The 144,179-nt window shown below is 44.6% G+C and overlaps 1 protein-coding gene across 50 annotated transcripts; it reads right to left on the bottom strand.

Moving 5' to 3' along the window:
* Positions 1-59,066: 59,066 nt before the first annotated feature.
* NACA (nascent polypeptide associated complex subunit alpha) lies at positions 59,067-116,535 on the bottom strand. Of its 50 annotated transcripts, XM_077483477.1 has the most exons (44): positions 116,376-116,535; positions 113,654-113,725; positions 112,443-112,595; positions 110,959-111,018; positions 106,505-106,555; positions 106,003-106,053; positions 105,824-105,874; positions 105,647-105,697; positions 105,472-105,522; positions 105,123-105,173; positions 104,785-104,835; positions 104,611-104,661; positions 104,444-104,494; positions 104,108-104,158; positions 103,940-103,990; positions 103,769-103,819; positions 103,484-103,534; positions 103,309-103,359; positions 103,149-103,199; positions 99,020-99,070; positions 98,851-98,895; positions 98,684-98,734; positions 98,509-98,559; positions 98,200-98,250; positions 98,034-98,084; positions 97,856-97,906; positions 97,687-97,737; positions 97,350-97,400; positions 96,630-96,680; positions 94,767-94,817; positions 93,924-93,989; positions 93,772-93,837; positions 89,858-89,914; positions 89,708-89,743; positions 88,670-88,735; positions 86,897-86,962; positions 86,514-86,564; positions 82,011-82,046; positions 76,976-77,293; positions 73,326-73,408; positions 63,121-63,198; positions 61,704-61,850; positions 60,056-61,574; positions 59,067-59,268 (listed from the first exon to the last, which is right to left on the bottom strand). In XM_077483477.1, the coding sequence occupies exons 2-43, from the start codon at positions 113,721-113,723 to the stop codon at positions 61,350-61,352; spliced, it is 2,898 nt and encodes a 965-aa protein (XP_077339603.1). In that variant the 5' UTR covers positions 113,724-113,725; positions 116,376-116,535; the 3' UTR covers positions 59,067-59,268; positions 60,056-61,349. The 50 variants fall into 50 exon arrangements, with proteins under 50 accessions (XP_077339603.1, XP_077339605.1, XP_077339604.1 ...); XM_077483479.1 differs by lacking the exon at positions 86,897-86,962; XM_077483478.1 differs by lacking the exon at positions 86,514-86,564.
* Positions 116,536-144,179: the final 27,644 nt, after the last annotated feature.

Genomic DNA, 144,179 nt, shown 5'->3' on the forward strand with positions numbered 1-144,179 from the left:
CGCAAGCCACACAAGTCTGCGAGCAAAAATGTTACCGCATGAAGGTTTGCCCTACCCGTCTCTCGGGTGGGGGGGTCGTCTTCGGGAGTTCCCTACTGTCCGACCAATGGGTCTGTGAACTGGTTTCATCAGGATACAAGATAGATTTTCTTTCTTGTTCACCAAACGGATTATTTCCCTCCAACCTTCATCTGCTCCATCAGGGGGACTTCCTGGCATCCTTGGACATCAAGGACGCATACTTACATGTATCCATATGCTTTAGGCATCAGAGGTTTCTGCGATTTGCAGCTGGGGAAGAGTACTACCAATTTGTGGCTTTCCCTTTTGGCCTGGCGTCAGCACCCCGGGCCTTCACCAAGGTGTTAGCACCAATTCTGGTGTTGTTAAGGCAACGTGGGATCGCAATCATGGGTTACTTAGACAACCTCCTTCTGAGAGCAGCTTCCGCCTCAGAATTAAGGGAGGATGCGGCGATCCCCATGCAATCTCTCCGGGAGTTTGGTTGGGTACTGAATCTAAAAAAGTCGGTGTTGGTGTCGACTCAACGCCTGGAGTACCTGGGCTTACTGCTGGACTCCTCAGAGGCAAGAGTCTTTCTCCCTTCAGACAAGTTGCAGACTCTTCAAGCTGCGGTGAGGTTATTGGTGACCGCAGGTGGTCGTCGCTGCGTTTATACATGCGAGTCCTGGGTCTCATGGTAGCCACTTTTGAGGCAGTACCGTATGCTCAATTTCACACTCGAGTCTTGCAGAAAGAGATTTGGTCAAAATGGGATAAATCTCCATTATCCCTGGATTATCAAATTCGGGTGAGCCAGTTAGTCAGGAATTCCCTGCTCTGGTAGCTGAGGTCTCCGCCCCTTCGATCCGGGAAATTGTTCCTTCCTCTGGACAGTGATCACAAGGGACGCCTGCCTGACCGGTTGGGGGGGAGTTTTGGGCATACAGTCGGCCCAGGGCCGTTGGACATGGGAGGAATCCCACCTATCAATCAATGTGTTCGAGCTTCTAGCGATCAAGCGGTGCCTCTTCACATGGTCAAAGAGGCTAAAGGGGCATCCGGTCAGGATCCAGTCAGACAACGCCACGGAGGTGGCATATGTCAACCATCAAGGGGGAACAAGGAGCTCGGCTGCAGCACAGGAGGCCGCTCACATCCTACAGTGGGCAGAGCGGCACGTGTCGGCTGTATACATTCCAGGGTGTAGAAAACTGGCAGGCGGACTACCTAAGTCGTTAGATGCTGGACCAAGGGGAATGGTTGTTGCATCCGGATGTATTCCGGCTCATTTGACTCAGGTAGGGCACACCAGATGTGGATCTCTTGGCCTCTCGGCTCAATCAGAAGGTGCAGAGGTTTGTGTCCATGACAAGAAAACCCTGGTCGGACGCATCAAACACATTGGTGGCTCCGTGGGCGCAATATCGGCTGATTTATGCCCCCCCCCCACTAAAACTCCTGCCATGCCTGCTACGCAGAGTGGAGGCAGAGGGGATTCCGGTGATTCTGATTGCCCCAGATTGGCATTGGTGTCCTTGGTACACAACCTAGTACGACTGGTGACGCATGTTCCTTGGTGGCTGCCGATGCGAGAGGACCTTCTATGGCAAGATCAGATACTTCTTCCTGCTTTACCGTCGCTGGTTTTAATAGCATTGCTGTTGAAAGCCAGGTGCTAAGGGACCGAAGTCTGTCAGACTTGGTAATTTCCACTATGCTGAGGGCACATAAGTAATCTTTGCAGAATATTTATCATTGTATGTGGAAGGCCTACATCTCCATGTGTGAGGAGATGGGGTGGTGTCTGTGCACATATTCAGTTTCCAGGATCCTGCTGTTTTTTGCAGCGAGTGGATCAGAAATCTGCCTTAAGCACCATCAAGGGGCAGATATCAGCTTTGGCTGTCTTCTTTTAACGTCTCTTGGTGACTCGCTCATTGGTGAGTACATTTGTGCAAGGGGTTTGACATGTAACCCCTCCAGTTCGAACACCGCTGCCTCCATGGGATCTGAATCTGGTGCTATTGGTTCTTCAGAAACCGCCCTTTGAAAATATTAGGGAGATTCCCTTGTTGACTCTCTCTCAGAAAGTAGTCTTTTTAATGGCGATTACATCTGCCAGGAGTTTCTGAATTGGCGGCCTTGTCGTGCAAGTCTCCCTACCTGGTTCTCCACAAGGAAAAGGTGGTGCTACGTCCGCAGCCCTCTTTTCTTCCGAAGGTGGTTTTCGGCTTTTCATCTGAATGAGGACATTGTGCTGCCATCCCTATGTCCTAAGCTGACACATCCGAAGGAAGTTGCCTTACATCCCCTGGACGTGGTCCGGACTCTACGGGTGTATCCGTCTACTACGTCTCCTTTCCGGAAGTCAGACTCTCTGTATCAGTGCTGGTCCAAAAAAGGGTCTGGAAGTCTCGTCGACCACCATCTCTCGTGGATCAAACAGATCGTGGTTCAGGCTTATGCATCAAAGGGGCGGGTGCCCCCCTTTCCTGTCACAGCACATTCCACCAGGACGATTTGAACCTTCTGGGCTTTCCGACATCAAGCGTCTGTCTCCCAGGTGTGTAAGGAGGCGACTTGGTCGTCCATTCACACTTTCACAAAATTTTACAAAGTTGAATTGAGCGCATCTTCGGATGCTTGCTTTGGCTGCAAGGTTTTGCAGGCAATTGAAGGTTGCAATTCACACTTTCATTTAAGTTACAAGGTTGTTGTGAACGCATCTTCGAATGCAAAAGTTGGTCACAGATTTTGCTGGCGGCCATTTAATTTGGCAACTCCTCTGAGAAGTTCCTCTTTGTTGTGGATAAAGTTATTTTTTGCTGTTTACACCCCTCGTTTTTTGACACTGCCTGGGGACGTCCCTAAGGTCAAGATTTAAAGGAGCTGTGTCTGTCAAAGAACGAAAGAGAAAATAGGATTTTTGTACTCACAGTAAAATCCTTTTCTCTGAAGTTCATTGATGGACACAGCACCCACCCCTCCTTTTTATGTTTGTACTGCTTTTTGATGAACTGAGCTGCAGGAAGCAGAGTGAGGAGTTATAGCCAGTGGGACTGCCCCCTGGGCGGTCCTGTACAGTTTTGCTGTTTTTAATGTTCTGCCTAGTCCTCTCCTGAAGGTGGTGATATAACCCTAAGGTCAAGATTTAATGGAGCTATGTCCGTCAATGAACTTCAGAGAAAAGGATTTTACGGTGAGTACAAAAATCCTATTTTCATTGCTTTGTACCATTGCTGACAGCTGAAGTGAAAACAAAACAGTTGCGGTAGATATCGGTAATTGGTACTCCTTGTAATAAAAATTGTATCGGTGCATCGGTCATGACATAACTTCTGGTTTACTCGGGAACCAACAGCACAAGTTTTCAAAAATCGAATTTATTCAAAAGTGTAGATCTTGGCATTTTAAATACTTTCATGTCCGGGGGGGGGTTGGGTTCTAACCCTAGGTTAGAACCCTAAGCGTTTTTGTAGTGTGTTTTGCAGAAGCGCAATACATCTATGCGTTTTACAGCCAGTGAATTTTTGGAAAGGGTCTGGGACTTTTTTCCCGCATTTTGCATGTAATAGACTTTAATGGAATTGTACCAGAAATGCAAGTGTTGTGTGTGTGATGTGATTTGCACTTTTTATTTTTCCATTTAAACATTGTATATAGATGGTTGCTAAGGAGCACCACAGCGTCCTTAACTGATGAGTCATCAGCTATCAGCGGGATTGCCTGCTGACAGCTGAATGTAAAAAAAAAAGAAAACCACTGGCAAAAAAAAAATGTGAGAAAAAACAGTGGGGTCCCCCCAGACCCTTTAGATCTAGTATGGATTTAAAGGGGACCTCCCACGCCGGCAGGTCAGGAAAGGGAGAGGATGAGCAAGCGCTCCCCCCTCCTGAACCATACCAGGCCACATGCTCTCAAAATGGGGGATGGATGCTTTGAGGTGGGGAGGCTGTACCCCGCTCCAAAGTACCTTGCCCCCATGTTGATGGGGACCAGGCCTCTTCCAGCCCTGGCCGGTGGTTGTGGGGGTCTGCGAGCAGGGAGCTTATCAGAATATGAAAGCCTCCTTTAAGAAAGGGGGCTCCAGATCCAAGCCCCCTCATGTGAATTGTACCCCTACTCATTCACCCCAAAAAGCAGTGAAGTGTTAAAAAAAAAAACAAGAGACTGTTTTTGACAAGTCCTTTATTAAAAATGTCCTCCATTGCAGCTCCGTCTTCTTTCTCCAGGACTGATGTCTTCTTCCCCTGGTAGTTTCTTCTCTCTCTGGTGCAGTCTTCTCCTTGAGCTGTCTTCTTCCTCGCCGCCATACGTGACGTCACAAGGGTCGATATTCTTGGTGACGTCATTGGATAGCCATTGCCCCATGGTTTTATAAGAAAAGGCAGATAGCGGGAGACAACACAACGAATGAAGACAGCGTTAGAAGATCGTTTTTTGTTTTAGCGGGTAAGCCGCGGCGAGGAAGAAGACAGTTCAAGGAGAATACAGCACCAGGGGGAGAAGACACTACCAGAGGAAAAACACATTGGTACCGGTGATAAAAGCTACGACGGGGGACAATTTTAATAAAGTACTTGTCAAAAACCATCTATTTTTTTTTAACACTTCACTGCTTTTTGGAGTGAATGGGTAGGGGTACAATGTACCCCATACTCATTCACATAGGGGGGTCCTGATTCGATATGCCCCCTGCCAGGCGATGGTTGTGGGGAAGATGCCCTTGTCCCCATCAACATGACAGCTGATGACTCATCGGTTGTTAACCACTTTCAGACCGGACCATTTTGCTGGTCAATGACCAGAGGTCTTTTTACAATTTGGCACTGCGCTGCTTTAACTGGTAATTGCGCGGTCATGCAATGTTGTACCCAAACAAAATTTGCGTCCTTTTTTTCCCACAAATAGAGCTTTCTTTTAAAGGTATTTGACTGACTCTGCGATTTTTATTTTTTGCGATATAAACGTAAAAAGACCGCAAATTTTGAAAAAAAATGATATTTTCTACTTTTTGTTATTAGAAAAATCCAATAAACTCAATTTTAGTCATACATTTAGGCCAAAATGTATTCAGCCACATGTCTTTGGTAAAAAAACGTCAATAACTGTATAGTTATTGGTTTGCGCAAAAGTTGTCACATCTACAAACTAAGGTACGTTTTCTGGAATTTACGCAGCTTTTAGTTTACAACTGCCTATCTCATTTCTTGAGGTGCTAAAATGGCAGGGCAGTACAAAACCCCCCCAAATGACCCCATTTTGGAAAGTAGACCCCCTAAGGAAATTGATAAGAGGCATGTTGAGCCCATTGAATATTTCATTTTTTTGCCTCAAGCGATTGAATAATGACAAAAAAAAATTTTTTTTTTTTTTTTTTTTACACAAAGTTGTCACTAAATGATATATTGCTCACACATGCTATGGGCATATGTGAAATGACACCCCAAAATAAATTCTGCTGCTTCTCCTGAGTACGGGGATACCACATATGTGGGACTTTTGTGAGCCTAGCCGCGTACCGGTCCCCCGAAAACCAAGCACCGCCTTCAGGCTTTCTAAGGGCGTAAATTTTTGATTTCACTTCTCACTACCTATTACAGTTTTGAAGGCCATAAAATGCCAAGATGGCACAAAACCCCCACAAATGACCCCATTTTAGAAAGTAGACACCCCAAGCTATTTGCTGAGAGGCATGTTGAGTCCATGGAATATTTTATATTTTGCCACAAGTAGCGGGAAAATTACAAACTTTTATTTATTTATTTTCACAAAGTTGTCACTAAATTATATATTGCTCACACATGCTATGGGCATATGTGAAATGACACCCCAAAATAAATTGTGCTGCTTCTCCTGAGTACGGGGATACCACATATGTGGGACTTTTTGGGAGCCTAGCCGCGTACGGGGCCCCGAAAACCAAGCACCGCCTTCAGGATTTCTAAGGGCGTAAATTTTTGATTTCACTTCTCACTACCTATTACAGTTTTGAAGGCCATAAAATGCCAAGATGGCACAAAACCCCCACAAATGACCCCATTTTAGAAATTAGACACCCCAAGCTATTTGCTGAGAGGCATGTTGAGTCCATGGAATATTTTATATTTTGCCACAAGTTGCGGGAAAATTACAAACTTTTTTTTTTCTTCACAAAGTTGTCACTAAATGATATATTGCTCACGCATGCCATGGGCATATGTGAAATGACACCCCAAAATAAATTCTGCTGCTTCTTCTGAGTACGGGGATACCACATATGTGGAACTTTTTGGGAGCCTAGCCGCGTACGGGGCCCCGAAAACCAAGCACCGCCTTCAGGCTTTCTAAGGGCGTTACAGTTTTGAAGGCCATAAAATGCCAAGATGGCACAACCCCCCCCCCCCCAAATGACCCCATTTTGGAAAGTAGACACCCCTAAATTTAGGGGTACACTAGTGAGACTAGGTAATAAATGGCGGGTGCCCTGAAACTATAAAAAAATAACTAACCAACCAGCGTCACCTGTAACAGTTATATGGTGATCACTGGTGAAAGGGTTAACTAGGGGGCAATCAGGGGGCTTTATGCGGTAGTATATGGGGGTCCCTGGCGCTATAAAAAGCTGCGGTGAACCTAAATACCTACCTGCCTAACTAGCGTCACCTGTGACACTAATACAGCGATCAGAAAAACGATCGCTTATTAGGCTGGGTTCACACTGGAGCGATGCGGGAACGCCACGAATCCGCGGCGGGTTCCCGCATCGCATGCCTCCCGGCGGCAGTTCACACTGCCCTATGCGAACTGCTGGGAGTGTCAGTGAAATGTTAATGACACCCCCAGATCAGTTCGCATATCGCAGTGCGATCTGCAAACTCGGATCGCATGGTGTGAACACCCATGCGATCCGATTCTGCTGCAGACCAAAAAGGGTCCCGTGCGAATTTGCGGCGGGTGCGACGCGAATTCAGCCATACTATCTGTATGGCTGAACTTGAATCGCACAGAGATCGGATGTGATTTGCACTGCAGTGCGGTGCGAATCACATCCGTTCTCATAAACCGCTGCAATGTGAACCCAGCCTTAGTGACACTGGCGACGGGGGGTGATCACGGGGTTAAACCTTTATTGGGGGGGTTATGGGGGTACATTAGAACTAAAGGGGGCTAACCGTAACTGCCCTAACAGTTATTACAGTCACAAATGACACCAATGAAAAAAAAAAAAAAAATGCAATTGGTGTCACTGTGACTGGGGGGGCAGGGGTAATTGGGGGGGTGATCGGGGGGGGGGGGTGTGAGTGTGCCTGGCATGTTCTACTGTGTAGTGTCATGTTGGTGCAACTCACCGATCCTCTCTCCTCTGTGCCGGAACGAAAAATACCGACACGGAGGAGAGATTACATCACTTCCTCTGCCTGTGTTTACATTACAGGAGAGGAAGTGATGTCACGGAGCATTTCCATTCGTCGGGAGCGATCGCGAGGGGGTGGCCATGAATGAATGGCCGCCCCCTCATCCCGGATCGCTCCCGAACTAATACCGACCGCCGCATGCACCGGGGGGGGGCCCGATTGGGCCCCCCACCCGCGGGAAGGCAGGGACGTACAGGTACGCCCATATGCCTGCCCGTGCCATTCTGTCAACGTATATCGTCGTGCTGCGGTCGGCAAGTGGTTAAGGATGCAGCGGCTGGCTTTCCAGCCCGCTCCTTAGCAACCACAAATTTACAGTGTGTTTAAAGGGTAAGTTCACCTTTACAGGAAAATCTGTAAGGGGTAAACTTACATAGGACCCCCTCCTCGCCCCCCCAGTTTCACTGACCTGAAGCGCGGCGATATTCCGCTATGACCACTGGGATAGCCGCCTCACCAGTCAAAGGCTAAGAAATCCCCTCGGCTTAATCTCCAAAACGTATGCTGTCAGGAGGTACATTCAGGAGCATTCTAATTGGTCGGCGATGTCACATGAGTGGCTCTGACCAATCAGAACCTGCGTAGCTCATCCTGTCAGTGAGGAAGAAGAGAGAAAGCCAAGGGATTTCTAAGCCCTGGACCGGTGAGGCGGCTATACCAGGGCTCATAGCAGGTGATCGCTGTGCTCCAGGTCAGCCTGGCCACATGGTACAGAAAGGAAGGAGTTAATAAGTGCATGCATGAGGGCCGCGCGAAGTGTACAGTGCATGTTGTCACTGGGGGTGAGGTGGCAGAGATATGCTGGACTGGGGAAGGAGGGCATGGGCTCAGCTGTGTCCCTCTAAATTGCAACATACATTACGAAAGGTGTGTAGTGACACGGGATGGCACTCTTCAGAGGAACTCTATACTTTTATTACTGCACACAGTGACTCAGTTCATCTCTAAGTTGTGGAACTGCCTTAATGTTTGATTCGAACATGAACATGGTTCCCCATCTGGTCACGGGCATCGATGAGCATACGCATGGCGAAAGGCTCGCAATGTACTGGGCGAGTGGCCCTGTCTGTATCGGTCATGCGTACTGGGCACGATTCCAAATTTCCGTCTGAAACCCTAATAAAAGTGTCTGACTCAGCCGCTTCAGTGACTAGAAGGTTAACAGACCATGGTCATAAATACCTTAGTTGTAATCCCTGGAATATACATATCTGTCTCTCGGTAGAATCCGTCATCCCAGTATATTCCATAACTTCAAAATTCATGACAGAACAGCCAGGGTAGGCATATTTACCTTTTTCAGTTAATTTGTAGTATTTTGAGCCCAAATATTGTTAACCTAGGAGTACCAGGAGCAGAACAGGCCCAATTCCTCCCCTTGGCGAGCTGGGCATCCAAGACCTAATATGTTTATAGCCATTTCAAAGCTAATTTCATGCTGGAAATGATATGCATGTTAGCTGACTGTATGCAGTAGGTATTCAGAGATATGAATACCTAAATAAAACTGTATCTGGGACCTGGTCATAAATGTGGTGACATCCCAGCAACCCTCCTCAGATGCTTAAAGCATAACTCCACTTTTGTTGAGAAAAAAACATTCCCCTCTGAATGATCTATGTACATTGCAAGGATTATAATAAACTTTGTTGGAGATTCCTACCTTTTGTTATTCTGAAGTAATCCCTCTGTGCCTCTGTTCTGAGTGGGTCTAATGGAAGTGGTTTCATAATTAACTGTCAGGTATGCACCTGCAGGGCATTAATGAGGAAATCTGCTGGGCCTGCATCCCTTTAGACGTGTTCCTACTGAAAGTATCTCTCCAAAAATGTTGTTTTTTTTGTGCAGGGGATGCTTGAAATCTAACTTGTATCTTAGGCAGACTTCTGGGAAAATTGGTGGGCCAAATCGCACAAGCAGGAATTGATGTTTCTGGGAAGTGGTCAGTACACACTGTGTACAGAACAACTCCAGGTAGCCATATTGCAACGCATTCTCAGAAAAATACAGCGGCTGCAGATTGAAAAGGAAAATAATTTTTAATAAAATTCAATTACAATATGATTAGTGTCACAATTATATGTGCTATATTTATTTATTTTGCTATTTTTTTTTCCATCACGAAAGTGGAGTTACCCTTTAAAGAAAATGTAAAGGCAGAAGGTTTTTTTTATCTTAATGCATTCTATACATTAAGATAAAAACCTTCTGTGTGTAGCAGCCTCCCCAGCACCCCATAATTACTTACCTGAGCCTCATCTCTCTCTGGCGATGTCCACGAGTGTCTTTTCCATCCGGGACTCTCCTTCTTATTGGCTGAGACACAGAAGCGGTGCCATTGGCTCCCGTGGCTGTCAATCAAAGTTAGTTAGCCAATAAGAAGAGACAGGGAGTGGGGCTAGGGCTCCGTGTCTGAATGGACACACTTTTTTGTTGCTTGTTGTGGCGCACTTGACAGGAGGGAGGGGCCAGGAGCAGTGAAGAGGGACCCGAGAAGAGGAGTATCCAGGCTGCTCTGTGCAAAACTAACTGCATAGGACAGGTAAGTACAACATATTTGTTATTTTAAAAAAAACAAGAAAACAAGACTTTACAATCACCTTAATTGGGCAGATGGCCTCTGTCAACACCCCTTTGATACCAGAGAAAAGCGGAAGGCAAACACATTGTGGTAGCTCTCGTGTACCATCAACTGAAGACCTGCCAAGTTATGAGAGCCACCTTGCTCATTGACTCAAATGTGCTGAAACAGGACATAAAAGGTTCAATTTAAAGGGTCAATTGCTTAATAATGTAACCCAGTGACAATTGCTCTCAGGCCACTGGGACCTAAGTTGTGGTCCCACGAGCTGGAAAATCTTTGTACTGGTGCAGCTTAGGGTTGCATTGTTACATAAGACACAGCAGTGTGAGCTTGGTCAGTCCTTTATCACAAGTTGGTGAGAAGGACAGGGTCTGACATCCGTGTTTGTTACACCGCCCACAGGAGTGACACCTTGAACAAGGGTGTAAGCCACAGAATGTGTTGCCAATGATTGAAGAAATCTGGCAGGGGCGAGAATTGGCTTTTATTAGTGCCCAGTACCAGGTCCATACTAGACTGGAAAAAAATTCAGGTTTTTTTCAACCAGTTGTACAAGTTTCTTCTTGGTCAGCCAGAGCTAGTGTACGGTGTCCATGAGGTGACCAAAACATACACTTATTCTGCCAGTGTGTTTATTGCATTGGCTATGGATGTGGGAACCCATGGATTGTGATAGGATCCCAGCAAGCCCAGTGCACTCCACCACAGTAGATGTGACTATACACCTCTTAATATAGGAACCATTTCCTCAGATTGATGTGCTACTGACCCAAGTATATGGCACATTTTCCTGGAAGTTGACAGTTTAGAACTTTCGGATAACTGTCTGTACAGGGGCGGTGTGACAAAGGAGAACTGTACCCCAACAGGAAAGGTGCACATCCATTGTGAGGCTCTTCCAGTGAAGGGATAGAAGATTATGGCTCTATAACACCATCAGTAACCATAACTACCACAGTAGAAATGCATTGGTATGTCATAGGAGGCACATCTCCTTATCCAGCAAAGGAGGGGATGTCTCCTTTGGAAGATATTTTCTCTGCAGGGCTTTGGCATGGTACTGAGCTATGAAAAATGCCCTGAAATGATACCTGCAGTAAACTACAATGCCTTTGCTTAGGAATGATCTGTGTGTTAACCTGACCTGTCTCCCTTGAGTAGTATGAACAATAAAAACCTTGTTGTTCCTTTGAAGGCTTGAAAAATACCACTCTGTCGACAACTAGTTGTAGTACTGTTTTGCTATGCAGAGAGATAGATGTTTGAAACAAACAAACAAAAAAAAAAACTGGCCTTTATAATGTTGTGGAGCCAAGTGGGTACAGACCAGGGGTGTATCATCAAATCAGTGGGTATGTGTGCAAGATTAAAACTGGGCCTATGTATGAAAAAAAAAAAAATGTGTGGTATGCTAAGCGCGCTACTGTGCAAATTGGCAATGGTTTAAATAATGCTAAATACTGGGCATGGCTTAAATGGGTGTGGTTAAATGGAGTCTGAGATGACTTACACTGTGCAGAATGTGGTCATGATAAATAGGGAATGTACAGTGCAGAACAAACAGGCAAAGATGCCAAGTGTGAACCTTCCCCTCCATACCAAAAAGGATGAATAGTGCATAGAGTGGCTGGGTTGGCATAGTGGACCAAAATGAAAACCCTAAGATATTACCACCATTGAAAAAAATAACAGGATAGGGAGGGGTGTTTCACTTGTGCAATGTAATAAGTAAATATATAGCCCTACACTACTATATGCTACCCCAAATCATCACAGAAATAATAAAAATATGTATTCTAGAAAGAAGCTACCAACTGATCATTTGGCTTTCTCAAAGGATCTTTTGAGAACAGTGTTTTGCCTGTGTTTATACCAAGCCCAATTTTATGGACATGTAAGTGCAGTACTGATTTTTAGTAATAAATATGATTTAAGCAGTCTGCACTATTGGATATCTGTGCTTCCTTCCTTGGTTTACCGGCTATTGAGAACACACTTGCGATCTGATAGAATAAAAAGGGATTTGAGTCAATACTTTCAAAGCGCATATGACTTCACATATTAGTGGGGTCCACAGTATCAGGTGAGCGAATACCCACAAGGGGTGGGGAAGGGCACTGCGGTGGTGTTTCGCACTTTTGAAGATATTATGGATCGGAGGAAGTTCTTCCTTTTTTTCGGACTGTTTTTTTTTTTATCATTGATCTTCTGTGGCACTTTATATACATTGTTTATTCACATATGATCTATTTTGTGTGTATGTATTGTAATATTTGGGGGTTATTTTAGCTTAAGGGTAGAGCTTACCAGTGAGCCGAGTCCACGCCAGATATGCCGTTTTAAGGGCTTGTAGGCCCACTTTTATTAAAGAAAGAAAAGTCCGATAACAGAAGAGTTGCCCACACAGGGGATTCAGCGTTCCACAGCAATAATGTAAGTAGAACCAAAAAATACCAAGCCACCTGGCTCTCTTTAGCAGCACTGCTGCTCAGACTTATGCTGCAGCCCTCTTGGCTCTGTAACAGAGTTCCTGTACACCCAGTACCTCAGCACTCTTTACTAGCTTCTTTTTCAGCCCACAAGCTTGGACCCTCTGTCTGCTCTGACAGACCGACCTGTGCAGACATGCATACTTCTCCCTTACTCGCCTGGACTCCTCTGGAGGGTGGAGCCCAGAACCATGGTCTTGGCTCTGTTATAAGCCCACCTGTGCAATCATCCAGCCAGACTTCTGGCTGTTCCCAAAACCCGGTCCCAGGATTGGAGATTCTTCTGCTGGTGGGGTAACATACTACCACAGTATGTGTGTATATATATATATATATTGTGGTAGTACGGAATCTCCAATCCTGGGACCGGGTTTTGGGAACAGCCAGAAGTCTGGCTGGATGATTGCACAGGTGGGTCCTGGGTTTAAAACAGAGCCAAGACCATGGTTCTGGGCTCCACCCTCCCGAGGAGTCCAGGCGTGTAAGGGAGAAGAAGTGTGCATGTCTGCACAGGTCGGTCTGTCAGAGCAGACAGAGGGTCCAAGCTTGTGGGCTGAAAGAGAAGCTGTTAAAGAGTGCTGAGGTACTGGGTGTACAGGAACTCTGTTAAAGAGCCAAGAGGGCTGCAGCAGAAGTCTGAGCAGCAGTGCTGCTAAAGAGAGCCAGGTGGCTTGGTATTTTTGGTTCTACATACATTACTGCTGTGGAAAGCTGAAACCCCTGTGTGGGCAACTATTTTGTTATCTGACTTTTCTTTCTTTAATAAAAGTGGGCCTACGAGCCCTTAAACGACATCTGGTGTGGATCCAGCTCACTGGTAAGCTCTACCTTTAAGCTAAAATAACCCCCAAATATTACAATATATATATATATATATATATATATATATATATATATATATATATTTGTGTAATTAATGCACTTGTCACTTTAGAGTGTTGAGTTGAAAGTGCTTCACTATTATTTTATTATTTTATTGTGCAATGTAGTCATAAGAGAGGTAAAACAGAGTCAATCTTCAAAATTTCTGTCTGCGAAACAAGGTAGTTTATAACTCGTGAGTGCAGATGTAATTCATACATGCTATGCTACTGTCCTTTTACCCACAAAATACTCCTATCATTAAAAACAATAACATTTGCTTTTTCTGCACACAGAATATCAATTTGTCTGAGCCAACCTTACAGAAAAACTTCCTTAAAACCAGAAACTGTTGAAACAATGAACACCATGGTCAGGACTATATCATACAGCATGTTGGACTAGAGAAGTCAGGAGTAAGTAACATACAACACAGTCTATTAAAGAGGTTGTAAACCTCTCTGTGGAAGTTGTCCCTACAGTGCCTTGAAAAAGTATTCATACTCCTTAAAATTTTCCACATTTGGCACGCTACAACCAAACACATGAATGTATTTTATTGGTATTTTATATGATAGACCAACACAAAGTGGGACATAATTGTGAAGTGGAAGGAAAATAAGTGTTTTTCAAAAGTTTTTATAAATAAATATGTGAAAAGTGTGGCGTGCATTTGTATTCAGCCCCCCTGAGTCAATACTTTGTAGAACCCCCTTTTGCTGCAAGTCTTTTTGGGGATGTCTCTACCAGCTTTGAACATGTAGAGAGCAGTGGCGGTGCATCCATAAAGGGCACAGGAGAGCCGCCCCCTCTCTCCTGCACAGCTCTAATCACCATAGATAGATTTATGCATTACATGAATCCATCTATGGTCGCTGATGACACCCCCTATTCAGGTGCCCAATTTCGGGCACTGGGCATTTAAATTAGAGCGGAGGGGGTGTTTTTTGGAAGCACTTGATTAGAGCCATAGGCGCAAAAAAAGGTGAACAGCGGGCACAATGCTGTGCAATTGCTGTTCACTCAGCTGTGTTAGCAAAGCGAAGGAATTTGCTTTGCTAACACTGAATCCGCCTCTCAGCCAATCATGTTACCGGGTTCGTTACCGGTCACCTGATTGGCTGAAACGTCAGGTGCTGTGATTGGACGCCTGAGAGAGGACAGAAGAAGACATCCAGGTCATGCAGGAGACCACCTCTGACCCACTCCGAGACAGGTAAGTGGCGGGCAGCATCTGATGGGGCACACTAACAGCATCCAATCGGGCACAGTAGCGGCAATTGATGGGCACACTGGCAGCATCTGGGGCACAGTAGCGGCATCTGATGGGGCACACTGGCAGCATCTGATGGGGCACACTGGCAGCATCTGATGGGGCACACTGGCAGCATCTGATGGGGCACACTGGCAGCATCTGATGGAGCACACTGGCAGCATCTGATGGAGCACACTAACAGCATCTGATTGGGCACAGTAGTGGCAATTGATGGGGACTCTGGCAGCATCTGATGGGCACAGTGCAAACACTTGATGGGAACAGTGGCTGCGTTTGATGGCACAGTGGCTTCGTTTGATGGCCAGCAGTGTATTTACCTCTGGACATTGACTGGACCATTCGCTTTAGCGTTAAAAAAAAGCGCATGTAAAGCGCTTGAAAGAAGCCTCATCTGCAATCCCAATGTGAAAGCACGAGTGCTTTCACACTGAGATCCCTTTCACACTGGGGCATTTTTCAGGCGCTTTAGCTTAAAAAAAAGTGCCTGAAAGAAGCCTCAACTGCAATTCCAATGTGAAAGCCCGAGTGCTTTCACACTGAGGTGCTGCACTGGCAGGGCGTCAAAAAAAGTCCTGCAAGCAGCTTCTTTGCAGCACTTTTGGAACGGTGAATACACCGCTCCTAAAGCGCCCCTTCCCATTGAAATCAATGGGAAGCGCCTGCAAAGCGCTTTTGGCAGCGGCGCTTTGTGGGTGCTTTTAACCCTTTATTTGGCCACTAGCAGGGGTTAAAAGCGCCCCACAAGCGCTCGAAAAATGCTGGTAAAGTGCCGCCAGTTTAAGCGTCACTTTACGAGCGTTTTTCGGGTGCTGGCAGTGTGAAAGTGCTCTTAAAGCACTTGGGCTTTCACATTGGGATTGCAGATGAGGCTTCTTTCAAGCGCTTTACAGGCACTTTTTTTTAAACGCTAAAGCGCCTGAAAAACGCCCTTTCCTCAGAGCTAGCTAGTCCTGAGGAAGGGGGGTGCACCCCTGAAACACGCTAGCTGTACCCCGTGTTCTGTGCATGTCCATGCACTGTGTTTATGGCCTTTTGTCAGTGACATTTTGTGAGTACACATTTTTATACGAAAGTTTCTTATTATTAAATTATCTCTGGTAATGCACTAGGTGTGGGCACCTTCCATGTCTGTTTTTCCTACACACAGAAGGGGACTCTATTTACTAATTAAAAATTCTGAAGGCAATTGGTTCCACTAGATTTTAGTTAGGGGTATCAGAGTAAAGGGGTTTGAATACAAATGCATGCCACACTTTTCAGATATTTGTTTGTAAAAAAAAAAAAAAAATTTAAAACCATTTATCATTTTCCTTCCACTTCACAATTATGTGCCACTTTGTGTTGGTCTATCCCATAAAATACATTTAAGTTTTTGGTTGTAACATGAAAAAATTTTGAAAATTTCAAGGGATCAGAATACTTTTTCAAGGCACTGTATAGGTAAGCCTATAATAAGGCGTACCCATAGGAACTGTAAATATCTCCTAAATGTGCACCGTTTAGGAAATATTTACTGTTTTTGTTTTTTTGTGCCGATGATGTCATTGGCGCATGCGCTGTGAAGAAATGGCTCTCCGTACAAGTGCCGTGACTGGGGTCTCCTACGCTGGAGTGACGTTACACTGCTCCGGCCAGTCACAGAGCCAAAGTCTGCGGGCCCCCCGGAAAGGAAGAGGGGCGAACATGAATGTGGCCTGCCATGGGGACGGCACAGGCTTCTTTTGCAGATTAGTGTCACATAATGTGCTAGTATGCAATGCACATTATGCTTTTACTCTGCAGGGACATTAGCGTACAAGGATGGGGGTGCGAGGGAGGGAGGTGAAAGATAGAGGAAGTGAAAGAGAGATGGGGAAGCTAAAGAGGGAAGAAAGGAGGGGTGGAGAAGAGAAAGAGACATGGGAGAGGCAGAGAAGGGGGAGAGAGGGAGATGAGGGAGAAAGTGATAGAGAAAGAGTTGGGAGAGAGGACAAAGAAAGAGAGGAGGTAGAAAGGAGGAAGGGGGAAGAAAGAAGGCGGGGGAGAGAGGGAACATATATAGAGAGGGGGCACAAAAGGGGGAAAGAGAAAGGAGAGGGAGAGAAAGAGAGCGAGGGGAGAGAGAAAGAGAAGAATGAGAAGCAAAAGAGGGGAAAGAAGAGGGTGAGAGGTAGGAAGAGACAGGGTGAAAGAAAGATGGAGGGAGGAAAAGGGGAGCGAGTGTGTGAGTGAGCAGGGGGACCTTAGGTGAACGTGCTGGTTTGCGGGACCCAAAAGGGGCCGATACATCAGCAGAGGGATCCGCTGGCTCCAGGATCTTCAGGGTATCACGCACAGCTGTGATAAGTGCTCCAACAAGCGCATTGTCGCGCCTGGACCTGGATGAGGAATCATCCTCGCTGTCCGAATGGTCCGGGTCAGCCTCGTCTGACAGGTCAGAGCAGGGGTCACCAGCCACAGCAGGGCCCGAGTCTGCATCAGAGCTCTCCCCAGAGGATGGGGGGGGGGGGCAGGGGCCTTTTACGTGCACCTTTCCTTCCACGTATTGCCTCTATTTTGGCAACAAAAGAGTTAAGGACCACCGTCAGGGTGTCCATGGGCACAGCTCTACCCGCAGGTGACCCGGTTGCAATAGCCTGGATTTCGGGGGAAGAAACACCAGTTTCTGAAGCCATGCTGACCCTACCCTGTCTGCCACCTGCAAGGGGACTTAGGTCAGTGAAGGTCCCACCCTCCTGATGCCACCGCCTGGGGGGGGAAGAGGGGTTTCTAGCACCAGACTCACCACCCTGGGGCGTTCTGTGATGGTTACTAGCCATGCCTGTAGTCCCCAGGAGGTTACCCACGTGCAGAGTGAGGAAAATGTGTCAGCAGCAGCTGTAGAAAATAGCGGTGAAACGATCTGCGGAGCTTGCACCAGCGTTCAGGAAGTGGCCACCAAGCATCCTCTATACACAATGGACACAGGAAACAGCATGTGAGAGCACATGTAATGCCGTCACAAGAGAATTGCGGTGAAAAGAGCGCTCGGGCTACAAAAAAATGGCCGCCAATGCAACTAATAGGAAAAAATCCTAGAAAATGGCCGCTGAGGCTCACAAGGGGAACCTGCTCTGCCCTCAGCCAAAATGGCCACCAGACAGCGCCATGCGGTGACAGGAAAAATCATAGACCAGTGCTGCCTTCAACCAGCAAGAATACCTCCACAGTCACCTTTTGGGACCCCCCACACCGGGACCAGGACCATCGCTAGCCGCACACACCTCCTACAGTTGAGAGACCCAGCGATCCCCATACACACACCACCTGCAGCCACCCCCCGGAGGGGGGGAGGGAAGATAGGGACGTGGGAGAGAAGAGAAGGAGGTGAGGTGGCCCCCGAATCTACCTCCCAGGGAATGCCTAGCTGCTCAACCCCCCAAGGAGGCGTACTTACCAGTCCTGAAAAGCTGGGAGACATTCCATCACAGACCCACTCCTGCGCAGTTACAGGGTGGCTGCTGGCCCGGTATACTGTGATCCAGACATCAGTAGCCCGGTCATATGTATACCCCGGAGCATTGAAGCTCACCAACCACCTCTGGAGCTGAGGTATGTCATGGCCTGCCAAACCCTAGCTGCGACCTGCACACGCTCGATGGCCGGTCTGGGGGGACTACAAGGATAACTCAACCAGCCTGTCACCCAGCCGGCAGTTGATAGAAGATCCCAGGATCTTTCATCTTGCATCAAAAAATGGACCAAAGGGCCCGCAGGGTTCCTAGGTCATTCTCCTTCACTAGGCAAAATAAAACTGAGACTGCTGGGGCAGCAGGGAGGGTTGTTAGCACAGGGTCTACCCCCTGGGCGGTACTGACAATTCTGTGTATTGTGTTACTATTTTGCCTAGTTCTCCTAATGGCAGGCTAACAAACCCATTTAGTTACAGAGAGGAGCTGTATCGGTCTGTGAATATAAGAGAAAGACAGATTCTGGTGGTAGGAGACTCGATTCTTAGAAGTACAGAGGGAGTAATCTGTCACAAAGACCTGAAGCGCCGAACTGTATGTTGTCTACCGGGTGCTCGGATTCGGCACATCATGGATCTGGTGGACAGATTACTGGAAGGGGCTGTGGAAGACCCGGCTTACATGTAGCACGTTTGCACCAAAGACAAAGTCAGAGGAAGATGGAGTGTCCTAAGCTAAACTGAGGAAAAGGACCTCCAAGGTAGTATTCTCAGAAATACTACCGGTACCTCGAGCCACACCAAAAATTCAGCGGGAGATTAGGGAAATAAATAAGTGGCTGAGGAGCTGGTGTAGAAAGGAGAGAAGATGGCCAACAAGTTAGAGGGGCTTTTAAACTTGGCGATGGGGGGAGGGTCCAGAGGTTGAGATAGTCAGCGCGGAACAAATTCCAGAGGGTAGTATTGGTAAGTGGACTAAAGCACCTAAACCTGAAGTAAGTACAGTAAGAGGTCCTATTTGCAACCTCAGAACATCCAATAAGAAGATAGTATGCGTCCAGATTAAACTACATGGCATGTTCACCAATGCCAGGAGACTGGCAGACAAGACAGGATAACTAGAGCTGCTATTGTATGAGGAGGATTTAGATTTTGTGTGAACTTCAGAGACTTAGTTCAACAGCTCTCATGATTGGCTGGCAATCATCCAAAGGTATTCCCTATATCACAGGGATAGGGAAGGTAAAAAAGGGGAGGGTTATGCCTGTATATCAAAAATGATGTACAAGTGAATGTGAGGGACGACATCACTAATGGAGCAAGGGAGGAGGTGGAATCCTTATGTGTAGAGCTACTTAGGGAGGAAACTAAGGGGAAAGTAATACTGGGAGTATGCTTATAGACCCCCTAACCAGATGGAGGAGGGGGAGGTGGACCTCCTATCACAGTTTAAAATGGCGGCAAGGTTGGGAAGTGTCATTATAATGGGGGATTTTAATTATCCAGACATAGACTGGGCGGAATGAATTGCACATTCATCTAAAGCTCATCATTTCCTAAATGAATGAATAAATGAATAAATCTTGCAGGACAATTTTATGGGTCAGATGGTAAATGCACCTACAAGAAACAAAGCGTTACTAGACCTACTGATTACCAACAATGCAGACCTGATCACAGATGTGGAAATAGGGGGCAATTTAGGTAACAGTGATCACAGGTCAATTGAATTCAGTATAAATCACACAAATAGCAAACAAGGGAAATAGAAAGACACAGAATTTCCAAAGAGCCAACTTCCCTAAACTACGCTCCTTGCTAGAAGATATTAAACGGGATAAAATCTTAGGAACAAAGAGGAAAAATGGATGGGCTTTAAGAGCATTTTAAATAGCCAGTGCATCCCAATGGGAAATAAATTTAAAAGAGCTAATAAAAGTCCTGGGTCCTCCAACGTAAAAATGCATATAAAAGCAAAAGAGAAGGATTTCAAAAAATACAAGGCTGAGGGGTCATCGTGAGCATTCCAACTTTACAAAGTATGCAATAATAAATGTAAGGGTGCAATCAGGGCTAAGATAGAACACGAAAAGCACACACTGGAGGAGAGTAAAAAACAATCCCAAGAAATTCTTTAAGTATATAAATAGTAAAAGAGGGAGGTCAGATCATATTGGCCCCATAAAGAATGATGAAGGGAATCTGGTTAGATAGAGAGATGGCAAAGGTATTCAATTCATTTTTCTCCTCAGTCTTCACAAGGGAAATGGGGGGGCTTCAGTAACCAAAACTGCAAGGGTTATCCTCATGACACTGTCAGGATATTTCTACATGAAATTACAAAACCAATGAACTGTGATTTCACAATAATTGAATTCTTCTCCTGAAACCACTTAAAACAAGAATAGAGAGAAACCGGTTCTTCAAACAAGCCCCATCGTTTCAAGAACAAGGTTGCCTCCTCAATAGTGTTGATTTAACTGGTCCCAGATAATGGCAGAGGCACTCAGTTAGTTATACACCAGAAGGACACCAGTCACAAGGTGAAGCAGAACCAAAAATATATGAAATATATAATATATATATATATATATATATAAAATTACAATGTTGCAACACATGTAGAAAGATATTGGATAAGGACTTGACACCAGTCTTTTATAGTTAAAAGGTTGTGTTGTTTGATTTCATAATCTCTGTCAATCTCAATATATTTGGTTAGGTATAAATTTCTTATAGCCAGCAAGGTACGCAAGATGGGGACAGTGAATGACAGGACATAAGGCAAGCAATCACCATATTATATTAGCATGAAACATATTAAAATACATTTCATAATAATAATAGACAACTTTATTTTGATTACACATTTATCATGATCACAGATGGACCGCTGATAATTAGGACAGTTACCTCCCATATTTGGAACAAACCAATCGCGAGATGGTAAACACGAGGAGGAGGTAACAACTCAACAATGACATTGCACCCTACAAAAGCAGAAACACAATTGATGGCCCGTAGACGTGGTGTATCTGGATTTTTCAAAGGCATTTGATACAGTCCCCCATGAACATTTACTGGTTTTGCTCCACTTCCCCAGCGATTAGGGGGCGGACCAGTTCAATGCTGAGGGTTTTTTAACCAGGTTGGGATATACTTTGAAATGTTGCTGGCAGGATCCATGTACAGGTTACTGCGATATCCCCCCTCCGCTGTGTCCTCCGCTCGATGCATTATTGTTCCTGGCTCAGTTGCCTGCGAGCGTCACGATGCATGGGGGGTGGAGCCCGGCTGCAAATTCAAAAAGTAAAAATACAGAACACACATAATACATTGCAATCTGTAAGATTACATTACTGTATCAAAGCATTTCACATCCCTCTTGTTCCTAGTGCTTTGTCCAGTGCCCTGCATGCAGTTTTAAATTATATATACTGTTCTTTCTGCTTGGAAATGTCCATGGTATCCAAAAAGTGTCCTTTTACATCAAAAGCAGTTTTAGACCAGCTAGAAAACAGCGATAGTGAATTAGAACCACTTGCAGAATTGAGCGATAGTGATTAGTGGGGAAATTTGTCATCAGACACAGTGACGACAGTGACAATTCTGCAACTGAGCAAATTTCAGTGTTTTTGATTTGATTACATTATTGAATAAAATGTATTATTATATTATTATTTATAGTTATTAATTATATTATAATTTATGATTTCGTGTTTCAAACTTTATCATACCCGGGATGTCTACTAGACTCTTGTTTGGACAGATTTAAGTGAGTTATTCCTAAGAATTACAGGCCTACAATATAAAGTAACAAATTTCCATGCAAAACAATGTACCGCTTTGAGACGCAAAAATCTCACATAATCATACCGCCAGGGAGGTTAAAGATGGAAATAGCAGCCCGAGACATACCTATGGATCTGGAGAAATTAATCACGTTTGCCATTCCCATCGACTCCAGACTCCGAGAGAGACCTTCCTTTAAGGAGCACTTGCAAAAGCCTCCTGTACATTTGGCTCAGAGCTTCGCAGTCCCACCATTACTTCCCTCACCTCCCATGCCTCCTGGTACCGAGTCCGCCAGTGAAGTAAAACCCATGTAGCTGGGCTTAACACGTCTCTCTGTAGAGAAGAGGGTCTTTAGGAGGAGGGAGAGATTGTGCCTATATTGTGGCCAAGCAGGTCACTTTTTGAAGTCTTGTCCTATCCGTCTATGAAACGCCTACAACTTGAGGTCCTGTAGGGGACAGACCTTAGGTGGCGTTGTTGCGTCCTCAGTTATACTGAAGGATAAGCCTCTAGTTCCGGTTACTCTTTTTTGGTCTAAGTCAACCATCGTTACACATGGTGAAATCGACTCTGAAGCTGCAGGCCTGTTCATAGATAATGCCTTTGTACTCGATTCCACTGAAGCTTTGTGCCACTCCACTTGCTATTGATGAGACCTTTACAGACTGCCCATGTGACTCATGAGACTGCTCTGTTGACCATGGATGTAGGGTCTCTTCGCCATGAGATAATCCATTTCCTCGCCTCATTACCAGGAGGTCATTGGTTATCCTTTGTTACAGAGGTACAACCCTTCTTTTGATTGGCTTTGTGCTGAGGTTCTTCTGGTCGCCACAATGCAGTAAAACGTTTTCAGAAAGTGGTTAAGGTCTCTTCACTCTCCTCCTTGCCAGAAGCACTGCAAATTTAGCGATGTCTTTGACAAAGTTCAAGCCGGTAGTTTGCCTCCACACCAGTCGTATGATTGCGAAATTGACCTTCAAGCTGGTGCCATGCCCCCTTGTGGCCGGATTTACCCTTTGTCTGTCTTGGAGGATAAAGCCATGGAGCAATATGTTGCCGATTCATTTTCTCGAGTGTTCATCTGGAAATCCTCGCCTCCTGCCGGTGTTGGATTCTTCTTTTTGCAAAAGAGGAGTGGTGAACGGAGACCTTGTATCAATTATAGGGGTCTCAATCGCATCACGATTAAGAACGCTTATCCGTTTCCATTGATTACAGAATTATTTGACCGCCTCAAGGGAGCAACGGTTTTCACGAAGCTTGAGCTGAGAGGGGCATACAATCTCGTGAGGATCAAGGAGGGTGACGAATGGAAAACTGCATTTATTACCAGGACTGGACATTACAAATACCTTGTAATGCTGTTTGGTCTATGCAACGCTCCTGTAGTTTTTCAGAAATTCATCGATGTCCTCTGAGATATGTTGCAGCAATGTGTGGTGGTTTATTTCCATGATATTCTCATATATTCTAAATTCTTAGAGAGACACAACATAGATGTCTTCCATGCGCTACAGAGGTTGAGAGATAATAACCTGTACTGTAAGTTGGAAAAGTGCAAATTCCATTGTGAACAGGTTAAAGGGGTTGTAAACCCTCACGGTTTCTCACCTTAGTGCATTCTATTCAATAAGATGAAAAACCTTTTGTGCTGCAGCATCCCCCGCCCCTTTTTCTTACCTGAACCCGATTGTTCCAGCAAAGGGGAAGAGCACAGCTGCTCCAGCCGCTGCCTTGGGTCCTCATTGGATAGATTAATAGCAGTGGGTGCCATTTGGCTCATGCTGCTGTCAATCAAATCCAGTGACACAGGAGTCCTGCTGTGTCAATGGATGCAGCAGAAGGACTCAGAAGCTTTCCAGCACGAGTGCCCCCATAGAACGCGGCTCTCCATGGGGGGCACTTGAGAAGAGGAGGAGCCAGGAGCGCTGCTGGGGACCCCAGAAAAAAAGGATTGGGGCCACTCTGGTTTTTCGATGGACCCAGAGAAACTATCTGCAGTTCCACAATGGCCTCGACCTGTAGGTCTATGTCTGCTACGTTTTCTTGTCTTTGCCAATTATTATCGGAAATGTATTCATAATTTCTCTTCTAAGCTCCTGTGTTGGCACATCCAGATCCTATGTTACCCTTCTTTCTCGAGGTCCGAGACTGGAGTAGGCTCCCTTCTGTCTCAATGTCCTACCTCTGAGCCCTTGTACACACGGTTGGAGATTCTGACGGAATGTGTCCTATCGGACCGTTTTGTCAGATAATCCGACTGTGTGTGGTCTCCATTGGACTGTTTCCGTCGGAGTATCCGACAGACCAAGTTTTCCAACTTGTCCGTAAAAATTTCCGACAAAATGCTCCGATCGGACATACTCCGATCATGTGTAGCCTACTTCGAAGGACAAAGTGCCACGCATGCTCAGATCAAATTCCTAGACCAAAGCTATTGGCTACTAGCCTGAACGTAGTCCCGTTGTAACAAAATAACGTCATCACGTTATGTACAATCAGATTTTCCAACAACTTTGTCCGACCGTGTGTATGCAACAGTTTCAACAAAATCCGTTGGACAAAATGCAACGGATTTGGTTGTCAGAATGTCCGACCGTGTGTACAAGGGCTTAGAGCTCTATGCATCCTTGTGGCTACTTTTCTAAGAAATTGTCTCCTGCAGAATGCAATTATGAGATTGGGGACAGAGAATTGTTAGCTAGCATTTTAGCTCTTAAGGAATGGAGGCATCTCCTCGACGGTACCACTGTGCTGGTCCTCATTTTGACTGACCGTAAGAATCTCACATTCTTGTCCGAGGCAAAACACTCATATCCCAGAAGGAGGAGATGGGCTCTTTTTCTGTCAAGCTTCAATTACCTAGTCTCATTCTTACCCGGTACTAAGAATGTAAGGGCTGATGCATTATCGCAACAGTTTTCCTCCACCTCCAAGATGGAGATGGTATCTACTCCTGTGATACCTCTCGATCGTATTCTATTCGTACTAGTCTCACTTGACCTTTGGGTGATAGAATCCTTGCGGCTTCGATCCATTCGCCTCCAAAGATACCTTGTGACTGCTGCTTTGTCCCTGAGAATCTCCACACTGCTTTGCTGTAGACTTACCATTCTCCTAAGGCAGCTGGTCACCCAGTGAAGAATCAACTCATTTGGGCTATTTCTGAACAATTCTGGTAGCCTAGTCTCTACGCTGATGTAACAGCCTTCGTAGTCTCTTGTTCCAAGTGTGCTCAAAGTAAAACACCAAGACACCTTCCAGTGGGCCTCCTACAACCCACACCCAATGGAGAGATGCCTTGGACCCACTTGTCTATGGATTTTATTGTGGAATTACCCAACTCCCAAGGCAACACAGTTATTCTTGCCCACATCCAAAGAACTGGCATCTATTTTTGCTCAGGAGATCTTTCAGATACATGGGCTACCCAAGGTTATCGTCTCAGACAGGTGTAGCCAGTTTGTGTCCAGGTTTTGGCGAGCCTTTTGTGCACAACTGGGAATTCAGCTTTTCTTCTTGGCGTATCATCGCAGTCCAATGGGGCCGCAGAACAAGCCAACCAAGCCTTGGAGCAGTTTCTACATTGCTATATTTCTGACCACCATAACTGGTCAGAACTCTTACCCTGGGCGGAGTTTGCTCACAATAGTGTCGTCAATGCCGCTTCCAGATTGTCTGTTTATGGCGAATTATGGTTTCCAGCCATCAATGTTGTCTGACACATTTGTTCCTCAAAGAATTCCTGTGTTAGAGGCTCATCACTGTGATCCCTGTTCCACTTGGGTGCAGTCTGGCTGTCGACACTGTTCCCTCACTAAAAATGGCACTGTGGTATATTGGGCTTTTCTGTATTCTCCGTAGGATCAACCCAGTGGCCTATGCATTAGGCCTTCCTTTCAACATGCATATTTCCAATGTATTCCAGGTTTCCTTATTAAAACCTTTGGTGTGCAACTGCTTTACCACCTCCTCGCCCAGTTCAGGTTGAGAACCATGAGGAGTACGAAATCCAATCTATCATTGACTCCCGTAGGCGCATACAGTACCTGATTCATTGAAAACGGTACAGTCCGGAGGAGCGCTCTTGGGTCTCATCCTCTGGCGTACATGCTCCTGTCCTCCTCCGTGCTTTTCATAGACTTTTTGCCCTCAAACCTGGTGCCCCTCCAAGGAGGAAGGGTCGTTGAGGAGCGGGTATTGTCAGGGCAGGGCTCTCAGCAGCTCCCTTCTCTGTGCTCAGCTGTCGGATAATTGGCAGCACTCATCGTTCCACAGTGGCTCACCTGGTGATCATTTCCCGCTCATCAGTCCACCCTACAGCCAGACCCTTCTGGTTATTTAAACTGCCTTGTTCATTCCTTTCCTGCCTTGGTCAAACATATCTGGAGATTCTCTGCTGTGTTATGCCACGTACACACAATCGAATTGTCCAGCGGACTTAGTCTGCCGGACCGCATTACGCCGGAGAATTAGATCGTGTGTGGGCTCCAGCGGACTTTTTCATTGTAAAGTCCGGCGGACTTAGAAAGTAGTTTTGACTCAAAATTTGTCCGCCGGACTTGGCTTTCAGCGGACAATCCGTTCGTCAGCGTGATAGTCCGGCGGACTAAGAATGACGCATGCTCAGAAGCAAGTACGAGAAGGAAGCTATTGGCTACTGAACTTCCTTTTTCTAGTCCCGTCATACTCACTGTATGTCATCGCGTTAGAAATCGCCGGACTTTCGGAGTGTCCGTGTGTGGCCAAGTGCATTCGTTAGAAAGTCCGGCGGATTGTTTGCCGGACAATTCGATCATGTGTACGCGGCATTCCTGTTAAAGACTTTGCCCGGTTGACGTCCCTTCTGGTTCCTGATCCTGTTCTTCTGCCTCCGACAATGCTGATCTCTGGTTTCCCGATTTATTGATTTGTCTGACCATCCGCTTTGGCTTCCAATCCCAGGCTATGTTTTGACTACTTATACAGTGTTGTACCATTTTTACCACTATATTAACCCCTTCAGGCCGAGCGTATGCAGATGTGCGTACTCGGCTTCCGGGGGTTATACCGGGATGATGCCCGCACCTGCAGGCATCATCCCAGTACCGTTTTTTTCAGCGGGCGATTGGCTATCCAGCCACTAAAGGCGCTCGGCTGTTATGCCGGAGGAGCGGGATGGGACGTCCCCCCTCCCGCCGCTGTTACCGGTGCTCCCGCTCGATCGGGAGCAGCGGTTCAAGATCCGGCGCCTCCGGCTGCTAGGGAGGAACTGGAACGAAGCTGTAATTGGCTTCGTTCCAGTATTCTAATCGTAAACACGGAAGCGACGTCATGACGTCACTTCCCGTTTACTCGGCTGCCAATGGCGCTGGTTTTTAAAAAATATACGGTATTCAGAATCGCCGTTTTCGGCAATCTGAATACATTGACGTGTAAAGGAGGGGTGGGGGGTCTTTTAGACCCCCGATCCCTCCATAAAGAGTACCTGTCACCACCTATTACTGTCACAAGGGATGTTTACATTCCTTGTGACAGCAATAAAAGTGATCACATTTTTTTTTTTTTTTAAAACAATTTAGTCATTTTAATTTAAATAAAAAAAAGCAAAGAAAACGCATACGGAAGTCGAGCCCGCATATGTAAACGGTGTTCAAATCACACATGTGAGCTATCGCCGCGATTGTCAAGAGTGAGAGCAATAATTCTAGCACTAGAACTTCTCTGTAACGCAAACCTGGTAACCGTGTAAAAAAAATTAAAGGGTCGCCTATTGAGATTTTTAGGTACCGTACTTTGTCGTCAATCCACGAGTGCGTACAATTATAAAGTTTGACATATTTGGTATCTATTTATTCGGCGTAACATTATCTTTCACATTATGCAAAAGAATTGGGCTAATTTTACTGTTTCGTTTTTTTTTAATTCACGAAAGTGTCCCTTTTCCAAAAAAGTTGCGTTTATAACACCGCTGCGCAAATACTGTGTGACATAAAATATTGCAACAATCGCCGTTTTATTCTCAAGAGTCTCTGCTAAAAAAATATATATAATGTTTGGGGGTTCCAAGTAATTTTCTAGCAAAAAATATGGATTTTAACTTGTAAACACCAAATGCCAAAAATAGGCTTAGTCATGAAAGGGTTAAAAGGTGTGATTTTTACTGCATTTTCTAATTCAATCTCATTTATGGTTCCTGACACCTTTCACGTGAGCAGTCCAATTCAATTCACCTGTCTGTTTTTCAGGTGGATCCAACTGGACCCTCCATTCTCTTCTATCGAGCAGCATGTATAATCTTCAATCCAATCCACTAAAAACAGTTGTGCGGTCGTTCAGGTGCTTATCTAATAGTTTCTTGAAACTATCAATGCCCCCCCCCCCCACTGAGACCACCGTCTGTGGAAGGGAATTCCACATCCTTGCCGCTCTTACAGTAAAGAACCCTCTACGCCAGTGGTCATCAACCCTGTCCTCAGGAGCCACCAACAGGCAAGTTTTATGTATTACCTTGGGGAGATGCAGACTAGAATACTGCAATCACTGAGCGGCAAATTATATCACCTGTGATGTATTTCAGTTATCTTGCAAACCTGGCCTGTTAGTGGGCCCCCGAGGACAGGGTTGGTGACCACTGCTCTACGTAGTTTCACGTAAAACCTCTTTTCTTCTAATTATAATGAGTAGCCATGTGTTTTGTTAAACTCCCTTCTGCAAAAAAGTTGTATCCCTATTGTGGGGTCACCAGTATGGTAGTTGTATATTGAAATCATATCCCCTCTCAAGCTTATTTTCTCCAGAGAGAATAGTGCTTGCAACCTTTCCTCATAACTAATATTCTCCAGACCCTTTATTAGCTTTGTTGCCCTTCTTTGTACTCTCTCCATTTCCAGTACATCCGTCCTGAGGATTGGTGCCCAGAACTGGACAGCATATTCTAGATGCCGCCGGACCAGAGTCTTGTAGAGTGGGAGAATTATCATTTTATCTCTGGAGTTGATCCCCTTTTTAATGCATTCCAATATTCTGTTTGCTTTGTTAGCAGCAGCTTGGCATTGCATAGCATTGCTGAGCCTAATAGGACCCCCAGGTCCTTTTCCATCCTAGATTCCCCCGGAGGTTCTCCCCCCAGTGTATAGATTGCATTCATATTTTTTCCACCCAAATGCATTATTTTATATTTTTCTACAGATCTTTTTGCAAGGTTTCCACTTCCTGTGGAGAAGTTATTGCCCTGCTTAGCTTAGTATTATCCACAAATACAGAGATTGAACTGTTTACCCCATCTTCCAAGTCGTTTATGAACAAATTAAATAGGATTGGTGCCACTACAGAACCCTGGGGGACCCCACTACCCACCCCTGACCATTCCGAGTACTCCCTATTTATCACCACCCTCTGAACTCGCTCTTGTAGCCAGTTTTCAAACCATGTACTCACCCTATGGTCCATGCCAACGGGCCTTATTTTGTACAGTAAACATAAGGACATACAGACACCGGAAGTGATGTCCATGCCGCGAGCTCGATGCTTGTTTTTACATTGTACATACCTTTACAGTAAATGTGAGTACCTATGTTTTACCAAGAATAAAAACCACCTTATTTAAAGCATACTACACCATAGAGGCTCTTGTTGTCTTCAAATTTTCTTGCATATGCTTCTTTTGATGAATTCTAAGCGGTCCTTTGCCACTGACCTATCCTGAGTGAAAGGAAGCACCCATTAGGCTTTGCATACACCAAGATCCCCAGAAAGGAACACGCAGGACACCCCCTCTCCCTGGACTAAGTGATCACCCCCTTGGTTTCTCTGAAATGCTGCTTACCCTACAGCAGTAAGGTAAGAAGTTAGTACACCCACAGGTTTCATTCACACTGAAGATCCACAACCACTGAAGCCACAGTGCCACCTGTTGATTTTACATAGCACTCTTTCTTTGCTTTGCCTCTTGCACTTCTGAATTCAGATGAATCCAGCCTTTGTCAGCTGTAACCCATTAGCACCATTTGCACCTACCTATTTAATATATGGACAACCATTTTAATTTATTTTATTTCGTGATCATGTACTTTCATACTTGAAGGTTATATATTTTATTCACTACAGTCACTTTATTAGCAACTTTTGCACGTCTATCTGTGTGCACACATTCATACATTGTGTATTTTTATATTATGTGCAATTTTAGATATTTCATTTTTGAATAGCACTTTATATATATTTATTTTTTTGGAGCACAACACCATCTATTAATTTTATATATTTTGTACTGTGGGTAGTGTTTGACCCTCACAGTGTCTGCTGCACCTAGATTAAGTTGATTCATTATTCCATAGTAGTGCGGGAATACTCACTACCACAAACGTTTATGGGGAACTGTGTCAAATGCTTTTAAAAAATCCAGATACACCACATCTACAGGCCTTCCTTTATCTAGATGTCAACTCCCCTCCTCATAGAAGGTTAATAGGTGTGGCAAGAATGATTCATCATGAATCCATGCTGATTACTGCTAAAGATACCGTTCTCATTACTAAAATATTGTATATAGTCCCTTATCATCCCCTCCAAGAGTTTACATACTATTGATGTTAGGCTAACTGATCTGTAATTCCCAGGGATGTATTTTGGGCCCTTTTTAAATATTGGTGCTACATTGGCTTTTCTCCAATCAGCTGGTACCTTTCCAGCCAGTAGACTGTCAGTAAAAATTAGGAACAATGGCCTGTCAATTACTTTACTGATTTCCCTAAGTACCCTCGGGTGCAAGCCATCTGGTTCCGGTGATTTATTAATGTTAAGTTTCCCAAGTCTAATTTTAATTCTGTCCTCTGATAACCATGGAGGTGCTTCCTGTGATGTGTCATGAGGATAAACACTGCAGTTTTGGTTACTGAAGTGATTCCCTTGTGAAGAATAAATTCAATACCTTCACCATATCCCCATCCTTTCTAACCAGATGTCCTTCCTCATTCTGTATGGGGCCAAACATCCTCCCATTTTTACTGCTTACATATTTAAAGAATGTCTTGGGATTTTTTTTGCTCTCCTCCACTGTGTCTTTCATGTTCTATCTAAGCTGTCCTTATTGCACCCTTACATTTCTTGTTGCATTTTTTATAAAGTCTGAATGTTGATAATGATACCTCAACCTTGTATTTTTTTTGAAGGCCTTCTCCTTTGCTTTTATATGCATTTTTACATTGGAGTTAAGCCATCCAGGACTTTTGTTCACTCTTTTAAATTTATTGCCCAATGGGATACATTGGCTAATGCCCTTATTTTATATGCTCTTAAAGCAAACACATCCCTCCTTGTTCTTTGTTCCTAAGATTTTATCCCAATTTATGCTTTCTTGCAAGGCTCGGAGTTTAGGGAAGTTGGCTCTTTTGAAATTCAGTGTCTTTCTATTACCCTTGTTTGCTATTTGTGCGATTTATACTGAATCCAATTGACCTGTGATCACTAGGGATGAGCCGAACATCCCCGGTTCGGTTCGCACCAGAACTTTCGAACGGACCAAAAATTTGTGCGAACTTTAGAACCCCATTGAAGTCTATGGGACTTGAACGTTCAAAATAAAAAGTGCTAATTGTAATGGCTAATTTGCAAGATATTGTCCTAAGGGTTTGGGGACCTGGCTCCTGCCCCAGGGGACATGGGTCAATGCCTAAAATGTTTTTAAGAACGGCCGTTTTTTTTCGGTAGCACCGATTTTAATGACGATTAAAGTGAAAAAAATAAATAAAATGAAATATTCCTTTAAATATCATGCCTGGTGGGTGTCTATAGTATGCCTGTGAAGTGCCACGTGTTTCCCGTGTTTAGAACAGTTCCTGCACAAAATGACATTTAACAGAAAAAAAGTAATTTTAAAACTGCTTCTGGTTTTAATGTAAAAAATATCTATTTTTAAGCTTTTTGGAAAACATAGGGAAGGGTTATCACCCCTGTATAATTTGTTTTGCCGTCCGTCTTTTTTCATATCACTTCCTATTGTCTCCTTCCGTTTACAAGTAGGAGATGTTTGTAAGTTGGATGTTTGAAAGTAGGGGCCTGCCCTATATGCTCTGCAGAAATGGCGGAACAAGGTGTTGGTGTTGCCACAGCACTGTAAGCCCTCAAAGTGACTCTTGGTGAGCACTGGAGCGCCCTGCTGTGAACGATTATATCAAGAATTGTAATTACATGCCATGGTTGAACAGTGGTAGAAAAATCTGGCCTTTGGTGGTTGTGGTTGTCCATGCCTGCTGGGCCATGAGTCAGCGGTAATATGCACCTTACCGCTGACCGCCCTGTCCAGTGAGGCACGGACATTGCCTTCCACATGCCGGTAGAGAGTAGGAATCGCCTTCCATGAGAGAAAGTGGCGTTTGGGGACCTGCCACTGAGGAACCGCACATTCCAAAAACTCACGGAAGGGGGCACAGTCTACCAACTGAAAAGGCAGCTGTTGAAGTGCTAGCAATTTAGCCAAGCTAACATTCAACCGCTGGGCATGTGGATGGTTGGGAGTGAACTTCTTTCGACGGTCCTGCAGCTGGGGCAGGGAAATTTGCCTGCTGCAATCAGACATGGGTGTACTGCTAGCAGAGTGCCCGGAAGCACTTGGCTGTGACACACCTAATTCTACACCTTCATTCCTCTCAGTGGAGATTTCAGAGAGGACTGAAGGTCTAGTGGGGTTGGAGATCCTAGCTGATGAGCAAAGAGAGGTCCGCTTTGTTCTTTGGTGTGGGTATTTGAGGTACATTTGCCAACGAGCTGCATGGCAGGTCAACATATATCTGGTCAAGCATATGGCGCCCAAGCGGCTGATGTTTTGGCCACGCGAGATACACTTGAGACATATCTTGCAAATAGCAGCATTGCGATCTGATGCACTCGTCTCAAAAAAGGCCCACATCAAAGAACTTTTAGAATAACTCGCAGAGGCAGCGCCCTGCACAGGTGAAGCAGTGTGCTGCCCCCCCGAGGGCAGTCAGTGAGCTGCCCCTAAGCTGGCCCCCAAGGGCATCCTGCCTCGATGGAGATCTGCCTCCTCCTCCTAGCAGGCACCCACGTGGAGTCAGTGACCTCATCATCCCCTCCATCTTCATCACTGGAGCAAACCTGGCAGTATGCTGCAGCTTGTGGAACATGACTGCCAGATTGCTGTCCTTCTTGAGCATCCCTTCTCTCTGCGCTCACGCTACTGCCTTCCTCTAGCTGGGCATCCTCATGGAGCATGTACCCAACACTGTGCTCAAACAGTTCGGGGGACTCCTCAGGAGGACATGGTGGGTCTAGGAAAGGAGTGACTGATGATGACATTGAGACAAGGGAAGAGGATGCGTTGGCAGCTGTTTTGCTAGTACCCTGAGCCTGGGTGAGAGAGGATGAGGAGGATGTAGAGGGCTTGGTCATCTACTCTACCAAGTCTTTCGGCATGATGCGGCTCAACGCGTCCAGCTGCCGAAAATAAGGACAAGCGTGTCCCATGGCCACGCGCTGATGACGATGCACCGCGTCCACGACCAGGACTGTTGTCTCTAGACACAGAGCCTGCTTGCCCTCTTTTATTGGCTCGTGCCTGTCTGCCTCTCCTTGTTGGCCTTCCAGACATGGTAATGGCCTGCAGGGAAATGGGAAAACCAGCAATTGGGTAGTGTATATTGTGCTGGAGGCACACAACACACACTAACTCCTGCAGATGCCTGTATGATAGAACACCAGCAATAATGGGTAGAAACAGGTGTATACTGGGCTGGAGGCACACAACACCCACTAACTACTGCAGATGCCTATATGAGAGAACACCAGCAATAAAGGGAAGATACAGGTGTATACTGCACTGGAGGCACACAACAGCAACTAACTCCTGCAGATGGCTGTATTAAAGAACACCAGCAATAAAGGGTAGATAAAGGTGTATATTGTGCTGTGCTGGAGGAACACAACACCCACCAACTCCTGCAGATGCCTTTATTATAGAACACCAGCAATTAAAGGATAGATATAGGTGTATACTGTGCTGTGCTGGAGGCACACAACACCCACTAACTCCTGCAGATGGCTCTATTTGAGAACAGCAATATAGGTAGATACAGGTGTATACTGCGCTGGAGGCACACAACACCCACTAACTCCTGCAGATGCCTTCATTATAGAACACCAGCAATAAAGGGTAGATACAGGTGTATATTGTGCTGTGGGCACACAACACCCACTAACTCCTGCAGATGGCTCAATTAGAGAACAGCAATATAGGTAGATACAGGTGTATACTGCGCTGAAGGCACACAACACCCACTAACTCCTGCAGATGCTGTAACACTACACAAGGCCGCCGCGCTGGCGGCCTTATATAGTGTGGGGCATGTACTAAACAGCCTGAGCTATAATTGGCCACAGGCATCCTGCCTGTGGCCAATCATGGCTCTCCTCTCTGCCGGCACTGTGATTGGCCAAGCATGCGGGGTCACTGCATGCTTGGCCAATCACGAGCCAGCAATGCCAATAACATTGTGGGCCATGAGCGCCACACGAATTTGGCACAAACGGCCCACAGAGTTCTGGCTTCGCCGAGGGGGCGAATAGCCGATGTTTGAGTCGAATGTGCGTTCGATTCGAAAACACCAAGCTCATCTCTAGTGATCACTTTTACCTAAATTGCTCCGTATTTCCACATCCTTGATCAGGTCTGTGTTGTTGGTAATCAGTAGACCCAGAAACGCTTTATTTCTAGTTGGTGCGTCTACCATCTGACCCATAAAATTGTCCTGCAAGACATTTAGAATCTGACGAGCCTTAGATGAATGCGCGGTTCCCTCTGCCCAATCTTTGTCTGGATAGTTAAACTCCCCCATTATGATAACACTTCCCATCCTTGCTGCTAAACCAAATTGTGATAGGAGATCTGTCTCCCCTTCCTTCCTCAGGTTAGGGGGCTTATAGCATACTCCCAGTATTATTTGCCCCCTAGCTTCATCCCTTCGGAGCTCTACCCATAAGGATTCCACCTCCTCCCTAGCGAAGTCATCTCTCACATTCACTTATACAGTATTCTTGATATATAGGCATACCCCTCTGTTATCCATCACAGAGATCAGATATTACCATCAATGAGCCGATCTTTATCATACATAGTGATATGTCTATTGAAACGTTTTTAGAATACCTAACTGTGAATACCGGTGTTCTAGCAGATAGTGGCCGCTATCAAGACGTGCACAGGACAAACGGCACATGTGTCGTACAGAACAGCCCAACAGCTGATTTTACGATCGGCTGTTGTGAAGGCTCCTGCGCACAATAGCTGACGGAAGAATTGTTGGTGGCAGATTGTGCCTCGCACTTGCAAGACATGTTCATGTTGGTGAGGGGCGCGGATTAGTACAAGATGGGGGTGGATTTTTAAATGATGGCCAGTGCTGCAAAACACATTTTTCTGCTTTTCTTCCTGGATGCTTGCAGGCTGTGTTTAGTCAACTGAAGGGCGGGTTTTTCTATCTGAAGCACTGGCCATCATTTAATTTTTTTATTTGCAGCACTGGCCATCACTTAAAGATACGCCCCATCTTAGCAGCACTGCCCATCATTTAATAATCCACCCCTCACTGACATGAGCACACCTCAGCAGCGCGAGGCACAATTTCACACAAAAATGTATTTCGCCGGCTATTGTGCGCAAGCGCCGTTTCAATAGTGGATTGTAAAATCAGCTGTTCTGCTGTTCCGTGCGGTGCATGCGCCGTTCGTCCCGGGCACTATCCAATAGAACACTGCCAATACGCAATTTACGGGAGTAGGACAATGGAGGCAGATTGACTATTTAGAGCAGGGGTAGGGAACCTCGGCTCTCCAGCTGTTTTGAAACTACAAGTCCCATGAGACATTGCAAGACCCTGACAATCACAGGCATGACTCCTAGAGGCAGAGGCATGATGGGATTTATAGTTTCAAAACAGCTGGAGAGCCGAGGTTCCCTACCCCTGATCTAGACAGTCACCTTGATAGGTTGTTAGCCTTATCACTAGGAGAATACTAGGCAAAGTTGTAACACAACACTCAGAACTCTAAGTTCCGCCCAGGGGGGCGGTCCCTCAGGCTACAACCTTCCACCCTGCAAAGCAGCATCAGTACGTCAACAAGCAGTATAACGTAAAGATAAAAGGAGGGGCGGGTGCTGTGTCGGTCGGTGAATTACAGAGAAAAGGATTTTACGGCGAGTACAAAAAATCCTATTTTCTCTTATATTCACCGACCGGAGGAAAGGCATAGATCAGCTGGTACTGATCCCACAGAGCCACCAGCACGTCTGCCCACGGATCTCTCGTCCTGGACACAAATCTTGGCACCTTCTGATTGAGATGGGAGGCCAGCAGATCCACGTCTGGTGTGCCCCACTTCAGGCACAACAACCTGAATATCTCCGGATGCAATGTCCATTCTCCTCGGTCCAGCATCTGTTGACTCAAATAGTCCGCCTGCCAGTTCTCCACTCCTGGGATGTAAATGGCTGACAGGGCCGGTACGTGTCGCTCTGCCCACCGAAGTATGTGTGCGATCTCCCATGCAGCGGCAGAGCTTCTTGTTCCCCCTTGGTGATTGACGTATGCCATAGCCATGGCGTTGTCTGTATCCTGATCGGACGACCTTGAAGTCTCATCGACCATGTGTAGAGGCACAGCCTGATCGCTCTCAATTCGATTGATCTGCAACTCAGATTCTTCCGTCGACCAGAGGCCCTGAGCCGACTGAACCCCCATCACTCCACCCCAGCCGGATAGACTGGCGTCTGTTGTGATCACAGTCCATTTCAGCGGAAGGAACGATTTTCCGGACTGAATCACCGGGGATCTCAACCACCAGATCAGTGAGTCTCTGACTGACTGGCTCATCTAGATCTGTCGATCCAGGGACAACCGAGATTTGTCCCATTTTGTCAAAATCTTCTTCTGCAGGACTCTGGTGTGGAACTGGGCATAAGGTACTGCCTCGAAGGAGGCTACCATGAGCCCCAGTACTCGCATGCAAAAGCGAAGCGACGACCACTTGTGGTTCATCAGCAGTTTTACCGTGGATCTGAGAGTCTGCAATTTGTCTGAAGGGAGAAAAACTCTTGCTTCCCTGGAGACCAGCAGCAAGCCTAGGTACTACAGATGCTGGGTCGGCACAATCACCGATTTTGAGGTTTAACAGCCACCCAAATTCTTGCAGGGTCTGCATGGTGATCGCCACATCCTTCCCTAATTCTGAGGTGGAAAATGCCCTCAGGAGGAGATCGTCTAGGAATCCCACGATCGCGATCCTACGTTGTCGCAACGCTAAAACTGGAGCCAGTACCTTGGTAAAGACTCGGGGGGGGGGGGGGGGGGGGGGGCTGATGCCAGACCAAAAGGAAGAACCACAAACTGGTAGTGGGCTTACCCAACTGCAAATTGCAGAAACTTTTGATGCCGAAGACAAATGGGTATGTGCAGGTACGCATCCTGGATGTCTAAGGACGCCAGGGAGTCCCCTTGATGGAGTGCAGCGACTACTGAGCAAACTGAATCCATTCTGAACCTCTGCACTTTCACAAAGTGATTGAGGGCTTTTAGGTCCAAGATCGGACGTACCCCTTCCTCCTTGGGAACCACAAGCAGATTTGAGTAGAATCCCTGGAAGCGTTCCGAGTCCGGAACCGGTAAAATCACCCCGCGATTCAGCAATTCCCTTACCGCCCCCAACAGGGCCTCCCGGCGAGCCAGGGATACGTGTATGCTGGAGGGGGAAGAATCTGTTTGGCTGCCAAGAGAGAAACTCTATCTTGTAGCCTGTGGAAATCAGATCGCAGACCCATTGGTCGGATAACCAGGAGGACCACTGGGCTGCAAACTCCCGAAGGCAACCCCCCCACCGGAGACATGGGTGGGGGCAAATCTTCATGCGGTAGCACTTTTATTAGCAGGCTTGCGGTTCCAGGGAGGTTTTTGACCGTCCTTGAGCATGCCGCCAGGCTAGGGACGTTTCGTCAAAGCTCCGGGCAGACGAAAAAGCCGTTTGTGAGCGGAAAAAGAGGGCCCTTGCCTACGGCGTGGCTCCTTAGCCTTCCTGGCCTGTGGTAGTAGGGTACTCTTACCACCGGTGGCATTTTTAAATGTCATCTAATGAGGCTCCAAAAAGCCAGCCGCCAAGGAAGGGAACATCTGTCAGGGCTTTTTTGGATGCCTGGTCAGCAGACTAGCGTTTTAGCAGACCATCATTTTAGTCAAAATAAGCGCCTCAGCACCACAGCTGACACTGAAGCCCTGGATAACAGGGAGAGTATCCAGGGCCGTGTCACACACATACTTAAGGCCTTGCACTAATTGGTCTGCTAGTTCCACGCAGACAGGGGAAGCCTGTTGCTCTCCCAATTCGCGGTGCAAAAGTTTTGCCCACTCAGTCAGTGTCTGCGACACAAGTGCAGATGCCAGTACAGGTCGCATGGCTGACCCCAACAGTAAACAAGGAACGAGCCACTGCCTCTGCCTTCCTGTCCATGGGATCCTTGAATGCAGGAGTCCCCTCAACCGGGATCGTGGTTACTTTATTTAACCTGGATACTGGGGGGGCCACGACCGGAGGCGCCGACCATTTTTTGAGAAGCCTCTCCTCAAAAGGGTAAAGCACTGCCATGTATTTGGGGACCGAAAAGGTCTGTTGCGGGCGACCGCATTCCTTGTAAATTAACTTGGCAAAATAAGTCAGATACGGGAACACCTTAGGTGAAGGTGCCGGCTTGCAGAACCCAAAAGGGACCGGTACGTCAGCAGAGGGATCCGCTGGCTCCTGAATCTTCAGGGTATCACGCACAGCTGTGATAAGTGCTCCAACAAGCACTTTGTCGTGCCCGGACCCGGACTGGGACTCATCCTCACTGTCCGAGTCATCGTCATCTGACAAGACAGAGCAGGGGTCACCAGCCTCAGCAGGACCCGAGTCTGCATCAAAGCTCTCCCCAGAGGATGGGGGGGCATCTTTAATGCACCTTTCTTTCCACACACCGCCTCCATCTTGGCAAGGAACAAATTGAGGACCGCAGTCAGGGTGTCCATGGGCACTGCGCAGTCCACAGGTGACCCGGTTGCAATTGCCTGGATTTCGGGGGAAGAAACACCAGTTTCTGAAGCCATGCTGACCCTACCCTGCCTGCCACCCGAAGGGGACTTAGGACAGTGACAGTCCCACCCTCCTTGCTGCCTCTGACTGAGGGGTTCTTTCCTGCTGGACTCTCCACCGAGGAGTTCTGCGCTGTTCACAAGTACTGCCTGTAGACCCTGAGGGCTCCCAAGTTCAGAGGAAACAAAAGCTGTGTCAGTGGCAGCTGCCAGAATGAGCGCTAAAACGTTCTAAATACGTGCTCAGGCTTCAATAAAATGGCCGCCTAGCGTCCAGTATACAGACAGGAAAGACAGGGAAAATGGATGTGAGAGCACATGAGCCATGCTGCTTCTGCTAGAGAACACCGAAAAAACGTGTTCAGGCTTCCAGAAAATGGCCGCCAGTGTCCTGAATAGGAGATCTCTTGGAAAATGGCTGCTGAAGCCCAGGAGGGCATGCTGCCTCACCCACACCTAAAATGTCTGCCAGCAGCTCCATGAGGTACAGAAAGAAAGAATGTGACGGACACAGCGCCGTACCCGACCACAGCAGACCCTCACAGGCACCTTAACACAGAGGACCCAGGACACCTCTAGCCAGCCAGCCCCCCATCTCAGGTGAGAGCCCACAGAGAGCACACATACACCGCTCAGCAGCCACATGCAGCATCCCCTCAAGGAGGGAAGATAGGGACAGGGGAGAGAAGAAAGGAAGGTGAGGGACCCCCGAATCAACCTTCCAGGGAATACCCAGCCGCTCTAGCCCTGCCGAGGAAGGGAGAGCTGTACTTACCAGTCCTGAAGAGCAGGGAGACATTCCATTGCAGAACTACTCACTGATCAGTACAGGGTAGCTGCTGGCCTTGGCATACTGTGACATAGACATCAGTAGCCTGGTCATATGTACGCCCCGGAGCATAAAACCTCACCGACCACTTCTGGAGCTGAGGTTTCATCGTGGCCTGCCGAGCCGTAGCTGCAACCTGCACATGCTCGATGACCGGACTGGGGAGACTACAAGGATAAGGGTATCCAGCCTGTCACCCAGCCGGCTGTTGATAGCTGATCACAGGATCATTCATCTTGCGCAAAAAGCCAAGCTTCTGCATAAAAAAAAAAAGCACGGACCGATGGGCCCGCAGGGTTCCTAGGTCCTTCTACACTAGGCAAAAAACAAAAAAAAAAAACCCCAAAAAAACGCGATGGCTGCATGGCAGGGTGGAGGGTTGTAGCCCAAGGGACCGCCCCCTGGGTGGAACTAAGACTTCTGAGTGTTGTATTACAACTATACCTAGTGTTCTCCTAGTGATAAGGCTAACAAACCATTTGTTACAGAGAGGAGCTGTGGGTCGGTGAATACAAGTTACTTACCGGTAACGTCCTTTTCCAGGAGTCTTTCAGGACAGCACCATAGAGAGACCTTGGCTCCTCCCCTCTCAGGAAACAACGCCTTCCATTTCAAAATGTAAGCCTCACCGCCCCGCCGGCCCTCAGTTCTTCAAGAGTACCTCCGGCCAACTGGGGAGACACAAGAACACGTCATACAACACATATCTTACCTGACAGTCTCATGCAATGAGATCTGCATCCAACAATCTGGGTGGGTACTGGTGCTGTCCTGAAAGACTCTTGGAAAAGGACATTACCGGTAAGTAACTCCATTTCCCCCCGTCTTTCATGACAGCACCATAGCAAGGATAAGCGAGCACCTTACCTTAGAGAGGGACTACTGCCTGCAGAACTTTACGCCCAAAAGCTTGGAAAAAAATGTGGGAATAGAAGCCCCTGCCGGCCACTTCTGACGGGACTCGTACTACCACCTCTTGTTCCTCCAACTCCTGTAGGGAGGTAAGAAGAGCAGAAGCCTTTTCTGCACATTTGGCAGCCCGGTGACCAGAAGTCTGAGTGGTGGGGGCCTTGAAAGCTCAAACTTGTATCGTCTTCTTATGATCCCCAAAACAAACTGGTTGGAGGTGATAATTTCTCACTGTGGGAGGAAGGATCTCAGTCTTCCTCCCACCGTGGAACCGTCATTTGGTATTTTTGGGCTGTTCAGGAGGGCGAAAAATAGACCCCCCCACACCACTTGCCCTTCTGTCCCCAAACCTTTGGTTTGGATTTTGGGGGTCGAAATATCCTCTAAGGATGCGACTTTCTTTTGACCTCTGCAAATTTCCTTTTAATAGGAAAAGCCTTCTTGTCAGCCGTCCGATCCAAGTCGGCCTCCAAGCCAGGACCAAATAATAAATCCCCCCCGTGAGAGGGATTCCGCAGAGTTTAACCTTAGATGCACTATCTCCCTGCCATGCCTTAAGCCATAAAGCCCGCTTGGCTGAATTAGATAAGGCTGCAGACCTTGCGGACATACGCACTGATTCTGCTGAGGCGTCAGCAAAATAAGCAACCCCTTTAAGAAGCATGGGGAAGGAAGGCAGGATAGTTTCCTTAGAAGTTCCTGCTTCAATGTGTGCCTTAATTTGTGTTAACCAATATTCCGGGTTTCGTGCCACTACTGTGGACGCCATGGCGGGCTTGAGATTACCCAGGGATCAATCCCAGGATTTTTTCAAGAGTGAATCTATCCTCTTGTCCATGGGATCTGGGAGTGGCCCCCATGTCCTCAAAAGCCAGGTCCGTATGCCAGGAAACCTGCGAAAAGGCTGCGTCTAGTTTAGTAGATTTATTCCATACTATAATTTCCTCTTCCGCAAAGGGAAATCTTTTCAAAGTTCTTGAAAAGAAAGGTTTCCTCTCAAGGTCCTGCCACTCTTAATGGCAACAACCAAGACATCATGGACCAGAAACACTCTGTGTTCCTCTAGGCCCCTATACATCTGGTCATGGAGAGATAGCCTTTTCTTTTCCTCCTGGATTCCTAAAATGGTATGAATAGCTCCCAAGAGCTCCTCCATTTCTTCCAGGGAAAGTTTGTAACAAGAGGCTCCAGTGTACTCCCCCCATCTACCCCCTCTCTTTCTGACTCTGCTTGGGAATCAGAAGAGCCGCTATCTGGCTCCTCCTCAACTTTTTCTCTAGAGCCACCAGGATTCCCACCACTCCCTGAGGCAGCATCCATAGGGCTTGGCTCAATACTCTGTTGTACTGGTGGAGGGTTAACCCGAGTCTGTGGCCACTGAAAACCACTCAAAAAGTTTTGAAAGACTGTACAGTGTTAGAAAGTTCTTTGACGGATGCGGCTAGATCCGTACACTGCTCAGCTGACTGATCTCTCACTAGACCCTCTATACACTTTCTACAGAGCACCTTGGACCAAGATTCCCCCATCGTGATTGCATGAGGGAAATTTTTTCTTCGAATTGTGGGGAGACTTGGGATTTCTCTGCAGAATTAGCTTGCTCTGAAAATTAATCAAAATATATATATATAAAAAAAAAAGGGAGCAGTCAACCTCCACTACCCACCAGTACAAAAAAAAAAAAAAAAAGAAAAAAGAGGGTCACCAGGGGTGTTCAAACCAAGACCGACCATCACAGGAGATAAGACGCCTGTGGAGCTTTACAGGAAAGTGTAAGGGAACACCACCCCAGGGTTCCTCTTACCTTTGGATGGCTGCTGCAGGCATCTCCAGGAGCCGTTCGGGAAGCCTCTGCTTCCGACATTTCCCGCTGAGAATCGGTGGTGTCCATCCGGCTCAGCACTCTGAGCTGCACGCTAACCGGGCGGCCATCCAGTGCTTCCGCCTCGCCACCCTAGGCAGAAAAATGCGGACCCCCCCAGCCTGGAACTTCCCCCAAGAGAGGTTGAAGGCGCGCAAACCTTACCCGAATGATAGGCTCCCTAGCCTCCCGGGTCTGTAAGGTAGGATGGAAAATGAGGGAGAGAGACCTCGGCCCCCCTCTGGAGAATGAGAGACCCTGGCTCCCCCCTGCTCCGGCTACCTTAGCCCCTGGTTCCTTCAGCGGTGTCTCTCCACTGGAAACACCAGACCTGAGGGGCCGGCAGGGCAATGAGGCTTAAATTTTGAATTGGAAGGCGGTGTTTCCTGAGAGGGGAGGAGCCAAGGTCTCTCTATGGTGCTGTCCTGAAAGACGGGGGGGGAGGGGGACTGAGCTGCAGGAAGCAGGCTGAGGGGTTATTACCAGAGAGACCGCTTCTGTAAAGTTCTTCTGTTTTTCACATGTATTACATGTTCTGCCTAGTCCTCTCCTGAAGGTGGCGTAATAAACCTACGGTCAAGATTACTGGAGCGGTGTCCGTCAATGAACAAAAGAAAAATGCCTGCCGAATTTCCAGAAAATGGCTGAATGGCAAAAAACTGTCTGTGGCTACAAAAAAAATGGCCAAGGAGAGCTTGGCTGCCTCCCCACATGTCAAACACCGCACCATGGCCCAGAAACAGGGAAGCGGAGGAGCGGATCCCCAACACAGCCCCCTCCGGAGGTACATGCACCGCACCCCTATATGCCCAGTCACACAGCGGCCCATAACATGGGGAGGAGGGAAGAGACAGAGAAGAAAGGAAGAGTGAGAGACCCCTAGTCGACCTTCCAAAGAAGACTCAGCTGCTCCATCCTGCTGAGACAGGTGGAACCATATGTACCCCTCTTGCAGGGACTGCTGGATGCATTCCACAGACAGACCCACCACCTGAGCAGTATGGGGTGGCTGTCGGCCATGGCACACTGACACAGACAGCAGTAGCCTGGTCGTATGTGTGCCCCGGAGCATATACCTCACCGGCCGCCCCTGAAATAGATGGGGCATGCCGTGGCTGACCCAGTGTATAGCTAAGGCCTGCTCCCGCTCGATGGCCAGGCTGGGGAGGACTACCAGGATCTATATCATCCAGCCTGTCACCTAGCCCGGCTGTTGATTGTAGGGCACAGGAATCAAAAATGCAGAAAAAAGTTCCCAGGACCAATGGTCCCTCCAGGAGCCAGGTCCTTCTCCTACATGATGCCATGATACAAATGTTATAAATAGAGTTGCAGTTCAGTGAGTAAAAATATTTGATCCCCGAGTGCGCATGCGCGAGGGGTCTGTGATGGCGGCTTAGTCACGGAGCTCCGCGCTACCTCAGACTAAATGGCACCCTACATTCCTGCCCGGACCGAAATATCGCCTCGCTTTAGCGGTATTCAGTGACCGGATACTTTAGTGAACACCCCTGTATGCCGAAAAAGGCCCCCAGACGTAATCTGGAGCGAGCCCTCACAGCCTCCACCCGGTTGTGTCCCCCAGCTCACCTGGTCTATGCCCCAGGGTCTCAGGCTCTCTGCCAACAGGAGCTGATGCCCTTCCCAGCCTCCAGGGAGTCGCTCCTGAACCACTCCTTTGGAGATCAGCCCTTCTCCCCCACAGGGCCTGCTTTAGCAGCTCTCTCTGACTCTCTAGAGTATGATAATCCTGCCAGAGATCATCCGTTTAACGTGGAAGACCTTTACACTAGATTTTCAACCCTCCTTGATAGGGGTCTGGCCTCCACTGCTGCCAAAATTACTGGGGAGATCAAGGCGGACCTCCAGAACATTGGGGCCAGGATGGATGCTATTGAAACCAAAGTGGATCAGACTGTGACAACCGCACATCAAAACTCTGATCTCATCTCTACCCTTCACGATCAATTGGACACCGCTATGTCCCGTATTGACGACTTAGAGAACAGATCCAGAAGGTATAACTTTAGGATCAGAGGCCTACCTGAGTCTATCCAAGATGTTACCTCAGCCACTCAAGATCTTATAAAAACACTGATCCCCAATATTCCTTCCCATCATCTGGAACTGGTCACAGGTCTCTGGGGCCAACCTAGGAAGGATGGTGCCCCCAGGGATATCATTGCCAAACCACATTTCTACACAGTGAAAGAAGCGGTAATGCGGCAGGCACGTACTTCACCTCAGGTGATATGCCAGGGTCACCCGGTACAAGTCTTTGCAGACCTTGCTCCTACTACTATTCAACGCAGAAGAACCCTGAGACCCCCTCCTGCAAGCTCTTGCACAAAAGGACATTAAATACAGATGGGCCTTCCCGTTCGCAGTGAAATTTTCTCTGAAAGGACAGGATTATTCCTTCTCCACATTCCCCACGGGGGAACAGCTGCTTCTCAAGTTGAAAATCATCTCCCAGGAAGCAGACATGGAAATCTCGGCTACCCCTGCAAGTTCTCACAAAAGACCGCCACCAGTTAGCCCACAAAATCTGCTGTGGAACAAATCCAAAATGCGCCGATCGACCCTGAACGGTCCTCCCTGAACATAAAGTATTTGCTGATCCTTCCTTCTTGTCGGTATTCGACGATTACACAAGTTGAATGTTTCTTCTATGGACTGACCAGGCCTCGTAATTATTCCTCTAACCTTACAAATACTAGTGGGCCTCAGGCGAACGTCACAACCAGACAGCTAGGAGGAAAGCGTCACTCAAGATCCTGGAGGACACAATAACAGATCTTTTGCAGCTCCCTTTTATTTTTGTCTCTGGTTGACTCTAGCTGAACATTTGCCTGGATGCCTTTTTTAGATCTTCCCCCTAGTATTTCCCTTCAGGGTGGGGAGTGGGACTGAAAATTGATATGGGTTTCTAGAAGCTCCTTAGTCTCCTTGCAATTGGTATAACATGTTCCCGGTTCTGGCCATTTTGTTGCCTTGCCCCTGCCTATATGGTCTCCACAGTTCGGGACTGTTTCAACGTTAATGTGCTTCGGTTTAATCTGTTTTGTTCTTTTTTGTTTACCCGGGGTGCCCGGGTCTGAGGTGGTACTCATGCGCCTCCTCCTATCCTCTTGACTCCTTGGGACTCGGGAGGATAGGACCTCCAGGCCTTTTTTGGCATGGAGTTTTTTGTTTTGGCTTTTCCCATCTGCACTTTTAAGTGCGGGTGGTTCTCTAGGTCTGCTTTCTCTGCTCTGGGCCCCTTTCTGCCCAGGGAGAGAAATGTCAGGCCTCCCTCTTCTACTTTTTCTCATTCTATCTACTTTCCTTCCCTCCCCGGAACATCAACTGACTCTTCTTTACTTTTCAGAGAGGAAATCTAGAGGCTCCCAGATCTCAGGGACACTGCAACACCGCACTCCGATAGCGACACTCCCCAGTTCTTATGAGGAAGTTCTTCTGAAGGTGAGTGATGGGGTACACTTATCAGCGCCTCTCACTGGATCCCATGGCTGACCAAAATCAAAATGTTTTAAAGATAGCCACCCACAATGTCCAGGGGATGAAATCCCCAGTCAAAAGAAGGAAGCTATTTAACCTTTACAAGGCCTCTAAGATCGATGTTATCATGCTGCAAGAAACTCACTTCCCGATTCGGTATAGCCCCAAATTCCTCCATCCTAATTTCCCCAACTTCTTTCTAGCAAATGCTGAAAATAAGACTAAGGGGGGTGGCCATTGCTTTTGCCAAATCTTGCGATTTTTCCTTAACCTCGGAAGTGAGGGACCCAGAGGGAAGGTTCATTATGGTTAAAGGTACGATTGAGGGAAATCTTTACTCCCTCGTTTCCTATTATGCACCTAATAAGGGTCAGGCCACCTTCTTTAAACATCTGCTTGAATCCCTCTCCCCAAGCCTCTCAACTAACCAGACCCACCAGAGAGAGCCTCAAAATTGCCAGACTCATCCATGCCCACAGCATGGCTGATGCCTGGAGAGAACTTAACCCAGGGAAACGAGATTTTTCTCATTTCTCTAGTCCACATAACTTATACGCTAGGATTGACCACCTTTTGATCCAGACCCGCTTTATTCCCTTTGTCATTTCATCGAGAATTCAGGACACGGTGTTATCCGACCATTCATTGGTATCTATGACTCTGCGTAGGCGATATCCGAAGCCCGGCATGGGTCACTGGAGATTGAATGATTCCATCCTATCTGACCCCGTAAGGGTATGGATGTTGGAACAATCCCTTAGTGAGTATTTTACCCTTAACAAGACGGAGGGGATTTCTGACGAAACCCGGTGGGCTGCACACAAACCATTCATAAGAGGGGAAATTATCAAAATGGCCTCTCAACTAAAACGGGAGAGAGAAGCTGATGTTAAGAGACTCGGTGACGAATATTCTTCCCTGCGTTCACAACACAAACGACATCCCTCCCCATCATTAAGGCTTCTCCTTGATAAGACCAGACTGGAGCTCAATCTTGCCCCCACAGCTAAAGCCGAGAAACAGATTAGATGGAGCAAAAACAAATTCTATACCCAGGGGGATAGATTGGGTTCCATGCTGGCCCATAGGTTGTCTCCAAAGCTTCACTCATACACCCTACCCAAAATTAGAATCCCAGGGCAAGGCACTTCAGCTAACCCAACCAAAATCCTTGGGGCCTTCTCTCTTTCTTTCTTTATTCCTTCCCCTTCCTCTCCTCTCCTCCCCTTCGTCTCCAAATCCCTATCCCTTTTCCTCTACTTCCTCCCTTCTTTCCTTCCCTTCCCTCCTTCCTACTACCTTCACCTTTATTACCTCGTCTTTATGCAGTAGTTTAGTAATGTTAAAGGGAAAGGGAGAGGAGGGATGGGTTAATGATAAAAAGGACGATAATTTATAGAAGATAAGGATAACAGTAAATTGTATGAGAAATTATTTTTGTAATAGTGACATATTATTGTCTTTTTAAAGTGTTTACGTACACTAAGACGTAAAAAAAAAAAATGGAATAAAGATTATTAAATGTAAAAATATAATGCTACAATGATGTGAAGACGAGGAAGATGCTAATGAACGTAAAGTTGATTGAGGCCTCGTGAAAAACTCGCTGACGTAGCAAGAAAAACTAAAAAATAAATCCTTGGGGCCTTTCATGACTTTTATTCCAAACTCTATAGTTCAAATGATAACAATGACACAACATTTATCTCTGAGTTTCTTGATACGCTTCCTATCCCTTCTCTATCCAATGACCATAGGGACATCCTGGAAGCCCCCTTCTCAGAAGAAGAGGTTCAGGATGTTATGAAGGCCCTGAATTCGAACTCCACTTCAGGTCCGGATGGGCTTTCGAATCCCTATTATAAAACGTTCTCTGCTATCCTTTCCCCTCATCTGACAAAATTTATCAACAAAATGACTCGGGGAACCCCACTTGATCCTCATCTAAATACCGCCTTTATAGCAGTTATACCGAAGCCGGACAAAAATCCAGAAGTGTGTAACTACAGACCTATCTCTCTCATCAATAGCAAAATCCTTACCAAAATCCTGGCGAATCGTTTGGCTTCATTCATCAACCGATATGTTCATAAGGATCAAGTGGGGTTCATTCCGGGAAGACAGGGCCCTGATCAAATCAGGAGAGCAGTTGACATAGTCTCCATTCTCCAAACGGGATGGGATGGGGGCCCTAAACAAGCTGGCATGTTACTATCCCTGGACCTTCACAAAGCCTTTGATTCGATTTCTTGGCCATATATCTTTACAATTCTGGAACAATGGGGTTTTGGAGCCAAGTTTATGGGCCTGATGCGCTCCCTATATTCTAATCCAAGGGCCTATATTAAACTTCAAGGATTCTACTCGAAACCTATTTCTGTAGCTAAAGGTACCAGGCAGGGCTGTCCCTTATCCCCCCTCATATTCACAATTGCTATCGAAACCCTTGCCATTTCCATTAGACAGAACCCCAATATTCAGGGGGTTAAATGTGGCTCGCAGGTCCATAAATGTGGTCTATTTGCGGATGACATTCTCCTTTTTCTCACCTCCCTGATTACTTCCCTTCCTAAACTTTGTCATTCCCTTGATGCCTTTTCCAGGATTTCAGGTCTACAGATAAATTATACTAAGTCTCAAGCTCTTAACATCTCCCTTCCTCCTGACACCCTTGATACCTTGATGAAGGATTTTAAATTCCAATGGTGCCCTTCCTTCATCAAATATCTAGGAATTGATCTCACAGCGAAAGTCGAAAACCTTTACAATTGCAATTATCCTCCAATGTATAGGAAACTGGAGTTGGATCTTCTCACATGGTCCAAATTTAATTTATCCTGGCTTGGGAGAATAAATTCGATAAAGATGACGCTGCTCCCCAGAATCCTTTACCTGTTCCGTTCTCTACCTATCCCTATTAAGCTAGCTCACGTTAAGTCATTCCAAAGTAAAATTCTCAAGTTTACTTGGGGTGCGGCAGGCTACAGGATTCCGCAACAAACACTCTACCTAAACAGAAAGAAAGGAGTTCTAGGGCTTCCCCACCTTCACAAATATTATGTGGCTGCTAGATCAGCACAACTTTCTGTAATTTATTTGAGATTTGAAAAACCGGACTGGGTCCACATAGAAAGGCAGGCAGTCCCTCACTTCACCCTTGACTATCTCCTCTGGTCTAAACCTAAAACTCGCCCCTCGATTTTAGCCCCTACCCTCTCCCACATGTTCGCCCTCTGGGACAAATGGCGTTCACATGCAACCTTGATCTCAGCATACAAACCTTTGTCTCATCTATTCCACAACCCGGACTTTCCCCCAGGACAAAATATCCAAGCATTTCAATGGTGGTTGGATAAAGGGCTATACCGAATCGGACATTTTTTCACAGCATCTGGCCCGATCACGTCTGCCTTTTGTGTCAAGAAGCTGGATATGCCAAGCAGTGAAAAATTCAGATTAGGCCAAATCTCTCACTTCCTTCATTCTCTCTGGAAAGACAAGCCTCTCCCGCCACGATTTACAGAATATGAACTATGGTGTGGTCAAGCCATGGATCAAAGGGGAGTCGTCTCTTTGGTTTACTCGTCACTTACCTCTCCTTCTCAGAAATCTCCTCATATGTTGCAATGGGAGTCGGATTTCCGGTTCCACTGGGATTTGGGGATCTGGCAGAAAGCAAGTTTCATATCCTTTAAGGGCATCCTTAACACCACTCTAATAGAGGCTAGCCTCAAAATCATCTCGAGATGGTACTAAACTCCTTCACGTCTTGCCTCTATGTATTCGGGGGCTGGCTCCCTATGTTTCAGGGGATGTAAGCTAATTGGAACTATGTCTCACATTTGGTGGGAGTGCCCTAGAATTCGCTCGTTCTGGAGAAAGGTATTCAATTTGATTGAGAGACTTGTGGGTAGCCGGATCCCCAGGTCCCCTTTAGTAGCCCTTCTCAATGATCATATCCCAAACATCTCCAAAAGCGTCCAGGAGACTGATCTGTTTTATACTTCTGGGGGCCAAGCTCACAGTTGCTAAAGCCTGGAAAAATCCCAAGATTTCCTTTCCAGCAGCCGTTAGAAAAGTCTCCTGGATAATGTCTCAGGAAAAGCTAGCCAGCATACTCCTGGACACGACAAACAGATTTGAATCGACCTGGGAGCCCTGGGCTATTTATGTAGGTACTCCTTGGATCACAAACTCAATGCCTCTCTGAGTGCCATCGCTCTCTTCAGTTGGTGTTCCACCCTCTCTCCCCTCTTTATCTTTCTCTGATTCTACTCTGACCCCACTTTTTTTCTCCGTTCCTATTTCTTGACTCTTCTCTTCCCATGCTTCTTTTACTATATTCATAATTTTTGAGTAATTGATAGGCTTATATTTTTGGAAGCCTTCCTGATTAGTAGTTGCCCACAGGGAAATGTCTTTTGTAGAATACTGCTAATAAGAATATTTTGGTGGGATGGGGGGGGGGGGGGGGGGGTTCTTCCCTTTGGGCGCAGTGTGATCCCAGTTGGGGCACCCGATGGGAAGAAATCCTCCTGAAAGGCCACAGATTTGTTGGTCTAAAGTTAAGTATCCTTTGTTAGTCTTGATTTTAAGCCTGTATCTTTTCCCTTTTTAATCATCTGCTATGTCAAGGCTGGGCTGTTTCTGAGTAACTTCTCATGTTGATCTCTATTGGTTTTATCTATGATACTGTAAGCTATTCTATAAATACAATAAAATACTTTGAAATAATAAAATATTTGATCCCCTACCAACCAACAATAATTCTGGCTCCCACAGACTGGCAACATTAGTCCTGCCAATTTAACCACTTAAGCCCTGGACCAAATTTGCAGCCAAAAGGACCAAGCCCCTTTTTGCGATTCGGCACTGCGTCGCTTTAACTGACAATTGCGTGGTGGTGCAACGTGGTACCCAAACAAAATTGACGTCCGTTTTTTCCCAAATAGTGCTTTCTTTTGGTGGTATTTGATCTCCTCTGCCATTTTTATTTTTTGCGCTATAAACAAAAATAGAGCGAAAATTTTGAAAAAACTTCAATACTTTTTACTATAATATCCCCAAAAAAAAAAAAAAAAAAAAATTATATATATAAAAAAAAAAATTCCCCTCCGTTTAGGCCTATATGTATTCTTCTACATATTTTTGCGATTACTGGTTTGCGCAAAAGTTATAGCATTTACAAAATAGGGGATAGTTTTATAGCATTTTTATTAATTTTTTTTTTTACTAGTAATGGCGGCGATAAGCGATTTTTATTGTGACTGCAACATTATGGCAGACACATTGGACATTTTTGGGACCAGTCATTTATACAGCAATCAGTGCTATTTAAATGCACGATTCCTGTGTAAATGACACTGGCAGTAAAGGAGTTAACCAATAGTGGGCGAGGAGGGGTTATGTATGACGTTTTTTATTGTAGGGGGCGTGGCCTGGCATGTGACATCACTGATCATCTTTCCCTACATCAGGGAACAGATGATCGGTGATAGCCACAGTAGGAAGCACGGGGAGAGGTTTGTTGACACAGTTCTTCAGCTCTGTGACACGATCACGGGACACCAGCGGCGATCGGGTCCGCTGGTACCGCGGCCACGGAGCTCCCGACCTGCGGCTGGGCACTTAAAGAGTAACGTGCAGATACGTGCTTCTGCCCAGCTGTGCCATTCTGCCGATGTACATCGACGTGAGGAGAAAAAAAACTAACCATCAATTGCCCTCAGTCTGAAGCTCCATGGACGATTTTGCCTCATGGGGTAAGGATTATCATGAGAAAAGTGAGGGATTATACAGGAATTACACCAGAGGAGCTTGAAGGATCTCAAGGCAGTTGGGACCACAGCTGCCAAACAAATCATTGGCAACACAACACACCACCATGGATTGAGCATCTAAAAAAGATTCAGAGAAGGATTGGGAGAAAGTGCTGTGGTCAGATGAGACCAAAATTAAGCTCTTTGGCATCAAAATGACTTGAAGCGTTTGAAGAAGCACATTAAGGTCATGGAGTGGTCTAGTCAGGCTCCAGCCCTTAATACTATAGCAAGTTTATGGAGGGAGCTAAAAATAGGATTTTTTTTGTACTCACCGTAAAATCCTTTTTTCTGTAATTCACCGACTGACACAGCTCCTCTGTTTAGCCATTGTATTGTTACGCCACCTTTAGGAGAGGACTAGGTATAACATGTTAACATGTAATGAAAAAAACTCAGAACTTCTAGCGGTCCCTTAGGTAACAACCCCTCAGCCTGCCATGCAGCTTCAGTAAGTCAACAAGCCGTATAACGTAAAGAAAAATAGGAGGGGCAGGTGCTGTGTCAATCGGTCGGTGAATTACAGAGAAAAGGATTTTACGGCGAGTACAAAAAATCCTATTTTCTCTTATATTCACCGACTAACACAGCTCCTCTCTTTAGCCATTGGGACGTCCCCAAGCAGTGCCAAAGCGAGGGGTGGGAAAACAGCATAAAACTTCATCCACCATGGCATGTGGGAACTAGTATAAACTTTACCCACAAAAAAAAAAAAAAAAAAAAAAATAAAAAAAACAGGGTGCTCTTCAACAGAGACACTACACTCAAACTGTACCAGAACTGCGGTAACAAATGTAACAGTGCATTAACATAAAAGTACTGCGTTTTTACCCCCCCAAAAAAAGGAACAAATTGTATGTGCAATTGCAACTATACAGCCGCCTGCAAAGCTTTGCAGCCAAAACAGGCAACAGCCGATGCACCGACATCTACCTTGTAGAACTTTGTAAACGTGTGAACAGACGACCAAGTCGCCGCTTTACACACTTGAGCGACACGCCTGATGTCAGAAGGCCCAAGATGTTCCAATTGCTCTTGTGACCGGAAAGGGGGGCACCTGTCACTTCAAGGCATAGGCCTGTACTACAATTGGTCTGATCCACCTGGAAATGGTGGCAGACGAGACCGCCATGCCTTTTTTCAGACCAGCCAGCGAAACAAACAAGGAATCTGACTTGTGTGAAACTCCAAAACCACCTTCGGCAGAAAAGAAGGTTGCGGACGCAACACCGCCTTATGCTTGTGGATAACCAGATAGGGCGAATTGCAGGACAAGGCCGCCAGTTCCGAAACCCTCCTGGCCGATGTAATGGCCACTAGAAAGACCACTTTCTGGGAAAGTCAACAGTGGAATCTCTCTGGTATTCTAAAATGGCAGTTTTTGAAGCGCCGATAACACCCCTTGGACAAAAGTGCTCACTAGAGTGAGACACCAGGGGTTGCTGAAAAAAGAGACAGCCAAAGCTGATATTTGTTCTTTAATGGTGCTCAAAGCCAATTTCTGGTCTACACCTTGCTGAAGAAACAGCAGGACCCTGGATATAGAAAAGGAGCGTGGATGCCATCCTTTCTCTTCACACATGGAGATGTAGGCCTTCCAGGTACGATGATATATCTACCGAGAAGATAATTTCCGTGCTCTCAGCAGAGTTGTGATCACCGAGTCCGAAAGACCCCGGTTCCTCAACACATGGCTCTAAATAGCCATGCCGTTAAAACCAGTGATGGCAAAGCAGGATGGAGAATTGGACCTTGAGACAGGTCTTCTCGTAACGGCAGTCGCCAAGGGGCGTCTGCCACCAGGTGCACTAGGTCTGCGTACCAGGGACGCTGGGGACAATCTGGGCAATCAGAATTACTGGAATCCCCTCGGCCTCCACTCTACGGAACAGACGTGGTAACAGCTTCAGCGGAGGAAAGGCATAGATCAGCTGGTACTGATCCCACAGAGCCACCAGCACGTCTGCCCACGGATCTCTTGTCCTGGACACGAATCTCGGCACCTTCCAGTTGAGACGGGAGGCCAGAAGAACCATGTCTGGTGTGCCCCACTGCAGGCACAGTAGCCTGAACACCTCCAGATGCAACGCCCATTCTCCTGGGTCCAGCATCTGGCGAATTAGGTAGTCCGCTTGCCAGTTCTCCATTCCGGGTATATAAATGGCCGACAGGGCCGGTACGTCGCTCTGCCCACCGAAGTATGGGAGCGACCTCCCGTGCGGCAGCAGAGCTTCTTGTTCCTCCTTGGTGATTGACGTATACCATAGCCGGGGTGTTGTCTGACTGGATCCTGATCAGATGCCCTTGCAGTCTTATCAACCATGTGGAGAGGCAGAGCCTGATCGCTCTCAGTTCAAGCAGACTGATCGGCAACTTGGATTCCTCCACCGACCAGAGGCCCTGGGTCGAATGAACTCCCATTACTCCACCCCAGCCTGATAGGCTGGTGTCCGTTGTGATCACTGTCCGTTTCAGGGGTAGGAACGACTTCTCAGACCAAAGTGCCGGGGACTTCAGCCACCAGAGCAGGGAATCCCTAACTGGCTCACCTGAATCTGCCGATCCAGGGATTTGTCCCATTTTGACAAAATCTCCTTCTGCAGGACTCTGGTGTGAAACTGGGCATACGGCACTGCCTCTGAGGCAACCATGAGTCCCAGGACTCACATGCAGAAGCGTAGCGATGACCACCTGCGGTTCATTAGCAGTTTTACCGTGACTGCAGCTTGTCTGAAGAGAGAAAAACTCTCGCTTCCATGGAGTCCAGCAGTAAGCCTAGGTACTACAAAAGCTGAGTCAGTACGATCACCGCCTGTTTTAGGTTCAACAGCCACCCAAATTCCTGCAGGGTCTGCATGGTGATCGCTACATCCTCCTCTAATTCTGAGGCGGAAGATGCTCTCAGATCGCCTAGGTATCCCACGACCGCAATTCTGCGTTGCCGCAGCAATGCCAAAACAGGAGCCACTACCTTGTTAAAAACTCGAGGGGCTGATGACAAACCAAAGGGGAGAACCACAAACTGGTAGTGGGCTTCCCCGACTGCAAATTGCAGAAACTTCTGATGCCAGAGGCATATGGGTATGTGCAGGTATGCATCCTGGATGTTTAAGGACGCCAGGGAGTCCCCTTGATGGAGGGCAGCGACTACTGAGCAAACTGATTACATTCTGAACCTCTGTACTGTCACAAAGTAATTGAGGGCTTTTAGAGCCAAGATTGGACGTACCCTTTCCTTCTTGGGGAATACAAACAGGTTCGAGTCCGGAACAGGTACCATCACCCCACGACTCAGCAGGTCCCTTACTGCCCCCAAAAGGGCCTCCCGGCAAGCCGGGAGTAGAGGTATGCTGGAGGGGAAGAATCTGTTTTGCGGCCAAGGGAGGAACTGTCTTGTAGCCGGAGGAAATCAGATCGCACATTGGTTGGACAGCCGAGAGGTCCTCCGGGCTGCAAACTCCCGAAGGCAACCCCGCACCTGTGTTGTGGGTGGGGGAAAAAACCTTCATGCGGTAGCACTTTTGCTCAAAGGCTTGCGGTTCCAGGGACACTTTGGTCCTTCAGACATCGTCCTGTCAGGTTGGGAACGCTTGGTCAAAAAAGCCATTTGTGAACAGAGAAAGAGGGCCCTTGCTTATGGCGTGGCTCCTTCGCCTTTCTGGCCTGAGGGAGTAGAGTACTCTTACCACATGTGGCATTTTTTAATGTCATCCAAAGAGCCAGTCGCCAAGGGAAGATCCGTCAGGGCCTTTTCGGATGCCTGGTCGGCAGACCAGCATTTTAAACAAATGAGGCGCCTCAGCATCACTGCTGACACTGAAGCCCTGGATAACAGTGGGAGGGTATCCAGGGCCACGTCAAACATACTTCAGGTCTTGCATTAGTTGGTCTGCTAGTTCCACGCAGACAGGAGAAGCCTGTTCTCCCAATTCACGGTGCAACAGTTTTGTCCACTTTTTTTTTAATCACCTTTTCGCCCACGCACCGCCTCCATCATGGCAACAAACTAATTGAGGACCGTCCAGAGGCACTGCACAGTCTGCAGGCGAACTGGTTGCAATTGCCTGGCTTTCAGGGGAAGAAACACCAATTTCTGAAGCTATGCTGACCCTACCCCTGTCTGCCACCTGATGGGGACTTAGGATAGTGATGGTCCCACCCTCCTAACTGCTGCTGGCTGAGAGGCCCTTTCCCGCAGGACTCACCACCCTGACTGGTTCTGCGCTATCTAGCTAGTAGTGCCCAGGTGCATAGATCACACTGTGGTGTCCAGAGCTGCTGCCTAAGGCACCCAACTGATCCACGTGTTCAGGCTCCAAGAAAGTGGCCACAGGGCATCCAGTATAAAGGACACAAACCCAGGGGAAATGGCCGCCGAGCTACAGGAAAGCATGCTGCCCTTGCCCCACCTAAGATGGCCACCGAACACTGTTTACCATGAGGGACAGTGGCAGAGAAATGGTGTTGAACAGCGCTGCAGCGATTGACAGGCACAGCCACCTCTGCATCCGACACACACACCGCTTAGCAGCCTCATGCAACATCCCCCACAGGGAGGGAAGATAGGGACAGGGAGAGGAGGGACCCCCGAATCGACCTCCCAGGGAATGCCCAGCTGCTCAGCCCCACCAAGGCAGGGAGAGCTGTACTTACCAGTCCTGCAGAGCTGGGAGACAATCACAGACCCACTCGCCGATCAGTACGGGGTGGCTGTTGGCCCAGCACACTGACGCAGACATCAGTAGTCTGGTCACATGTGCCCCGGAGCATTAATGCTCACCGACCGCCTCTGGAGCTGAAGTACATTGCGGCCGACCCAGAGCGTAGCTCTGGTCTGCACACGCTCACTGGCCAGGCTGGGGAAACTACAAGCATAAGAGTATCCAGTCTGTCACCCAGCCAGCTGTTGATAGCAGATCACTGGATCTGTAGTCTTGTGCAAAGAGCAAAGCTTCTGAGGAAAAAAACAGACTGACGGGCCCGCAGGGTTTCTAGGTCCTTCTTCACTAGGCAAAATAAAAATGAAGCTGCATGGCAGGCTGAAGGGTTGTTACCTTGGGCGGAACTAGAAGTTCTGAGTTTTTTCATTACGTTATGCCTAGTCCTCTCCTAAAGGTGGAGTAATAACCCAATGGCTAAAGAGAGGAGCTGTGTCAGTTGGTGAATAGAAGATAAACTTTAAGTTGCCAAGCAACAGCCAAGAAACCTTAAGGATTTCGAGAAGATCTGTAAAGAGTGGACCAAAATTCCTCCCGAGATGGGTGAAAACCTAGTCACCAACTATAAAGAAAATTCTTAACTCTGTGCTTGCCAACTAGGGTTTCTCCACCAAGTACTAAATCATGGTTTGCTTGGGGGTCAAATAGTTTACTCACTGAACTACAACTCAATGTTTGGCACAACTGATATTTTGGATCACAGACCTACTGTGAAGTTGAGGTGTACCTTTACTTTGCATACCTTTATTTCATATGTTAAATAGACTTTGGATTATATTCTGCTTTTGGAGTCGGTAAACCTTTTGCTTTTATAGGATCTTTTCTGGCTTTAGCATGTTTTTTCTCATCTTTGACAGCAGGTCAGTGGTTTAAATTAGTTGTGCAGGTAGTCCACCTGCAGCAGATATTAATGGATATTTAAATCTCTATTCTACCACCACTTCCTGTGCCTTACACCTGCTTTATCCCTGTAAGCAGGTCCATTGTGAATAAAGCACATTTGGGAAGTATATACACAGTATGTATGCATGCAGCAATCTTTTTTCATTGAATAAAATAAGTTGATTTTACTGTGGCTTGCGACTCATCTATTGCATATTTCCTGTGGTATAAAAAGGTCACATGGAGACATGACACAGCTGTTTGCACTAACCATGACACAACGATGGCTCAATGGAAAATAGCACTTTCTATTTACAAAATGTCAGGCAGTGTTATATTTCTTTGTAGCTGGTCTCCATTATGGCAGCAAATGGACTAGCAGAGACAAGACATCATTGTAAAGAATGATCTGATACACTTTATTACCTTGCAGGGACGTGCGGTGAGGTCAGTGGCTGGTGGAACACTGGCTAGTATCGGAGCCAGATACACACAGGTTACATACGCCACAAACGTAGTGCGTGAGAAATAATTCTAGCACTAGACCTCTAAAAAATGTAGTGTTGTCTATGGAGATTTTTAAGTACTGAAGTATGGCACCATTCCACAAGTGTGCGCAATTTTAAAGCGTTACATGTTAGGTTATTTACTTGGCGTAACATCTCTCACTTTATAATAAAAATTAAAAATGGCTAACTTTAGTGTTTTTTTTTTATTCACGAAAGTTTCTTTAAAAAAAAAAAAAACACACACATTTGGAAAATTGCTGCAGAAATACCGTGCAACATAAAAAGCCGCATTTTAGACCAGTGTTTCTCAACTCCAGCCCTCAATGGGTCATGTTTTCAGGCTCTCCATTATTTTACACAGTTGATTTGATCAGTTTCACTGCCTTAGTAATTACCAAAGCAGTTTTATCTGAGGGAAATCCTGAAGACATGACCCGTTGGGCACCTTGAGGACTGGAGCTGAGAAACACTGTTTTAGACCACCATTTTAAACCCTAGGGTGTCTGCTAATATATATATTCTGGCAAAAAAATATATAATTTTTACATGTAGGAGAGAAGTGTCAGAATTGGCCTGGGTGGCAAGTTGCGACCCATGGTGGGGTAGCACTTCAGCTACCCACCCTTAAATTCGGGGTCTCTCTGACACCAGGTCGCCAAGCTACAACCCTCATAGTTGATTTTTTTTTTTTATATAATGTTGATGGCTCTGCCTCCCCTGACTGTACGTAGCTGTTACTTTGTTGCACCTTTTACAATTTGTTTCATCGAGTATTAGCTAGAAGAGTTTGCAACTGGCTTTACATTCTTTGAAAAATAGCTTAAAAAATTACCAAGTACTGTACTTGCATGTTAAACTTGGAGACCAAATTTGAATTTATGCTTCCAGAGAATATTTTCTGGAAAAAGCTAGCAGTCAGAAAGCATTGCACGTGGCAAGGCAAAAATAGCGATGGGGTCCAAGCAAAGCAAATGCTCCTATTCCTCACATAGCTATTACTGGTAATTAAAAAAAGGCTCCCCTTTGTACACCCCTAGCCCAAAAAAAAAAACAAATGGACATATCATAACCATTTAAAACACAACTTCACACAAGCACTGAAAGAAAATATAATTTGTTGCATCGATGGATTCTAGTAACAAAAAGTTAATAATACAAACACAACATTTCACGAAGTCACCAATAAGCCACAAGTTTATTAAATCAATAGAAATAGTATAAATCTCAATTCTAGCTGCACCGACCCAAGAGCAAGACGAAAGGAGATCAGTCTGAGGCATCCTCACATCGTCAATTCCTACAAAGACAGGAGAAGCAGAGTTAAAGAATAAGTTCTGTCGACAAACATGGTTTTCATAGCTGCAAACAACATTCCTTATCATTTTGAGTTTAAGAGGTAGATGTAAGGATTTATTTTGCATTTAAAGAATAGCACATCTATTTTTAGTTTATGTACTTATGGTCCAGCGATCAGATAATTAGTGTGTGGCCATTTTGTTTATACACTGAGCGCAGGGATTCTTCTTGGTTTTAAAATGACATTTGAGCTTACATAGAATATGCATAGTAAACGTAATCGCTGTGTCTCATCTGTGCTCAGAGCACGCAAAGTAGCAATTACAGTAATTGCAATGATGAACACAACTGCCACACTGCCCAGCTAGAATAACCACTCTACCAGTTCACCTCTGTTCTATTGCCAGCGAGTTGACCCAGGAAGATGGTGGAATTTCATAATCAGGTAAGCAAGCTGGATACAAAGGCTGTAATCTGTACCGCTGAGCCTGGAAGTACCACCTGCTTGGCTTTGTTGCAAAGCTGTGTTTAATATGGGCAGTTTAGAGAAACATTTTTAGGGATTTTAAATCACACCAAGCCCCCAGGAAGAAAAAAAAAAGTGCTCAGTAAGGTGTGCTTATGATTGAATGGCACTATAGGCACATACTATCAAACTGGTAGATTGTAGAAATGCTTGACCAAAGCTGACCAAACACAAGCAAATGTTTTCCTGGGATGAAAGTTCTGAGACTTACTGCTCTTGTAACAAGCTGCAATGTCCTGGAGTATGAAGAATACATACGTACCATGATAGCATTTACTATGTCATTGCTGTTGTTCTTCAAAGCGCGCACAGCCTTCGCTCTAGACACATTCGCCTGTGACATTACAAGCTCAATGTCCTTAACTTCTACTCCACTCTCATCAACCTAAGATCAAAAAAGTTAGACACAAAGTTTAGACACAAAGCATCTAAATCATGGTAAACAGAATACAGAGATCCCTCCATATCAATGTTCAGAGTGAAAGCATTCTGTTGAAGAGACAAGTTCAGGTAATCATACAGATAAGGTTTCAACCACTAAGCTGAAGTAAATATTTTTTTTTTCTTTTCACAACAGTTCTCATCAAAGCATTCAAATCACAACACTTCGGCTTGGTTCACATATATGCGGGGGCCAGTTTCAGTGCAGAGTCCAGTGTGGTTTCCATGTAGTGGTTCTGGTGCAAATTTAGCGCTTAAATCGCACCTGACCCGGACTAAAAGATGCACAGGACGCACGTTTCTAATTTGCAACTGGCCCGCGTGTATGTATTTTTTGCTATTTCGATTCGAGTTGCTTGTCCCCAGCTTTTTTTTTTTATAAGAGCAGGCTTCAATTCTGAAAGTTTAGCTCAAGAAAATTTTAATTTTACCACCCCTTGAGCTACTACATTTAATATAATGCAAAGTTTCAATGTAATTTTTGCTAAAAATACACAATCGTTATTAGCAGACTGAAACAGAACATAACTCAGAAAATAGCTGCTATATCCCTACTAGACAAAGATATAGATAAAGCAGAGCAGCAGCAGGAAGGTGTCAAATTTTAGGTGAACAGATGTGATCAGCAGCATGTTCGCCATCGATCAAAACCATTTTTTATTTTTTTTTAATTCAGAAGAGTCTGTTGCAAGGTCATGGTCACTGAATTGACCTTACAGCAGAAGGGGGGAATGTAGTAGTTTTAAGATTACTGACCTGGCCAGCTAGAATTGATGCTGTTCCCCCATAATTCTTAATTGGGTGGCAGTAAAAGCCAGTAGAACGGAATACCCATTTCTGTATAACATTTTGCAATAGACATATTTTAACCTTGATAACTAGACAATGAGAGCGTCTTCATAGCCACAAGTGCCCTTGTTCTCAAGTTTGATAATTAAAAGATCAGTTAATAATACGCCTTAAACATCTTCAGAGTTGATAAATTAGCTTTTTTCCCTGCGTATTGTAAGTAGTACAGTCCTGCCCATAGTAGGAAGTGTTCCGGGACAAAACTCCCAAAGCCACGCAGTCTAGATCAGGGCTCTCCAAACTACAGCCCTCCAGCTGTTGCGGAACTACACGTCCCATGAGGCATTGTAAAACTCAATCAACCACATTATACAAAGTAAAATCAAACTGTTCATCATCCGTAAATTGCAAAAAGATCTTACCTCTTCCTCTTCGCTCTCCTCTTGTACTGTAGGAGTCTGTGTGTTTTCCTGTATGTTTGATACTGCTTCTCCCTGTACCTTGAATTTCTCGGCAGCAGCAAGCTGGGCTTGTTGTGAGAGATCTTCAATCTAGCAGTGTTGGAAAAAAAACACAAGTTGTGTGATTTAGTCCAATTAGGCACATTACAACAAAATGAATTTCAATATATAGCAATGAATCCTGTTTCGACAAGAGTATAAAACAATTGCAGTACACACCTTAGCCTCTCCGAAAACAATGTAAGTGTCAGATGCTGGGCTCTTGTATACATCTGGTTTTGTAATGACAAATAAGATGTTTTTGGATTTTCGGATAGTGACTCTTGTGACCCCAGTAACCTGGCGAAGCCCCAGCTTTGACATAGCCTAAGAAATAAAAAAAAAAAAAATAAAAAAAAAAAAATAAAAAAAAGGTAGTACAGCAGGGTTAAACCTAAAGAAAAGTTAAAAAAACGAAAGAAAAAAAAAAAAAAAAAACACACACACACACTATAAATATAAATTATATATAGCTATAGATATATAAAGCAGCCATAACCCCGGTAGCCCCTTCTTCAGCAGGCAGTCCACTTTCAGATAAAAGTGGTCTTTAGTGGTCCGATTCACTGCAAGATCACTTTTATGGGGGGGGGGGGGGGGGGGGGGGTGACTGGTGGAAGCAAAGTTAAGCTTCACTTCTGCTCAATGCTTCTAAAAAGGAGAATTTTTGTCCCCCCTCCCCAAAATTAACCCTTTTGACTTCAGATCTCATATTTAAGAAGTCCTGTCATGCTTTTTTACACGTTTAAATGTTTACATTTCTTGTAATAGGAATAAAACGGACCCAAAAGTTCTCTTTTAAAAAGGACAGTGTCAAAATGAAAAAAAATTACTAAAAATTAAAAGCACCCCGTCGAGCTCACGCATACGCGATTAGCGCCTGCATATGAAAACTCTGTTCAAAGCACACATGAGGTATTGCCGCGATCATGAGAGCAATAATTCTAGACCTAGACCAACTCAAAACTGGTAACCTGTAGAAATATTTAACTGTTGTCTAACTTTACTGCTTCCTGTGAACCTAGATGCATGTGATTTTTTTTGTCTTCTTTAATAAATTTGCAAAGATTTCAAACAAATCTCTTACACATTATCATTATGGGGTATTGTTTGTAGAATTTTGAGGAAAATAACATTTAATCCATTTTGGAAGAAGATTAACATAAAATGTGGAAAAAGTGAAGTGCTGCGAATGCTTTCCAGATGCACTGTATTCTGTAGCGGATCTGGTCCTGTTTCCAGCGGCGGAAGCGGTGTGCAGGAGAGGACCGACAATAGCTGGGAAGTGACGTCACCCATAGACTTACTATGCGGCTTCCGTTGTCTGCTGCCTCTCCTGCACCCGTCTCCATACTGAAGTCGCTGCCGACTGGACTGGCTGCAGAATAGGCAGGTATAGCAATTTTTGTTTTACAGGGTTAGATAGATTAAGTGTAGAATATGGCAGAGAGCATGTAGTATTTGCCTGAAATTCAACTTTAATGTTTTAACATATTAGAAGTAATAATAAAATGTGGATTTGCAATGTGTAAAGTTTATCTTAATTTGTAATGGATTTTGATTATATATACAAAACACACATATAGAGACTGTTTACCTTCCTTGCTTTCTTTTCACTCCTGCTTTGTTTTGCTTTGCTGACAGGTTCCTCATCTATTTCTGCTGCTGCGGCAAGCTGTAAAAGATGTGCAAAGGGTGTTAGTATATGGTGAGCCTATATAAGCCTTATAAAAACCATGTTCAGACTAGGAAATATTAACTATTTAAATGACCCGATTTGAAAATATGGCATTTTATGTCACATTTTTATTTGTATTATTTTAGGGGCATTAAAGAGGAAAAAGGAAAACCATTGTAATAAAAAAAAAAAAAAAAATTGGCCCACAAGTAAAGAATTTCAGAGCTGCTAAATCAGTCGTGTATGAAGTGAAGTATGGAATACAAAAAAATAAATAAAACAGGATTTTTTTTTTTTTTTTTTTTTTTTTAGAACAGCTTACCTGTAAAATCCTTTTCTTTGATGTACATCAGGGGACACAGAGCCATAGTAGTTACTATGTGGGTTATAGGGCCACTGATAGGTGATGGACACTGGCACGCCCTAATGCAAGAAGTGTACTCCCTATATAACCCCTCCCACTACTGGGAGTCCTGTTTTATAGCCAAGCAATACAAGTGAATACCAAGAAGGGAGGAACTTCTGTGTCCCCTGATGTACATCAAAGAAAAGGATTTTACAGGTAAGCCGTTATAAAAATCCTGTTTTCTTTTGTTACATCAGGGTAAACTGAGCCATAGTTACTATGTGGGATGTGCCATAGTAATGGCAACTGAAGGGAGGAAGACAACAAAAAAGTAGGGCAAAAAGGAGGCTAGATGACTCATACTGCAGCATACTGCACCCAAAGGCAATATTATACAAGATTTATATAGCGCCGACAGTTTAAGCAGCGCTTTACAACATTAGAGCAGACATTACAATACAATTAAATTCAGGGGAAATCAGAGAGCCCTGCTTGTTACAATCTCCTCATGATCTTTAATGTAGATTTGATAAAATCTGATAAATGTACGAACTGAAGATCAAGTAGCGGCCTTACAGATCTAAGCCATAGAGGCCCGATGATGCACCACCCGTCCTTATGCAAGAAGGTCTGGCTATAATGGCAGAGTCCGAAGGACTCCTACTGCCATCTTTATGACCTCTGTAAATCAAGATCTTCTGGGACCCGCTGGGGCCACCAGAATCCCCTCCTTTCGTTCTTGCTTGATTTTGTGGAGGTGGTGAAGTAGCAGAACTGGAGGAAACACATAGATCAGTAAAAACCTGATCCCATGGGAAGACTAATGCGTCTGTTCTGCCTGCTAGCGGATCACTTGTTCTCTACACAAAGTTGGCAACTTTGTTGTTGAATCTGGACGTGAATAGGTCCATGTATACGGAATACCCCATCTCTGACATATCGCTAGGAAGATGTCAGGTGAATAGACCATTCTCCCGAAAAAATTGTTGGCAACTCAAGTAGTCCGTCTGCCAATTCTCTAATCCTGGAATGAAAAATGCAGATAAGGAATGTTGTGTTCTGCCCAAGCTAGAACATTATTCACCTCTTTTTGGGTTGCACAACTTCTCTTGCTCCCCTGGTGATTGATATAACATTGATTGAATCCTGACAGGACTGTCCTGTAGTCTGACTGTCCAAGATTCTAGGGCCAGACATACTGCCCGAATCTTCCAAAATGTAGATAGGCAAGGTCCTCTAACTTGGACCATATCCCCTGGACAGAATCTTCTTCCAGGGCTGCTCCCCAACCTAGAAGGCTGGCATCTGTTAACACTCCAGGATACAGGCAGAAAAGATTTTCCCTTTTGTTGGACAACCACCAATTTAGACTCCGAATTACGTCGGGAGCCAAGTGTATTTGGAAAAAAAACAAGGCCTGAATCTTTCTATTCCAGACCGACAGGATGGTGGTTTGAAGCAGTCTTGAGTGAAAACTGTGCGCAAGACGGCCTCGAAGGAGGTCACCATTTCCCCTATCTCATGCACAGCCGAATGGAAGGATTTTTCTTTGTTTTGATGAGTTGAATTAGTCCTACAATGGAACCGATTCTTGTCTGGGGTAAGAATACCTTCTTCTGTTCGGTATCTATAACCAGCCCCAAGTACTGTAATCTCCTTGATGGTTTTAAGGAGGATTTTTCTAGGTTGAGTATCCAACCCAGAGATTAAAAGGTAGTTTACAGCTGTGATCAGACTCTGGTTTAGACCTGAGACTGAATGGTCTATTAAAAGTAGATAGTCTAAATAGGCTAGGACCGTTATGCCTTGAGCCCTTAATTTGGCTAAAGGAGGTGCCAGAATCTTTGAGAACACCTGTGGTGCTGTGGCTAAACCAAATAGCAGGGCCACAACTGAAAATGATTATTTTCTATTTCAAAAGCGCAGGATGGACACAACCGACCGGATTGACTCTATGCGAAAGGATCGGATGTATAAGTGCCGATTCAGACTTTTGAGAGATCTAGAATGGGTCTTACCTCTCCGTTCGGTTTTGAAACCATGAAAGGTTTGAATCAAAATCAGTACCCTGTTCCACTAAGGGAACCTCTAATATCACCGACTGGGATAGATGATCCCGAAAGACACTCTAGATCCTTGGGAACATTTGACTTAAGAAAAACCGAGGAGACAAACTCTCAGAACTCTAGTTGTAACCTAGAGAAAACTGCAGAAGCCACCCATCTGTCTTGACATTGTTCCTCTGAGAATTGCAGGAGCCTACCCCCCACCCAAGCGAGCGGGGCACCCCTTCATGAGGAGGCTTTAGCATCCTGCTTTGTAGGCTCTACGCCCCAAGATCTCTTCTGACCCTGGTGCTGCCCTTGGGGTCTTCTCCTTGAACCTGATGGATGAGGCCACCGAGACTGCCTAGAGGCTGATGCCCCTGGCACAGGAGAGACAGCACACTTAGAGAAATATTTGAACTTTGTCTTTACTGGTAAGAGAGAGCTTTTCCCATTAGAGATCCTTTGGATGTATTTTATCCAGATAGTTTCCAAATAGCCATTCACCATGAAAAGGGGAACTGGCTAGGAGCTTTTTACAGAGTGCTGTGGCTGACCAATTTTTTCAGCCATAGAACTCTGCAAGAATGCACTAGTCCAAGCATAAGCTGTGAGGCTTAAATGATAGAATCTTTCATAGCATCTACTGTGAAACATAGTGCGTCCGATACACCAGCTCATTGCTGGGCCTGCTGATCAGGCCGAACTTTAAGTATCTCCACAAACTGTTCCTTTATGAACTGGGATACACCAATTGTAGCAAGAACCAGCTGCACTACTGAACTTGCTAAAGACATGTGAGATTCTTGCTCACGGAGGCGACTGCAACATCAATTGCTGAAATCACCCATTTTTTTTTTTTATATAGAAAACCTCTTCCATAGGATAAAGGGTGGAGTATTCCCTAGGAGGATAATATTGTTTATCTGGATGTTCCCATTCAGAATGCATAAGATTTTTTTTAGCCAAGCACGAATAGGAAAAACATTCCCAGAAGGGGAGGTTCTAATGAACCCAAATTAGAAGTGGGTTCCTCAGGCAGCAAAAAAGGTTGAACGAACCAATTTAGTAAGGGAGTGCACAAGCAACCTGTCTTGTGATGTTACTCCTATATTAGGATCCTCGGAAGAGGGTAAATAAGTATCTTCCAAATCTTTGGGAAGATCTACCTGATCCCCAGCCTCCTGTACCTCAATAAGAGGGCCCTAAGCACTAGATGGGAATCTGCTGTTTGGCCCAACTATGGAGAGATATCTTGGCATCAATAATCTTTCCACATTACAAATGGTAGAAGAAAAAAACCTCGTGTGAAATATATACACAGGGACTGAAGTGTCCAGTGCAGATGCAACAAGAGTTCCCTCTAACAGCTCAATCTGACCAGCCACATCCCTCTCAGAGGATGATGACATTTTGTAAATGGATTTAGTTTATTGTGAAACCATTGACCCCTTTAGAACCCTTAGAGGAGTTCCTGGTCCCATTAACACTCATAGCCTAAAGCATAAAGCAGAGGCACTACCAGCTAACATTGCCTTTACTGCACCAAAAAATTATAAAAAGAATAGGCTCTCCTTTTTTAAATTAAAATTGTATTAAGTTTAACATTATACAAAATATTCATACTTTACTCATAAATCTCATTCATAAAATACCAATTCCAGTCCCCCCTCTCCTTTACTTGTATCCTGCATTTCTACTTCCATTTCCTTCCTTCATCTTCTCTCCTCATTCTCACTGAATATTTCCTTGTGCTATTAAAATTCCATCCAACTTTTTCATGCCTTTACAAACGTCCCTTTTATAATTTTCATAATGATACAATTCTTCCAAATTATATATAAATATACCCTTCCAATCCGTTATTTTATTGTTGGGCTTTCTGGTGCTTACCAATGTTTTGGTATCAGGTATTTTGCTGCATTACATAAGGTATCGCCGTTTTCTTACTTTTCTTCTAGGTTACATGTTACCACCTATATTTAGCCGCCCCAAGCAATGGGCAGGGGTTCTCTTCCCCACACCTGCTGTAACATTTCAAAATCAGTGTGGTTGTGCAGGGTTCTGCTTGCACAGTCACATCATTCATATACAGGAATATGAAGAAACTACATACCATGGCGGATAGCTTGTAGTTTTCCATGGACTACAAGGACCCTTGTAAGCACCCTCATGGTCCAGTGACACTTCCTCCAGCTTTCAAGCAGAAAGCCCACACAGAGGTATGGACTAGAAATCTGGAGTGTCTGCAGGAGCCTGACACTGCACCTGCAGTCCACCGGTTGTTGGTGCAATGCTCTACAGGCTCACACAATAAATACACCTTTTTTTCCCCCGGCAAAAATCTGTGCATTTTACTTTTTAAAAAGGTAAACTTAGCCTATGGACAGTGTTTTCAGCACTGTCAAATTCTTATATAGGGATGAGCCGAACACCCCCCGGTTCAGTTTGCACCAGAACTTTCGAATGGACCCCAAATTCGTACGAACGTTGGAACCCCATTGAAGTCTATGGGACTCGAACGGTCGAAATTAAAAGTGCTAATTTTAACGGCTAATATGCACGATACTGTCCTAAAAAGGGTTTGGGGACCTGGCTCCTGCCCCAGGGGACATGGGTCAATGCCTAAAATGTTTTTAAAAATGGACGTTCTGGCGGGAACACCGGATTTTAATGACGATTAAAGTGAAAAAAAAAAAAAAGCGGGGGGGTGTCCATAGTATGCCTGTGAAGTGCCACGTGTTTCCCGTGTTTAGAATAGTCCCTGCAAAAAATTACATTTAACGGAAATAACGTAATTTAAAACTGCTTGCGGTTTTAATTTTATATCTGGTTCCTGCAATATGGTTGAAAATCATTGAGAAAAATGGCATGGGTAGCCCCTCCCTGCCCATTACCAGCCCCTTTGGGTCTTGTACGGATATTAAGGGGAACCCCGTACCCATATTAAAAAAGGGAAATATATACTCAGAACAGCAGTATACAGGCGGTGCAAACAAGACAGGGACTGTGTAGATTTGTTGTGTTAAGTTGAATCTGTTTGTAATTTTCAACTGATACATTTTTAAAGTGTATCACGTTATCACCCCTGTATAATTTGTTTTGCCGTCCATCTTTTTTCATCTCACTTGCTGTTGTGTCTCCTTCCGTTTGCAAGTAGGAGATGTTTGTAAGTTGGATGTTTGAAAGTAGGGGCCTGCCCTATATGCTCTGCAGAAATGACGGAACAAGGTGTTGGTTTTGCCACAACATTGTAAGCCCTCAAAGTGACTCTAGGTGGGCACTGGAGCGCCCTGCTGTGAACGATTATATGAAGAATTGTAATTACATGCCATTGTTGAACAGCGGTAGAAAAATTGACCTTTGGTGGTTGTGGTGCTGGTGCCACAACACTAAGTCCTCACAGTTACTCTGGGTGGGCACAGGAAGGGGCCCTCCTGTGAAATATTATATCAAGAATTGTAATTACATGCCCCTGTTAAACAGGAGCTGAAAAATTGGGCTGCTGGTGCCACGACACTGCAACCTCTCCCATATACTCTAGTTGTAGTGCAGGAATGAGCCCTGCTGCAAAGCATTGCATCAAAAATTGTAATTAAACAGGGGCAGAAAAATTGGGCTGGTGGCATCACCCAGAACCAAAAATGTTCTTCCAACATATCAGCGGAGGAGGAAGAGGATAGACAATCAAGATAACAGGACAGTCACTCAGCATAGGCAGTCTTGAAGGGATGGGATATTTCTAAAAAAATTATTCGGTTACATCAGCTTCAGGTGCTTGGTAGTTGTGGGTGAGCCAAGACTGATTCATCTTGATGAAGGTCAGTCGATCAACTGAGTCGGTGGACAGGCGCACCCTGTGATCGGTAACAAAGCCACCAGCAGCACTGAAGGTGCGTTCCGAAAGATTGCTGGATGCAGGACAGGCCAGTAGCTCAATTGCATACTGTGCAAGCTCTGGCCAGTGATCCATCCTCAAGACCCAATAAGCCAGAGGATTTTTGGTGGGAAAGGTGTCCAAGTCTGACCTTGCCCCTAGGTATTCCTGCACCATGTAAATCAGACGCTGGCGATGGTTGCTGGAACCGATCATACATTGGGGCTGCGGACTAAAAAATTGTCTGAAAGCATCGGTCAGACGGCCACCTTCTCCACCGCTCCTTCTGACCGATGCCTCAGCAACACATTGTCAAGGACCAGGAGTTTGTAACCTCCCAGTCTCTGGGAACGCGTTGCAGACCTTTCTGCGAGGCCTCCCAGAGATGTCCCATCCTCTGCTCCCTCTGCGACGGCAAGATAAGGTCGGCAACCTTACCCTTGTACCGTGGATCAAGGAGAGTGGCCAGCCAGTAATTGTCCCTCTCCTTGATCTGAAGAATACGAGTATCCTTCCGCAGGCTTTGCAGGATCAGGAAGGCCATGCAGCGTAGGTTAGCTGAGGCATTCGGTCGAGTCCTCTGGGTCACCAAGGACAACATGATCCGCAGCTACCTCCTCCCAGCCACGTACAAGTCCACGGGTTTCTTGGGACTGTAAATCATCCTTACAAGACTGCTGCTGAGTGCCCTCTGCTGCGTGTGCAGCCGCTGCAGCATGGCTAACGTTGAGTTCCACCTGGTGGGCATGTCACATATAAGGCGGTTCTTGGGCTGGTTCAACTCCTTTTGGAGCTCAGCCAGCTGAGCACAGGCATTAAATTGATCGGCGGAAATGCACACAGACTTTCCTGGCCTGCTTCAGGACATCCTGTAAGCCCGGGTACCTGCCCATGAACCGCTGCACCACCAGGTTAAGGACGTGAGCCACACGGGGCACATGGGTCAGTTGTCCCTGTCGGAGGGCGGAGAGGTGGTTAGTGCCATTGTCGCAAACCATTCCTGGCTTAAGCTGGCGTGGCGTCAACCACCTCTCGGCCTGCTCCTGCAGAGCTGACAAAACATCCTCCCCAGTGTGGCTCCTGTCCCCTAAATAAACCAGCGCAAGCACGGCATGGCATTGTTTTGTCTGCATACTTGCGTAGCCCCTGGAACGCCTACGGAGCACCCCTGGTTCTGAGGAAAGAGCACTGGAAGAGGCCATGGAGGAAGAAGAAGAGGAGGGGGTGGAGGAGAGAGGTGTGTCACAACCAATAGTAGCATTTTGGAAGCGTGGTGGCGGAACAACTTCCAACACTACTGCACCTTGTCCTGCATCCTTCCCAGCTGCCAGAAGTGACCCAATGGGCCGTGAAAGACAGGTAACATCCCTGTCCATGCCTGCTGGACCACGAGTCAGCGGTAATATGCACCTTACCGCTGACCACCCTGTCCAGCGAGGCAAGGACATTGCCTTCCACATGCCGGTAGAGAGCCGGAATCGCCTTCCGTGAGAAAAAGTGGCATTTGGGGACCTGCCACTGAGGAACCGCACATTGTACAAACTCACGGAAGGGGGCCGAGTCTACCAACAGAAAAGGCAGCAGTTGAAGTGCTAGCAATTTTGCCAAGCTAGCATTCAACCGCTGGGCATGTGGATGGCTGGGAGTGAACTTCTTTCGACGGTCCAGCAGCTGGGGCAGGGACATTTGCCTGCTATAATCGACGTGGGTGTACTGCTAGCAGGGTGCCCACAAGCATTTTGCTGTGACACACCTAATTCTACACCTTCATTCCTCTCAGAGCAGGTTTCAGAGAGGACTGAAGGTCTAGTGGGGTTGGAGATCCCAGCTGATGAGAAGCAAGGAGAGGTCCGCTTTGTTCTTTGGTGTGGGTCTTTGAGGTACGCTTGCCAACGAGCTGCATGGCAGGTCAACATATGCCTGGTCAAGCATGTGGTGCCCAAGCAGCGGATGTTTTGGCCACGCGAGATATGCTTGAGACATATGTTGCAAATAGCAGCGGTGCGATCTGATGCACTCATCTCAAAAAAGGCCCATACCAAAGAATAACGCGCAGAGGCAGCGCCCTGCACAGGCGGAGCTCTGCGGTGTGATTCAGTCGGTGTGCTGCCCCTAAACTGGCCCCCGGAGGGCATCCTGCCTCGTTGGACATGTGCCTCCTCCTCCTCTCTCGTACCAGGCACCCACGTGGAGTCAGTGCCCTCATCACCCCCTCCCTCTTCATCGCTGCAGCAAACTTGGCAGTATGCTGCAGCTTGTGGAACATGACTGCCAGATTGCTGTCCTTGAGCATCCACTCTGCATTTACGCTACTGCCTTCCTCTAGCCGAGTATCAGAGCCTACAAAACACTGGGCATCCTCCTGGAGCATGTACCCAACACTGCGCTCAAAGAGTTCAGGAGACTCCTCAGGAGGACGTGGTGGGTCTAGGGAAGCAGTCACTGATGATGACATTGAGAGGAGGGAAGACTATGCATTGGCAGCTGCTTTGCTAGTACCCAGAGCCTGGGTGAGAGGATGAGGAGGATGAAGAGGGCTTGGTCATCCACTCTACCAAGTCATTGGCATGTTGTGGCTCAACATGTCCAGCTGCTGAAAAGGACAAGCGTGTCCCATGGCCACGTGCTGATGATGATGCACCGCATCCACGACCAGCACTGTTGTCTCTAGACACAGAGCCTGCTTGCCCTCTTATCGGCTCGCGCCTGTCTGCCTCTCCTTGCTGGCCTTTCAGACATGGTAATGGCCTGAAGGGAGTTGGGAAAACCAGCAATTGGGTAGTGTATATTGTGCTGGAAGCACACACACACACACACACACCATCCACTAACTCCTGCAGATGGCTCAATTAGAGAAGAGCTATATAGGTGGATATAGCGGTGTATACTGTGTTCAGGGCACGCAGACAACAACCGCTATAGAAGAGCAAGAACGCAAAAAATTGGCCGATAACGATCGGTGTATACTGTGTTGAAGGTACACAGAACAGCCACTAACTGCTACAGACGCCAACACACTACACAAGGCCGCCGCGCTGGCGGCCTTATATAGTGTGGGGCGTGTACTACACAGCCTGAGCTATGATTGGCCACAGGCATCCTGCCTGTGGCCAATCATGGCTTTCCTCGCTGCCGGCGCTGTGATTGGCCAAGCATGCGGGGGTCACAGTGCATGCTTGGCCAATCATAAGCCAGCAATGCACTGCGATGGCGCAGTGCATTGTGGGCCGTGAGCGGCCCATAACGTTCGGAATTTGCCGAACAGCCGATGTTCGAGTCGAACGTATGTTCGACTCGAACACGAAGCTCATCCCTATTCTTATATGAGTCTACAGAACACATCTATCTATAACAAAGGGGGAGGTGTTCCATAGTCCATAGGAGAACTGTGTAGCACCAACATTACTTGAGATTTTAGGGCAGAAAATGGAGAGTATACAGGAGGTTACTGTATTTCTGGAAAAAACACTTTTTTGTACTTTACTGCAACTGTACTTTACTGCAACTGTAAAGGGATAAACATGGAATTGAGTACAAAATATTACTGAATAGTACTGAATATTGTCTTTTTGAACAGACATGCACTTTAATGCTTATTCTTTGGACATCTAGGGTCAACTGCATTTAGAAGATAAGATGGGGAAAAAAATGCCACTAGGCATATGCTTCTACACACACTCAAGTCAGAAAAAAAAGCAGATGAGGTTTCTTATTTAAAAAAAAAAAAAGTGTCAGTTTTCCGCCAAGTCCAAAGCATTTTGGAAAGTACTGTCACATGATAAATAGAAAAAATCATAATCCCAATAAATCTTGCCAGTGGGAGAAAAGTAATTCACTAATCTGTTAAACATTTTACCTGTGCCTGTTGTGTGGAAGTTTGTGAGGAGTCCTGTTCCAACTCTGGAGGAGAATCATCGCTGTCTGACTCTGTTCCCGACCCTGCCAAAAAGTCAAATAATCATAATTAGACTTCTGTTATAACAGATGAAGAATTGGGACTCATTACTGCAAACCACCTATAAAAAAGGAGGTAAAAGCTTAGGTTAAACTGCCAAAATAATCTACATTTTAAATATCACACATAAGCAAAAAATAAAATTCAAATAGCCTGGATAGATGACCTTAGTGGCATTTACCCGCACTCTTGAACATGTCACAAATCAAACGTCACTGTGTAAATGTAAAATGTCCATATTCCATGCACTTGACACAAAACAGACAACAATCTTACACAAAATACAAGACTGCTTTTGGTGCAACACCTGGCTCACAATAAGAATACTAAAGAATCAAGTGTGTTTCGCCAGTTTATCAAACTCTGCACTTGAGTCTTTTCTCTATAAAAACACATTGTATACTTACTGATGCTATGTTGGAGAACTTGGGTGCAGAATTCAGAATTACAATTGAATTAGGCACAGTACATTCTAAAATGACTATGTCCTAGATTATAAGCTTTAATGAGCAGGGCTCTCCAATTCCTCCTGTATTGAATTGTATTGAAACTGTACTGTCTTGCCCCCATGTTATAAAGCGCTTTGCAAACTGTTGGCGCTATATAAATCCTGTATAAATCCTGTATAACAGCCAGTAGAGGCCTAACTTTGTTATGCCAAAAAACAAAAACTGATATGGCCATTGTGAAGTATGGTTTATTTGAACACACCATCCACTAGACAAAAGAACAGGGTGACAAAAGCACACCAGGCTAAAGTAGACCAAACTAGCACAGACAACATTACTGGAGACATCAGGCAAGATGGCCTAGAACAGAGACCTCAACATAACATACACTTAAATCTATTCATGGTAGTTATTTTTGGGCTGCTGTACAAAAAAGCAAAGAATTCGTTGCCCCAGTCAAATTGCAGTTACTGGGAAACAAAACCATGAATCTCACTGGCTGCTTTAGGAAATTGCTCTACCTTTTTTTGCATCAGCCCTTAAGCGTTCCAATAAAATGTTAGCAACAGAAAATCATGCTAAAACTGGGTTGTTTTCCTTCCAGAGTTTACCAAGCCTTTACTAATAGAGAGGTTTCTCAGACTTAACCTACAAAAATTTAAAGTGGTTGTAAACTCTTACAACCAACTTTGACCTACAGGTAAGCCTAGATTAAGGCTTATCTGTAGGTCCAAGAAATATTTCCTAAACCTACATGGTTTAGGAGATATTTGCCGAAAGACAGGCACTGCTGTCTACGGTGCATGTGCCATAGACAGTGTCAGGTAAGTGACACATAATGGACTACTATGCGATGCATAGTAGTCCATATGCTTTACCTTTGCAGGGAATGAAAGAGGAAGTAAACCCATCAGGGCTTACTTCCTCTTTAAGGGAGGGCTCACCTAAAGGACACGATCACTTCATACAAATTTAACCTCACTGCAATACTCTGAGCACTTGCCATGAGATCTACCTCAAAACTACAACATGGACAACAACTGTATTTCATAAAGGTCTGTTGCCTCAATGCTCAATAGTGAATCCTGCATAAAAATACAAAAGCATTATTAAAAAAATATAATTTTGTTCACTTTAATTTAAAAAAATAAAATAATACGCAACTACATAAATTTAGTAATTTAAAGTATAAGTGAACTTTAAAAGTATGAATTCCCCATGTGGTATTCTCTTAAAGACACGTTCACCGTCCGGACTAAACAGGTCAGAACTTCTTTAAAGTGTTATTAAACCCGCAACAGTAAAATCAGCCTGTATATGCAATAAAGCATGCTTGTTATATTCACTGTGAAACCTAAGGGGTTACCGTATATACTCGAGTATAAGCCGAGATTTTCAGCCTCTTTTTTGAGGCTGAAAGTGCCCCCCTCGGCTTATACTCGAGTCATCGCTGTCTGCCCGCTCGATCAGCGTGTCGAGCAGACAGACAGCGGCCATTCTATTCAAAAGCCGCGCCTCCGGCTCCGCCTTCGCCTGTGATAGGCGGAACACTGAATTTCCCAGCAGCCTGTGTTCCGCCTATCACGGACATCGTATCATCCTCGTACTACGGACGAGGATGATACGACGTCTGTGATAGGCGGAACACAGGCTGCTGGGAAATTCAGTGTTCCGCCTATCACAGGCGAAGGCGGCGGCGCAGCTTTTGAACTTTACAATGGCCGCCGACGAAGAGGGCACGGGACGGAGGCAAGGGAAGGCACGGCACGGGACGGGACGGCGGCGGCAAGGCAAGGCAAGGCACGACACGGGACGGATGCAAGGAGGCAAGTCACGGCACGGGACGGAGGCAAGGAGGCAAGGCACGGGACGGAGGCTCGGGACAAAGGTAGGCTGGACACACACACACACACACACGGATGGAGACACACACAGGGATGGATGGATGGATGGAGACACACACACACACAGGGATGGATGGATGGATGGAGACACACACACACACAGGGATGGATGGATGGATGGATGGAGACACACACACACACAGGGATGGATGGATGGATGGATGGACACACACACACACAGGGATGGATGGACGGACACACAGGGATGGACGGACACACAGGGATGGACGGACACACAGGGATGGACGGACACACAGGGATGGACGGACACACAGGGATGGACGGACACACACACAGGGATGGACAGGCATGTCTCACCCTCGGCTTATACACGAGTCAATAAGTTTGCCAGTTTTTTTGGGGGTAAATTGGGGGCCTCGGCTTATATTCGGGTCGGCCTATACTCGAGTATATACGGTAATCCTCTGCATTGTGTAAAAAGGAAGTTTGAGGCTGTACTGTGATCCTCCCTTTCTTCCATCGTTTCCAGTCCATCTGCTGATAGTACAGAGCCTTGGGGGCACTCTGCTGTGCTAGTTTTTTTTTTTTGTGGGACAGTGCACGTGATCGGTGCAGGGCCAATCAGCACTGTCCAGAAAGAGCGTCAGGAGTCACGGAGCCTCATGGGACAGTCAGAGGAGAATGCAAATTCCTCCTATAAGCTCAGCTGGACACTGATAGAAGTCACAAGACTGCTATATACGGTTGATGAGAAAAGCAGTTTATATCTAATAATTTCATTTCCATATTCTGTATACTGTGAGACCAGATATAGTAAATACAGAGTCCTGGGTTTAGAAACACTTTAAAGTATACAGCTTTTCCATATTCTTCAGTCCATGTATTGAAACCCACACATGCCCCAAAAGATTATAGTGGGGATATTTCAAGCATACCCTCAGAACTGCAACTATGGAAGAGTGTGCATTCCACAAAGAAGGCTGGACAATAGTTAAGCGTATGAAGTTTTATAGCCACATATTTTCTTCAGTAAATCTGATTGCAAGGCCATTGAGAATTGGAAGGAAAACAGTATTTGCCATATCTACTTCATGACGACATCTTAATTTAAGTGGAAAGAAAACCACCCATATTAAAAAAATAAAAATAAATCCACACTTTGTTAGTAATATTTTAAAGGCATTAAGCCCAACACCATGCACTGAAACGAAGTTCTAGAAAACACCAGGTATAATACCCTTGTCATTCTTCAGCACGGGCTCCTTCAGAGGAGGGGCTAGAGGAAGTTTGGGAGGAGCGATGTTTACCACAACAGGTTGGAAGGCCGTCTCCTCAGCAGGAATCTCTGGAGGAATTAGGGGTGGCATTTCCTCATCTTCAGCAGGGGGTGCAGGTGGGACAGTTTTAGAGACAAGAGGAGAAATAGAAATAGGAACAGAGGACACCGGCTCTAAAGAAGGCAAAGCAGCAGAAGGGGTTAGCTCTTTGGCAGGACTTGCCGTATCTAGCTCTGGAGTGGGCTGCGTAGGAGAGGAAACGCCCTCAGCTTTACTAGCTAGAAGGGGAGAAGAACAAACATTAGAAGAAGCAGAAAATGAATGATCAGTAGATAGGACCAAATCTTTGCAGATAACAGGTGCGGCAGAAGCAGGCATGAGTAAAGAGGTGGTGCAAACCATGAGTAGGGAGTCAGACTTAACAGTGTCATTAAGAGATTTCAGTGAAATATCAGCAGGCAGTGAAATACTGGAGTCCGCATGCTTTGGCTCAAAATGGCAAGTGCTTGCATTGGGAACATCATGCAGGATTATATCAGTGGTATGGAAGTGAACTATTTTTTGTTCATCAGATATAGCAGCAGATTCCATTAGTAGAGCCTTGGAGCTTGCTTTTAATATATCTTCTATCACTTTATCAGCATCCACCGATACCTCCTCACTCTGCTCAGAGGCTTCCACAGTTGACATGGAGGCTTCAGAGCCAGCAGCCGGAGCTGCCTCCTCGGCGGCTTCAGAGCCAGCAGCCGGAGCTGCCTCCTCGGCGGCTTCAGAGCCAGCAGCCGGAGCTGCCTCCTCGGCGGCTTCAGAGCCAGCAGCCGGAGCTGCCTCCTCGGCGGCTTCAGAGCCAGCAGCCGGAGCTGCCTCCTCGGCGGCTTCAGAGCCAGCAGCCGGAGCTGCCTCCTCGGCGGCTTCAGAGCCAGCAGCCGGAGCTGCCTCCTCGGCGGCTTCAGAGCCAGCAGCCGGAGCTGCCTCCTCGGCGGCTTCAGAGCCAGCAGCCGGAGCTGCCTCCTCGGCAGCTTCAGAGCCAGCAGCCGGAGCTGCCTCCTCGGCGGCTTCAGAGCCAGCAGCCGGAGCTGCCTCCTCGGCGGCTTCAGAGCCAGCAGCCGGAGCCAACGCCTCCTCGGCGGCTTCAGAGCCAGCAGCCGGAGCCAACGCCTCAACTGCTTCAGAGCCAGCAGCCGGAGCCAACGCCTCAACTGCTTCAGAGCCAGCAGCCGGAGCCAACGCCTCAACTGCTTCAGAGCCAGCAGCCGGAGCCAACGCCTCAACTGCTTCAGAGCCAGCAGCCGGAGCCAACGCCTCAACTGCTTCAGAGCCAGCAGCCGGAGCCAACGCCTCAACTGCTTCAGAGTCAGCAGCCGGAGCCAACGCCTCAACTGCTTCAGAGTCAGCAGCCGGAGCCAACGCCTCAACTGCTTCAGAGTCAGCAGCCGGAGCCAACGCCTCAACTGCTTCAGAGTCAGCAGCCAGAGCCTCTTCCTCAGCAGCTTCAAAGTCTGTGGCCAGAGTCTCTTGTGCAGCTTCAGAATCAGTGGCTAGAGCCACCTCCTTGGCAGCTTCAGAATTGGAAAGAGTTTCCTGAGTTGATGCAGCAGTTTTAGAGTAAGCAGCCAGGGACACTTTTTCCTCAGTCAACATGTCGGCATCAGGGTTATCAGCTGGAGCAGCCTCCCCTACAGCTTCTAAGTCAGCAGCTTGAGCCTCCTCATTGGTCTGCGCCGGGACTTCATAGCCAGAGGTCAGAGGCTCATCAGTCAATGAGGCAGCTTTATAGTCAGCAGCCAGGGCATTTTCCTCAGTCGAAGCGGCAGCCAGAGCCTCTTCCTCCATCAGGGTGGCAGCTTCAGAGTAGGAAGCAAGAGCCTTAGTTGGTACAGCAGCCACAAATTCCTCTTCTGGGCATGTAGTAGGTTCAGGGTCATCAGCTGAAGCCTCCTCCTCGGCCATCACAGCAAATTCAGCATTGGAAGCTGCCACGCCACTAGTTTCTGAGGTGGCTTTGACTGTCATGTCAACAGTCTGAGTCACATCTTTGGTTAGTGAGCTAGCTTTTAAGTGAGCAGCCTGTGCATTCTCTTCAGTAAGTGTCAAAAGCCCAGAGTTGGCAGCAGATTCCTCTTCTGTTGGTTTAGAACTAATAAGTCCTTTCCCTGCTGGTTTCTCAGTTTCAGAAAAGGCAGCAGCTGTTAACTCTTTTGGCACTTTGCAGTCAGAGTCCGCAATGGAAGTTAGCTCCTTTGCTAGTGCCTTGGTTACGGAGCAAGCAGAACGCACCTTTTTTATGGATACCTTGGCTTCTGTGTCAATCACAGGGTTGTCCACTGCTTTAAAGGCAGAAACAGGCATCTCATCATTTTTAGTTGGTTCTTTGGCTGCATAATTGGCAGCGAGTTTGTCTTCAGACACCACACTTAAAACCTTAATTTCAGAGTCAGCAAGCAGCACCATCTTCTCTGCCGATTTTGTTAATTCAGAACCTGCAACAGGCATCCCTTCTGCTGGCACTTCCTGAGAGATAGATTCAGCTTTAAGTTTCATATCAGAAGAATCTTCTAAAATAAATGCACTAGTTTTATAGACAGCAACAGGTATTTCAACCTCTGTTGGTAAATTGGTTATGGCAGCTTGTAGCTCTTCAGTAGACACATGAGCCTCACGGTGTTTCATAAACATTTCTAAAGGTGAATTATCCAGGGTCACAGAGTTTACAGCAAGCTCAGTTTCAGATGGTAACGGGAAAGCAGGTGTCGATACGTCTCCCATATATGGCATTACCGATTCATCTACAGGCATTTTTTCTTCCAGTGACATTATAGAATCTGCCATACGCATTTCTTCTAGTGTCTTATATTCCACCACATCTTCATCTTTAGACAGAATCTGTGAGGCTGCAGGCAACTTATCCACTAACTGTGGACCTACCTCAAATTGGAATTCAAGCAAATGTTCAGGAAGATGATCCAATTTGGCCTCCAGCATTACTTGTATAGGAGAAGCTCCTGAAGTGACAAATGTATTAACTTCTTGCAGACACAGAGTCTCAGTTATATCAAATGCAGAACTGGGTGCATCAGTGACATCAGGGTTCCTTTTACCAAGGCATGCATTTGATAGATTAGAAAACAATTTGTGTACATCAGTCTGATTACTTGCATCACCTACAGCAACCTCATCCAAATGCACTCCAACTTCAGGGTTGACTTGAAAACAAACTGGATCTTCAAAAAGAGTTTTGATTTTTGGTGGCAAGCCCTCTTCAGTTAAAGCATTTAGAATTAAATGCTTGGAGTGAGATCCTGGAATTGAGTTGGTTGATAAATTTCCAAGAGACTTTGCTTTATTTTCCGGAATCTTAATTGCATCAGTATTATCAGCACTGGTTTCAGAACGGTCACATGCCACTTTTTTTTCCAGACAACCAGCTGCATCTGTAAAATAAGGCTGTTCCAAGTCACTGGCCACATCTGCTGGCAGAATTACCTCAGACTCTGAGGTTTCTGGAGGTATAACTACAATGTCTTCAGGAGAGATAAAGGGAGCTACTACACATGCCACACACAAATCATCACATTCTTGATGGATGAGGTTAGAGGCAAGCAGTGCAGACAAACTTTGCACCTCAGGCTGGCCTACAGCACTATTAACTACATCAGCTTTAAAATCCAGTGGAAACAGAAAGCCATGTTAATAAAGCGCAACATCAAATTCATAAGCGGAGAAAAAAAATTGGGGGATAAAAGTTATTATGTCCATGCAAAACATGACAAAAAAGAAAACACATTACAGTTGTCTGGTTTTGTTTGAAGTGTACCTTCTAGGTAAATCACTAATGAAATAAGTGACATCTTTGTAGCAAAGTTAAACTTTCAGAGGACAACTACATTTTGACAGAATTTTTTAAAAAGACATTTAATGCCCACCTGACAATTTAGAACACACAGCTAAACTGAGTGTTAGTTCACCCCTACAAAATGTAAAAAGGTAAACCAACACTGGTCCCCTCCCCACATACTCACCTCCAGCCACCCTGAACTGTCAGAGCTCTTGCAGCCAGCCAAGTATTCCAGGGATTTGAAATCCCCAATATTCGCCCTCATCTCTGTCAGTGCTTCTAGCCCAGACCAGATGGATCCTGACTGGTCAGCGCTGTTTATGCGAGCCCCCTCCCCAGCGGTGGTTTGGCATTCGTTCACCTTTACATTTTTTCTATTAAAAAAAAGGTGAACTAACCCTTTAAACAAATCTTTAGTAATTAACTTACAGAAATCCTTTTTAAAGGGGAACGCATAATATTTTTGTATCCTGTCCTATATTATGCCTAAAGTACATGTTTGCTTTTTACTGAATGCCCCATGTCACAATAAGGTTGCTTTCACACTGGGGCAGCAGGTCTCTTGGCGATAAAAAAACGCTACTTTTAGCAGCCCTTTACCGCCACTTTTCAGTCGCTATCGGGGTGCTTTTAACCCCCACTAGCACCCAAAGGGGTGAAGCACTGATTCATTAGGGGCAGGGGCAGTGCAAGAGCGGTGTTTACACCACCCCAAAGATGCTGTTTGTAGGACTTTTCCCGTCCCGCAAGTGCACCGTCCCAGTGTGAAAGCACTTTACTGTACATTTGTAATAGATATTACACAGATTAAGTATGATCTTAATAACGAACACATTTTAGCCTGACACGGGGATCTAACGTGTTCCTGTTTTAGGTCAGTCATTGAGCCATCCCTTCTTATATAACAATCACTGCAATAAGAACTGTTTTGTTATAGCACTGCACACTATACTGGGGAGCAGAGATGAACATAACGTGTCATATTAGTATTTACTATCTATACAACATGCAGGACACTAGAAAATTAGAAATGCTATCAAAATCAACATTAAAAAAGGTGAGAAAGCATCTATGAACCAAGTTGCAAAGAATGTGCGTTAGTGGAAAAAAAAAAAATAAAAAAAAAAAAAAAACACCACACACAACTATGCAGATGATACCTGAAGACTGCACATCAGAAACAGGGACCTTGGCTTCTGTAAGATCAACAGAATAAATGGAAAATGGAGTTGAATCCAAGACAATAAGTTTTTATAAAATACCAAGGAGAAAAAAAAAAAAGCAAAGAAAAAAAAAAACCCTTCATAATTTGAACTTTGCCAAATATGTCCCTTTCTTACACATTACAAATACATGTACCAAACCATATATCTGATTAAAGATGCACATATGATAGCCAACCAGAAAAAGACTACAATAGAAGAACATATATTTGACATCTCTGAATGTGCTTTAGAGTACCAATAGTGCGCTACCATTTTTCCAGTTTTCAGCAGTGTTAATGACTTGGTTATGCAGCAACGTACTCATTAAGTTTAATTATTTTTAATTATTTTTTTTGACAGCGCTTTCTTTGCTGTTATTTAACCACTTGCTTACTGGGCACTTAAACCCCCCTCAGTCCCAGACCAATTTTCAGCTTTCAGCGCTGATGCACTTTGAATGACAATTGCGCGGGCATACAACACTGTACCCAAATGAAATTTTTATCATTTTTTTCCCACAAATAGAGCTTTCTTTTGGTGGTATTTAGTTACAGCTCGGAGTTTTATTTTTTGCTAAACAAACAAAAAAAGATGCAAAAAAATATAAATAAATAAATCATGTTTTAATAGTTTGTTATAAAATTTTGCAAACGGGTCATTTTTCTCCTTCATTGAAGTGCGCTGATTAGGCGGCACTGATGGGCTGCACTGGTGGGCACTGATGGGCTGCACTGGTGGGCACTGATAGGCATAGTTAAGGCGAAACTAATAGGCACAGATAAGGCGGCACCGATGGGCACAGATAAGGTGGCACTGATGGGCACAGATAAGATGGCATGGATGGGTGGCACGGATAAGTGGCACGGATGGGTGGCACGGATGGGCACTGATAGGTACCACTGATAGATGGGACTGATGGGCACTGATAGGTGGCACTGATGGGCGGCACTGCTGGGCGGCACTGGGTCGCAGCACCTTTGAGGCAGATTGTGGGCACTGTGGGTGGCACTGCTGGATGGCATTGTGGGTGGCATTGTGGGTGGCACTGTGGGCACTATGGGCACTGATGGGGGGCACTTTTATTCAGGATGGCACGGCGGTGGGCACTGGCAGGGGGCAGGTGGTCAGCTGTATCGCTGGCCGTGATCGGGACTGATGTCCCGATCACGGCCGCCGGTGATCGGCTTTTTTTTCCTCTCCTCGCGCTGTCAGCGCGAGGAGGAATAATAGCCGATTACCGGCTCCGTTCTATCACATGATCAGCTGTCATTGGCTGACAGCTGATCACGTGATAAGGGGTCGGGATCGACCCCTTGCACGGATCGGTGATCAGGCGAGTCTCACGGACTCGCCGATCACAGAGCGCGCCGCGCACGCCCCTCAGGGGGCGCGCAGGCCGCTCGTATCCGGGACGACGTCAATAGACGTAGTCCCGGAAATGTAGGTCCGCGCTGATGCCGTCATTTGGCAATAGCGCGGATCTGTAGTGGTTAATAACTATTTTTTAATATAAAAAAGGAAATAAAAAAAAATGACTAGACATGTTTTCCTTTTGGTTATAAAACACTCATATATAAATGCTAAGACAATAAAAGAACCCCCAAAATGTTAAGTGAAATAAGTCTTTTGGGAAATGAAGAAACATGCTGGTATTGAGATGGTTAAGGTATGCTTAGTATTTAAAAAAGTCACCTAAAGAGGTCAGCGGTCCAAAAGTCCGAGAGAAACATTTCATACTGAAATGTGGAGTCTATTGAGACTTGTACGTGGATTTCTTCTCCCCTATGCTGCCATGGTATCTACCTTTCCCGGCTTCACCTTTAACTGAAGTATCCCTGTACAACTTTAAGCAATAGGCCACTGCTCTGGTCTTAACAAGATCTGAATTTATAATAAAATGAAGAAATGTGTGATTTTTTTTTTTTTTTTTTTTTACACCCAAAACGTACTTTATGGAGGTCCCTGGGTTTAGGAACATATCCTTTTAGCCCATGTAAAAAAATTTTTTTACAATCTTCTGACAAATTATGTGATCCATTATACAAATTGTTACTTCTCTTCCTGGGCTATTTTCACTTGCTCCTCTTGGTATGCTTACTTGCCCATCTTAAATTCCAATAAGTGTTGTAAAAAAGGATTTAACTTTATTCTAAATTGGCCAATTTTTTCTCTCCATTTTTGCACTTTTTTTTTTACTTATTACCTAATTTCCTAGACACCGGATTCAACATGCAAAACGGTTAGGAGGATTAAACCATAAGGATGATCACAAGTCTTCCTTTGTGCCATGCACTATTTTTACGAGTACCTTTGTTGCATTTAATGTTTTGGACTGGATGCTAGTCTGATTAGGGTGAACTATGGATATTTTTTCTACGTTTTGTTTTTATAATCTTAGGTTTTCAGATGTCGGTCCTTGCTTTATAATGTATGCCATGTCTGCTTTTTAGAATGTGTATGCAAGTTTGAATTAATCATTTCTAAAGAAAAATATTTTTTACCAGTAACTTCTAAGTAGCTTATAAATATTGGAGATTCCCAAAGCACATTAAAAGGCAGGCTGGTGCAAGTGATCTTTAGGCACCAGATTATGATCTTTTTCAACATGCAAGTTTTTTTAGGCACCCAAAAAGCATGGCCATGGCTTGATGTGGTATATGAACACTGTGGAGATGATATTCAGTATAATTAAATAGAATTTCCTGGATTGTTTTACCTGGCATTTGAGGTACAGTGCGCGCGCGTGTGTGTGTGTGTGTGTGTGTTAAACGCTAGGGATGCACCGAATGGGTTTTTTGGTGCCGATACCGAAAATGAAAAAATACACTAAACCGAAACAGCACCGATACCGAAAATGACTTTTTAAAAAATATTTTTTATACAGGAGGTGGTCAGAGACTGGCGACACGCTACAGGAGGTGGTCAGAGACTGGCGACACGCTACAGGAGGTGGTCAGAGACTGGCGACACGCTACAGGAGGTGGTCAGAGACTGGCGACACGCTACAGGAGGTGGTCAGAGACTGGCGACACGCTACAGGAGGTGGTCAGAGACTGGCGACACGCTACAGGAGGTGGTCAGAGACTGGCGACACGCTACAGGAGGTGGTCAGAGACTGGCGACACGCTACAGGAGGTGGTCAGAGACTGGCGACACGCTACAGGAGGTGGTCAGAGACTGGCGACACGCTACAGGAGGTGGTCAGAGACTGGCGACACGCTACAGGAGGTGGTCAGAGACTGGCGACACGCTACAGGAGATGGTCAGAGACAGGACGTGGTACAGGAGGTGTCCCATTTTGCAGCCAGCGTGTCCCATTTTGCAGCCAGCGTGTCCCATTTTGCAGCCAGCGTGTCCCATTTTGCAGCCAGTGTGTGCAGGGAAGAGAGCCGCCACCACCGCCTGTTTGATCACAACGCCGGGAACATCACAGCTTTCATTAGCTGTGTGTTCCCGGCCGCACGCCGGCACACACAGCCCCTCCCCCTTGTCCGGGCACTTTGATAGACAGATCATCCCGTTCAATCCTGCGGATGATCTGTCTGTCTAAGTGCCCGGACAAGGGGGAGGGGCTGTGTGTGACGGCGCACGGCCGGGAACACGCAGCTATTGAAATGAAAGCTGTGATGTTCCCGGCGCTGTGATCAAACAGGCGGCGGAGGCGGCTCTCCTGCGCTATGCACCCCCATGATGGGCGTCACCAGGGACGGGGGTGGAGCCCCGCTCCCACCCAGGCCACGCCCCATTTTCGGCTCCATTATCGGCCGTTTTTCTCTTTCGGCAAATTGCCAAAAAGGGCATTTTCGGCCGATATGTTTCGGCGGACGAAATTTCGGTGCATCACTAAAAAACGCATGCGCCAATGGGAGAAGCATGGATACTAATAAACCAAAAGTTAAATTTAGTGCTGGCTCTTTCAACTTCAAGGCTATCTGGGCCTATTATCAGCACCAGCAAATACAGCATCTTTACTCTGGTCACTAGCAAAAATGCAACTCCAATGAGCAAAATTGTAAAAAGTGAATCTGATTCACTGCATTTTTTTTATGGCAAAAGGCATCATACAATAATAATTTCAGGAACTAGTGTAACCCTCTTTATCAATTTGCGAGACGTAGGTTACTATGATTTTGCAGCTGCAGTAAAATAGCTCAATGATGCAGTTAATGGCTTTTATATTACTCAGAAAAGAAACAGTTGAATACAGTAACTAAGCCATTAAAGATCAAAGCCACAGGAAAAATAATGAAATTGTCATGTCATCCAATATCTACTGTGACCAAAAATCTGAATATATTTCAGCAGGTACAAGGCTGATCTCCAAGCTAGACAATGCCCAGTGTAAAAGAAAAATAGGCAGTGGTGGCAAAATATAACATACAGTGTAAACAGCAAAAATAGTCAAATATCATTTAAATGTGAACACATCTACAATGCACATATGAAGTCAGTCAATACCTGCAGCTTTGATGTCAGCAACAGGAACTTTAGTAGGTGGCTTCTTTGAAGCTAGAGCAAAGAAATATGATCACTAAGTGGACCAAACAACTAAACCTGAGCTGCATGGATGCGCTATACTTTTAAAACCTGATCCTATAAAGTAGCTGCTTATAAGACTTGTGCAATTACAATTAATGTGCTTCTGCAAATGAAGATTGTATTTAATGTATTGCCGTGTGGTACAATTTTTGGCACCGACATAATTGCCATGTATAGTACTTCTTTAAAGCTGCAACAAAACAGAATCATAACTGAATTATCAGGACAATTGATTTCTATATATTGCACATGGACATGATTAAATTGCCACTTCAAAGCCATGCAATATATATATAAAATACCTGGAGCTTTAGATTCAATAATGGATTTCAGAGTTGTCTCAGGGAAAGTAAGTGCTTTCTTTGGAGCTAAACAAAAACAGCTTTGCTAAATTTGGGGGCAGAAGAGAAACAAGCATACAAAACCAGAAGCAGGTGCATATTTTGGCAAGTGCTTTAGTCATATAGCAATTACATAACTTAAAGTAGTTAAGTCACTTCTATAAAAAGCTTCTATTCCCTCTGTATTAGAACAATAAGTTCCCATGTCTATTTCAAAAATATGGTTATCTGTACTGATAATACTTGTCTTCCTGCGATCAATTGCCTCCTTTCTTGTCCCCTGCCTAGCTGACCGTTCGAGTGGGCAGGGCCAAGCACTGCAGCCGATGCCAGCCAGGGAGGAGAGTGAGCCGAGTCACATGATCACAGGAAGACGGTGTCATCAGTACAGATAAGCATATTTATAAAACAGACACAGTGAAACTTATTGTTCTAATACAGAGGGGATGGGGGGCTTTTAATGTCAACTATTAGAGGAGCAGGGGGGTGCAGGGTGTGGACGCTGACACGAGCAGACACTCAGAAGGGGGGGGGGGGGGGCAACACAGGAGACAGAGCAGGGCTCAGCAGCCCTGACACGTCTGAGTCAGTGCAGAGGGGAGGGTAGAAACTGGTAGGATCGGCCAGCTATTTCAGGGGACCAAATGACACAGTAAAAATCACTGTGTTGTATGGCCTGCTTTAAGGGAACAGAATCAGTTTTATTTTTTCAGTTAAACGCTTTAATGTGCCTCCGTTGCTTAAAGCTACATACTTTGACCAATATTTTCATACTGTAGAAATACAAACCAAAAGGGGCATTTCCCTTGGTAACAAGCACCACATAGCCCCAAGGCCTCATGTACTCAGACAATGAGAGCCTGAAAATAAGGCCAACATAAAATTCCAGCTGTTTTCCTGTCCCCAGGGCTGTACTCATGGAAATACTACGCATGTTCTATTCCCGAACGTTAAACTTGTTTGTGAAATAGACCGCTGATGCATCATCATTTACAACATAAAAACCCTTACTCTAGTGTTAGCATGCAACAGATGTGTTGGAAAAAAATAAGTGTGTGCGTATATATATATATATATATATATATATATATATATATATATATATATACACACACATATACACACACACACACACACACACACACACACACACAGGATTTCTCAAAAATTAAACAGTCCGAATCTAAAGCAGTTGTGCATGGTAACCAATTAGCTGCTTTCCTTCGACTTCAAAGTCGAACAAAAAGCTGAAGACATAAGCTGATTTATTGCATACATAGCTGCTCCAGGTTTGAAAAATTGCACTCTAAAAGCAATGCCTGGATAAAAATCAAAAGCTTCAAAACAGATATATGTTGTTCTCTTCAAGGCTTTATTTTCCGTTATGACTGCTGTGTACTCATATAGGGAACCTATCAGAATACAGATATCAGCATTGGCCATCGCTGACTTATCGATAAAGGCTCATACTTTTCTGCTGTCATCCTTCATGGGACACTGAGCAAGAAGCATGCACATTTCAGGCATCCCAGTGAAGTATGGACAACTGTAATTGCAATATGGAAGCAGGCATTGGCGAGTTGATGTTTTTTTCAGTTAGCTTTAAATAGTTAAAATAATCCAAGGCATGCTTGGAAATTGGCCTTTCAAACAAAATATTAAGTCGAGAATTCATGAAATGCAGTTCAATATATTTCTCCCCATTTTCAAAGATTAATATTACAAATAGGATACCTGGAGAGCTGGGCTCAGAAACAGTCAGGGCAGAGACTTCAGAGGGTTCAGCCTTTGTCTCTGGAGCTAAAATTTAAATTGACTTTATTTACTGGAATGTAAAATTCAAGAGAACAAAATTTCTGCCCAGCTTACCTAGGGACTTCTACAGAATAAGCAATCCTGAGTTAGGCATTCTTGCAAAATACCCCCACCCCATATAGAAAATCCAAAAGCTGCAAAACACCTCACGATTGGTATCTATAACGTATGCTATGAAGAGTAATCGATTTTGCCGTCTGTCAGCTTAAGGCAGCATGTACACAGGGCGATGCCTAGCCCCTCTTGAACGATTTAACTTGACAGCAAGAAACCAGTGTCTAAAACCCAGTTTAGCTGCGTTTGTGTCTAGAAGTGTAAAAGAAAGAAAAAAAAAAAAGTCTGTCTTGTTAAAATGAAAGACATCTAAACAAAATGCTGCTAAATGTGAGTTTTAACGCGTTTACAGGCATTTGGCATTTCAAATGCCTCTGAACATCCGTCTGAACGTTTTTTTTGCGTTCCAAATTTTTTTTCTAAACGCAACTGCCTAGAAACAACTATAAACGACTTTGTGTTCACGTATGGATAAGATAACAGAGGAGAGTTGAGGGCAGCTAAAAAAAATAAAAAATAAAAAAAGATTAAAATGCCCAACTGCTCCTAAAGGTCCGTTTACCAGCAGCAGTGTACATGAGGCCTTAGTACACCATTTTCAGCACAGAGAAAGGTTCTTACATGAATAAAAAGCCTTTAACATGAGCTGGGACCCTTAGCTGAAAAATGACTGCAAAAGGTCAAATTCAGGTACTTGCACCGTTTCCATTAAAATTATATAATTTGTGTCCCTTATATCTGCCTGCAGTTCAAATGAAGTGCAGCCACCCCACCTAATGAATGGTAAGGTGTTTTTTTTTTTTTTTTTGCTAAAAACAAAAAAGGAAGCAATAAAGGTTGTCATGTGCATATGAAAATCAGCAAATACCAAATCAGTATCTTAAGATATCACAAAGGCTATACCTGGAGTTTGTACTTCATTGGCTGGGGTCTTTGATGCTGCAGCAAAATAAAAGCACAACTGACTACCACAAAACTAAATTCAGTGGAAAAAAAGAATATTGCACATGGATGCACTAAGAAATCCCCACAGCACAACCATGCAGTAAATACCTGCAGCTTTAGATTCAGCAACAGGTTCTACAGATGCCTCAGTCGCAGTGTTTGGAGCTAAAGAAAAACAGCTTTACTTAGAGAGAACTGCACAAAAAAAGAAGCTTGTATAGCATTTAGGTATATAAAAACTGCCACTGCATCATCTTAGAAATATTTCATACAATCAACATTACAGGCACTCTGATTTCCATAGCAAAGGGACTTTGAACACATGTAGCCTCTGCAGTTCCCAAAATGTGCTTAGTATGGCAGCATCAGACAAAGCCTGCCCTCACGCAAGTGAAATACAGGCTCGTCATACATGAACACTGCCCCAGCACACCACCTGTTATCAAACTGAAAATCTTTGGTTAGCAGTTATAAAGCACAAGATGAGCTTTGCTTAAAGAGGAGCTGCACAAAAAAAAAAAATATTAAAAGCCAGCAGCTACTAATATTGCAGCTGCTGACTTTTAATAATATCACACTTACCTGTCCCAGGTTCCAGCGATGTCGGCGGCAGATGACGAGCGATCGCTCGTCTCGCTGCAGCCACCACCGCCATCCTCTGTCAGGGAATCGGGAAGTGAAGCAAGAGGGCTTCACTGCCCGGTTCCCTACTGCGCATGCGCGAGTCGCGCTGCGCTGGTTCCCCGCTGTGTCTCTGGGAACTGTGTGTTTCCCAGAACACAAGGGGGGGGCGGAGCCATGCGGCGGTGGGCGGAGCCATGCGGCGGTCTGGCCGGAAGTGGGTGCAGTTACCTGGATTATCCAGGTAACTGCACCCCCTCCCCCCCGAAAAGGTGCCGATTGTGGCACCGGAGGGGGGGAGGGATAATACTAGCGGAACTTCCCCTTTAGGGTGAAGAACCGCTTTAATGGTATGTTCCATGTGATTAATAGGCTGTTTACCAGTAGAGTTAGGGCTCTTTCACACAGGGCGGAACCGTGCTGATCTGCCCCGTGGACATCTGCTTGCTCAGCGGGGGATCGCTCTATCGATCACGCTGTGCAGGAAGATGACAGGTCTGTCTCTGCACAGACGGACCTGTCAGAGCACCGCTCTCCTCTATGGGAGATTGGATGACGACGGACCGTACAGTCTGTCTTCACCCGATCTGATGACGGATGGAAAAGTAGGTTTTTCCCCCTGTCGCACTTTTTTGGAGCGGGTCGGATGTCAGCGGACATGTCACCGCTGACATCCAACTCTCCACAGAAGTCTATGGAGCATCCGTTCAGGTCCGCCAAAAAAAAAAAACTGACAGGCGGACCTGAATGGATAATCCACGTTAACCACTTGCAGACCGGACCAATTTGCTGGTCAAAGACCAGACCCCTTTTTGCGATTCGGCACTGCGTTGCTTTAACTGACAATTGCGCGGTCGTGCGACGTGGCTCCCAAACAAAGTTGACGTCCTTTTTTTTCCCACAAATAGAGCTTTCTTTTGGTGGTATTTGATCACCTCTGCGGTTTTTATTTTTTGCGCTATAACCAAAAATAGAGCGACAATTTTGAAAAAAAAAAAAAACGCATTATTTTTTACTTTTTGTTATAATAAATATCCCCCAAAAATATATAAAAAAAACATTTTTTTCCCTCAGTTTAGGCCAGTGATGGCGAACCTTGGCACCCCAGATGTTTTGGAACTACATTTCCCATGATGCTCTGGCACTCTGCAGTGTAGTGGAGCATCATGGGAAATGTAGTTCCAAAACATCTGGGGTGCCAAGGTTCGCCATCACTGGTTTAGGCCGATAAGTATTCTTCTACATATTTTTGGTAAAAAAAAAAAAAAATAAATAAAAAAAAAAATCGCAATAAGCGATTATTGATTGGTTTGCGCAAAAGTTATAGCGTTTACAAAATAGGGATAGTTTTATAGCATTTTTATTAATAATTTTTTATTATTTTTTTTTTTACTAGTAATGGCGGCGATCAGCGATTTTTATTGTGACTGCGACATTGTGGGGGACCCATCGGACATTTTTGACACATTTTTGGGACCATTGTCATTTATACAGTAATCACTGCTATATAAATGCAGTGATTCCTGTGTAAATGACACTGGCAGTGAAAGGGTTAACCAGTGGGTGGCAGTGTAGGGGTTAAGTGTTCCTAGGGGTGTGTTACTAACTGTGGGGGGGTTGGGCTTTCATTTAGTGAACACTGATCTCTGCTCCAATCACATGGAGCAGAGATCAGCGTCACTAGTTGCTAGGCAGAATGGAGAAATGTTGTTTACACAGCATTTCCTCCATTCGGCCGCTCCGTGAGACGATCGCGGGGATGCCCGCGGCGATCGAGTCTGCGGGTACCGCGACCGGACTCACGGGGGTCCCGACCGGCGCGCTCCCGATGGCACGGCGGCAACGAATATTGGACGTACATGTACGCCAATATGCCTGCCCGTGCCATTCTGTCGACGTACATCGTCGTGCGCTGGTCGGGAAGTGGTTAAAGAGCCCTAAATGTAGGCTGTGGCCTGAAGCATTGCTCTGTCAGTAGTGGAACAGTACGAAATGCCTGTGGGAATACATGAAATCTAACAAAGTGCAAATGTGCTAAAGCTTCACCAAAAAGAGAATTGTGCAATGCTTAGAGCTTCAGTAACAGGATTTTTAATAAAAAGTCACGTCAAAGCGGAGGTCAGCCCACCCCCTTTAAAAATTAAAAGTCAGCAGCTATACATACTATAGCTGCTGTCTTAACATTAGGACACTTACCCTTCTCCTAGGGTCCAGCGATATCCGCACTGCAGCAGATGTTTACATCAGCTGGTTTTGTGCTGCTGCCGCCATTGCGGGTAAGGGGGCCCGGCAGTGCAGCCTTTCGGCATTACACGGCTGGGTTCTTACTGCACTCCCTCACTGGCCCGTCAGAAGGGGAAGGAATTAGTCACGGCCCAGTCCCCTGGAAGTGGGGACAGGGTACCCAAAACAGAACACAGGTACCTGCCGCCCCCCCCCCCCGACAAATGTGGCACTGGATTTTTTTTGGGGGGGGGGGGGTAGAGGAAAGGAATCAGATAAGCAGACGTTCCACCCAGAAGTGGAAGTGTTAGACACAATATTTATTAGACATCATTCAACCGCTTATGATACACTCAATGCTACCATATTTACAGCAAGGTTATCTCAAGTACTAAACATGGCAGTTCTAAATTCACTGGCTGGTTTCATTCTACATCGGAATAAAAGCAAGCCTAAACATACTGCTTGTAAAAGCCATTGATCAAGTGTGTAAAAGCTAAGCACTGGCATGTACCAAGCCACTAATTAATACAGTAACAGATAACCATAGCACAGCCATGCAGTGAGCCAAATAAATAAAAAGTCGCTTTAGGCTAGGTTCACACTATGCCAGTTACCCCATTCATTTGAATATGCTGTTGTACCTACAGAAAACGCACCTTTTCCAAAATTGCAGCTGCAGGGAAATGGCCTAGGGCTATGCGATTCCAAAAGCACACTGTGGTTTTTAGAATTATTGCCACCCCCGTGCTTCTGCCAACAGCAGCACATTTTTGATGTGCCAAAGTGCGTGATTACACGCAGTCCTGCACCCGTGTATAGCATGAACCTGGCCTACATGCAAAGGGTTGCTGTCTTAGAAGAAACAAAAACAGTTACACTTAATAGGCAAGATTTACAAAGAGCTTTTTTTTTTTTGGCCAATTTCACATTCGCTTCATATTTTCCCTCACTTTACAACCACAATTCTACATTACAGAGAAAGAAAATCACATTTCTTAACAGATTGGACCTCTTTGTAAAGGTCTTCTCCATTGTGCGGAATAAGTCAGACCACAAATACACAAATATAGAAAGCAGGTATAACATTTGCCAAGTTTGCACATACATGACCAATATATTGGCAAAGCACTGCCAATACAATGTAGTTAAGCGCAATGGTCAGGCAGCCACAATACCTGAGGATTTGGGTTTGCCAACAAAAGGTTTAGTGCCATCAAGAGGTGCAGGCTTCTTCTTTCTAGCTAAATAGGTACAGATGTTCATATTGATTCTCTCACATGGCATTTGTTACAAAGAACTGGAAAGCAACAGTTAAAGGTCTCCATACCTTGAGCTTTGGAAGTAGCAACAGGAACTTTAGGGACACTTGCAGCTGGCAATTTTGTTTTTGAGTCTACATGAAAGAAATGTATCTTCAATACTATAGGAATAGGCCTAACACGCACACAAGTCTTTCCACCACACCGGGGCAGAGTTCTCAGTTCAGAGATAAATGCAACCATAAACAAAAGCAAAGTGCACTTGACCTTTTCTAGGAGAAATAAGGCTCATGCACACCATAAAGCAAGCAGAGCCTCTGCCAAAACTTTCCTGGGACCTGTAGCTGCGAAGTGAAGCAACCCATAAACAGCAATTAGAAGATGCAGCTGTATAAGATGTGTCAGGGTTTCCTAAAGTATGCACACAGACTTATGCTCAGAACATTGCCCGTCTGTCCTGTACTCAAATCTACCTCCTAGTGCATAACAGGATACAGCCACATCTTCTATTGCTGTCTATGGGTGGCTGTACACAGCAGCTGCAAGTCCAAGGAATGTTTTTAAGAAGGCTCTGGACCATGTACAGCCTCTGTGTGCCCATATATAGGCTACCACTGCTCATCTCCACCTGAAAATGGTAATCCACATGCCTATACCGTTAGTGACTCCAAGTAACCAAGCTAGAGGGTCAGTATTAAAGCCAGGCAACCACCACTTACAGGACAAAAGATCCACAACAGGTTTCAATTAACAATGTGAATGTAACATGCAAAAAACAAGTTTTAGCACAAGTTAAACTTTGCTGTTCACACTGCATTTAAATTAACAATAGAAAGTGGAATGGAAATGCAGCCCAAAACGTCCGTGTGGCGTGTGTACACAAACATCTGAGATGACCATGCAATCAATACCTGGAGCTTCAGAAACTGCAACAAGGGTGGGTAGGGCCTCTGTCTTTGGAGCTAAACAAAAACAGACAACTCTACTGCACTATACATTTATGCTTATAACATAGAAAATTAGGATGAAGGCAGATTAGTTTGCTGAAACCAGTGAGACAGCCATTCAATATCTGGAGGTTCAGTAACTGCAGCATTGCTAGCTGGGGCCTCTTTCTTTGATGCTAAACAAAAATAAAACCATTTATACTGCATCATAGAATTGTGTCAATACTACAAATACAATGGTGAAAACAAAATCAGTTTAGTTTGCTTTAACCAATGGGACACAACCGTGCGATAACTGCAGCTTCAGTAACTGTAGTATTGATGGCTGGGGTCTACACAAAATCAGCACCATTTATTCCACTGTGTAATGCAATGATGTCCAAACTATAAAAAACGCACAACCGGGAAAACTAAGGGTACATTTATACCAGGGGCGTGGCACCCCAGCCCCACTTAAAAAAAAAGGCAAAATGCCTGGTCTCTGGGGGTGGTTGGTTCACACGACTGCCTTGCTTTTTTCCAGCGCAGTGCAGTCACCACACGCTGGTCCACAGAACATTAGGATTGTCACTGTGAGACACTTTAAAAGGGTACGTTCACCTTTACAGAAAAATCTGTAAGGTGAACTTACACAGGGCTCCCTTCTTGTACCCTGTCAGTAGGAGCATTCCAATTGGTTGGTGCCATCAAATGGGCGGCGCCAACCAATCAGAACCTATGTAGCCCGTCCTCTTAGCATGGAAGAAGAAAAAGCCAGAGGATTTCCAAGCGTCGGAGGAGGGGGTCCTGTGCAAGTTAACCTTGCAGATTTTTTCTGTAAAAGGTGAGTTTACACTCACTCAACTCAACAAAACCCTGTGTGTTCATGTACATATAGGATTTTAGTAGCTGCTGCGGTTAGAGGAGGTTCAACCTCCCTCTCCTGAACACAGAAGAATCGTGTTCCGGATAAGGACATTTTGACCACAAATTTCAAATGATGGCCAAATGTACATGAAGCCTAAAGCCTCATACACACGATAGGACTTTGTACAAACTTTCCCTTGGATTTTTGTACAAAGGGTGTCGGCCCTGAACTTGTATTGCATACACACAGCAGGACTTTTTCAGCCAACTTTCACCAAATCACATGGTTTTTTCTGCTCTTTACCGCCACCTTTGGTCAACTTCTGTATTGTTGTCTGATCTTTTGCATTGGTTCTGAGCATGCCTGTTTGTACTTTGTACAAAAGTCCTATGGTTTTCTGTACACACGATCAGACTTTGCTCCATCGGACTTTTGTTGCCAGAAAGTTTGTCCGTTTGCACAGCCAACAAAAGTCAGATGAAAACCGAAAAAGTTTGTCCGATGGAGCGTACACACGGTCGGATGTTGCTCCAAAACAGCTAATTTGCATGTTTGTTGTCAAAAAGTCTGATCGTGTGTATGGGCCTTTAGTCTATTTAAACCAGTGACAGACAGCCATGCATTTAATACCTCGAGCTTCAGTAACTGCAGCATTAATGACTGGGGCCACTTGCTTCGACGCTAAATAAAAAGACGCCCACTTAAAGCTGCCTAAAAATTGATTTAAACTTTAATCCACTTATGGACTGGTGGCTCGTACGCAAGTCGATTAATCATCCTGTAAACAACCAGCCTGTTGGGTCTCTCGAACTTTCATTGCATCCAGCTATCGCTGGCAGTAGCGATCATTGTCTTCTGCCGGTGGGAAGGCACCCCAGAGCAGAATACAATAACACACAACTGTGTTTGCAATACAGCAGATAAGTGAAAACTAAATCAGATTAGTTTGCTGAAATCAATGAGAGCCAACCATAAATTACCTGGAGGTTCAGTGACTGTAGCACTGGTGGGAGGGGTCTCTTTCTTTGGTGCTAAACAAAAAAAAAAAAGACCACTTACCTAATGGCATTATGCAAGTATATTTAAACTACAGCGCAAAGGTGAAAACTAAAGCTGGCCATACACAAAAATTTGTATAAATATTTGTACAAATAATTCTCAGATCAATAACTTGATAATCATCACTTGAAAGTATACTTTAACATTTAAAATTTAAAATGTAATTCAATTTAAAAATTGCTTTTGACATTCGATTTTAGAGTGAACGAACTTTCACGAAATAACACTGCATACGCTGTTAGAAATTAAGTTAAAATTCTCGTCACTGAAAACAGACAGATTTAATACCACTAAGAATTAAACTAAGAAAACGTTCTTAAAACTAGAAGAAAAAAAACATTAAAAAATTCTGCTAGTGTATAGCCAGCTAGCTTAAAGTGAACTTCACCCCTAGCAGTGGGACAGGGGAATCTTTTTAAAAATCACATTTGTTTGTGCTGAAACCAGTGGGAGAAAGCCATGCATTATCTGGAGCTTCAGTAATTACAGCACTAGTGGCTGGATTCGCTCTTTTTTGATAAAACAAAAATAAGACCACTTACTCCACTGCATCATAAAACGGTCTCTACACTACAGCACATAATGGTCGAAACTAAATCAGATTCGTTGGGTGCAACCAATGGGAGACATCCATGCAATACCTGGAGTTTCAGTAACTGCAGCATTGGTGGCTGGGGCCTCTTTCTGTGGAGCTAAATAAAAAATGAGACCACTTACTGCACTACAATATACAATTAGGTCAATATTCTAAACACAGGGTAAGAGCCAACTCAGATTAGTTTGTCACGTTTGAAAGCCCAACCATGAAATCAATGCATAGAGCTTCAGTATCTGCAAAACTGGTGGCCAGGGCCTAATTCTTTGGTGTCAAGCAAAAATTAAGAACACTTGCTCTACTGCATCATACAATTATGTCTACAGTACAGCACATAACAAAATCCAGTTGAAACCAATGGGAAACATCCATGCAATCAATACCTGGAGCTTTAGTACCCGCTACATTGCTGGCTGGGGCCTTTTTCTTTGGTGCTAAACAAACATGAGACCACTTACTCCACTGCATTATACAAGTATATCAATATTTTAACATGCGGTGAAAGAATTTATTAGTTTATCTATATCTGAAAAACAAGCATGCAAACAATACCTGGAGCCTCATTAACTGCACCCTTAGCAGGAGGTGTCTTTTTCTTTGGTGCTAAACAAAAATAGGACCACTTATTCCGCTGCTTCATACAATTCTTTCAACACTATTGCAAAAAATGGCAAAAGCCAACTCAGGTGAACTTTCTAAAACCAAATGGAGGCCAACATGCAATCAGTACCTGAAGCTTCAGTATCTGCAACACTAGTCACTGGGGTCTCCGTCTTTGTAGCTTAACAAAAGAAAGAACACACTGCAGCATGCAATACTGTCTATATTTCACCAAATTTAGATTAACGCAAACTCAAATTAGTTTCCCAAAACCAGAAAATACAACTGTGCAATACCTGGATCTTCAATAACTGCAACATTGGTGGGAGGGGTCGCTTTCTTTGGTGCTAAACAAAAAATATAATCTTACTCCACCTGCTTTACACAATTAGGTTAACACTACAGCACAAAATGGTGAAAGCCCAGTCAGATTTGCGGAGTTTGATTGCCCAATCATGAAATCAATGCCTGGAGCTTTAATAACCGCAACACTGGTGGCTGGGGCCTCTTTGGTGCCAAGCAAAAATTAAGAACACTTACTTTATTGCATCATACAATTATATCTACAGTACAGCACAAAACAGAAAAATCCAGTTAATAAATACCTGGAGCTTTAGAACCTGCTACATTGCTGGCTGGAGCCTCTTTCTTTAGTGCTAAACAAAAATAAGACCACTTACTCCACTGTATTATATAATTATGTCAATATTTTAAAACAGGGTGAAAGCCAACTTGTATTAGTTTGCCTGAACTTGTGAAAAACAACCATGCAATCAATACCTGGAGCTTCAGTAACCTCAATGTTGGCAGGAGGGGCCACTTTCTTTGGTGCTAAATAAAAATAAGACCACTTATTCCACTGCTTCATACAATTATATCTACACTATGGCACAAAATGGTGAAAGCCAAGTCAGATTTATTTGCTGAAACCAACATGCAATCAATACCTGGAGCTTTAGCAATGCTGGTGGCTGAGGCCTCTTGCTTTGGCACTAAACAAAAATTAGACCACTTACTCCACTGCATTATAAATTATGTCAATCTTTTAACACAGGGTAAAAGCCACCTCACATTAGTTTTCATAAACTTGTGAAAAACAAACCATGCAAGCAATACCTGGAGTTTCAGTAAATGCAACATTGGCTGCTGGTGCCTCGGTCTTTGGAGCTTATCAAAAGAAAGAGCACTTTTTCATTGAAGCATACAATACAGTCTACATTTCAACACATTTAGACCCCATTCACACCCGAGCGTTTTGTAGCTTGAAGGCTGATGCTACAAAACGCTAGAGGGGAAAAAAAAAAGTTTTGCCTATAGTTCTACTCTAATGCATTATGGTGAAAAAAATACATAAAACCACACACTTTTTAGGTGCAGCTCCACTCTCCCCAAATTCTTACCCAAGCCTGATCTCGGTTCAGCAGTGTGTGTGAAAGCCAAGGTACTGCTCACTCTCCCCCCCTTCACTGGACTCTACCATCAAATCCATGGACGAGGGCACAGGAGGCAGGGACAAGGGCACAGGGCCGAGCTGCACTGTGTGAATAGATGCACACAGTACAGCTCAGGATCTAACCCGCAGGAGTATGGGAGGGGCCAGAATCACCAGCAGGGGACCCAAGAGGAGACATATCAGGGCTGCTCTGTGCAAAACCATTGAACAGGGCAGGTAAATGGACATGTTTTTTTTTCTAAAATAACAAACACAAAACAAACGAATAGAGGTCGACCGATATATCGGCCGGCCGATATTTGCCATTTTTTAAATAATCGGCATCGGCCGATTGTGTTGATAAAAAGCCGATTCTACAGCGGGACTTTGAAATGACTTCTGTAAGAAGTCAGTGTGAGTTGCCTGAGTCGTCATAGCAACACTTTCCTCCTCTCTGGGCAGACTGCCAAGAAAAGAACTAAATGATACAATGTTTACACTTCTGAATGAATGAAGTCATCTCTGTGTAGAAGTTCTCAGTTTAACCATTTAAAGACTAAATCTTTTCTGACACTTGTTGCTTACAAGTAAAAATCCTGTATTTTCTGCCAGAAAATCACTTGGACCCCCCAAAAATTATATATATTTTTTTAGCAGAGATCCTAGGGAATAAAATAGCGGTTGTTGCAATATTTTATGTCACACGGCATTTGCACAGAGGTCTTTCAAATGCATTTTTTTGGGAAAAAAATACACCATTTAAAAAATAAAAATAAAATAAAAACAGTAAAGTTAGCCCATTTTTTTTTTTTTTTTGTCCAAAAGTTTTGACTACCCGTTTTTATTTAATATATAGGTTTTTTTTTTTTTTTATCTAGATCATACATACAAGTAAACTGATTGGAGGTTTGTTTTGTTTAATAAATGTTTAAAGCGGGAGTCCGCAGTTTTTTTTTTTTTTAAAGCCAGCAGCTACAAATACTGCAGCTGCTGACTTTTAAAATAGTGACACTTACCTGTCCAGCGCGCCCGCAATGTCGGCACCCGAAGCCGATCTCTAGATCGACACTCGAGTGCTGCCGCCGCCGCCATCTTGGGTATGGGAATCAGGAAATGGAGCCTTTCGGCTTAATTTCCCGGTTCCCTACTGCGCATGCGCGAGCCGCGCTGCGCAATGAGGACGGTCCCCGCTGCCTCTGGGATCTGTGTTTCCCAGCAGGCAGCGGGGCACTTGCGGAAGGGGGCGGGGACTTGCGGAAAGGGGCGTAATGTACGCCCCTTTCCGCAGAGAGCTAGCCCGGAAGTGGGTGCAGTTACCTGGATTATCCAGGTAACTGCACCCCCCTCCCCCCTCCCCCCTGAAAGGTGCCAATTGTGGCGCCGGAGGGGGGGGGGGGGGGAGGAATCCGATGAGCGGAAGGTCCATTTTAGGGTGGACCTCCGCTTTAAGTGTAAGAAATTTTCTGTATCACTTATGAAGGCTGCTTTCACACTGGAGCGGGCAGACGTTGATGGTAAAACGCAAGTTTTAGCGGCTCTTTACCATCATTTTAGCGGTGCTATTTGGCTGCTAGTGGGGCACATATAACCCAGCTAGCGGCCAAGGAAGAGGTTAAATGCGCCCATGAAGCACCGCTGCCAAATCGCATTGCATGCGCTTCGGCAGTGGTGCCCATTCATATCAATGGGCAGGAGTGGTGGAGGAGCGGTATACACCACTCCAAACGTGCTGCTTGCAGGACTTTTTTTTTTTAAGATCCTGCCAGCGCATCGCCTCAGTGTGAAAGCACTCTGTCTTTCACACAGACTGCAGGGGAGCCATTTTGCAGGCACTTTACAGGCGCTATTTTTAGCCCAAAAGCGCCTTAAAAAACGCCCCAGTGGGAAAGGTGTGTTAGATCAAGGGGGATTAAAAATAAATAAAATAAAATTGGCCTAACATATCGGCCCAAAAAAAAAAATCGGCATCATATATCGGCTATCGGCCGCCATGATTTCTAAATATCAGCATCGGCCAGAGAAAAACCCATATCGGTCGACCCCTACAAACGAACATTTAAAAAATTAAAAAAGTCTGTCGCTACAAATATTGTGGGAAGACAATTAGCTGCTAAAACACACACACACACACACACACACACACACACACACACACGTGCGCAATCAATGCATAGAGCTTCAATAACCGCAACATTGGTGGATGAGGCTGCTTTCTTTGGATCTAAAAGAAAATTAAGACCACATTGTCTTTTACACAAGCGGTCCAATTGGGTCTGTCTGTTTTTCAGGCATATCTGATTGGAACCTATATACTTCTTTATAGAGCTGCAGATGTAAAGGGACTTGTGTCTGTTTACACTCCCCTACCTTCAATCCGTTCCAGGAAAAACAAGCGGAGGGGGATCTGCTCCCTTGTCTGGCCGGATCGGAGGGTAGACAGACAGCCGATCCATTTACATCAGCCTTCCCATAGAGCAGAGCCTGTCCACTCTGCATAAGCCCTTTATCCCACCTGCTCCACTCAGCTCAGCAGGGTATCAGTGGAGATTCCCTGCTGGGAAAAATAGCAAGTGCTAGTTCACACCAGATGCAATTCCATATGCTTTTTTCCTGCACTAAAAATGCATGCAGTGTTTTCCATGTATTCCAACGGCTCTAGTCCACATCAGTGCAGAAAAACTAAAAAAACAAACAAAAAAAGGTAGCGCTTGCGGCAATTTTTTTTCTGCACAGAACTGTACTGGAACCTAGCAAATTGTATCAAAACGCACTGGGACTGCGTGTGGTGGGAAATGTAAGCAAAAACTGATCCAGAACATATTCAGAGTGCATTTTTGTGGTGTGAACTGGCCCTAAAAATGCATGCAGTGTTTTGCAAGTATTCCAATAGCTCTAGTTGACACCAGTTCCAGTCATTTTCTGGTGCAGAAACTGACTGCATTGGTGTGAACTAGAGCCATTGAAATACATGTAAAACACTGTGCATGCATTGGTGTGAACTGGCCCTAAACATGTGAAAGGGGCTTTACTCCACTGCTTCATACAATTACAAACACAAAATCGTGAAAACCAACTCAAGATTACTTTGCCATGCTGGTGCCTCCCTCTTGTGTGCCAAGCAAAAATCACAGGAACATTTGCTCTACTGCATCATGCAGTTATGTCTACAGTACAGCACATAAAAAATAAAAAAAGGGGTTTCCTGAAACCAATGGGAAACATCCATGGAATCAATACCTGGAGCTTTAGTAACTGCTACATTGCTGGCTGGGGCCTCTTTGTTTGGCACTAAACAAAAATGAGACTACTTCCTCCACTGCATTATATACCGTATTTATTGGCGTATAACACTCACTTTTTCCCCCTTAAAATCAGGGGGAAATCGCGGGCGCGTGTTACACGCCAATCTTCCACCATTTTGAGCAGCTGAAAGTCGCGAGAAGGGCCAAAAGGTGCCCGAAAGCCGCCGAGAAGGGCCAAAGGCGGCCGAGAACTACCGAGATACAAAGGACATCCGGCTCTGTATCTCGGTGGCGCCATTTTAAAAAATAAAATCTGCAAATAAAACTGACAGGCCTGAAAATGACACTGACAAGGGTACAACGATGGACAAGGCTGCAATGATGGACACTAATAAGGCTGCATTGATGGGCATTTATATGCAAGTTTTTTTTCCTTAAACTTCCCTCCTAAACTTGGGGTGCGTGTTATATGCCAATACGGTAATTACAGTATGTCAATATTTCAAAACTGGGTAAAAGCCAACTCTTAGTTTACCAAAATCTGTGAAAAATAAAACCATGCAATCAATACCTGGAGCTTCAATAACTGCAACGGTGGCAGGAGGGGTCTCTTTCTTTGGTGCTAAACAAAAACAAGACCACTTATTCCTCCACTTCATACAATTATTTCTATACTATGGCACATATGAAAGCCAAGTCAGATTAATTTGCCGAAACCAACATGCAAATACCTGGAGCTTTAGCAACTGCAACGTTGGTGGCTGGAGCATCTTTCTTTGGCGCTAAACAAAAAGGAGACTACTTATTGCACTGCATTATAGAATTGGGTCAATCTTTTAACATGGGGTGCAAGCCAACTCAGATTAGATTGACTAAATCTGTGAAAAACAACCATGCAATCAATACCTGGAGCTTCAGTAACTTCAACATTGGTTGCTTGGGCCTCGGTCTTTGGAGCTTAGCAAAAAGGAAGAGCACTTTCATTGAAGCATACAATACGGTCTACATTTCAACACATTAAGGCCAAGTTCACACTATGCCGTTTCCTGGAGGTCGTGTTTACATGGGCGGAAACACATGGGGAAAAAAAAAGTCCCTGCACCTTTTGTAAAATCGCAGCCACAGGAAAACCGCCTAGTGCTATGCCTAAAAAAAACAAATAAAAAAAAATAAAACACAACCATGCAATACCTGGAGCTTCAATAACTGCAATGTAGGCAGGAGGGGCCTCTTTCTTCAGTGCTAAACAAAAATAAGACCACTTATTCCACTGCTTAATATGTCTACACTATCACACAAAAAGCTGAAAGCCAAGTCAGATCAATCTGCTGAAACCAGCGAGAGCCAACATGCAGTCAATACCTGGAGCTTCAATACCTGCAACATTAATGGCTGGGTCCTCTTTCTTTGGTGCTAAACAAAAATAAGACCACTTACTCCACTGCATTATGTCAATATTTTAGCACAGGGCAAAAGCCAACTCCAATTAAATTTGCCTATATCTGTGAAAAACAACCATGCAATCAATACCTGGAGCTTCAATAACAGCAACATTGCCAGGAGGGGTCGCTTTCTTTGGTGCTAAACAAAAATATCATCACTTACTCCACTGTTCCATATAATTGAGTCTACACTACAGCACAAAATGCTGATTGCAAAATCAGATTCATTTGCAGAGTTTTATTGACCAATCATGCACTCAATGCCTGGAGCTTAAAAATAATTGCAACACTGGTGGCTGTGGCCTATTTGTGCTAAGCCAAAATTAAGAACATTTATTCTATTGTATCATACAATTATGTCTACAGTACAGCACATAAAAAAAATTTCCTGAAACCAAATGAGAAACATCCATGCTATCAATACCTGGAGCTTTAGTACCCGCTACATTGCTGGCCGGGGCCTTTTTCTTTGGTGCTAAACAAAAATAAGACCACTTATTCCACTGTTTCATAAAATTATGTCTACATTATGGCACAAAATAGTGAAAGCAAAGTCAACTTAATTTGCTGAAACCAACATGCAAGCAATACCTGGCGCTTTAGCAGCTGCAACGTTGGTGGCTGGGGCCTCTTTCTTTGGCGCTAAACAAAAATAAAACCACTTACTCCACCACATTATATAATTAAGTCAATCTTTTAACACAGGGGAAAGCCACCTTAGATTAGTTTAACTAAATTTGTGAAAAACAATCATGCAATCAATACCTGGAGCTTCAGCAACTGTAATGTTGGTGGCAGGAGCATCTTCCTTTGGTGCTAATAAAAAATAAAACCACTTACGCCATTGTTTTATAGATTTACATAACACAGAAATGGAAAACGCCAACTCGGATACATTTTCTAAAACCAATGGAAGCCAACATGCAATCAATTCCTGGAGCTTCAGTACCTGCAACATTGGTCACTGGGGTCTCAGTCTTTGGAGGTTTTTTTTTTTTTTTTTAAAGAGCACACTGCAGCCTACTGTCTACATTTTAACACATGAAAATTAATGCAAACTTAAATTAAATTAGTTTCCCGAAAATACAAATGTGCATCAATACCTGGAGCTTCAATAACTACAACGCTGCTGGGAGGAGTCGCTTTCTTTGGTGCTAAACAAAAATATCATCATTATTCCACTGCTCCATATAATTAGGTCTACACTACAGCACAAAATGGTAATTGCCAACTCAGATTTGCAGAGTTTGATTGCTTGCCCAATCATGCAATCAATGCCTGAAGCTTTAATAGCTGCAAAACTGGTGACTGGGGCCTTTTTACTTTGCGCTAAGCAAAAATTAACAACACTTACTCTATGCATCAATTATGTCTACAGCACAGCACATGAAAGAAAAAAAAATAAAAGAAAAAATTCCTGAAACCAATGAGAAACAGGCATGCAATCAATACCTGGAGCTTTAGAACCTGCTACATTGCTGGCTGGGGCCTTTTTCTTTGGTGCTAAACAAAAATAAGACCACTTACTCTGCTGCTTTAAACAACTATGTCTACACTATAGGCACAAAATGGTGAAAGCCAAACTAAGATTAATTTGCCGAAACCAGTGAGAGCCAGCATGCAATACCTGGAGCTTTAGCAACGGCAACATTGGTTGCTGGGGCCTCTTTCTTCGGCGCTAAACAAAAATAAGACCACTTATTACACTGCATTATATATTTATGTCAATCTTTTTTAACACAGGATGAAAGCCAACTCCTATTAGTTTGCCTAAACTTGTGAAAAACATCCATGCAATCAATACCTGGAGCTTCATTAACAGCAACATTGGTGGGTGGGGCCTCTTTCTTTGGTGCTAAACAAAAAAATAAGACCACTTACTCCATCGTTTCATACAAATAGCTGTACACAACAGCACAAAATGGCAAAAGCCAACTCAGACTAATTTGCTGAAACCACTGGGAGCCAACATGCAATCAATACCTGGAGTTTCAGTAACTGCAACAAGGGTGGCTGGGGCCTCTTTCTTTTGTGCTAAACAAAAAATTAAGAACAATTTATTCTTCTGTGTCATACAATTATGTCTACAGTACAGCATACAACACAGAAAATCCACATTAGATTGCTGAAACCAATGGGAGACAGCCATGAAAGAATACCTGGAGCTTTAGTTACTTCAACATACAGTACATACTCCACTGCATTAAGCAATCCTCTCTACAACACATAAGGCTGAAAGCTAAGTCAGATTTGTTTGCTGAAACCAGTGGGAGCAATCATGCAATACTTGGGAGCTTTAGTAACTGCGGGATTGGTAGAAGGGGGATGCACTCATTGGAGCAAAACAAAACATTTTTTCCATTGCAGCATACAATCGGTCTACATTTCAACACATGAAAGCCAACTCAAATGTTTAATGAAACCTGGAAAAAAAAAAAAAAATATATACTAAAAAACCCCACACACACCACCATGCATTCAATACCTGGAGCTTCAATACTTGCAATGTTGGTGGAAGGAGCCTCTTTCTTTGGGGCTAAACAAAAATAAAACCCACTTACTGCACTGCTTCATGTAATTTGCTAAAACCAGTGGAAGTCAAACATGCAATACCTGGAGCTTCAGTAACTGTAACAGTGGTGGGTATGGCCTCTTCCTTCAACGCTAAACAAATACCAACACCACTCATTCCACTATATATGTATTATACAATGTCTACATTTCAACACATTATGGTAAACCCTAACCTAGATTCGTTTGCAAAAATCTGAGAAAGACATTTGCAAATCAATACTTGGGAGTTTCAGTAACTGCATCATTAATGACTTGGACCTTGTCTATACCACAGGACATGACTGTGAAAGCTAGCTTTAGTTTGCTTAAACTAGTGGTAGTACCATGCAAACAATCCCTTCGGTAAATGCAACACTGGTACGCAAGGCCTTGTTCTTTAGAGCAAAAAAAAAAAATAAAAAAAAAAAAGTAAGCCCATTTCGCAGCATATAAAATGTATATACACATCACGTACAATGTATATATGTATGATTAAGCCATACACCAATTGATTTAATTTCCTTTGAAAAAACAAAGATACCTCTATTCACACTACATATAGAAGAATCATCCTTGCTAAACTATTGCATTCTTTTAATTGGATGCAGTTACTGTTCAGCCAAAAATTTCCAAACCAGATCCTTCAATTCTTTCAATCAAAAGATGTCTGTTGGGGGCCAGCAGGACTACCCACTAAGGGAAAGATCAACACTGAATGTCCAGCTATATTCAACTGTATCATAATTGCAATTCCTTAATCTCCATATACAAGGGCCAAATGTCAGGAGATGAGTGGTTAAAAGATGGCCGACATTTGGCCCGTGTGCAAGTCTGTTTGGCTGGCCTTTGTCAGCCTTTCCTAAGGCCGAGGCAGCAGAGCGCTCTGCGGATCGTGGCGTGTGCTGATCCAAACAGGGTGACCCGTTCGGATCAGTGACAATCCTTTGCCCCCCCTAATGTTAACCCTGCTGGTTAACCCCCATCCTGGTAATCTTGGGAATAACACTTCCTGCCATAGGGTGGCTACACTCACTTCCCTGTATTGGTCATTCAAGCTGGACTTAAGCCACTTCTCCACCAGAGACATTTTTTGCATGTTAAAGTGCACATTTAGGCCTGAAGATTAGTGTTTTAACCACTTAGGGACCCCACCCGCCCTCATACATTGGTACATTGAAGAGGGATATCATTGTTATGGCAGCCATAACCCCCCCTCCCCCCCATATGCTCTTTAGCAGGCGGTCACTTTTAGATATAAGTGGTCTCTGCAGCGGATTCGCCGCAAGATCACTTATTGGTAGTGGGAGAGGGGACCCGCCCTCCGCCGCTTACCGGTCTGCCTATAGCTCTTAAGAGACTTATCGCATTTTAGTGTAAATACGAGATCCGAGGTCTTTTTGACCCCAGATCTCATATTCAAGAGGTACTGTCATGCTTTTTTTTTCTATTACAAAGGATGGTTACATTCCTTATAATAGGAATAAAAATGACAATTTTTATTTTAACTTGTAAACACCAAGTCTCAGAAAGAGGCTCGGTCCTTAAGTGGTTAAAATATTTTAACACTAATTTTGAAATACATGGGACAATCTAAAGAGCCAGTTAGGGGTCAGCTTTCTCATCTTGCAGATGGCCCCTTGAAAAACAAGCATGCACTGCAGCATGTCATGTGGCTGGCTGCTAGAACCAGTACAAGGCAGCCGGCTCCCAATGACATAATGCCATTGCATATATTACCAACATTAAATATTTATTTTATCTCTTTCGGCAGCTTAGTAGATGCCCCTTACTTATCGGGTAGCGCAATACATGTTTAAACTAACCATTTCGGCCACGGACAGATTTACCCCCTTAATGAATAGCCCATTTTTTGTGATTGCAACACTGCATCGCTTTAACTGATAATTGCGAGGTTGTGCGATGCTGTAACCAAATAAATTATGCACTATAAACAAGAAAGGCCGATAATTTTGAAAATATATCTCTCTACACACACAGAGTACAAAAAAAATAAATAAAAAAGTTTAGGTTAATTTGTATTCTACATATTTTTGGAAATAAATAAATCGCAATAAGCATATACTGATTGGTTTGTGCAAAAGTTAAACAAGGAGATAGGATTTTTTTTTTTTTTTAACTAGTAATGGCGGTGGTCAGCAATTTTTAGCGGGACTGCAACATTGCGGCAGGCAGATCGTACACCTTTGACCCTTTTTTTGGGACCAGTGACATTTATAGAGTGATCAGTGCTATAAAAATGCACCAATTACTACATAAATGTCACTGGCATGGAATGGGTTAACACTTGGGGCTGATCAATGGGTTAAGTGTGTCCTAGGGAGGCGTTTCTAACAGGGGGGGAGGGGAACGACGACTGACTGGGAGTACAGAGGGAGAACGCTGTTCCTAATCACCAAGACAGAAGGGAGATCTGTTTGTTTACATTGACAGAGCCTCGTTCTGGTTTTCTGTGGAGCGATCACAGGTTTTAGTTACCCGAATTGTTTTAGTCACATTTTAGTTGAAAAATTTTGTGTTAAAATTTAGTCTACGAAAATATTTTAATCAATGAAATTAACACTGCTAAGCGCTCTTTAAAAAAGGTGCTAGCATTTGCTATTAAAAAAATAAAAAACATAACTTTTGTTCAATTTTTTTAAAAAGGAAAGTTTTACGTTTAGAATTTGTCCCTTCAAAATACACATACATACACACACACTTAAAAAAGGGTGTGCTTCCACTGAACAGTATGTGCAAAGAATTCTGGGCTTTAGTAGCTGGTGACTTGCAGATGGTCTCGAATTGATAATTTTACAGAGGACTGGGGGGGGGGGTCGCACGAGTTCCTCTTCTTACTAAGCTGTGCGCGTTATTGAACACATAGTACAGAAATGCAGTCAGTATATAGAGCACCACTGGCTAATCATTTTAAACTTTTCACCCCCCTCCCCTACTCTTGAACATTTGTAAAAAACAAAACTAATGCAATCCCTTTAAAGTGGTTGTAAACCCTTACAATCCACTTTTTACTACAGTTAAGCCTATAATAAAAGCTAACCTGTAGCTACCCTGAATATCTCCTAAGCCTGCGCAGTTTAGGAGATATCCCCCTGTATCAGCAAGTGCCAACGTCATCCGCACTGAAGCAATGGCTCGTTTGTGCCATTGCTTCAGCTAGTGTGCTGTTACCGGCGGCTGCCATGGGAAGTAACGACTCTGGGAGCGATGTCGCCGGCCGGAGCCATTTACTGCCATCGCTGCGGGGGGGGGCTTCGATCTAAGGCGAGTATTTCATAATGAGCTAGTATGCTATACATACTAGCCCATTATGCCTTTGTCTTGCAGGTTTTTTTTCTTTGGTGGGTTTAACACTTTTAAGAGGTTGTAAACCCAGTGAAAAAAAAAAAAAAAAGTAATAAAAAAAAAAAACTGCAAGACAAAAGGCATAATGAGCTAGCATGCATCGCCTCAAAATACTTGCCTAAGAACAAAGCCTTGCAGCGGCGCCCACACACCGCTGAGACAGCTGTCATCTTCCCCGGTGTTCCTTCCGGGTTTGCGGGCTCCAATTGGCCGGAGTTCACGATGACATCACTTATGCGCACAGGAGCCACTGGTCACAGCACAGGGCTCTGAAGAAACGCCACAGGCGGCAGCGTATATAGTAAATCTATTCTAAACGGTGCAAGTTTAGGAGATCGTTGTAGTACCAACAGGTAAGCCGTATTACAGGCTTACCTGTAGGCACAATTAAACAAGACTACTTCCTCTTTAAAGCTGAACACTAGGGGGAGGGGGGGGGAATAAAATTATATACAGCATGTAACCACCCCCATCAAATCATTCTCTGCAGCTATAACCTTTTGTACCACCACCCCCTCCCTTTAGAATGCAAGCTCTACAAGCAGGGCCCTCCTGTAAATTTTTCTGTTGGCGCCATATAAACCATTAATAATAATGTAACGTTGCCCGCATACAATATTGCACTCCGCTCACTCAATCCCCAAGTGTAAACCTACAGAAGTAAATACAGGTTCTATAGCTGAATTCATAAGTGTTTTGAAAAGGCCTCATACTTCATTAGAGTTAGAATGTGTCTTCTCTAGAAAGTAATGGAATCTGAAAGTGGTGGGAAAATTCTATGCAGTCTTTTATATACTACAATCAATGCATCATTAGTGACAATAAGTGACAAGCTGGACTGGCAAATAGGCACAATCAAGCAGAAACGTATTTTTTTTTTTTTTGACATACAAAAGTAATTCAGTGCTAAGATGCATTCAGCACCATTATAAATAAAATGCCAAATCTACTTCCTACAGTAGGTTAGAGCTGAAACGCACACCACACACAGTTAGTGATGCAGGAATAGCGCAGTCTTCATACCTGCAGGGAGAGTTCCTGGAGCTGGTAAGGCATCAGAGGGAGAGGGAATAGCCTCTGGAGCTGAACAGTGATAATATAGCACATAAAATAAACATAATTTGCAACATGAACTAAGACAGCCACATCTTGGAACAGACCTTTTTTCTATTGTAAGCATATCTAACAAATTTGAGACCACTGTACAAATGTTTGTGTTTAGAAATGACTGACATGCTAGTGAAAATTTAAAAGCTTTTAGTGATTTTCATTTGTGACTGAACCTGTCTGGACTACATTTGACTATGAAAATAGAAAATGCCACAGAGTGTAAAACCAGTCACAAAAGTGGACTCAGCAGACCGTGTACTGAAGAAGCTACTTCAATTGAAACACGGTCTCAGCACTTTTCCACACCATAGATTAACAGGCATGGGTGGTGTCAGTGTTCAGGATGGCAATTACCATTATAAGATTTCATATGTATATAAACCATGAAGAAAAGACAAGTTTATGACAAAATACACTGCAGTTAAGGGAAAGTGATCAAATATTCTTTACAGTAGAAAATGGAAAGCTTACCTAGCCCATGACAATGCATGGGCAGAGCCCTTCTACTTTTAACATACACATGGGTTTAATATTAGACTGCAAATATCAGGGCAGCTAATGAGCAGTAAAATTAGAACCAATTTAGGATTTGTATATTTAGCAAGTAAGGTAGTCCAATTAATGCAAAAAAGTTGGATGCAGGAATCAAACATATGCAAAAGGTAATAGAGCAATTTACAAAAACTGGAGAAAAAGTAGAACATTTGTACTTAGCAATCAGATTGCTTCATATTGAAAGAAACTGATTGCATTGGCAGCTGTTCCAATTCTGCTCCTGTTTTGGCTTTCCTTGGAGTTACACCCCAAAAAATAAATACATAGGAAAAAATTTCCAAATGTGTTTTTTTTTTTTAACCTCTAAATGCTTGTTGCTAGGGGGGTCCCTCAGTCTGCCTCATTCAGCGCCTGGGCTCCTGACATCACTTCCCTCGGCACAGGAAGGGAGATCACCTCTCCCTATTGCCTCTAGGCAATCTGGGACACGTGACAGGTCCCAGATGATTGCGCCCAGCTCCCAGTCATGGCCCGTCTCGCGCATTGGGTGCCCGGCTGTGAACCACAGCTGGGCGCCCAGTTAAAATGGCGGCGGTAAGTGTGCGATTATTAAGTCAGCAGCTGCAGTATTTGTATCTGCTGATTTAATTTTTATAATGGAAACTCCACTTTAACACACATGAAATCCTAACCAGAAGCAGAACATGGACAAATGTTAAATTTTAGCCATCAACTCGTGATGCTGCAGATTTCAATTTAACTCGCTAGGTATGTTTTTTCAGGAAAAAAAAAAACCCCCCACAACAAAAATGAAACACCATTAGCACCCAGATTTAAAGATTCAGGCCTTACAAGTATCCAAAAATGTGTTTGTCTTGAGTGGTTCGCGGTTTGAAACCTACCTGAAGATTCCACAGCTGCTTCAACCTGTGCTGCCGCCGTCTGAGAAGCTTCGCTAGCCATCTCTGGATTCTGGGTGACAGTCTCCTTAGCTGCTACCGCCACTTCTGTGGATGCAACAGCAGCCTTCTCCCCAGAATTTGAGGGAGAAGTTGCTGTAATAGCAGCAGCACGTGAATAAAAAGAGTTTAAAGACACCATATAACTCCCATAACCACATGCTTCTAAACACAAACAAGCCCTTAAAGTTAAGTGAGAACCAAGACGCAGGCATAAAAGCGTGAGCTTAAAGAAGTACTAACACTCAAGTTACTGAACAGGTGAGCAATAGCCGTTTCACGGTTTAAGATTGCTTTCAAAATGGCTTGTGAATATATAAAAAAAAATGCGTTCAAAAAAGAATTATGCATTTATGTAGAGGAAAAAAAATACCAAAATATGAAACACCACAATAAATGTTTACTGGAACTTTCCCAACTCCGTTTTTTAACAATAAGGCCATCATTAGGAACTTGTGCCATTCAATGATAACCTCCAAATTTCTTTTGAGTCTTCATCTCCATTGTTACCACATTACAGCCTAACATGGAAACAAGCAGGCCCACCTAGCTTAGTAATAGCCAGGACATGGAAAAGGGAGGTAAAGGTTGCCACTATTGCATGCAATCTGATTTGTATCCAAACACAGCAACTATGTTAAAGGTATTATAATCCTCAGCGGTTTATAGAAGACAAATAATCCCTGGGTTATTTGTTTTTTTGTTAGCACTAACAGGTTGCAATAATAATACTCCTCCTTGCAAGCTCCAGAAGGCAGGGGTATTTTGCTCACTAGGCACCTACTGAGCGTACAGTACACTAAGCCACACCAAAGAGAAGAGTCAAGTAATCCAGTGAGAGTGCAACAAGAAACAACCACAACTTAAACCCCCCCCTCCCCAAAAACCGTGCAAGTGAAGCATCAGTGTTAAAGCTTTAACGTGGACTCAAGCCACAAACTCAGCAATTTCCCGTCATTCCTCACCACCACTCCATTTCTTTTATTCCATGTGTACGAACACTATAACAATAACACCCTCTTGGAAATTTTACGATTTTGGTCTTCTTGCCGAATGCAAGTGAGGATAGCATTGTAATCTGGCTTTAGGAGTGGATTCTTGAAGAATGAGCACAGGGAAATGTCAAAGGACTTGACGTACACTCAGGAGCTTACCCGTCTCAGCTTGTGGCTGGTGGAGTTCTTGTTCTGCAACTGGGACAGTTTCTGTGGCTTCACCGGGCATTTCTAAAAGAAAAGAAAAATGATACATACTTTATTTCCTATGTGTAAACCCTCAAATCCAAACCTACCATTATATTAATGTATGAATATTGCCACTTGAGACAGCCAGGTACTTGATAAGCTATTAAAATGTGTATCTAACCCCACCTTACCATGTACTGGCTGCATTTGTTTTTTTCCTCTTTATAATTAACTGGTGAACTTGCCAGTAACACCTCCCGTCTTATGGCAACAATGTTCACCCACTGTATCCATGGATAAGGAATTCAATAGTCTATAGCAGGGGGTCACCAAACTTTCTAAACAAAGGGCCAAGTTTACTGTCCTTCAGACTTTAGGGGTGCCAGTGGGGGTAGAAAATGTCCATAAACAGTGAACAAGGTCCCAGGCTTAGGGGGTCAGAGGGAGGAATAGATGCACCAACATTGTTATCAGTGTAAGGAATAGTGTCAAAAGGGCCAAATAATGGCTATCAAAGGGCCACAGTTTGGAGACTACTGGTCTACAGCAGCCCTAACTTTTTTTTTTTTTACCCTAGAGGGACCATTGAATTAATTTTCAGGTCTTCAGCAACCTCTAAGTTTATCAGGGACTGGCAGGAAGGTTCCTTACGCTAGGAGCTGTCAGCGGGAAGGTGGTCCCTTACGCTTGGGGGGGGGGAGGTCAGGTAGAAGAAAGCCCCTTACACTATCAGTGAGAAGGATGTCCCTTACATTGGAAGGGGGGCAGGCAATGGGAAGAAAGTCCCTTATATTGGGAGGGGTCAGAATGCCCCCATTACAGGCAACAGTTGTCATGTTGCTGACTTTACTGAGTGGGCATGTCCACAGAACTATGCAGGGACCATCTGATGGGAGATCAATCAGACACAGCTCAAGGAAACCCCATCAACCTGGGAAAGAACCCAGGTTGAGAATGTCTGGTCTACAGCGAGAATTGAAACAATGCTGATAACGCCGCCCTGTGCCCACTGATGACTTATCAGCTCAAAAAACATTCTTACTGGATCTACAGAAATTTTCTTTATACTTAAACCACATCCAATGGTATGTTTAAATGAGCAAAACCACATCCAATGGTATGTTTAAATGAGCAAAGAGAAGCAAACAGTTCATCGTGAAGTTACATTCTCCATAAGACCTGCTGAAGTTCTGTACATATATGTATTTCCAGGTACCCCATATTCTCACCTCCCCTCAAAAACGAAGCTGTATGTTAAGCGGCGTGTGACTACACAATCACTAAAGAGCACAAGCGTATGATGAAGGGACACTAAAGTGAAGCTTACACTGAGGGCACAGACTGATGTAAACACAAAGTAATCAGTAATAAACATGTTAAACCAATGTTGTATAAATACAGGAAGTAATACGTCAAGGATTGAGTCTTTATTAGCTTGTCTGATCAGACCTTAAATTAATTTCAATGGAAAGAAACTTCAGGACATGTTGCAGTAAAGTGAGAAATCACTAAGAGTCACTTCAGCACGACTGCCTCAGGCGACCGGCATCCGACTTCAGCGGCGGCTTGTAAAACGACTTCTGTATAGAAGTCAATGAACGTCGCCCCAAAAGTAGTACAGGAACCTTTTTCTAAGTCAGAGCGACTTGTGTCTCTCCTATTAGAACAGTTCCATTGTACAGAATGGAGCGCAACTTGTCAGGCGGCGAAGTCACCTGACAAGTTGCCCCAGTGTGAACCGAGTCTAAACCAAATTGCACTGTATGTAGCTTAGGCCTCACACGCTACTTTACATCTACCCAATCAGTGTACTGTGCCAGGCCCCAGCACTACAAGATACATGTAAGGAGACTGTACGCTGTGAAGACTGTAGGGGGGGGGGGGGCAGACCGCAGCCAGGGGGGGTTATCCCTGCCTGGGGGGGGGGGGGGGCAGGCATCCGACTTCAGCGGCGGCTTGTAAAACAACTTCTGTATAGAAGTCAATGAACGTCGCCCCAAAAGTAGTACAGGAACCTTTTTCTAAGTCAGAGCGACTTGTGTCTCTCCTATTAGAACAGTTCCATTGTACAGAATGGAGCGCAACTTGTCAGGCGGCGAAGTCACCTGACAAGTTGCCCCAGTGTGAACCGAGTCTAAACCAAATTGCACTGTATGTAGCTTAGGCCTCACACACTACTTTACATCTACCCAATCAGTGTACTGTGCCAGGCCCCAGCACTACAAGATACATGTAAGGAGACTGTACGCTGTGAAGACTGTAGGGGGGGGGGGGGGGGGGCAGACCCCAGCCAGGAGGGTGATCCCGGACATACAAGGCAGGTACAGGGACCTGGCACATCACCAGAACTCTGAGCCGCAGGACATGCTGGAGTCCATGCTGCGGTCAAGGCCCCTCAGAACATGACAGCCAGGAGATGGGGGTCACTGCCACCACGGGGGCCCCAGGTCACTTCCAGTACGGAGCCCTCACGCGGAGCAGGCCCACACACCGCACAGCACCCTCCGCTTCACCTCTCCATAAACTTCCCGGCACCGGCCTCGTCCCCATTCTGCTCCAGCAAGAGCCCGCACCACACACATACGACCACCATCCCACACCTCGCTCCCTCCTCTATCCCCGCATGGCCTCCATGGGATTATTTACTTTGCTAGCACTCGGGATGAGAACGGATACAAAAAGAGACACTTACTGTGTGAGGAGTTCAGGTCCAAGATGGCTGAAGAAAGAACGCTCAGCCCCGACTGCTTCCGGGAAATGCGGTGTAGCGGGGATATCCTTCCGGGTCACACGCTGCTGGAGGTTCCACCTGTTGTCTTGAACATGTGCTCAACTCTATATTTGGACGTAGCTGCAGCTGTCCTCTTCCTCTATGGATACAGGCATGCACGCTCCGCAACGCTTAGGTCTGACTGGCCCAGTATTTGAATATTTCGTCATTGAACACATACTGTACACACCTCCACCATTCTTCAACACATACATGTTCGTTTAGCCCACGTTCACATCTCTGCAGGTGGGGGGCGATAAATTCCCAACACATAGAGAAAAGTGCTGCAATTTAGCCATAGCTCCCAACTGTCCTTGATTTGGGTCAATGTCCCTCATTTGTCCCTCATGTTGGTCTGATCTATATAGTTGTGTATAAAATGCACTTTTTATCTATCAAAAAGTGTTTTCCAGCACTAAACCTTTCACCTGATTTCTAAATTGCTGCATTTGTAAGTTCCAAAAGCCAATATAAAGGAATAGTAGTGGTAAAAAAAAAAGCACTTGTGGGTTTTTTGTTTGTTTTGTTTTTTTTGCACTTGTGCACTTGTGGGTTTTTTACCATTACAACACACTTTGACCTAAAGGTAAGCCTAGATTAAGGCTTACCTGTAGGTCCAAGAAATATCTCCTAAACCTATACGGTTTAGGAGATATTTGCCCGAAGACGAGCACCGCTGTCTATGGCGCATGCGCCGTAGACAGCGGCGCACAGGCACACAGAGCGCGGCATCTTCAACGACGGAGATGCTGCGCGTGTTGGCTCCCGTGTGCATGCGCGGCTTCGCCAAATGACAGCGGCGGAGCTGCGAGACCCCACCGAGAAGATGGACGCGCCAGACTACAGGGGACAGCGGTGACTTCGCTGGCTCCTGTGTCAGGTAAGTGACACATAATGGACTACTATGCGATGCATAGTAGTCCATTATGCTTTGCCTTTTTCGAAGGAATGAAAGAGGAAGTAAACCCATCAGGGTTTACTTCCACTTTAACAAACCTTGTTTTTGTAGCACTAACCCCTGAAGGAGCTGGTGGTTAGTTTTGGGCTTACTGTTACCTTCCATTCTGTGCTGTTTGCTGGTCGCACCAGCATGATATCTGGTGAGTGATTTTGGACATAAGTGGTGGTGGAACCAATACAAGAAAATTTTTTGTAGGGATGAGCTTGATGTTTGGGTCACCATAAGTTTGACTCAAACATCAGGTGTTTGCGGATATTATGGGGCGTTCGTGGGAAATTCGAGCGCGGTAGAACGCCCCATAATGCACTGCGAAATCGCAGTGCATTGCTGTACAATTGGCCAAAGCATGCATCTGACCTGCATGCTTTGGCCAATCACAACGCACTCTGCTGAGAGAGCCATAATTGGCCAAAAGGCAGGGTGCCTTTGGCCAATCAGGGCTCAGGGGTCTAAGCCCACGCCATATAAGGCTGCTTACATAGTGGCCGTGTGTAGTGTTGTTGGCGTGGACAGAAAGATAGCTTGAGTTAGATTTAGCAAACAGGTTATTCAGTACGTAGCAGTGTATTTGATATAAATATACAGCCTAGTACAGGGCTTGACAAATTTGCTTGAAATCTAGGAGCCAGCTAAAAAAGTTAGGAGCCAGTTTTTTTTTTTTTTTATAGACTGACAAAGCTTTATTTTCAATATAAAAATTAATCAATCTTAAATGTACACAGAAAGACTGTGACTGCTTTGATTTCCTGCCTTGCAGGAACACAAGACCACCATATCCCCGCTAAGGGTCCAATCAGGTCCGTCGCAAGATCACTTTTATCGGCGGCAGGAGGGGGCCCCCCCTCCCGCCATGCTTCGGTGCTTTCCACCACTTACCGCAATCCGGATCTGTCCCTGGCCTGACATGGAGACGAGTGAGGGGAAGATGGCCCCCTGCCTGTCTCCAAGTCATTGCAGGGCGGAAGCGACGTCAAATCGTCACATCCACCCATAGCTCTTAAAAGGGGGTATTTTTTTTTTTTTTTATTGCATTGAACACCCCCCCCCCCCCCCCCACCCCCGGTTCGGTTCGCACCAGAACTTTCAAAGGGACCAAAAATTTGTGTGAACTTTAGAACCCCATTGAAGTCTGTGGGACTCGAACGTTCGAAATAAAAAGTGCTAATTTTAATGGCTAATATGCAAGATATTTTTCTAAAAGGGGGTTGGGGACCTGGCTCCTGCCCCAGGGGACATGGGTCAATGCCTAAAATGTTTTTAAAAACGGCTGTTTTTTCGGGAGCACTGATTTTAATGATGATTAAAGTTAAATATTCCTTTAAATATCATGCCTGTGGGGTGTATATAGTATCTATAGTATGCCTGTGAAGTGGCACGTGTTTCCCGTGTTTAGAACAGTCCCTGCACAAAATTACATTTAACTGAAAAAAAGTAATTTAACCACTTAAGGACCGCCGCATGCCAATGTACGTCATCACAATGGCATGTACAGGCACAAGCACGTACATGTACATGCTTGCCTTCCAGCGAGTGGGGGGTCAGATCGGACCCTCTCCCGCTTGATGCGGCGGTCCGTTTCGCTTCAGGAGCGATCTGGGATGAGGGGATGGCCGTTGGTTTCTGGCCATCCCCTCTCGATCGCTCCTGGCGAATGAGAAGCTTCCTCCCACTGTGTATAGTAAACACAGGCAGGGAGGAAGTGATGTCATTCTCCTCGGGGTGGTCTTATTGACCGGACTACGAGGAGAAGTGAAAGTAAGTGTGCACCAACACTACACTAACATGTAGGCACACACAGTCACACAAACCCCCCCGATCGCCCCCCTCCCCCCTCAGTTACAGTGTCACTGATTGCAGTGATCATTTATTTACTGATCACTGCATTCAGTGTCAGTTGTGACAGTAAAAACTGTCAGGGCAGTTAGTGTTAGGTCCAGGGTAGCCCCCTACCACCCCCAATAAAGGTTTAACCCCCTGATTGCCCCTAGAGTTAACCCTTTCACCCCCTTTTGCCAGTGTCACTAAGCGATCATTTTTCTGATCGCTGCATTAGTGTCGCTAGTGTCGCTAGGTAGCTAGTTATTTTTTTAGGTTCACCGCCAGGTTTTTATAGCGCTAGGTACCCCGATATACTACCCAATAATGGTTTTAACCCCCTTATTGCCCCTAGTTAACCCTTTCACCCCCTTTTGCCAGTGTCACTAAGCGATCGTTTTTCTGATCGCTGCATTAGTGTTGCTAGGTAGCTAGTTATTTTTTTAGGTTCACCGCCAGGTTTTTATAGCGCTAGGTACCCCGATATACTACCCAATAATGGTTTTAACCCCCTGATTGCCCCTAGTTAACCCTTTCACCCCCTTTTGCCAGTGTCACTAAGCGATCATTTTTCTGATCGCTGCATTAGTGTCGCTAGGTAGCTAGTTATTTTTATAGGTTCACCGCCAGGTTTTTATAGCGCTAGGTACCCCGATATACTACCCAATAATGGTTTTAACCCCCTGATTGCCCCTAGTTAACCCTTTCACCCCCTTTTGCCAGTGTCTCTAAGCGATCGTTTTTCTGATCGCTGCATTAGTGTCGCTAGGTAGCTAGTTATTTTTTTAGGTTCACGCCAGGTTTTTATAGCGCTAGGTACCCCGATATACTACCCAATAATGGTTTCAACCCCCTGATTGCCACTAGTTAACCCTTTCACCCCCTTTTGCCAGTGTCACTAAGCGATCATTTTTCTGATCGCTGCATTAGTGTCGCTAGGTATCTAGTTATTTTTTTAGGTTCACCGCCAGGTTTTTATAGCGCTAGGTACCCCCATATACTGCCCAATAATGGTTTTAACCCCTTGATTGCCCCTAGTTAACCCTTTCACCAGCGATCACATTATAAGTGTCACTGGTGACGCTGGTTAGCCAGTTAGTTATTTAGGTTCCCCGTCAGGTTTTTATATAGCGCCAGGGACCCCCATATACTACCTAATAAAAATTTGAACCCCCTGATTGCCCCTAGTTAACCCTTTCACCAGTGATCACCGTATAAGTGTTACGGGTGACTCTGGTTAGTTTGCTTTTTATAGCATCAGGGCACCCACCATTTATTACCCAATAAAGGTTTAACCCCCTGATCACCCGGCGGGTGATATTAATTAGGTTTTAGGGTCAGGGTCTGCGTCGCCCCAGGCAGCGCTAGGTTAGTGCCAGTACCACTAACACCCACGCGCAAAGCATAAACCTCCCGTAGTGGTATAGAATCTGAACAGATCACTATCTGATCTGATCAGATCTATACTAGCGTCCTCAGCAGTTTAGGGTTCCAAAAAAACGCATTGTTAGCAGGATCAGCCCAGATACCTGCTAGCACCTGCATTTTGCCCCTCCGCCCAGCCCACCCAAGTGCAGTATTGATCGATCACTGTCACTTACAAAACACTAAACACATAACTGCAGCGATCGCAGAGTCAGGCCTGATCCCTGCGATCGCTAACAGTTTTTTTTGTAGCGTTTTAAATTTAAATCCGGAAGGCAGTGCTTGGTTTTCGGGGTCCCGTACGTGGCTAGGCTCCCAAAAAGTCCCCCATATGTGGTATCCCTGTACTCGGGAGAAGCAGCAGAATATATTTTGGGGTGTAATTTGACTTATGCCCATAGCATGTATGAGCAATATATAATTTAGTGACAACTTTGTGCAAAAAAAATAAAAAATTGTAATATTCCTGCAACTTGTGGCAAAATATAAAATATTTCATGGACTCAACATGCCTCTCAGTAAATAGCTTGGGGTGTCTACTTTCCAATTTGTCATTTGGGGGGGTTTTGTGCTATTTTGGCATTTTATGGCCTTCGAAACTGATAGGTAGTGAGAAGTGAAATCAAAAATTTGCACCCTTAGAAACCCTGAAGGCAGTGATTGGTTTTCGGGGTGCCGTACGCAGCTAGACTCCCAAAAAGTCCCACATATGTGGTATCCCCGTACTCAGGAGAAGCAGCAGAATATATTTTGGGGTGCAATTCCACATATAACTATGGCATGTGTGAGCAATATATCATTTAGTGACAACTTTTTGTAAAAATTTTTTTTTTGTGTCATTATTCAATCACTTGGGACAAAAAAAAATATTCAATGGGCTCAACATGCCCCTCAGCAATTTCCTTGGGGTGTCTACTTTCCAAAATGGGGTCATTTTGGGGGGGGGTTTGTGTTATTTTGGCATTTTATGGCCTTCGAAACTGTGATAGGTAGTGAGGAGTGAAATCAAAAATTTGCACCCTTAGAAATCCTGAAGGCAGTGATTGGTTTTCAGGGTGCCGTACGCAGCTAGACTCCCAAAAAGTCCCACATATGTGGTATCCCCGTACTCAGGAGAAGCAGCAGAATATATTTTGGGGTGCAATTCCACATATAACTATGGCATGTGTGAGCAATATATCATTTAGTGACAACTTTTTGTAAACTTATTTTTTTTGTGTCATTATTCAATCACTTGGGACAAAAAAAAATATTCAATGGGCTCAACATGCCCCTCAGCAATTTCCTTGGGGTGTCTACTTTCCAAAATGGGGTCATTTTGCCCTGCCATATTAGCACCTCAAGAAATGAGATAGGCAGTCGTAAATTAAAAGCTGTGTAAATTCCAGAAAATGTACTCTACCTTGTAGACGCTATAACTTTTGCGCAAACCAATAAATATACGCTTATTGACATTTTTTTTACTAAAGACATGTGGCTGAATAAATTTTGCCCTAAATGTATGACTAAAATTGAGTTTATTCGATTTTTCTTATAACAAAAAGTAGAAAATATATTTTTTTCTCAAAATTTTCGGTCCTTTTCCATTTATATCGCAAAAAATAAAAATCGCAGAGGCAATCAAATACCATCAAAAGAAAGCTCTATTTGTGGGAAGAAAAGGATGCAAATTTTGTTTGGGTACATAATTGCATGACCGCGCAGTTAAAGCAGTGCAGTGCGAAATTGTAAAAAGACCTCTGGTCCTTAGGCTGAAAATTGGTCCGGGGCTGAAGTGGTTAAATGTAATTGTAATAATAAATGTAATATCTGGTTCCGGCAATACGGATGAAAATCATTGAGAAAAATGGCATAGGTAGCCCCCGCGCCCATTACCAGCCCCTTTGGGTCTTGTACGGATATTAAGGGGAACCCCCTACCCATATTAAAAAAAAGAAAGGCGTGGGGCCCCTAGGCCCTATATCAGGGATATGCAATTAGCAAACCTCCAGCTGTTGCAGAACTACAATTCCCATGAGGCATAGCAAGACTCTGACAGCCACAAGCATGACACCCAGAGGCATAGGCATGATGGGACTCATAGTTTTGCAACAGCTGGAGGTCCACTAATTGCATATCCCTGCCCTATATACTCAGAACAAGAGTATACAGGCGGTGCAAACAAGACAGGGACTGTGAAGGTTTGTTGTGTTGAATAGAATCTGTAATTTTGAACTGGTACATTTTTAAAGTGTAGCTCCAGTCAACAAATCGATTTTTAAGCTTTTAGGAAAACATAGGGAAGAGTTATCACCCCTGTATAATTTGTTTTGCCGTCTGTCTTTTTTCCTCTCACTTCCTGTTGTCTCCTTCCGTTTGCAAGTAGGAGACGTTTGTAAGTTGGATGTTTGAAAGTAGGGGCCTGCCCTACATGCTCTGCAGAAATGGCAGAACAAGGTGTTGGTGTTGCCACAACACTGTAAGCCCTCAAAGTGACTCTTGATGGGTGCTGGAGCGCCCTGCTGTGAACGATTATATCAAGAATTGTAATTACATGCTATTGTTGAACAGGTAGGTAGAAAAATTGGGCCTTTGGTGGTTGTGGTGGTGGTGCTGGTGCCACAACACTATAAGTCCTCACAGTTACTCTCAGTGGGCACAGGAACGGGCCCTGCTGTGAAATATTATATCAAGAATTGTAAAACAGGGGCTGAAAATTGGGCCTTAGGCACTGCTTGCTGGTGCCACAACACTGCAACCTCTCCCAGATACTGTAGTTGGAGTGCAGGAATGAGCCCTGCTGCAAAGCATTGCATCAAAAATTGTATTACATGCCCCTGTTAAACAGGGGCTGAAAAATTGGGCCTTAGGCACTGCAACCTCTACCATATACTATAGTTGGATTGCAGGAATTAGCCCTGCTGCAAAGAATTGCATCAAAAATTGTAATTACATGCCCCTGTTAAACAGGGGCTGAAAAATTGGGCCTTAGGCACTGGTGCTAGTGCCACGACACTGCATCCTCTCCCATATACTCTAGTTGGAGTGCAGGAATGAGCCCTGCTGCAAAGCATTGCATCCAAAATTGAAAATTACACGCCCCTGTTAAACAGGGGCTGAAAAATTGGGCTGGTGGCATCACCCAGAACCAAAAATGTATTCCAAGATATCAGCGGAGGAGGACAAGGATAGACAGTCAAAATAACAGGACAGTCACTCAGCATCAGCATTGGCAGTCTTGAAGGGATGTGATATTTCAAAAAAAATTATTCGGTTACATCAGCTTCAGGTGCTTGGTAGCTGGTGGTGATCCAAGACTGATTCATCTTTATGAAGGTCAGTCGATCAACCGGGTCGGTGGACAGGCGCACCCTGTGATCGGTTACAAAGCCACCAGCAGCACTGAAGGTGCGTTACGAAAGAACGCTGGATGCAGGACAGGCGAGTAGCTCAATTGCATACTGTGCAAGCTCTGGCCAGTGACCCATCCTCAAGACCCAGTAAGCCAGAGGATTTTCGTTGGGAAAGGTGTCCAAGTCCGACCTTGCCCCTAGGTATTCCTGCACCATGTAAATGAGATGCTGGTGATGGTTGCTGGAACCGATCATACCTTGGGGCTGTGGACTAAAAAATTGTCTGAACGCATCGGTCAGACGGCCACCTTCTTCACCGCTCCTTCTGACCGAAGCCTCAGCAACATGTTGTCCAGGAGCAGGAATTTGTAACCTCCCAGTCTCTGGGAACGCATTACACAGACCTTTCTGCAAGGCCTCCCGGAGATGTCTCATCCTCTGCGACAGCAAGATAAGGTCGGCAAACTTACCCTTATACCGTGGACCAAGGAGAGTGGCCAGCCAGTAATGGTCCCTCTCCTTGATCCGAAGAATACAAGGATCCTTCCGCAGGCTTTGCAGGATCAGGGAGGCCATGCAGCGTAGGTTAGCTGAGGTATTCGTTCCGGAGTACTCTGGATCACTAAGGACAACATGATCCGCAGCCACATCCACCCAGCCTTGTAGAAGTTCATGGGTTTCTTGGGACTGTTAATCATCCCTACAAGACTGCTGATGCTGAGTGCCAGACTCCACCTCCATGGTGTCACCATCATCCTCCTCCTCTTCCTGTGTGATGGGTTGGACAACAGGAACACTGTCTGGATAAAGGGGGCCTTGAGAGTCAAAGAAGTCCTCCTCTTCCTGCCTCTGTTCTGCCTTAAGTGCCCCGTCCATTATTCCATGCAGCTTATGCTCCAACAGGTGGACAAGAGCTACAGTGACACTGATACATGCACTGTCACTGCTAACCATCCTTATGGCCTCCTCAAACGGTGACAGGACAGTGCATGCATCCCTGATCATGCCCCACTAGCGTGGTGAGAAAAAATCGAGCTCCCCTGACCCTGTCCTGGTGCCATAGTCGCACAGGTACTCATTGATGGCCCTCTGCTGCGTGTGCAGCCACTGCAGCATGGCCAAAGTTGAGTTCCACCTGGTGGGCATGTCACATATAAGGTGGTTCTTGGGCAGGTTCAACTCCTTTTGGAGCTCAGCCAGCCGAGCACTGGCATTAAATGATCGGCGGAATTGCACACAGACTTTCCTGGCCTGCTTCAGGACATCCTGTAAGCCCGGGTACCTGCCCAAGAACTGCTGCACCACCAGGTTAAGGACATGTGCCACACAGGGCACATGGGTCAGTTGTCCCTGTCGGAGGGCAGAGAGGAGGTTGGTGCCATTGTCGCAAACCACCATTCCTGGCTTAAGCTGGCGTGGCGTCAACCACCTCTCGGCCTGCCCCTGCAGAGCTGACAAAATATCTGCCTCAGTGTGGCTCCTGTCCCCCAAACAAACCAGCGCAAGCACGGCACGGCATCATTTTGCCTGCGTACTTGTGTAGCCCCTTGAATGCCAATGGAGCACCGCTGGTTCCAAGGACAAAGCACTGGAAGAGGCCATGGAGGAAGATGAAGAGGAGGGGGTGGAGGAGAAAGATGTGTCACAACCAGTAGTAGCATTTTGGAGGCGTGGTGGCGGAACAACCTCCAACACTACTGCACCTTGTCCTGCATCCTTCCCAGCTGCCAGAAGAGTGACCCAATGGGCCGTGAAAAACAGGTAATGTCCCTGTCCATGCCTACTGGACCATGAGTCAGTGGCGTTTGGGGACCTGCTGCTGAGGAACCGCACATTGCACAAACTCACAGAAGGGGGCCGAGTCTACCAATTGAAAAGGCAGCAGTTGAAGTGCTAGCAATTTATCCAAGATAGCATTCAACCGCTGGGCATGTGGATGGCTGGCAGTGAACTTCTTTCTACGGTCCAGCAGCTGGGGCAGGGAAATTTGCCTGCTACAATCGGATGTGGATGTACTGCTAGCAGAGTGCCCACAAGCACTTGGCTGTGACACACCTAATTCTACACCTTCATTCCTCTCAGTGCAGGTTTCAGAGAGGACTGAAGGTGATGAGGAGCAAGGAGAGGTCCGCTTTGTTCTTTGGTGTGGGTCTTTGAGGTACGCTTGCCAAAGAGCTGCATGGCAGGTCAACATATGTCTGGTCAAGCATGTGGTGCCCAAGCGCTTGAGACATATGTTGCAAATAAAGTGAAAAATCAACCAGCGCTAAGAAACACAACAAATACAGTGAAAAGAAATATAAAAATGCAGCTAGAATACTGTAGGTCAAATTACCAAATCCCACATTTCAAAATTCAAAAAATATATCAGTACAGCGCAAATACAAAATAATACAGTAAATATCATAAAGTGAAAAAAATATATAAGTAAAAAGTCCATATAGTGAAAGAGATATTCAGAAAGAGTCCACTTGTGTAATGTATCTTCAATCAATAAATCAAGTGACGATGTGATCCCTTCACCATTGAGCAAATTGAACTCTCACCTCAACAAGTGGACCTCTGATAAATCAGATAGGTCAAAAACGCATGTTCCCATCAAGGGTAGATCATAAGATTACAGCAGACCAAGCAGAAGCATTTCCAGGTAAGGTTCTCCTCCGTGTCATCAGATCAATGTGATATCATATAAAAAAGAACAGGCAAATCTAGTGCTCTCCGTTGATGTAAATTTATTAAACAAATAAGTAAAAACAAATACCACTCACATTTAAAGGCACTGATCTCCAGTGCTGAGTGCTCAGATAAAAAGTACCATGCATGGATCAGTGTGTCAGCTGGCGGATGACGTCACGACGCAGGTCACGTGGTCCGTACGCGTTGCGTCCCAGAAAGTAGGCGGGACTTCATCAGCGGTGACGGAATGACGTCGGACGGCCGCTTTTATACCAACACACCATTAGAGAACCAATAGTAAGCGGAGTTGTGCGCAAGACAGATACCGTAGACAGCACGTATCAAACGTGACACCGGAACATACATCTGCGTTCACTCCAAACACAGGAAGGAGAGAGAGAACATCAAAACATATAAATATGCTATGGAGACATGAAAACAAAACCAGAGGGAAGCAAAATAATAGTCTGCTAATTGGCAACAGGATACCATCCTTTAAATATTCTCACATAAACTATGTGAGGACCAAAAAAAAAGGATATTGCCTAAAGAAACAGTACAATATAATCCCCTGGTAAGTCAAAAATAGAAATCTAGTGAATAAGCCCGCAATGCCGCTGACGTCATCAGAAAGCTACACTGATCCACACATGGATTGATAACAATATGTACCAAAATATAAATCAGAGCTAAAAATGGGAGCAAATAAAATAAATAATAAATATAAAAATATATAATTAGAATAAGAATAAAATACAAATACACATATAAAAGGAAAAATTTCTAAAGCAATGAAAACAATTCAATTATCTGTCCGAAATGAAACAATTTAAATCAAAATCCACGTTTAGACCTCTAGGGGCAAGAACCCTTGTCTCATGGATCCAATAAGATTCGCGTTTGCTTAGTTGGCGTATGAAGTTACCTCCACGCCAATGTTTGGTCACCTTCTCAATCCCCCAGAAACTCAAACCTCTGGGATTCTGAGAGTGCACCAATTTAAAATGGCGAGACACATTGTGGGTTTTTAAACCTTTTTTGATATTATTTACGTGTTCACCCAACCTCACGTGTAGGGGTCTGGAGGTTCTGCCAATATATTGGAGACCACATTCACATTGTAACATATATACCACCCCTATAGTGGAGCAGGTAATAAGTTTATCGATCTTATATTCCTTATTGTTACTTGTAGCTATAAAAGATTTTCTCCTTTTTACATTGCATCTCGAGTGTCTGCATGCCGTACACCTACCGCACGCATAGAAGCCGGATAAGAAAGAAAAAAGTCTGCTTTCAGTTTGTACAGGGGGATCGATAACACTTGGTGCTATTTGGTCACGTATTGATGGAGCCTTCTTATATATGAAAGAGGGTCGTGCAGGCAACAGAGGGCCCAACACTCGATCCTGTTTCAATATAAACCAATTTTTGGCAACAACCTTTTCAAATTTCTTATACTGTACGTTATAATCAAGAACCATTCTAAAGTTAACCCCTTCCACTCCTGATTCTTTTATCTTATCTCTAACCAAAAGGGATCTATCCATCTGTTGGACCAAAGAGATTTCATGTTCAAGAACAGAACGATCATATCCCTTTTCCTGGAATTTAAAGGATAGGGTATGGGCTTGGTGCACGAAATCATCCATGCTGGAGCAGTTCCGCCTTAATCTTACATACTGTCCCCTGGGGATATTGCATAACCAAGACTTATGGTGGCAGCTCCCCAGGGGAATGTACGAATTCCGATCGGTTGGCTTAAAATGATTTTTTAATACTAGCCCATCATTCGCTTTAACGATCTCAAGATCAAGAAACACCATCCGTTCTTGGCTGATGTTCCATGATAACTTGATGTTTTTTTCATTGCCATTCATGGTGCCGATAAAATCATCCAGACCAAGCCGGTCACCATCCCATATAAGGATAAGATCATCTATAAATCTATTGTAGCAAATTAACTCCTTGGGGCGGTTCCGAAACACAACGTCCTCCTCCCAGTGGGCCATAAAAAGATTGGCCACACTGGGAGCAAACTTAGCCCCCATGGCAACCCCCCTTACTTGTAAAAAGAACTGATGATTAAACCAAAAATAGTTCCTCGATAAACAAAAATCTAAACATTTGAGAATGTAATTTCTGTGGCACTCAGATAAATTAGAATAAGTGGACATAGCCCACTGAACTGAAGCTCGTGCATCGTTGTGTCCTATAATAGTGTACAATGAACCAACGTCGGCAGTCACAAAAAAACAAGAGGCCGTGATCTCTAATGATTCAAGAATTTGTATGATGTGTTTAGTATCTTTGAGGAATGCTCTGGTTTTAAACACCAGGGGTTGTAAAAAGGTGTCAATGTATTGACCCACTCTAGAAGAGATAGAGTCAATACCATTGACAATAGGTCTGCCAGGCGGGTTGACACAATCCTTGTGGATTTTTGGTAGGCTATATATAATCGGGGTTCTGCAAAATAATGGATCAAGATAAGATCCCTCCTTTTTATTAAGAATATTTTTATTTTTTCCTTCTTCTATTAACCAATGTAGTTCATCCTTATACTGCAACATAGGGTCTTTGTTTAGAATATGGTATGTGTCAGTATCACCGACAAGTTTATTCATTTCGGACATATAATTGATCCTATTTAAAATAACCAATCCTCCCCCTTTATCTGCGGGGCGTATGACAATATCATCCCTGCTCCTAAGGGATTCCATTCCCAATTTGATATACTGGGGGTCCTTTACTTTGCGTACTCTAAGATTGTCTAAATCATTTATGACAACATTCTTAAACACCTCCAGAAACTTATTATCAGCATTTAAAGGGTTAAACGTGGATTTGTTACGGAGATTAGAGTGTTGACTTTCAAATGCTTTCACTTGTCTGACCGGATTAGATAAGAAATATTTTTTCATGTTTAAATTCCTGACGAACTTCTGAATGTTAACATAAGTGTGGAATTTATTCAAATTCCTAACCGGAGCGAATTTTAAACCCCTATCTAAAACTTTTAACTCGTTATCACTTAATGGGCAACCACTTAAGTTATATATACCTGCTCCTATTGGGGTTTTTGTTTTTTGAATTCTCCTGCACCCTCTCCTTCCTCTCTCTCTTTTCTTTTTCGAACCTGATTGCCCGACCGGGGGGTTCCATACGGTTGTTGTCTCCACCACTCCTGATGGATAGGTGGAGGTGCAAATGGTGGATTGGTAGGTTGGTGGACAATGGGTTGCACATAAGGACCCCTTCCGGGTCCGCTCTGTGCACCCGAAAAATCCCCTCCCTCTCCAGCTCCTCCATACTGTAATGGTGTATACCTGTTAGACACAGGCAAGGAATATCTCGGTTGGCCACCATAGAAAGCCCTTTGGTGGGAACCATAATCAGACTGGTACCCACCCTGTCTGTTAGGGGAATGATAATCATAATAGTACTGAGATTCATTAACAGGGACTTCCCTAGAATCAAAATTCCTGTCATGATTACCATTACCTCTACCTCTTTTTCTTCCGTTATTATTACGGGGTCCCTTATTAAATGTACCACCCCTGGGCGCACCACTCCTAGTGTTGCTGGACTCAGATACCAGATGTTCCAAAACAGGGGTGCCTAATGAGCCAGGTGGGGGTACAGGGGCCATGACATCAACCTCAACAGGAGTATTGTGATGAATATCTCCCTCAGTTTGATTCATTTTTTGCCATTTAAAGATATTCCCCCCATTGAAATCATCAGAATCTCTTATGAACTTTTTCTTTTTCTTATTTTGGATCTCAAAGTCCCACTTTGCCATCTTATCCTTTAATTCAACAGAGAGTCTGATGAAGTCAGGGGTATCCTTAAATGATTCAATGGAATTTTTTATCTCATTGATCTGACTTTCTAAAATGGTCATTTTTCTTTGTTTACGTTTCAACAGAAATTCCATTAATTCTAAACCTTTATTGAGAAAAAAACTTTCCCATTCCAACATGGAATCTCTATCAAGGAGTCCATCGTTATGGGGAACATCCCATCTTAAACGACGTGGTATTAGTCTAGCTGAAATATATTGCTGAAAGGAAACAATGTCCCACCAAGCTTTAACCTTTTTCTCGAAAACATGACCAAGCTTTCTAAAGGCCAAAACTACATCTGGGGTTTGTTCAGAAATAGGGGTACGTGAAAAAATATCACTTAATTTAACCTCTCTATTCTCCAAATACTGAAATACATCCATATTAGCTGCTGAAATTGTAGTAAATTGGTGTAAGGAAAATAAAGTGAAAAATCAACCAGCGCTAAGAAACACAACAAATACAGTGAAAAGAAATATAAAAATGCAGCTAGAATACTGTAGGTCAAATTACCAAATCCCACATTTCAAAATTCAAAAAATATATCAGTACAGCGCAAATACAAAATAATACAGTAAATATCATAAAGTGAAAAAAATATATAAGTAAAAAGTCCATATAGTGAAAGAGATATTCAGAAAGAGTCCACTTGTGTAATGTATCTTCAATCAATAAATCAAGTGACGATGTGATCCCTTCACCATTGAGCAAATTGAACTCTCACCTCAACAAGTGGACCTCTGATAAATCAGATAGGTCAAAAACGCATGTTCCCATCAAGGGTAGATCATAAGATTACAGCAGACCAAGCAGAAGCATTTCCAGGTAAGGTTCTCCTCCGTGTCATCAGATCAATGTGATATCATATAAAAAAGAACAGGCAAATCTAGTGCTCTCCGTTGATGTAAATTTATTAAACAAATAAGTAAAAACAAATACCACTCACATTTAAAGGCACTGATCTCCAGTGCTGAGTGCTCAGATAAAAAGTACCATGCATGGATCAGTGTGTCAGCTGGCGGATGACGTCACGACGCAGGTCACGTGGTCCGTACGCGTTGCGTCCCAGAAAGTAGGCGGGACTTCATCAGCGGTGACGGAATGACGTCGGACGGCCGCTTTTATACCAACACACCATTAGAGAACCAATAGTAAGCGGAGTTGTGCGCAAGACAGATACCGTAGACAGCACGTATCAAACGTGACACCGGAACATACATCTGCGTTCACTCCAAACACAGGAAGGAGAGAGAGAACATCAAAACATATAAATATGCTATGGAGACATGAAAACAAAACCAGAGGGAAGCAAAATAATAGTCTGCTAATTGGCAACAGGATACCATCCTTTAAATATTCTCACATAAACTATGTGAGGACCAAAAAAAAAGGATATTGCCTAAAGAAACAGTACAATATAATCCCCTGGTAAGTCAAAAATAGAAATCTAGTGAATAAGCCCGCAATGCCGCTGACGTCATCAGAAAGCTACACTGATCCACACATGGATTGATAACAATATGTACCAAAATATAAATCAGAGCTAAAAATGGGAGCAAATAAAATAAATAATAAATATAAAAATATATAATTAGAATAAGAATAAAATACAAATACACATATAAAAGGAAAAATTTCTAAAGCAATGAAAACAATTCAATTATCTGTCCGAAATGAAACAATTTAAATCAAAATCCACGTTTAGACCTCTAGGGGCAAGAACCCTTGTCTCATGGATCCAATAAGATTCGCGTTTGCTTAGTTGGCGTATGAAGTTACCTCCACGCCAATGTTTGGTCACCTTCTCAATCCCCCAGAAACTCAAACCTCTGGGATTCTGAGAGTGCACCAATTTAAAATGGCGAGACACATTGTGGGTTTTTAAACCTTTTTTGATATTATTTACGTGTTCACCCAACCTCACGTGTAGGGGTCTGGAGGTTCTGCCAATATATTGGAGACCACATTCACATTGTAACATATATACCACCCCTATAGTGGAGCAGGTAATAAGTTTATCGATCTTATATTCCTTATTGTTACTTGTAGCTATAAAAGATTTTCTCCTTTTTACATTGCATCTCGAGTGTCTGCATGCCGTACACCTACCGCACGCATAGAAGCCGGATAAGAAAGAAAAAAGTCTGCTTTCAGTTTGTACAGGGGGATCGATAACACTTGGTGCTATTTGGTCACGTATTGATGGAGCCTTCTTATATATGAAAGAGGGTCGTGCAGGCAACAGAGGGCCCAACACTCGATCCTGTTTCAATATAAACCAATTTTTGGCAACAACCTTTTCAAATTTCTTATACTGTACGTTATAATCAAGAACCATTCTAAAGTTAACCCCTTCCACTCCTGATTCTTTTATCTTATCTCTAACCAAAAGGGATCTATCCATCTGTTGGACCAAAGAGATTTCATGTTCAAGAACAGAACGATCATATCCCTTTTCCTGGAATTTAAAGGATAGGGTATGGGCTTGGTGCACGAAATCATCCATGCTGGAGCAGTTCCGCCTTAATCTTACATACTGTCCCCTGGGGATATTGCATAACCAAGACTTATGGTGGCAGCTCCCCAGGGGAATGTACGAATTCCGATCGGTTGGCTTAAAATGATTTTTTAATACTAGCCCATCATTCGCTTTAACGATCTCAAGATCAAGAAACACCATCCGTTCTTGGCTGATGTTCCATGATAACTTGATGTTTTTTTCATTGCCATTCATGGTGCCGATAAAATCATCCAGACCAAGCCGGTCACCATCCCATATAAGGATAAGATCATCTATAAATCTATTGTAGCAAATTAACTCCTTGGGGCGGTTCCGAAACACAACGTCCTCCTCCCAGTGGGCCATAAAAAGATTGGCCACACTGGGAGCAAACTTAGCCCCCATGGCAACCCCCCTTACTTGTAAAAAGAACTGATGATTAAACCAAAAATAGTTCCTCGATAAACAAAAATCTAAACATTTGAGAATGTAATTTCTGTGGCACTCAGATAAATTAGAATAAGTGGACATAGCCCACTGAACTGAAGCTCGTGCATCGTTGTGTCCTATAATAGTGTACAATGAACCAACGTCGGCAGTCACAAAAAAACAAGAGGCCGTGATCTCTAATGATTCAAGAATTTGTATGATGTGTTTAGTATCTTTGAGGAATGCTCTGGTTTTAAACACCAGGGGTTGTAAAAAGGTGTCAATGTATTGACCCACTCTAGAAGAGATAGAGTCAATACCATTGACAATAGGTCTGCCAGGCGGGTTGACACAATCCTTGTGGATTTTTGGTAGGCTATATATAATCGGGGTTCTGCAAAATAATGGATCAAGATAAGATCCCTCCTTTTTATTAAGAATATTTTTATTTTTTCCTTCTTCTATTAACCAATGTAGTTCATCCTTATACTGCAACATAGGGTCTTTGTTTAGAATATGGTATGTGTCAGTATCACCGACAAGTTTATTCATTTCGGACATATAATTGATCCTATTTAAAATAACCAATCCTCCCCCTTTATCTGCGGGGCGTATGACAATATCATCCCTGCTCCTAAGGGATTCCATTCCCAATTTGATATACTGGGGGTCCTTTACTTTGCGTACTCTAAGATTGTCTAAATCATTTATGACAACATTCTTAAACACCTCCAGAAACTTATTATCAGCATTTAAAGGGTTAAACGTGGATTTGTTACGGAGATTAGAGTGTTGACTTTCAAATGCTTTCACTTGTCTGACCGGATTAGATAAGAAATATTTTTTCATGTTTAAATTCCTGACGAACTTCTGAATGTTAACATAAGTGTGGAATTTATTCAAATTCCTAACCGGAGCGAATTTTAAACCCCTATCTAAAACTTTTAACTCGTTATCACTTAATGGGCAACCACTTAAGTTATATATACCTGCTCCTATTGGGGTTTTTGTTTTTTGAATTCTCCTGCCCCCTCTCCTTCCTCTCTCTCTTTTCTTTTTCGAACCTGATTGCCCGACCGGGGGGTTCCATACGGTTGTTGTCTCCACCACTCCTGATGGATAGGTGGAGGTGCAAATGGTGGATTGGTAGGTTGGTGGACAGGGGGTTGCACATAAGGACCCCTTCCGGGTCCGCTCTGTGCACCCGAAAAATCCCCTCCCTCTCCAGCTCCTCCATACTGTAATGGTGTATACCTGTTAGACACAGGCAAGGAATATCTCGGTTGGCCACCATAGAAAGCCCTTTGGTGGGAACCATAATCAGACTGGTACCCACCCTGTCTGTTAGGGGAATGATAATCATAATAGTACTGAGATTCATTAACAGGGACTTCCCTAGAATCAAAATTCCTGTCATGATTACCATTACCTCTACCTCTTTTTCTTCCGTTATTATTACGGGGTCCCTTATTAAATGTACCACCCCTGGGCGCACCACTCCTAGTGTTGCTGGACTCAGATACCAGATGTTCCAAAACAGGGGTGCCTAATGAGCCAGGTGGGGGTACAGGGGCCATGACATCAACCTCAACAGGAGTATTGTGATGAATATCTCCCTCAGTTTGATTCATTTTTTGCCATTTAAAGATATTCCCCCCATTGAAATCATCAGAATCTCTTATGAACTTTTTCTTTTTCTTATTTTGGATCTCAAAGTCCCACTTTGCCATCTTATCCTTTAATTCAACAGAGAGTCTGATGAAGTCAGGGGTATCCTTAAATGATTCAATGGAATTTTTTATCTCATTGATCTGACTTTCTAAAATGGTCATTTTTCTTTGTTTACGTTTCAACAGAAATTCCATTAATTCTAAACCTTTATTGAGAAAAAAACTTTCCCATTCCAACATGGAATCTCTATCAAGGAGTCCATCGTTAGGGGGAACATCCCATCTTAAACGACGTGGTATTAGTCTAGCTGAAATATATTGCTGAAAGGAAACAATGTCCCACCAAGCTTTAACCTTTTTCTCGAAAACATGACCAAGCTTTCTAAAGGCCAAAACTACATCTGGGGTTTGTTCAGAAATAGGGGTACGTGAAAAAATATCACTTAATTTAACCTCTCTATTCTCCAAATACTGAAATACATCCATATTAGCTGCTGAAATTGTAGTAAATTGGTGTAAGGAAAATAAAGTGAAAAATCAACCAGCGCTAAGAAACACAACAAATACAGTGAAAAGAAATATAAAAATGCAGCTAGAATACTGTAGGTCAAATTACCAAATCCCACATTTCAAAATTCAAAAAATATATCAGTACAGCGCAAATACAAAATAATACAGTAAATATCATAAAGTGAAAAAAATATATAAGTAAAAAGTCCATATAGTGAAAGAGATATTCAGAAAGAGTCCACTTGTGTAATGTATCTTCAATCAATAAATCAAGTGACGATGTGATCCCTTCACCATTGAGCAAATTGAACTCTCACCTCAACAAGTGGACCTCTGATAAATCAGATAGGTCAAAAACGCATGTTCCCATCAAGGGTAGATCATAAGATTACAGCAGACCAAGCAGAAGCATTTCCAGGTAAGGTTCTCCTCCGTGTCATCAGATCAATGTGATATCATATAAAAAAGAACAGGCAAATCTAGTGCTCTCCGTTGATGTAAATTTATTAAACAAATAAGTAAAAACAAATACCACTCACATTTAAAGGCACTGATCTCCAGTGCTGAGTGCTCAGATAAAAAGTACCATGCATGGATCAGTGTGTCAGCTGGCGGATGACGTCACGACGCAGGTCACGTGGTCCGTACGCGTTGCGTCCCAGAAAGTAGGCGGGACTTCATCAGCGGTGACGGAATGACGTCGGACGGCCGCTTTTATACCAACACACCATTAGAGAACCAATAGTAAGCGGAGTTGTGCGCAAGACAGATACCGTAGACAGCACGTATCAAACGTGACACCGGAACATACATCTGCGTTCACTCCAAACACAGGAAGGAGAGAGAGAACATCAAAACATATAAATATGCTATGGAGACATGAAAACAAAACCAGAGGGAAGCAAAATAATAGTCTGCTAATTGGCAACAGGATACCATCCTGGTTTAGAATTAATGGAATTTCTGTTGAAACGTAAACAAAGAAAAATGACCATTTTAGAAAGTCAGATCAATGAGATAAAAAATTCCATTGAATCATTTAAGGATACCCCTGACTTCATCAGACTCTCTGTTGAATTAAAGGATAAGATGGCAAAGTGGGACTTTGAGATCCAAAATAAGAAAAAGAAAAAGTTCATAAGAGATTCTGATGATTTCAATGGGGGGAATATCTTTAAATGGCAAAAAATGAATCAAACTGAGGGAGATATTCATCACAATACTCCTGTTGAGGTTGATGTCATGGCCCCTGTACCCCCACCTGGCTCATTAGGCACCCCTGTTTTGGAACATCTGGTATCTGAGTCCAGCAACACTAGGAGTGGTGCGCCCAGGGGTGGTACATTTAATAAGGGACCCCGTAATAATAACGGAAGAAAAAGAGGTAGAGGTAATGGTAATCATGACAGGAATTTTGATTCTAGGGAAGTCCCTGTTAATGAATCTCAGTACTATTATGATTATCATTCCCCTAACAGACAGGGTGGGTACCAGTCTGATTATGGTTCCCACCAAAGGGCTTTCTATGGTGGCCAACCGAGATATTCCTTGCCTGTGTCTAACAGGTATACACCATTACAGTATGGAGGAGCTGGAGAGGGAGGGGATTTTTCGGGTGCACAGAGCGGACCCGGAAGGGGTCCTTATGTGCAACCCCCTGTCCACCAACCTACCAATCCACCATTTGCACCTCCACCTATCCATCAGGAGTGGTGGAGACAACAACCGTATGGAACCCCCCGGTCGGGCAATCAGGTTCGAAAAAGAAAAGAGAGAGAGGAAGGAGAGGGGGCAGGAGAATTCAAAAAACAAAAACCCCAATAGGAGCAGGTATATATAACTTAAGTGGTTGCCCATTAAGTGATAACGAGTTAAAAGTTTTAGATAGGGGTTTAAAATTCGCTCCGGTTAGGAATTTGAATAAATTCCACACTTATGTTAACATTCAGAAGTTCGTCAGGAATTTAAACATGAAAAAATATTTCTTATCTAATCCGGTCAGACAAGTGAAAGCATTTGAAAGTCAACACTCTAATCTCCGTAACAAATCCACGTTTAACCCTTTAAATGCTGATAATAAGTTTCTGGAGGTGTTTAAGAATGTTGTCATAAATGATTTAGACAATCTTAGAGTACGCAAAGTAAAGGACCCCCAGTATATCAAATTGGGAATGGAATCCCTTAGGAGCAGGGATGATATTGTCATACGCCCCGCAGATAAAGGGGGAGGATTGGTTATTTTAAATAGGATCAATTATATGTCCGAAATGAATAAACTTGTCGGTGATACTGACACATACCATATTCTAAACAAAGACCCTATGTTGCAGTATAAGGATGAACTACATTGGTTAATAGAAGAAGGAAAAAATAAAAATATTCTTAATAAAAAGGAGGGATCTTATCTTGATCCATTATTTTGCAGAACCCCGATTATATATAGCCTACCAAAAATCCACAAGGATTGTGTCAACCCGCCTGGCAGACCTATTGTCAATGGTATTGACTCTATCTCTTCTAGAGTGGGTCAATACATTGACACCTTTTTACAACCCCTGGTGTTTAAAACCAGAGCATTCCTCAAAGATACTAAACACATCATACAAATTCTTGAATCATTAGAGATCACGGCCTCTTGTTTTTTTGTGACTGCCGACGTTGGTTCATTGTACACTATTATAGGACACAACGATGCACGAGCTTCAGTTCAGTGGGCTATGTCCACTTATTCTAATTTATCTGAGTGCCACAGAAATTACATTCTCAAATGTTTAGATTTTTGTTTATCGAGGAACTATTTTTGGTTTAATCATCAGTTCTTTTTACAAGTAAGGGGGGTTGCCATGGGGGCTAAGTTTGCTCCCAGTGTGGCCAATCTTTTTATGGCCCACTGGGAGGAGGACGTTGTGTTTCGGAACCGCCCCAAGGAGTTAATTTGCTACAATAGATTTATAGATGATCTTATCCTTATATGGGATGGTGACCGGCTTGGTCTGGATGATTTTATCGGCACCATGAATGGCAATGAAAAAAACATCAAGTTATCATGGAACATCAGCCAAGAACGGATGGTGTTTCTTGATCTTGAGATCGTTAAAGCGAATGATGGGCTAGTATTAAAAAATCATTTTAAGCCAACCGATCGGAATTCGTACATTCCCCTGGGGAGCTGCCACCATAAGTCTTGGTTATGCAATATCCCCAGGGGACAGTATGTAAGATTAAGGCGGAACTGCTCCAGCATGGATGATTTCGTGCACCAAGCCCATACCCTATCCTTTAAATTCCAGGAAAAGGGATATGATCGTTCTGTTCTTGAACATGAAATCTCTTTGGTCCAACAGATGGATAGATCCCTTTTGGTTAGAGATAAGATAAAAGAATCAGGAGTGGAAGGGGTTAACTTTAGAATGGTTCTTGATTATAACGTACAGTATAAGAAATTTGAAAAGGTTGTTGCCAAAAATTGGTTTATATTGAAACAGGATCGAGTGTTGGGCCCTCTGTTGCCTGCACGACCCTCTTTCATATATAAGAAGGCTCCATCAATACGTGACCAAATAGCACCAAGTGTTATCGATCCCCCTGTACAAACTGAAAGCAGACTTTTTTCTTTCTTATCCGGCTTCTATGCGTGCGGTAGGTGTACGGCATGCAGACACTCGAGATGCAATGTAAAAAGGAGAAAATCTTTTATAGCTACAAGTAACAATAAGGAATATAAGATCGATAAACTTATTACCTGCTCCACTATAGGGGTGGTATATATGTTACAATGTGAATGTGGTCTCCAATATATTGGCAGAACCTCCATACCCCTACACGTGAGGTTGGGTGAACACGTAAATAATATCAAAAAAGGTTTAAAAACCCACAATGTGTCTCGCCATTTTAAATTGGTGCACTCTCAGAATCCCAGAGGTTTGAGTTTCTGGGGGATTGAGAAGGTGACCAAACATTGGCGTGGAGGTAACTTCATACGCCAACTAAGCAAACGCGAATCTTATTGGATCCATGAGACAAGGGTTCTTGCCCCTAGAGGTCTAAACGTGGATTTTGATTTAAATTGTTTCATTTCGGACAGATAATTGAATTGTTTTCATTGCTTTAGAAATTTTTCCTTTTATATGTGTATTTGTATTTTATTCTTATTCTAATTATATATTTTTATATTTATTATTTATTTTATTTGCTCCCATTTTTAGCTCTGATTTATATTTTGGTACATATTGTTATCAATCCATGTGTGGATCAGTGTAGCTTTCTGATGACGTCAGCGGCATTGCGGGCTTATTCACTAGATTTCTATTTTTGACTTACCAGGGGATTATATTGTACTGTTTCTTTAGGCAATATCCTTTTTTTTGGTCCTCACATAGTTTATGTGAGAATATTTAAAGGATGGTATCCTGTTGCCAATTAGCAGACTATTATTTTGCTTCCCTCTGGTTTTGTTTTCATGTCTCCATAGCATATTTATATGTTTTGATGTTCTCTCTCTCCTTCCTGTGTTTGGAGTGAACGCAGATGTATGTTCCGGTGTCACGTTTGATACGTGCTGTCTACGGTATCTGTCTTGCGCACAACTCCGCTTACTATTGGTTCTCTAATGGTGTGTTGGTATAAAAGCGGCCGTCCGACGTCATTCCGTCACCGCTGATGAAGTCCCGCCTACTTTCTGGGACGCAACGCGTACGGACCACGTGACCTGCGTCGTGACGTCATCCGCCAGCTGACACACTGATCCATGCATGGTACTTTTTATCTGAGCACTCAGCACTGGAGATCAGTGCCTTTAAATGTGAGTGGTATTTGTTTTTACTTATTTGTTTAATAAATTTACATCAACGGAGAGCACTAGATTTGCCTGTTCTTTTTTATATGATATCACATTGATCTGATGACACGGAGGAGAACCTTACCTGGAAATGCTTCTGCTTGGTCTGCTGTAATCTTATGATCTACCCTTGATGGGAACATGCGTTTTTGACCTATCTGATTTATCAGAGGTCCACTTGTTGAGGTGAGAGTTCAATTTGCTCAATGGTGAAGGGATCACATCGTCACTTGATTTATTGATTGAAGATACATTACACAAGTGGACTCTTTCTGAATATCTCTTTCACTATATGGACTTTTTACTTATATATTTTTTTCACTTTATGATATTTACTGTATTATTTTGTATTTGCGCTGTACTGATATATGTTGCAAATAGCAGCGGTGCGATCTGATGCACTCGTCTCAAAAAAGACCCACACCAAAGAACTTTTAGAATAACGCGCAGAGGCAGCGCCCTGCACAGCGGAGCTCTGCCGTGTGATTCAGTCGGTGTGCTGCCCCTAAGCTGGCCCCCGGAGGGCATCCTGCTTTGTTGGAGATGTGCCTCCTCCTCCTCCCTCCTACCAGGCACTCGTGGAGTCAGTGACCTAATCATCCCCTCCCTCTTCATCACTGGAGCAGCCATCAGCCATCTGCAGGAGTTTCTGGGTGTTGTCTGTGTGCCCTGAGCGCAGTATACACCTGTATCTACCTATATAGCTATATTGCTGTTCTGTAATTGAGCTATCAGCCATCTGCAGGAGTTTCTGGGTGTTGTCTGTGTGCCCTGAGCACAGTATACACCTGTACTACCTATATAGCTATAATGCTCTTCTGTAATTGCGCTATCAGCCATCTGCAGGAGTTTCTGGGTGTTGTCTGTGTGCCCTGAGCGCAGTATATACCTGTAGAGATGGACGAACTTACGACGGGGCGTTTCACAAACGCGAACCGCAAACGCGGCCAAAAGTTTGCGGCGGGCCCCATTGACTTTAATGGCAGGCGAACCTTAAAAGCCTACAGGTCATATTTTCAGCCACAAAATACTAGCTGTGCACACATAGTCCACATGGACACTGACATAACAAAAGTATGAAGTGAATCTGGGATCGACAACGATAAGCATTCTTTTTTTATTTGCAAAATTTTGACAATTCAGGAGCGCATGAAGGCCATGGAGGAGAGGAAAGGGCAGGCTATGAAGAGGGTGCAGGAGATGATCACCAGCACCTTGATAGAGAGCACTGACACCAGCACCGTGATAGAGAGCACTGACACCAGCACCTAGATAGAGAGCACTGACACCAGCACCAAGATAGAGAGCACTGACACCAGCACCGTGATAGAGAGCACTGACACCAGCACCGTGATAGAGAGTACTGACACCAACACCATGATAGAGAGCACTGACACCAGCACCGAGATAGAGAGCACTGACACCAGCACCAAGATAGAGAGCACTGACACCAGCACCGTGATAGAGAGCACTGACACCAGCACCATGATAGAGAGCACTGACACCAGCACCGTGATAGAGAGCACTGACACCAGCACCGAGACAGAGAGCACTTACACCAGCACCGAGATAGAGAGCACTGACACCAGCACCGTGATAGAGAGCACTGACACCAGCACAGAGATTGAGAGCACTGACACCAGCACCGTGATAGAGAGCACTGACACCAGCACCAAGATAGAGAGCACTGACACCAGCACCGTGATAGAGAGCACTGACACCAGCACCATGATAGAGAGCACTGACACCAGCACCGAGATAGAGAGCACTTACACCAGCACCGAGATAGAGAGCACTGACACCAGCACCGTGATAGAGAGCACTGACACCAGCACCGTGATAGAGAGCACTGACACCAGCACAGAGATAGAGAGCACTGACACCAGCACCGTGATAGAGAGCACTGACACCAGCACAGAGATTGAGAGCACTGACACCAGCACCGTGATAGAGAGCACTGACACCAGCACCGAGATAGAGAGCACTGACACCAGCACCGTGATAGAGAGCACTGACACCAGCACCGTGATAGAGAGCACTGACACCAGCACCGAGATAGAGAGCACTTACACCAGCACCGAGATAGAGAGCACTTACACCAGCACCGAGATAGAGAGCACTGACACCAGCACCGTGATAGAGAGCACTGACACCAGCACCGTGATAGAGAGCACTGACACCAGCACAGAGATAGAGAGCACTGACACCAGCACCGTCATAGAGAGCACTGACACCAGCACGAAGATAGAGAGCACTGACACCAGCACCGTGATAGAGAGCACTGACACCAGCACCGTGATAGAGAGCACTGACATCAGCACCATGATAGAGAGCACTGACACCAGCACCGAGTTAGAGAGCACTGACACCACACCAGCACCGTGATAGAGAGCACTGAGACCACACCAGCACCGAGATAGAGAGCACTGAGACCCACACCAGCACCGAGATAGAGAGAGAGCACTGACACCAGCACGGAGATAGAGAGCACTGACAGCAGGACTGATACCAGCAACTCGCTGCGGGACCCAACAATATGACACCGCTCAACCTCTTCAAACAGGAGGGTACGGGCTTATAGTATGGTGTGCTTTTTTTGTACAAAGACGTGAACCAAAGGTAGAAAAAAGGTCTGTGGGCTCAATTAAATAAATCGTTTATAGAGTTATGCATATACATGGTCTACTGGTCACATGTGTTGAATTTCTCTGAGATCCATGCCTCATTCATTTTTATAAATGTCAGGTAGTCAACACTGTCGTGAGCTAGGCGAGTGCGCTTATCGGTCACGATCCCCCCTGCTGCGCTGAACGTCCTTTTGGACAGGACACTGGACGATGGGCAAGCCAACAGTTCCATTGCAAATTGGGCAAGCTCTGACCAGAGGTCAAGCCTGCCCACCCAGTAGTCCAGGGGTTCATCACTCCTCAGAGCGTCCACATCGGCCGTTAACGTTCTGTCGGAAGTTCGTCCATCTCTACAGGTGTATACTGCACTCAGGGCACACAGACAACACCCAGAAACTCCTGCAGATGGCTGATAGCTCAATTACAGAAGAGCAATGTAGCTATATAGGTAGATACAGGTGTATACTGTGCTCAGGGCACACAGACAACACGTAAAAGCAGAATGCAGCATTTCTCGAAGCAAGGCCTGGAAGTGCTCCATTCTGAAAGCCCTCTATGATGGTGGTAACATTTCCACCATTTTGTGTTTGTACCGGGGGTCTAAGTACGTTGTCACCCAGTACTGGTCCTTGACCCTTATGCTTTTTATATGGGGTGCCTGTTAAAACACTGGAGCATGAAGGCCCCCATTTGCACTAAACTGGAAGCGGTGTGGTGGCCTGTCTCCTGCTTTTTATCCAGGATAATGTCGTCCTCCTCCTTCTCCTCTCCCCATCCACGCACAACAACAGGGATACCAGAAACATTTAAAGCATGCTCTTCTTGCTCCTCCTCATCCGCCTCGGCACCATCTTCCACGGACTCCTCTTCAGACTCCTGTTGTTGACTTGTCTCAGATAGAGTAGCCCCCCTGGGAATTCATCCAGCATTGTGACTTCCTCATCTTCCTGCTCCTCCACGGCTTGATCAATGAGATGACTCAATGCACAATCCATAAAGAAGGCATAAGGTACCATGTCACTGATGGCGCCATGGCTGCCACTGACCATTTGATGATCTCATCAAATGGCCGCATTAGTCTGCATGCGTCGCGCAT

The sequence above is a fragment of the Lithobates pipiens genome, unplaced genomic scaffold (assembly GCF_037356315.1).
Source record: "Lithobates pipiens isolate NorthernLeopardFrog02 unplaced genomic scaffold, aLitPip1_a1.2 Scaffold_16, whole genome shotgun sequence".
In the NCBI taxonomy this organism is placed as follows: Eukaryota; Metazoa; Chordata; class Amphibia; order Anura; family Ranidae; genus Lithobates; species Lithobates pipiens.

Bases quoted from the DNA above. Each gene is read 5' to 3' on its own strand.
- NACA (XM_077483477.1), bottom strand. From the start codon at position 113,723: ATGCCCGGTGAAGCCACAGAAACTGTCCCAGTTGCAGAACAAGAACTC. The intron at 103,360-103,483 runs GTATTGATTGCA...CTTTTTGTTTAG, and splicing joins TGAAGTTACTGAAGCTCCAG to CGCCAAAGAAAGATGCTCCA. The intron at 82,047-86,513 runs GTATTGACTGAC...TTGATCTTACAG, and splicing joins TGCTGACATCAAAGCTGCAG to AAGCCAAGGTCCCTGTTTCT.